Source organism: Taudactylus pleione, unplaced genomic scaffold, assembly GCF_031769625.1.
Source record: "Taudactylus pleione unplaced genomic scaffold, aTauple2 ptg000122l, whole genome shotgun sequence".
Classification (NCBI taxonomy): Eukaryota; Metazoa; Chordata; class Amphibia; order Anura; family Myobatrachidae; genus Taudactylus; species Taudactylus pleione.
The window spans coordinates 15,475,497-15,619,675 of NW_028284524.1; the positions used below are offsets into that span (position 1 = coordinate 15,475,497).

Consider the following 144,179-nt stretch of genomic DNA (forward strand, 5'->3'; position numbering starts at 1 on the left):
AGTCCAAACCAAAAAAAAATTATTTTCTGTGTTTGTGAATTGTGTGCGCAGTAGCCGCACGTGCATCAACAAAGTAGTGCCAAGCGTGCGCCTGTGTCATAAGTAAAGGGCCGGCTGGCTTGACCGTTAAGGGTGCTGTAACCCCCGAAAGTACACTCCAGTCCAAACCAAAAAAAAAATAATTTTCTGTGTTTGTGAATTGTGTGCGCAGTAGCCGCACGTGCATCAACAAAGTAGTGCCAAGCGTGCGCCTGTGTCATAAGTAAAGGGCCGGCTGGCTTGACCGTTAAGGGTGCTGTAACCCCCGAAAGTACACTCCAGTCCAAACCAAAAAAAAAATTATTTTCTGTGTTTGTGAATTGTGTGCGGAGTAGCCGCACGTGCATCAACAAAGTAGTGCCAAGCGTGCGCCTGTGTCATAAGTAAAGGGCCGGCTGGCTTGACCGTTAAGGGTGCTGTAACCCCCGAAAGTACACTCCAGTCCAAACCAAAAAATTAATTATTTTCTGTGTTTGTGAATTGTGTGCGCAGTAGCCGCACGTGCATCAACAAAGTAGTGCCAAGCGTGCGCCTGTGTCATAAGTAAAGGGCCGGCTGGCTTGACCGTTAAGGGTGCTGTAACCCCCGAAAGTACACTCCAGTCCAAACCAAAAAAAAAATTATTTTCTGTGTTTGTGAATTGTGTGCGCAGTAGCCGCACGTGCATCAACAAAGTAGTGCCAAGCGTGCGCCTGTGTCATAAGTAAAGGGCCGGCTGGCTTGACCGTTAAGGGTGCTGTAACCCCCGAAAATACACTCCAGTCCAAACCAAAAAAAAATTATTTTCTGTGTTTGTGAATTGTGTGCGCAGTAGCCGCACGTGCATCAACAAAGTAGTGCCAAGCGTGCGCCTGTGTCATAAGTAAAGGGCCGGCTGGCTTGACCGTTAAGGGTGCTGTAACCCCCGAAAGTACACTCCAGTCCAAACCTAAAAAAAAATTATTTTCTGTGTTTGTGAATTGTGTGCGCAGTAGCCGCACGTGCATCAACAAAGTAGTGCCAAGCGTGCGCCTGTGTCATAAGTAAAGGGCCGGCTGGCTTGACCGTTAAAGGGTGCTGTAACCCCCGAAAGTACACTCCAGTCCAAACCAAAAAAAAATTATTTTCTGTGTTTGTGAATTGTGTGCGCAGTAGCCGCACGTGCATCAACAAAGTAGTGCCAAGCGTGCGCCTGTGTCATAAGTAAAGGGCCGGCTGGCTTGACCGTTAAGGGTGCTGTAACCCCCGAAAGTACACTCCAGTCCAAACCTAAAAAAAAATTATTTTCTGTGTTTGTGAATTGTGTGCGCAGTAGCCGCACGTGCATCAACAAAGTAGTGCCAAGCGTGCGCCTGTGTCATAAGTAAAGGGCCGGCTGGCTTGACCGTTAAGGGTGCTGTAACCCCCGAAAGTACACTCCAGTCCAAACCAAAAAAAAAATTATTTTCTGTGTTTGTGACTTGTGTGCACTGTGGCTGCACGTGCATCAACAAAGGAGCAGCGCCAAGCGTGCGCCTGTGTCCCATAAGTAAAGAGCCGGCTGGCTCATTTCTTAAAGGGTGGTGTAACCCACAAAGTGCACTACTCTCCAGCAAAAATAAAAAAATATTTTCTGTGTTTGTGTGCGCTTTAGCCGCACGTATATATCAATATAACATAAATGGAGGACCAAACTTTCTCTGATAAAACTAAAATAGGGAAAGATCAAGAACCACTTCCTCCTAGTGCTGTTGCTGCTGCTGGGAGTTGTTCATCATCCCAGAGAGGAAGTAGGAACACCACCACTTTTACTAAACAATTGACCCTCCAACAGTCCCTAGCGATGAGGATGAAGTACGACAGCAGTCATCCTGAAGCAAAACGTATAACTGAGGCCTTGACTGCTATGTTGGTGTTAGACGTGGGTCCGGTATCCGCCATTAGTGCAGTGGGATTTAGACAATTGATGGAGGTAGTGTCTCCCCGGTTCCAAATCCTGTCTAGATTCCACCTGCATCCTCAAAGCAGCAGCGACAAGCGTGCGTCTGTCTGTTAAAGGGTGGTGTAACCCTCAAAGTGCGCTCCACAAACAATAAAAAAATTCTTTTTTTTTTTCTGTCTTTGTGAAATGTGTGGGCTGTAGCCACACCTGCATCCTTAAAGCAGCAGCGACAAGCGTGCGTCTGTCTGTTAAAGGGTAGTGTAACCCTCAAAGTGCGCTCCTCAAACAATAAAAATATTCTTTTTTTTTCTGTCTTTGTGAATTGTGTGGGCTGTAGCCGCACTTGCATCCTCAAAGCAGCAGTGACAAGCGTGCGTCTGTCTGTTAAAGGGTGGTGTAACCCTCAAAGTGTGCTCCACAAACAATAAAAATATTCTTCTTTTTTTTCTGTCTTTGTGAAATGTGTGGGCTGTAGCCGCACCTGCATCCTCAAAGCAGCAGCGACAAGCGTGCATCTGTCTGTTAAAGGGTAGTGTAACCCTCAAAGTGCGCTCCACAAACAATAAAAATATTCTTCTTTTTTTTCTGTATTTGTTAATTGTGTGGGCTGTAGCCGCACTTGCATCCTCAAAGCAGCAGTGACAAGCGTGCGTCTGTCTGTTAAAGGGTGGTGTAACCCTCAAAGTGCTCCAAAAAATAAAAAATATTTTTTTTATGTGTTTGTGACTTGAGTGCGATGTAGCGGCACGTGCAGCAACACAGTAGCAGCGCCAAGCGTGCGCCTGTGTCATAAGTCAAGGGCCGGTTTGGACATCTGGTCCGGACTGAGGGACGTGCCAACAATTTCTGACAAGTCTACTGTCACTGCATATGATACTGTCCTCAAAGCAGCAGCGACAAGCGTGCGTCTGTCTGTTAAAGGGTGGTGTAACCCTCAAAGTGCGCTCCACAAACAATTAAAAAATTCTTATTTTTTTTTCTGTCTTTGTGAAATGTGTGGGCTGTAGCCGCACCTGCATCCTTAAAGCAGCAGCGACAAGCGTGCGTCTGTCTGTTAAAGGGTGGTGTAACCCTCAAAGTGTGCTCCACAAACAATAAAAATATTCTTCTTTTTTTTCTGTCTTTGTGAAATGTGTGGGCTGTAGCCGCACCTGCATCCTTAATGCAGCAGCGACAAGCGTGCGTCTGTCTGTTAAAGGGTGGTGTAACCCTCAAAGTGTGCTCCACAAACAATAAAAATATTCTTCTTTTTTTTTCTGTCTTTGTGAATTGTGTGGGCTGTAGCCGCACTTGCATCCTCAAAGCAGCAGCGACAAGCGTGCGTCTGTCTGTTAAAGGGTGGTGTAACCCTCAAAGTGCTCCAAAAAATAAAAAATATTTTTTTTATGTGTTTGTGACTTGAGTGCAATGTAGCCGCACGTGCAGCAACACAGTAGCAGCGCCAAGCGTGCGCCTGTGTCATAAGTCAAGGGCCGGTTTGGACATCTGGTCCGGACTGAAGGACGTGCCAACAATTTCTGACAAGTCTACTGTCACTGCATATGATAATGTCCTCAAAGCAGCAGCGACAAGCGTGCGTCTGTCTGTTAAAGGGTGGTGTAAACCTCAAAGTGCGCTCCACAAACAATTAAAAAATTCTTCTTTTTTTTTCTGTCTTTGTGAAATGTGTGGGCTGTAGCCACACCTGCATCCTTAAAGCAGCAGCGACAAGCGTGCGTCTGTCTGTTAAAGGGTAGTGTAACCCTCAAAGTGCGCTCCACAAACAATAAAAATATTCTTCTTTTTTTTTCTCTTTGTGAATTGTGTGGGCTGTAGCCGCACTTGCATTCTCAAAGCAGCAGCGACAAGCGTGCGTCTGTCTGTTGAAGGGTGGTGTAACCCTCAAAGTGCTCCAAAAAATAAAAAATATTTTTTTTATGTGTTTGTGACTTGAGTGCGATGTAGCCGCACGTGCAGCAACACAGTAGCAGCGCCAAGCGTGCGCCTGTGTCATAAGTCAAGGGCCGGTTTGGACATCTGGTCTGGACTGAAGAACGTGCCAACAATTTCTGACAAGTCTACTGTCACTGCATATGATACTGTCCTCAAAGCAGCAGCGACAAGCGTGCGTCTGTCTGTTAAAGGGTGGTGTAACCCTCAAAGTGCGCTCCACAAACAATTAAAAAATTCTTATTTTTTTTTCTGTCTTTGTGAAATGTGTGGGCTGTAGCCGCACCTGCATCCTTAAAGCAGCAGCGACAAGCGTGCGTCTGTCTGTTAAAAGGTGGTGTAACCCTCAAAGTGTGCTCCACAAACAATAAAAATATTCTTCTTTTTTTTTCTGTCTTTGTGAAATGTGTGGGCTGTAGCCGCACCTGCATCCTTAATGCAGCAGCGACAAGCGTGCGTCTGTCTGTTAAAGGGTGGTGTAACCCTCAAAGTGTGCTCCACAAACAATAAAAATATTCTTCTTTTTTTTTCTGTCTTTGTATATTGTGTGGGCTGTAGCCGCACTTGCATCCTCAAAGCAGCAGCGACAAGCGTGCGTCTGTCTGTTAAAGGGTGGTGTAACCCTCAAAGTGCTCCAAAAAATAAAAAATATTTTTTTTATGTGTTTGTGACTTGAGTGCAATGTAGCCACACGTGCAGCAACACAGTAGCAGCGCCAAGTGTGCGCCTGTGTCATAAGTCAAGGGCCGGTTTGGACATCTGGTCCGGACTGAAGGACGTGCCAACAATTTCTGACAAGTCTACTGTCACTGCATATGATAATGTCCTCAAAGCAGCAGCGACAAGCGTGCGTCTGTCTGTTAAAGGGTGGTGTAAACCTCAAAGTGCGCTCCACAAACAATTAAAAAATTCTTCTTTTTTTTTCTGTCTTTGTGAAATGTGTGGGCTGTAGCCACACCTGCATCCTTAAAGCAGCAGCGACAAGCGTGCGTCTGTCTGTTAAAGGGTAGTGTAACCCTCAAAGTGCGCTCCACAAACAATAAAAATATTCTTCTTTTTTTTTCTCTTTGTGAATTGTGTGGGCTGTAGCCGCACTTGCATTCTCAAAGCAGCAGCGACAAGCGTGCGTCTGTCTGTTAAAGGGTGGTGTAACCCTCAAAGTGCTCCAAAAAATAAAAAATATTTTTTTTATGTGTTTGTGACTTGAGTGCGATGTAGCCGCACGTGCAGCAACACAGTAGCAGCGCCAAGCGTGCGCCTGTGTCATAAGTCAAGGGCCGGTTTGGACATCTGGTCTGGACTGAAGAACGTGCCAACAATTTCTGACAAGTCTACTGTCACTGCATATGATACTGTCCTCAAAGCAGCAGCGACAAGCGTGCATCTGTCTATTAAAGGGTGGTGTAACCCTCAAAGTGCGCTCCACAAACAATTAAAAAATTCTTCTTTTTTTTTCTGTCTTTGTGAAATGTGTGGGCTGTAGTCGCACCTGCATCCTTAAAGCAGCAGCGACAAGCGTGCGTCTGTCTGTTAAATGGTGGTGTAACCCTCAAAGTGCGCTCCACAAACAATAAAAAAATTCTTTTTTTTTTCTGTCTTTGTGAAATGTGTGGGCTGTAGCTGCACCTGCATCCTTAAAGCAGCAGCAACAAGCGTGCGTCTGTCTGTTAAAGGGTGGTGTAACCCTCAAAGTGTGCTCCACAAACAATAAAAATATTCTTCTTTTTTTTTCTGTCTTTGTGAAATGTGTGGGCTGTAGCCGCACCTGCATCCTTAAAGCAGCAGCGACAAGCGTGCGTCTGTCTGTTAAAGGGTGGTGTAACCCTCAAAGTGCGCTCCACAAACAATAAAAATATTCTTCTTTTTTTTCTTTCTTTGTGAATTGTGTGGGCTGTAGCCGCACTTGCATCCTCAAAGCAGCAGCGACAAGCGTGCGTCTGTCTGTTAAAGGGTGGTGTAACCCTCAAAGTGCTCCAAAAAATAAAAAATATTTTTTTTATGTGTTTGTGACTTGAGTGCGATGTAGCCGCACGTGCAGCAACACAGTAGCAGCGCCAAGCGTGCGCCTGTGTCATAAGTCAAGGGCCGGTTTGGACATCTGGTCCGGACTGAAGGACGTGCCAACAATTTCTGACAAGTCTACTGTCACTGCATATGATACTGTCCTCAAAGCAGCAGCGACAAGCGTGCGTCTGTCTGTTAAAGGGTGGTGTAACCCTCAAAGTGCGCTCCACAAACAATTAAAAAATTCTTCTTTTTTTTTCTGTCTTTGTGAAATGTGTGGGCTGTAGCCGCACATGCATCCTTAAAGCAGCAGCGACAAGCGTGCGTCTGTCTGTTAAAGGGTGGTGTAACCCACAAAGTGCGCTCCACAAACAATTAAAAAATTCTTATTTTTTTTTCTGTCTTTGTGAAATGTGTGGGCTGTAGCCGCACCTGCATCCTTAAAGCAGCAGCGACAAGCGTGCATCTGTCTGTTAAAGGGTGGTGTAACCCTCAAAGTGCGCTCCACAAACAATTAAAAAATTCTTATTTTTTTTTCTGTCTTTGTGAAATGTGTGGGCTGTAGCCGCACCTGCATCCTTAAAGCAGCAGTGACAAGCGTGCGTCTGTCTGTTAAAGGGTGGTGTAACCCTCAAAGTGCGCTCCACAAACAATTAAAAAATTCTTATTTTTTTTTCTGTCTTTGTGAAATGTGTGGGCTGTAGCCGCACCTGCATCCTTAAAGCAGCAGCGACAAGCGTGCGTCTGTCTGTTAAAGGATTACATTGATGACAACATCCAAGTAGGCATGTCAGGCAGTCCGTACCTGTACTGGCAGGAAAAAGAAGCAATTTGGAGGTCCCTGTACAAACTGGCTCTATTTTACCTGAGTTGCCCCCCCCTCCAGTGTGTACTCCGAAAGAGTGTTTAGTGCAGCCGGGAACCTTGTCAGCGAAAGGTGTAGGAGGTTGCTTCCACAAAATGTGGAGAAGATGATGTGCAGAAATTGAATTATCAACTCTTCCAGGGAGACCAGCCTCCTGAACGTACAGAGGGACCTGTGGTTGTGGATTCCAGCGGGGACGAATTAATACTCTGTGAGGATGAGGATGTATACAACACTGAAGAGGGTGAGGAATCGGTGGATGAGGAGGATGAGGACGACAGGGACAGATTAATTGCCAGCAGGGACAGATTAATTGCCAGCTTGTTTTGTGGGGGCCCAAACGAACCAATCATTTCAGCCACAGTCATGTGACAGACCCTGGCGCTGAAATGATTGGTTTGTTAAAGTGTGCATGTCCTATTTATACAACATAAGGGTGGGTGGGAGGGCCCAAGGACAATTCCATCTTGCACCTCTTTTTTTTCTTTGCAGTATGTACTGTTTGGGGCCTAGTTTTTCAAACTGCCATCCTGTCTGCCACTGCAGTGTCACTCCTAGATGGGCCACGTGTTTGTGCCGCCCACTCGTGTCGCTTAGCATAGTCATCCAGCTACCTCGGTGCAACCTTTTGGACATAAAAACACTATTGTGAGGTGTGAGGTGTTCAGAATAGACTGGAAATGAGTGGAAATTAAGGTTATTGAGGTTAATAATAGCATAGGAGCAGAAAAACCCACACATTCTGTGATTTTAGCTGTTTTTATGCTTTTTTTAAAAAAAATACAGATCCAAAACACAAAACCCAGAACCCAAAACACGGAAGGGTGGTTTTGGCAAAACCAATCCAGATCCAAAACACGAAGAAAGATCCAGATCCAAAACCAAAACACAAAACACGAAAAGTGGCCGGTGCACACCCCTAATATATATATATATATATATATATATCCATAGTAAATACTAGAAGCTTAGAATTCCAGAAGGCCAGACAGTGCCTTTAAGGGAGGATAGACCTACTGTGCTAGGAGCATATATACACCAGCCTGCTTCCTTTGTCTCTGGGTCGCAGCACTGATTGGGCAGCAGAACTATTTCAGCCTCTTTAGCTGTACCTTCGAATCCTGTAGTTATATGTAATTTCAGATTTGCATCTGTTTTTATAGTAAATGTTTACATTTTCTGACAGTCTTCTAGGTTTGCAGTCATTTTCTACACCATACCAATTGAGGGAAGGATTGACAATGGCGGTGGCGTAGCAGCTTTAGACATTAGGGAATGCGAAGATGGAAAAATAGGATCCCCAGGCTCCTTTTAAAATGTAAAAATCAATATCCAAATACATTATTTGTGTCAAATGTACAACCACTACTGGTGAGCTTTCTCCAGTAACAGGTTAACTATAGCAGATCCAGGATGGAGCAGGGAAAATTCAATGGGCTACATTTGTGCCCTGTTTGTTATCCATTATTACACACAATCTTCCCACACATCCACCATTTCTTTATAAAGCATTGAGGCTTAGTCCAGTAACACAGGTCGAAGAACTACATTTGTTCCCGTGATTAATAGGGAAAACAGGCCAGGGGAGTATGTTATTTATACTGATAATAAATGAAGCCGTCATTGCAATGTAAACATCTCATTGACATAGCCCAGTGTCCTACAGAGATGAGCCCACCATACCAGTTCTATCATGTTCTCTATCTCAGTCTCTTCAGCCTTATTTTATACACATAGTATTCATTTGTTTTATTTGTAGCCCTCAAGAATGAGACATCAAAAATATATTTATCCCTGTCTACAAAATAATCTGTGAAAATAAGTTTGTGATGTGTGTAGAAAGAGTTCAAAAAGAATAGGAGACCCATTGACTGCCTTTTTTTTATATCCTAATAAATTGTATTATTTTTTCAGCAAAATATGTTTTCAATTGGCTTAATATGTGAATAATGGCTATTTTTCCCTTAGCCATTCACCCCAAGAAATGAACTCCTCCATTGGGGGGAATTCAAATGTTTAGCCGGCGGCTTGTTTTTTTTAGACGACCGACAGAGCAATTCAATTGTTACTCTGTCGGGGCGCGATAGCCACTGGCATTACTGCACGCACTCAGGAGTGCGCGAGCAGAGATGTGTCTAAAATACCCTGGTTAGGGCACGCCAACTGCAGATAGCGCACCCTAACAAGGAATTAAGATGGGTTTAGCCATTTTAAATGGCTAAAACTCGTCTTTTAGGCGGCGAAGAGGTGATAATTAATGAGCGCCCAGAACAATTGAATAGCAATCTGGGCGCTCATTAATTATCACGCCAAAAAAAAACAATTGAATCACCCCCACTGATTCCACAACTTCCTCTGTTTACAGGCAGTGGTTGAAGTGTTGGTATGGAAATGTGCCCGAATAGCAAGTGGTCGCCTAACCCCAAAAATGGTAAGGATTTTAAGTTTTACATTAATTTCAGCTCTAATATTGAATGCTTTAAAACTCTATTTAATAAAAAACAAACATAAAATTATACCACTGAACGTGTGAGCAGGGGCGTTTCTAGAGAGGAGGGGGCCCGTGTGCAGTCTCCGACATGGGCCCCCTCCTCTCCGTCCGGCGGCCGGCAGTGCACTGAGCTGTGCACGGCCAGCGCCGGAGTTATAGACTCTGGGCACTAGAGTGTGCCCAGAGCCTATAGTGTATCCACAGGTCACCGGGAAAATGGCCGTGGCGGCCATTTTCCCTGTACTGCGCATGCGCAAATGACGGGAAAATGGCCTCCGTGGCCATTTTCCAGTCGTTTTACAGCACCAGACACCCGCGCCGATGTGGGACTCCAGAGAGGTATTATTATGGGTGCAGGGTGTGCGGTGCGGGGCCCCCCTGGACCAGGGGCCCGTGTTCCCCGCACACCAGGGCCGGCCCGAGCCTAATATTTTTGGTAAGCGAAGATACATTTTGGCGCCCCCTGGCTGAATTTGCACACTCTGAAGGTGCATGCACCCGACAAAGGAAAGGGGTGTGGTCTCATGGGAAAAGCCATAATCACGAGCGACAATCATGCTGGGTACATGCCCAGTGCTCTTGGAGCTGCTGGGCATGCTCCCAGTCCCTTTCTCCAGTCAATAGATGCCGCATGCATGCGCATGTCATCTATTCACCATTTACCACCCCATTTCAAACACTTTGTCGCCAAAATAGGGATGGTTGTGAGGCATGCTAAAAAGAAAGGGGCGTGGTCACACAATAGTATTCCCAATTCAAACTACACCACACAATAGCACGATCTTATTCACATTACACCACACAGTGCCCCTGATTCACATTACACCACATAGCAGTGTCCCTTATTTATGTTCTGACACACAGTAGTGCACCTTATACACAATGCCCACAGTAGTAGTGCCCCTAATACAATGCCTACAGCAGTAGTGGCACTTATATATAATGCCCACAGGAGTGGTACCCCTTCTGCAATGCCCCCATTAGTAGTGGCCCCAGTAGTAATGCCCCCTGTAATAGTGCCCCCAAAAGTAATGCTCCCTGTAATAGTGCCCCTGTAGTAGTGCCCCCAGTAGCCCCTGTAGTAGTGCCCCCAGCAGCCCCTGTAGTAGTGCCCCCAGTAGCCCCTGTAGTAGTGTCCCCAGTAGCCCCTGTATTAGTGCCCCCAGCAGTCCCTGTAGTAGTGTCCCTAGTAGCCCCTGTAGTAGTGTCTCCAGAAGCCCCTATATTAGTGTCCCCAGCAGCCCCTGTAGTAGTGCCCCCAGTAGCCCCTGTAGTAGTGCCCCCAGTAGCCCCTGTAGTAGTGTCCCCAGTAGCCCCTGTAGTAGTGCCCCCAGCAGCCCCTGTAGTAGTGCCCCCAGCAGCCCCTGTAGTAGTGCCCCCAGCAGCCCCTGTAGTAGTGTCCCCAGTAGCCCCTGTAGTAGTGTCCACAGTAGCCCCTGTAGTAGTGCCCCCAGCAGTCCCTGTAGTAGTGTCCCCAGTAGCCCCTGTAGTAGTGTCTCCAGTAGCCCCTATATTAGTGTCCCCAGCAGCCCCTGTAGTAGTGCCCCCAGTAGCCCCTGTAGTAGTGCCCCCAGTAGCCCCTGTAGTAGTGTCCCCAGTAGCCCCTGTAGTAGTGCCCCCAGCAGCCCCTGTAGTAGTGCCCCCAGTAGCCCCTGTAGTAGTGTCCCCAGTAGCCCCTGTATTAGTGTCCCCAGCAGCCCCTGTAGTAGTGCCCCCAGCAGCCCCTGTAGTAGTGTCCCAAGCAGCCCCTGTAGTAGTGTCCCAAGCAGCCCCTGTAGTAGTGTCCCCAGTAGCCCCTGTAGTAGTGCCCCCAGCAGCCCCTGTAGTAGTGTCCCCAGTAGCCCCTGTAGTAGTGTTCCCAGTAGCCCCTGTAGTAGTGTCCCCAGTAATAGAGCTGAGCAAAACAAAAAAACAAAGTTTACTTACCTTAAGCCCCGATCCTGTGTCCGCTGCCGTCTGCCGCTCCTCATTACTATGGGAAAGACGCACGACGTCTCTCACATAGTGCCCATGGGGGAAGTCTAGCCAGACATCAGGAGTGAGCTCCGGCTGCCGCTGTGGTGATAAATCTCAGCGGGCGCCCAGGAAATGGAGACTCCCTGCGGCGGCGTGGGAAGGAGTGTGGCGCGGAGGAGGGGGGAGAGAGTGTGTTGCGGATGGAGGGGGAAGGAGTATGGCGCGGGGGAACGACTGGACAGGAAGGAGTGTGGCGGCGGGAGGAGGGTTCCTGTAAGTTTGGCCACGCTGGGGATTGAGCGCCCTCTGCTGGCTAGCACCCTACGCACATGCGTAGTCGGCGTAATGGGCGGGCCGGCCCTGCCGCACACCATGCACCCATTATAGATACGCCCCTGTATGTGAGTCTTGTTATGCTAGGTCAACAGTTATCACATCGACATGCATATGGTTGACATGATGTCGACATGGTGTTGACATGCAGCATGTTGACAGTCGACAGTGACCATGTTGACATTCACCACACCTACACGGATGACATGTCGACATTATAGACTGTCGACAAACCACCCCTGATGGTCTAGAGCGTGTTACCGGCTCCTGGCGGCAGGGTTGTATTCCGGGTCCCGGTGGTCGCAAGGGGTACCGGCGGAGACGTCTGAGAAGCGGCCTAACTCTAACATCTCCCTAGTGCCTAACCCTAACCCACCTGGCGGCACCTAATCCTAACCATTGGCATTCTGGGAATGTGAACATTTCACCTGGCTTCATTTCAGACGTCAACATTGTGAATATGTAAACATTATGAGGATGTCAACATGGTTCCTGTGGACATGTTACACCATGTCGACATTCTAGTGTCAACATTGTGTTGTTGACATTATGAATGTTGATACAGCAACTGTCGACACTGTGACCGGATCCCGATTGTGTTTCTATTTTTATAAATAGTGTTAAAAAACAAATGTCAAGTATGTGAAAAGACAGCAGTGACTTGATATAATATACAGTAGTTGAAGGGTAAATAATTTAGGGCAGGCATTGGCACTGGAGGATGTGTACAGTGGCACACACAGGTTTATTCTCTCTACCATTAAGGGGCCTATTCATCAACACTAAAATAAAGTTTTTAAGGACATTTTCCTTAAATAACGTTATTTTGGTATTCATGTAGCCACTTAGCACAGGAGATATCACAGATATCGCCTTGCTAAGTTCCCCTGCGTTAATTTCCACACTCCCCATACATTAGTATGGGGATGTGGAAATTGTGGTATTCATCAAATTCCGAAAATTATCAATTTTCGGAATTTGATGCAGTTACTATTCGCCACTGTGAGGTGGCGAATAGCAGGTGAAACTTACCTGTATCCGCGTGTGCAGGTCCCCCGACGAGTCCCTCCGGCGCTCTGCTCCGTCCTCAGGCTCCGGAGGCTGGTCTGTCATGTGTGCTCCCCAGCAGAGCACAAGAAAGTTTAGAAAAAGAAAAAAAAAATATTATTTTTTTTCTAATCTGTCATGTGGTCTGCTGGGAAACCACATGACAGACCAGCAGGACGGAGCCGGAGGCTGCTGCGTAGACAGGTAAGTCGGGGGGGGGGGGAGGTGAGCGGAGGGGGGATACACAAACTTAACGCATCTGTAGGCAGTGCTGCGCATGCGCTGGTTTTACAGATGTAACAGCGCATGCGCAGCACTGTTTCCTGATGCGATAAGGTAGTGTAGGCAGGGAAAAGTATCTATTTCCCGAAAAGCTGTCATCGCAAAAATGACCGCTTTTCGGGAATAGATACTTATGGAGAGGTGGAATGATGAATTCCACCTATAATTAGCTAGAACTCCATGAGAGTTCTAAAGCTAATTATCTCCAGAGAATTTTTAAGTTTAATGAATAGGCCCCTAAGTGTGCTGCTCCTCCCTTCCTACTCCACCTCCTTATCTCACAGAGGAGATCTTGTTAGTGCACTGTCTATGCCATCTCCAAAAGAGAGAACCCAAGTGTGACATGCATATCCAGTGAAGTCAGGAACTCTGGTGAGTGAACCCTGCAACCAGGGCCGTAGTGAGATTTCCCGGGCCCCGGTAATATGGGGGTGTGGCCTAATTATAAAAAAAAAAATAGTATCAGCCTACTCCAGGGGGACCCCGAGTGCCCTCAACCAGGGTCAAATCTGGAGGGGAGGTGGTAGGGCGCAATCTATTATAAGTAAATTCCCTCTATTATAAGTAATCATACTAGCTTTTGGTTTGGCTCTGGACTTGATAAAACATAACAACAGATTATATTTCTGTATCTTTACTTCTTATGTCGGACGTGTTGTTTGGTTGTACAGATGTTGTATAGAAATATCTAAGCAGTGGAGTCTTTAGCATTGGAGGCAGCAAATACCAATCCATTGCCAATTCACTGAGAAATCACATCCCACGCAAATGGCACAAATTAAATACCATCACAGCCAGATTTACTGTGGTACTGAAAACAGCTATACAGCATGTGCACATCCTGCAAAATGTGTTTACATCATGATTCAAGACTGCTTTTCTCTCACAATAGAAATACTTCACAAACAGATTTCTATATAAAAACACATACTGTATACAAATGACTGCACTTCTCAAGTGTAACCACTACAAAGATCCTGAGTGGATCACTGAGGGGCTGGGACAGCACTTAGAATCGCATCTTTGTCCCCCCATCCCACACATTTCACTAGGGAGTGGGCAAGATGTGTGAGGGAGACCAACTTTTCTGAAAGTCTATGAGACTCCCTGAATATTTAGGAGTCCCCCAGCGTTCCTGGAGTGTAGGAAAGTATGGGTCACAGTAACAGTACAAAATCATAACTAACTTAACCTGAGCAGCCAAGCTTAAATACAGGAAAGCAACTAATATGTTTAGTACCATCAATTACTTTTGTAATGCTAGGTACACACGTCCCTGGTACCATTGGGAAGGGGGGAATCTCTAGTTTCTTTATTACCTTTTTTTTTACTTCATATTTTATTATCTGCATTATTGCAAAGAATGTGTTAATATTGTTATACCATACGCCAAGCTGTCATCCCAATAAAGGCACTGGGGGAGATGTATCAAACCTTGGAGAGAGCTAAAAGGAGAGAAATAAAGTACCAACCAATCAGCATATAGCTCTCATCTTACAGACTGTGGGATAGATGCGTCAAGCAGTGAATTGAGTGGAGTAGTGGAACATAGCAACCGATCAGCATCTACCTATCATTTTATAGACTGTACATTATAAATACTTCCTCGTAGCTGATTGGTTGCTATGGACAACTTCTCTTTCACTTCTTGATACATCAACTCCACTGTGTTTGAAAAATGACAGATGCTGATTAGTTGGTAATTTATCTCCCTCCACTTTATCTCTCTCCTAGTTTTTGTACATCTCCCCCAAAGTGAGATGACATGGGTCTTACTTTCATTAAGAAACCAAACCTGATTACGACCTGGGCCAGGATGCACTGAACGGAAAATGCGGTAAAACCCGTTTACCGCATTTTCCGTATGCAGCAATCTCCTGGCCGCCAGGCTCCAATGCGGTGGGTAACGTGTTACCCTATAGAAGCCTATGGGCTTCTACCGCATCTCGCTGCTATGAGGGATCCGTCCCAGCATGCCCGCAGCCGTCTCGTCACTCTGCGCATGCGCAGATGGACTCCTGGGTCATAAACCCGGAAGTCCACGGCGCAGGGCAGATCGCTAAGGACAGCTCTTATCGGTAGAGCTGTCCCCTGTGCTGCTAATCGCATATGTTAGTGCATATGCGATCAGCAGGGAGGCGGTGTCCGGCGGTAAGTACTGCGAGGTGTTAGTGCATCTCGCCCCTGCTGTCACTGGGGACAACATTATGGTTCAGGGGGATAGAACCTCAATGAGATAGTGTTCCTCATGTCTATAATAAGCATGGTTGTCACCTCTTTCGTAGCCAGCACTGAACAAGTAAATGCTTTCCAGTGGGTGTAATTAGCACAGGAGGAACCTCTCCTCTATTATTATACTGTTTTCTCAGGTTACAGGGGAACTCTGCCTTAATTTGGGCTGGATTAGTAAAAAGAATGATCTTAGCTCTGATTCCTGGGGTCTGGTCACCTTGATTAGAGGACACCTCATATTCCAGGTCTCCACCAAATACTGGGTCCCCTCTATTATAAGTAACCAGTCCTACACATACTAGCTTTTGATTTGGCTCCTATGGATTTTCAGACTTGATAAAACATAACAACATATTACATTTCTGTATCTATACAGTACTTCTTATGTCGGACATTGTTTGGTCTGGTGTAGTGTATAGAAATGTCTAAGCAGTGGAGTCTCTAGCATTGGAGGCAGCAAATACCAATCCATTGCCAATTCACTGAGAAATCACATCCCACGCAAATGGCACAAATGAAATACCATCACAGCCAGATTTACTGCATACTTGCCTACTTTTGAAAATACATTTCAGGGAGATTGTGAAAGTAACACCTATGAGCACGGCGGTAAAGTGGACGTATACTGCTACATCTGAGAGGCGTGTCATATTACTGACTTACATCCAAATGTAAACGAGCCCCAAAGCAGTCAGTAAGATCCACTTGTTGAATAAATCATACTATTACTTTTCAGAAAATGCATGTAGCCATAGGGATCATTGTGTCTTGTAACCAATGCAGTGAAATTATACTAATCATCCATTTGAATGTGTATATTTCTGTTTTTGTTTTTTTATATAACAGCTTCATAATGGGGGTAAGGCGCAATCAAGGAGATTGCTAGGCTCTTCAGGGAGACTGCTACTATTTCAGGGAGACTCCCTGACAATGAAGGAGAGTTGGCAAGTATGATTTACTGTGGTACTGAAAATAGCTAAAGCATGTGCACCTCCTGCAAAACGTGTTTACATCATGATTCAAGACTGCTTTTCTCTCACATTAGAAATTCACAAACAGATTTCCATATAAAAAAACATACTGTATACAAGTGACTGCATTTCTCAAGTGTAACCACTAGAGGGAGATGAGGTAATAAATACAGCAGCAGCATTTGGTAAATGGACACAACTTCATTGGTGCCAATCATATCCTTTATTTATTGTATAAAGCACCAACATTGCAGTGTTGAGTAGTAAAGTAGTAGTAAAGAATAACCTTATAACAATATAATTCGAAAAAGTGATAGAATAGTCCACACAGCAGGCATCTCCAATCCTTAACTTTATACAGTTATGCTACTCCAAGCATTAAGAACTATGAGAGTATAAAGCTTTAAGCAGCACAGAGGGGAATATTCTGTACAGAAGAGGAATGGACACTACACCGGCAGCATAGAAAGTCTGTGTAGTTGTGAAGATGCCAGTATTTTATTAAGAAATAATTACCCAATGTGGACAACCTTTTTAAATAGGTAAATTCAGATCTAGCAAAGTTAATGTTAGGACAGTGTTGGAATTAGGAATTTTGGGTTAGTTGGTATTTTTTATTTATTTATTTTTATGCAACCCCGTAACTCACTCCTAAGTATGGTGGTGAAGGCTTTGTTGGAGCCCAGCTACAATGGATGAGCAGACGAGTATGAAGTAATCTCTGCTCCCTAACGTGTTGTATTTTTATTTTTACATATGCTGGTCGGTAATAGAGGCAGCACACAGAAAAGTAATAAAAGCTACTGTAGGTGAACTGGTAGATTAAAAGGAATAAAAGCAGATAAGAGAAATAAGCTGTAACTGATAGATTTGTTCAAAACACTTTGTAGGCAGGTGTGAAGCGTTCTGTAAGCCGTCACTGAGAAACTCTCCTGTATACAGCTTGGGGCCCCATCTTTTATCATTCCTCAGAATAGTGGCTGGCCTGGGACAATTGCTTTCCATCAGATGTCTCTATGGTCTTCACCAGAACAACTTTCTTTGAGTTGGGTGGCTTTCGTGCTGCAGCAGAGGTTTTCATGTCAAAGTTCAAAAGATTGGCTGTTTGAGGAAATTTGGATACATTAAATTACACACAGAGAAATGCTTTTCAATCAGTAGCTGTCATTGATTTAATATTTAACAGATAGCGTTAGGTGATCCATTACCCTTATGTGTCTTTATTAAAAACTAAAAGTTATTTAAACACTTAACTGACGATTTTTTTTCCTAAAAACAGCTCCAACATTGTCGGGTTTTGTTTTAGTGAATTAGGTGAGGAACATCCATTTTTACTTATTTAAAAAGGTTTCATCAAAAATAAAAAAAAAATAAAAAGATTTTTTTTTTTAAAGATATTTGTAAAAAAAAAATAATCGTTTTTTAGAATACCGGAACATCAGAACCTCCATCGGAACATCGGAAACATCGCGATGTTCAATTTGAGACCGGATCCAGGCACCCGGTACGTAAGGGGAGTGAGGGGGGAAGTTTACTTACTTTTCCCCAGCGGCTGCTCAGTTCTGCAGGCGCTGGGTAGGGGGTCCAGCTTTGCTGACCATCCTTTGCCTTCAAAACAGCTTAAATTCTTCAATTCTTTTAGGTACACTTGCACACAGTTTTTGAAGGAACTCAGCAGGAAGGTTGTTTGAAACATTTTGGAAAATTAACTACAGATCTTCTGTGGATGTAGGCTTGCTCAAATTCTTCTGACTCTTCATGTAATCCCAGACAGACTCGATGATGTTGAGATCAAGGTTCTTCTTTACGCTGAAGATAGTTCTTAATGACATTTGACTGTCAGGCTGCGGCCTAGGATCGGATGTTACTCACCTTTCCCCTGATCTCTAGAGTGGTCAGATGCTAGGTGCGGCGGCAAGTGGCACGCTGAGGATTATACCTGGGGTCTGCTAGGATATCCATGTGCTCGCTCCATGATGTGGTTTCTGCAGTTACCATCATGGACGCAGCCATGACAGTCTGTTTTCACCTGACTAACCCTTTACCCAATGGTAGCATAGGTTGCTGTCAGCTGACAGTGATCTCCAATGGACTGCTATCTTACGGTATATAACCAGGCTCTGGACAACAGGAACATTGTTACTTGCAGTGTAAACTTGCTGTTGCAGCATTCCAGGTTCCAAGCTTTGTTCCTTCTAGTGACTTGTTCCTAGTCTTTTCCATGGTGTGTGTACTCAGAACATCTTCTGAGTACAATCTTTTAGAGTCATCTCCTGTGTTAGCTCCGCAGCTGAATCACCAGCGTGTGTACTTAGTACCATCTTGTGATACCAGCCTCCAAACTCCAGCAAGAAACCTCCAACATGCTTCACTGTAGCCTGAAAACACTCATTATTGGATCGCTCTCCAGCCCTTCGGCGAACAAACTGCCTTCTGTTACAGCCAAACATTTTACATTTTGACTCATCAGTACAGGGCACCAAACAACAGAGTACAAGGCGCTTTAAGAGAGTCCAGATGTGTGGTATTGATAAACCAGTGATATATATACCCTCAGCGCTGCAGGTCCAAAGAAACCTACTGTGAAGGTTCCCAAAAAACAGAGCCAAAATAAATACAAAAAAGTGGTAGCACCACTGCACATATCATTAACGGGAATATTCCGTGTACCAACTGAGGAACTGCGCCCTATTAAAGGGAATATATTTTAACTTCCAACTGACTATGTTGTGCTAAGGAGGCCTATTACCTTCTAAGATATCCTCTATTATTTGCTTTCTTGCACGCATACACAGAGGTTAACTTACAGCGTGCATATTGAGGATTTGTACCCTTTATTAGGGATCACCTCCATATCCTTAATAGACTCTGTCATGCCAAGGAGGCCCATTTCTTAATCATAAGGAACTTCAATTATCTTCATTTTTAGTTACCAGCTGTTTTTTTCTTTTTTTAGGAAATGATACATTGTTTATGTTTTGGGTTTCATTTTTGACATTGTATATCTTTTTATTTTGATTCATTTCATTACGTGTTCTTACCATTCTATCTTTATAGACCATCTCTATACCCAATTAATAATATTTTTCATTTTATGTATTTTATTGTGCAATTTATACTTTGATATTCCACTGTGGAATTTATTAATAAACAGTGATCTATTATACATCAGCAGCGCAAGTCTCATCAGTACAGGGCACCTGCTGCCATTTTTCTGCACCCCAGTTCCTATGTTTTCATGCATATTTGAGTCGCTTGGCTTTGTTTCCATGTCAAAGGTATGGCTTCATAGGCAAATGCAGGGGGATTTCCGGTTGCCTGGAAACCGCCCTCCGCAGCCCACACCATGACCATAATATAAATAGTAATATAGAATTTTACTAGTGCTGCATGTTCTTCTCAGTATCACAAATGAAATAATTAGCACAACCTGTGGATCTTTTAACATGTGTCAGTAAGTAATAAATACACCTGTGCACCAACTAGGAGATATGGAAAACATGCACTGCTGTAGACCACCAATAGGGTTAATTATTAATACCATATAATAATACACTATCCAGTGCATAAGGAGACCAGTATGGACCAGTAAATGTCCAGGGCAGTGCTAGGTTCTTCTGCTGCTCCTCCAGACTCCAATGCTCTGTAATGGTGCCTACATCTGAAATAAAAAACAATCAGCTCAGGCAGGATGGCCCTACTGCCACATCTAATGGCTTACTGTGATCGCTGGTCCTGTATATGCTGGAATTATGACACACAATACACTTTGTATGACGCATAATAAAGTTGGTTAAGTGCTAATTAAGCCCTCTTCATGGACTGGCCACTCACTCTAAAATCAAGCATTTGGAAACTCCACTCTATAAATCCTGCGTTTGCGACTGGGCTTTTGGCTGCAATTCTTCCATGAAGACCACTTCTGGCCAGACTTCTCCGAACAGTAGATGGGTGTACCTGGGTCCCACTGGTTTATGCCAGTTCTGAGCTGAAGGGCTGGAGAACAGTACAATAATGAGTGTCTGCAGGGTACAGTGAAGCATGGTGTAGGTTCCTTCCAAGTTTTGGGCTGCATTTCAACAAATGGAGTTGGGGATTTGGTCAGGATTAATGGTGTTCTCAATGCTGAGAAATACAGGCAGGTATTTATCTATCATGCAATACCATCAGGGAGGCATCTAATTGACTTTAAATTTATTCTGCAGCAGGTCAATGACCCCAAACATAAAGCCAATGTCATTAAGCGCTATCTTCAGCGTAAAGAATAGCAAGGTGTTTTGGAAGTGATTATATGGCCCTCACAGAGCCCTGATCTCATCATCATATAGTCTGTGATTAGTTCTTCAAAATGTTTAGAACAACCTCCTTGCCTAGTTCCTTTGATAACTGTGGGCCTGATTCAGAGCCGCTCGTAAGCGGCCGCTCGTTTGCTCCGAGCGATGTTCGCACAACTGCGCATGCGTATGGGTCGTAATGCGCATGCGCCAACCAGTCAGTGTGGTCGGAAATCGAGCGCCCGCAAAATAGCGAGTGCCTTCTAATTTGAGTGACAGGATGAGGCGTTTGTGGGTGGTAACAGGGGAAGGTGCCTGAAAACGGGGAGTGGTGATCCGAACGCAGGCGTGCCAAACCGTCAAAACGGGTGTTTTAAGGGTGTGCATAATTAACAAAGCAGCGTCATTGGCCACGTCACTTGGTTGTTTCTTAGCCTGAACTGTTCGCATGATTGCAGTAGGAAAATCCTACCACAAGCACTGCGAGCAGTTCAGACGCCTTTCGATGTACTCGATTAATCTAATAAATAGCGTAGATGACGTAGGATGCGAGCGGCCAGGGGGCGTCTATACAAAATAGCGAGCGCATGTATCGTTCGCTCGCTCAGACATAGAGGCGTCAACAGACCGCAAAGAGCGAGCGCTCAATGTAAATAGCCGGCCCCTTTTTCGGAATGAGCGAGCGCAAATAGCGTCCGGCTCTGAATCAGGCCCTGTGTGCAAATGTACCTAGAAGAATTGATGCTGTTTTGAAGGCAAAGGTTGCTCACACCAAATATTGATTTGATTTAGATGTATCTTCTATTCATTCACTTTGCAATTTGTTAATTGATAAAAATAAACTATTAACACTTCTATTTTTTTAAAGCATTCTTATATTGCAGCATTTTTTCCACAGCTGCCTAAAACTTTTGCACAGTACTGTAGATCCCAGCACCTGCAATCTCTACAACCAACACCTTTATCCTCAATATCCACAGTAATGATCGGAGGTAGTCCTACATCCAATTTGTTAAGGCTAGGTGACTCCTGCCCTATCCAGGATTCCTCAGAAGAATCATTCAGTGCTAGGACTGCTGCTGCTGGGGATAGATCTTCATCACAGAAGGGGACCAAGAAGACTAGTATTTAAAAAAAAAAAACTGACTGTGAAACAATCCTTTGCAAGGGGAGCAAGTATGACAGCTCTCACCCAGTTGCACAGCTGATCACTGATGCCATCACGGCTATGCAAGTATTAGATCTGCTTCCAATATCCACCACTAACGCAGTGGGTTTCACAGAGTTAATTAAGGTCCTGTGTCCCCGGTACCAAATTCCATCTTGGTTCCATTTTACCTGAAAAGCAATTCCTCGGCTGTACAAGGATGTTAAAAAAAACGAATTATTGTCCTACAAAATGCCAATGTACCCACTATTCACCTAACCACAGATATGTGGACAAGCGGTAGTGGGCAAACTAAAGATTACATGATTGTGACAGCCCACTGGGTGGGTGATTCATCTTTAGTAGCAGCAGCAGTCTCTATCAAACAATGCCAGCTCATTCAGAGGCAGGCTACTTTGTGTATCACCAGCTTCACTAAGAGGCATACCGCTGACAACCTCTTTGAAAATCTAAGGTATAGCAAAATGGCTTACCCCACTTTGACTCTCCTCAGGATTTGTGACTTTTGCCGACGCCACCAATATGGTGAGAGCATTACAGCTGGGTAAATTCCAACACGTCCCATGTTTTGCTCACACAATCAACTTGGTGGTACAGAGTTTTTTTTAAAAATGACAGGGACGTGCAGGAGATGCTGTCTGTGGCCCGAATAATTTCGGGACATTTTCGCCATTCAGCCACAGCATGCAGGAGATTGCAGCACTTGCAAGAACAGTTGAATTTGCCCTGCCACTAACTGAAGCAAGAGGTGGTAACAAGATGGAATTCCACCATTTATATGCTTCAGCGGATGGATGAACAGCAAAAAGTCATCCACAGCTATACAACAAGCCATGACATTGGGAGAAGAGGGGGAATGTTCTTTAGTCCAGCGCAGTGGAGAATGCTTTTCCGCCTTGTGCAAGATGCTCAAACCCTTCGAAGTAGCCACCTGTGAAGTGAGTTCAGACACTACTAGCTTGAGTCAGGAGATTCCCCTAATTAGGCTTCTGGAAAAATCAGCTCAAGAAATTGAAGGAGAAGTGATACTGCTAGGTATATTGGACTTGTAAATCAAGTTCTTTGTTACTTCACCAGGATCCAAGGATTACCAATATCTTCAAATCGGATCACTACATTTTGGCAACTGTGCTTGATCCTAGGTTTAAGTCATACATCATGTCTTTCTTTCCAACTGACCCAGATCTTAAGAGATGCAAAGAGCTCTTGGTGTGCAAGTTGGCAGCTCAAGTGGTACACAACACAATGACATCTCCTCCATCTGAGTCTCCGGCAGCTGCCAGGAAAAAACTCAGCTTTCCCAAAAGACCCAGTGGTGATGCAGAGGAGTCAATTTGTGACATCTAGTCAGGTCTATAAGAATTGCCGAAAATTAGTTACACGGCTACCCCGACACCATCTGATAGGGTCACCATCCAAAGAATGGTAGAGGATTATTTTCATGACACCGTACACAAAGGCATGTCACAGAGTCCCTTGGACTACTGGAAAGGCAATTTGGAGGCCCTCCAGACTGGATTTGCATTACCTAAGCTGCCCACCCTCCAGTGTGTACTCAGAAAGAGTTTTCAGCACAGCCGGGAATCTTATCAGCAATTGGCATAGGAGGCTACTTCCTTAAAATGTGGAAAATATGATGTTCATCAAAATGAACTGGAAATTCCACGCGGAAGACCTTTACCGCGAATTCCGTTAAAAAAAATACAGAGGTAACTATAATAGTGGATTCCAGCAGGGATGAATTAATATTGTGTGAGGATGATGTGCACACTGATGAGGGTGTGGAATCAGATGAGCAGAATGATCTCTTCAAGTTTTAACTGTAGAGAGGATTTACAATACTGTTAGCTGCCTTATGCCCATTGGTATCTTATTTTGTGGAGGCCCAAACAAACCAATCACTTCAGCCACAAGTGGCAGTCCTTGTCGCTGAAGTTATTGATTTGTTAAACTGTGCATATCCTATTTACTATATACAACATAAGGGTGGGTGGAAGGGGCTAAGGACAATTCCATCTTGCACCTGTTTTCTTTGCATTATGCGCTGTTTGGGGCATTGCTGACAGACATTTTTATAGTTTATTAAACTGCTGTGTCTGTGGCAATGTTTCATAGATGACCTATATTATTTTAAACTGCCGAGCGTTTGTGCCGCTGCTCTGACGCTTACTTTTTTTTCAGTTTCATACTGTATTTATTTCAACTAAAATCACAAATAGAAATACTTGCAAAATACTTTTATGCCTTTTTCAACCTTGATTTGTAGATACCAATCTGGTTGCCTTGTTTTTTAAACTTCATTCCAATGTGTAACAACAGATGAGCTTGGCTTTGATCATAACAGCCATGTTTGGTCAGATGCAACTCAAGCACCAAATGGAGAGGATATTTTGTGATGGTATCTGGAGATGCATATGATACATACAACATAAGGGTGGGTGGAAGGGCCCAAGGACAATTCCATCTTGCACCTCTTTTCTTTGCATTATGCGCTGATTGGGCCATTGCTGACTGTCTTTTTGTGTAGATGACAAATATATTATTAAACTGCCATCTTGTCTGCCACTGCAGTGCCATTCTCTTTCCTAGATGTGCCATTTTTGTAACTGAACTGCCACAGTCGCTGAAATCTTCTACATGCCGTTGACGAATACGAAAAATGTCCAGAAATTTGTATGGCCACAGACAGCATTTCCTGCATGCCCCTTTCATTTTTTTTTTAAAAATTCAAAACCATTAAAGAGCTCAACAGGGGCAAGGACTGATGTAAATTAGTAAATGTTCTATGTAAATGCCTCCCCTCCTCCCTCATAAATTTGCTTCGGAATCCAAAATTTTAAGTAAATTTACTACGAATCAACCCTCCTTTCCCTGCCTTCAACTACATACATACTCCATCTCCCTTGGCCTTATGACCTAGTTCTTGCTTAATGAAAACAGTCTTGTTTAATGAAAACATTCTTGGGGTCATATAGTTTATTAAACTGCCATCCTGTGTGCCACTGCAGTGCCATTCTATTTCCTAGATGTGCCATGTTTGGAAGTTGAACTACCACAGCCATTGAAATCTTCTACATGCGGTGGATGAAAGCCAAAAATGTCAAGAACTTTTTATGGCCACAGACAGAATCTCCTGCATGCCCCTTTGATTTAAAAAAAAACAAAATTCGGAACCATCGAAAAGCTCAATTGGGGCAAGAACTGATGTAAATGAGTAAATGTTCTTTGTAAATGCCTCCCCTCCTCCCTCATAAATTTGCTTCAGAAATTTTCTTTTTTTATGAAATTTACTACAAATCAACCCTTCCTTTCCCTGCCTTCAACTACATACATACTCCATCTCCCTCAGGTCTCTTGATAAATTCAAATATTTGTTTCCTGATATGCCATTTTGGAAGTTGAACTGTCATGTGTTTGTGCTGCCCACTGCTGTTGCTTAGCTTAGTCAGCCAGCTAGCTTGGTGCAACCCTTTGGCCTAAACTGGATGAAAACAATATTGTGAGCTGTAAGGTTGGCAAAATTGACTGGAAATAAGTAGAAATTAATGTTTTTGAGGTTAATAATACTCTAGGAACAAAAAAGACTCAAATTATGTGATTATAGGGTTTTTTGTAAATTTTTGGAAAAAAATCCCAAACCAAAACCAGTCACAGCGTTTTAGCAAAACCAAAACTGGACGATGAATTTGACCGAAAACCAGTAAAAATGGTCCGGCGCATATCTCTAATTAGAACAGAATATTTTATTCTCAAACATGATACCCTGAAAACTAGGGGTTTGAAGATGGCAGGGCTTGTTCTCTAGGTAACAGATGTTAAGGATCCTATCCGGGGCCAGAAAGTTGTTAGCCACTGTGATGCCTTGGAATCGTATCGCTCAGGCAGCCACTCAGATCTCAGTGCCAGAAGTCCTAGAGCCTTGTGAGATGTATCCCCTGTGGGACACATCTTACCAGACTGTTCCCAGTGGCTGGTGACATTTGGTGCCGGCTGCGAGTTGGGTTCAGCTAATAGGAAACAGCCGAGGTGAGCCAATAAAAAGTGACCGAGGTGAACCAATTGCGGCGAGCTGCGTCATCTCTGGCTCCGCCTGAGACGTCTGACAGGATGGGCCAGCGGCAGTAGAATGAGGCTGAGGATCAGACAGGTAGGCCCTCTATGAGGCCTACCCACCATTAATTCCTCCCTAGACCACCAGGTTGTCGGGCACTAGGCCCGTGGGGGTAATTAGGCTCGTGGTACTGATAGGCATGGAAAGGGACGCCATTTATTCCAGCTTCCCCTGGGCGCCAAACCCCCTAGCTACTCCCCTGTTAGGGCTTCAAGTGGGCAGCCAGACCGCCCACTGTTTTACCATCCACAACCAAAACCATTAGTATCTACATTTGCACAAGCCCCTTGCCGGTACAAGAGATCCATCAATCAGATGTAAGTTTCCCTTCACTGTGCGTACACCTCAGAATTATAGCTACACTCCCACGACACTCTCATGACACATCTCTTGTGTGTGACTGCAGCATTGCCACCCAGAAACGCCCATTTCACACAGATTCACAAATATGTGTAAATTCCCTTGTGTGCATTCACTGTTTGCTTAAACTCACTATTTACAGTGGTATAAAGAACTGAGTTTGACTCAGGCCAGGTATCCTGTATAATAGATTTTGGCTTAGCTGGCCATTGTTACACCTTTCTGTGAATATCGGTCTAACATCTCTATAAATCCAGCTAGAGAACCTCACCCTTTTTATTCAAACAGAAATACACCAATTTACACACACAAAAAGACAAATGAATGGCATTTCATGTTCATAGAACCCGGATACTAAAACCTATTAAGAAGACTTATAAATACATAGAGCATAAAGTCAGCCAGAGTTCACGTAGATGATTTTGGCTGCAGAACAGAGATACAGTCTATCCCCTTTCTACCAATTCCCTGCTTGTCTGTTTAAGTAACTGGCCCATTCATTATTAGGGGCCCAATGGAGCCGCCTAGTATTCATTGGCAGCCCCCCTAGGGACCTGGGGGCTTACAAACAGGATTGCCCCACACCTTACTAAGAAGAGATGACACTGTGGGACATATCAGCGGGGCACGGAACGCTGGCTTCCCGTGACACTGGACTTCGTACATCCTCATTTAACCTGTAGACACACCTTCACCACTGCATCATTGCTGTTATAATATCAATACCAGTTGTATATATGTTTTCTAGTAATATACAACTACACTATTTTTATTAGCTGTCCTTTAATTGAGCATTTTGGCTCAATAAATCTTGCATTTATAAAAAAGTTTGTCAGATGCATTTTGTGAGCGCGGATCTACCCCTTTATTGTTACCTGCATTGTAGAGATCGGGACCTCTCTATTTCAGATCTGCAGTTATATAGAAAGCCCACATTTAATGAGCGCTAAGTTTTCCCACTCACATTAGTATTCAGCAAACTCCAAAAACTTTTTGGAGTTTACCTGCAATGTTGGTTTCCAGAGCCCCGCTCTTTCCTATGGGAAGGATGTCCGCGGTGGCTGTGAAGAGGGATCCAATCAGATCTCTCCACCCCCGTTCGGATCCCCCAAAGGATGTCGGGAACTTCGTGTGCATGCGTGCTACTATTCACCGCTTCCAAAGTAGCAGTGTTAGAAATTGCAGGGACAGCTGATTTTCGGATAAGCTGACCCCACACCAGAGCAATGTTGAAAAGCTCCGGTGTTTTAGCATCCAGCGCTGTTACTCGTAGTGAGCTGGATAATTAATTGATGATGAATAGGCCCCTTAGTGTGGGGAAAGTCTTATTCTTGTACAGAGACAGCTTGCCAGCAACCCTATTGAAGGAGTTTGGGCTTTTTGTGTGGTAGATAACAAGGTACTATAACATGTCATACATCTTATAAGTCAATTCCACTTTTAAATTATATATATCAAAGTTAATCCACATCCGATGAAATAACTACATCTGTACAAATTACAAACATTTTATACTCACCCAACTTGTCTATAGCACTAAGCTGGGAGCTTGGAGTGTGATTGCTCAACCTAAAAAGAAGCAATAGGATTGTTATATACAGAATACTTAGCGTTCTTTTTAGTAAACATAAAAACATTTTTTCTCCTGCATTCTAGCTGGGGAAAAAACAGTTTTCTCTTCTCCCTATTTATAGAGAAAAAGCTGCTGTAAAATTGACAATTTCACTAAATTTTCTTATCTTAGTGATGCAGAAAAACGTCTCTTCTCTAAACTTTTTTCTATATGGTGTTACTGTACATACTCGCCTACTCTCCCGGAACAGCTGGGAGGCTCCCAAAACTCGTGTGGTGCTCCTGGCCGTCCAGAAGAGTGGACAAGTCTCCCAGTCACAATAAACATTATATCAGAATATATGAGCTGTATCTTACACTCATATCACAAAAATGTAACAATATCAGTAAGACTTGATGAGACAAGAAAACTTGCACTAGCTCTACTGTATATTAGTTTGCTATCCTGGCCAGAAGTGGCCATTCCCATATTTCCTGCTGTTTTCTCACCTGTTCTCCTCTCCCTCCAGCAGTTTCCGGTAGGTGGCGATCTCAATGTCCAGTGCCAGCTTGGTGTTCATGAGGTCCTGGTATTCTCGCACCTTGCTGGCCATGTCCTGCTTTGCCCTCCTTAGAGCCTCTTCCAGGTCTTGTGCATGAGTCTTACCATTCTGGATAGCATGCTCTCCATTCTCCTCAGCGTGGGTGATGGCACTCTCCAGGCTGGCCCTCTGGGAAGTCATTATACAATATGATTCTTAACTGTGTTTTTTTACATTAAATATAACTGGACATTGCATTTTTGGATTAAAAAGACATAAAGTAGTTTATAAGCTTGTAAATGTTGTCAGTCTGCAAGTGCAATTGCCTGATATATGGTTTAGTCGCTGGCTTATTTCCATCACTGAATTACTCCACAATAAGGTACAATTGTGACTTTAGATTGCCCAGATCTAGTTGGGGATTTTTATGATCTTTTGGTCCTAATTATACATACTTTATGTCGGCAGCATTTGTGGACTGGACTTTCAATTCACTTTCAGATTTGCGACTTAGTTCAGCTGATTGTTGCATTAGCATATTAAAGTAAGTACAACGCCACGGCTGTTAGGAAAAGCGGTCGCAGGAGCGCGTTTCTCAGAATCAGGCCCTTCAACTGCGATCCCCAATTCACAAGTGGATAGGTTAGAGACAACTTTAACAAATGCTTAGTTTAATTTTATTTTTTTTTACCTCAAGGCAGTAAGAACATTAGTAACAATTACATACACTTATCATTTTATGAACATATTGGGATTTTATTCTAAAACAAATAATTTTGTACATAACATTAATTATATTTTATATGGTACCAAAATATTTTACCTACAAACCTCCCTAAGGCCTAACTGCTATTCCCCTCCACATGTTTCACATCCTGCTTATATGATCACAGTGCCAGCATACCTGATTTTTTAGTGCCTCATTGTCACTATTGACGCGTTGTATCATCCGGTGCAGATCAGCCAGCTCAGCCTTCATGGCCTTTAACTCATCATTGGTGCGTTTTGCCTGATTGACCATATCATCAATCTACAAGCCGGGAAGTTATAAAGATGAGTTAAAACATTAAGAACCACAATATTTGGCCATATCTATGACCCAAATGTTAGACCAAAAGTACCCAGCATAGTCAAATGCAGGGGGTGTTTCCGGTTGCCTGGAAACCCCCCCTCCCCAGTACACACCATGACCACAATAGAAATAGTAATATAATAGAATTTTACTAGTGCTGCATGTTCTTTTCAGTATCACAAATGAAATCATTAGCACCACCTGTGGATCTTTTAACATGTCAGGCATCATCAATATGGTTAATTATTAATACTGTATAATAATATACTATCCAATGCATATGGAAACAAATATATACATATATGTTCAGGGCAGTTCTAGATTCTTCTGCTTCTCCCCCAGACTACCGGACTTGCTACAATGCTCTATAATGGTGCCCACATCTGAAATAAAAACATTCAGCTCAGGCAGGATGGCCCCACTGCCGCATTTAGGGGCTTATTCATCAACACTAAATGGCCCGGTAAACATGCGGAAATGCTACACACACAGACAAAAAATAGGCGCTGGACTATAACCACCTCAGTGGACCAGGATAAATGTAGGGAGTGTGTAGAGGACCAGGGGATTAATTAGTATAAAGCAGCCGTCATAGAGGTGGAGGAATCTGGACCCTCCCAACAATTACCAAGAAATCGAAAGCACAGATAGACAGGCGCTAAAGATACTAATATGTAATAAGAAGACCACAGTAAATAGTAAATTAGACACTCAAAAAATTAATAAAAATACATATAGGATAGGAAATGCTAAAATGACATAATAATATTTTCATTATCCCATTATTATGTCATTTTAGCATTTCCTATTCTATATGTATTTTCATTAATTTTTTGAGTGTCTAATTTACTATTTACTGTGGTCTTCTTATTAAATATTAGTATCTTTAGCGCCTGTCTATCTATGCGGAAATGCTAGTTTCCACATATTTTAGTTAATGGGGCATTCATCATCATGGGTCCAAAAAGGATGTTCCCTGATATTCAGCAAACTCCGAAAACTGAACGTTTTCGTAGTTTGCTTCCGGAACAAGTGACAAGTGCCATCTTCAGACAGCGCATGTTCTGGGATACCCGCTCCTTCCTATGGGAAGGAGTTCCGCTGATGCAAATAAGGATTTGAGTGGATCCCTCCGCCACCTCCTCACTACCTCTCCAGCGGCTTTGCTCATGCGCATGCGTAGCCGGGACGGCAGGGAGGAGGTAAGTAACGCAGCTTCTTCTGAACTTTTCAGAGCAGCTATCCCCGCACCGGAGCAATGATGAATTGCTTCGGTGTCAAATTTCCCCTGCTGCGAGTTGGACACTTAAGTATTGCAGCGAGTACAATACTTCATCAACGGAGGCTTACTGTGATCACTGGTGTGGTATATGCTGGAACTATGACACATAATACACTTTGTATTACGCATATTATTATTACCAGTTATTTATATAGCGCGCACATATTCCGCAGTGCTTTACATAGAATAGTTGGCCATTCACACCAGTCCCAGCCCCAGTGGTGCTTACAATCTATGTTCCCTATCACATGCACACACACATACACATTAGGATTAATTTTTGTTGGGAGCCAATTAACTTACCAGTATATTTTTGGAATGTGGGAGGAAACCGGAGCAACCGGAAGAAACCCACGCAAGCACAGGGAGAATATACAAACTCCGCTCAGTTAGGACCGTGGTGGGAATTGAACCCATGACCTTAGTGCTGTAAAGCAGTAATGCGAACCATTACACCGTCTGTGCTGCCCTATTAAAGCTGGTTAAGCGCTAATTACTGCATGTCCTCTTCATGGACTGGCCGCACTCGCTCTAAAATCAGCATTTGGAAACCCCCCTCTAGAAATCCTGCATTTGCCACTGCTCGGTGATACACTTTACAAGTGAAATGCAGTCAAAAAAGTTCAAGTGATCTATTCACCTATGCTCTCCTGTGACATGTACATTTACTGGTAGCAGGAATAAGCCAAACCTTCTCTAGACATAAGTGAAACATTTGGGCATATTCTGAATTTTGCAGCCAGTAAATCAGTTTATGATGGTTGCCCTGAACAAAATACATCAGAATTCAGAACAAAACTGTATTATTTTAACAAAATATAAATAACATGTATACCTCTAAAATCACCTAAAAAATAAAATAAATAAATAATAAAGTATCTGTGAATGGAGTATCCAAGAATAGAAAATGTGCTGAGTATTGCAAATCTCCCAAACCGCATGAGAACAGCTGCTATGATCTTTCTCCAAAAGAGAACACATGGACAGTAGGTCCAGACAAAGGGCTGATGTGCAGTTGAATGTACCATTGTCTGCGGGAATTCGTACTGAGCATACACATAAAATTATGGCACGCAAATGCCGCTGTTCAGAATCATAAGCAATTTGAAATCATCAACCGTTATGTCCTGAGAGGAATAACAGGAGAGGCAGGGGCTGGCTGGCAACTTTTAGCCTGGGGGGCAAATGCATGCAGGCGGCCCTGGCAGAGGAGTAGCATGTAGCCAGGGTGCCCGAAAGAACGAGGACACCCTTATGCAGGCCTCGAGTAGTGCCCCGAGTAGTGATCCCCCCTATGCAGTGCCCCTTGTGCCCCCAGTAATAAGCCCCTTATATAGTGCCCCCAGTAGTGGTAACCCTTATGCAGTGCCCCTTAAATAGTGGCGCCAGTTGTAGTCTTCCCCCTATGCAGTACCCCCACTATTGCCCTTTATATAGAGCCCCCAGCAGTGGTCCCTCGATGCAGTGCCCCCAGTGGTAGTCCCCTCCCCCCTATGTAGTGCCCCTAGTAGTAGTCCCCTCCCCCCTATGCAATGCCCATAGTAGTAGTCCCCTTGTAGTGCCCCTAGTAGTAGTCCCCCCAGTAGTAGTACCCCCCTTGTAGTACCCCCAGTAGTAGTCCCCCCCTTGTAGTGTCCTCAGTAGTAGTAGTCCCCCCCTTGTAGTATCCCCAGTAGTAGTAGTCCCCCCCTTGTAGTACCCCCAGTAGTAGTAGTCCCCCCCCTTGTAGTGCCCCCAGTAGTAGTAGTCCCCCCCCCCCTTGTAGTGCCCCCAGTAGTAGTAGTCCCCCCCTTGTAGTGCCCCAAGTAGTAGTAGTCCCTCCCCTTGTAGTGCCCCCAGTAGTAGTAGTCCCCCCGCCTTGTAGCGCCCCCAGTAGTAGTAGTCCCCCCCTTTGCAGTGCCCCCAGTAGTGGTCTCCTCCTTATAGTGCCAGACCCCCCGCAGTAGACACACATAATATTAAAAAAAAAACACACTTACCTGACACCCGCTCCTGCTCCTGGTCCCGCAGCCGAGATCAGCTCTTCCGTCCGCCGCTTTGCATTATGGGAGTGACGCGTCATGGGAGTGACGCGTCACTCCCATTACCCACTGCGGGAGCCGGAAGATGTCCGACTCTCATCAGCTGCCAAAGCAAACACACAGCTGCCGGGTGCGGCGGCTGTGTGTTTGTGCTGTGTAGAGCTGACCGAACTCCGTCCGGTCAGCGCTACACACACGGTGCAGTCTGTGTCACAGTGACACAGACTGCCCGCGGCCCACATGACGCTGCGGCCCGGGGGGCACATGGCACCCTGCCCCCCGGCCCAGCCCGCCACTGAGGGGAGGGAAGGAGGGAAGGGGATGGGGTCATGTAGACAAAGTTCATTAAGGGTATGTTCATGCGAATGAGGCCTAAGCAGACCAAACAGGTTTCTTTTGTGTAATGTCTGCTCAATTTGCTTCCAAATGTTCATGTATAAAATATATAGTAGGGTTCATTGATGCTTGTTCTGTATTTTATGCACAGCCACAGTGGGGCAGATCGCAATTGGTACGCTGTCTTTATATGTTTCTAAAAGAGCCATAAACATTTCCTTTTCCAATTTATAGGAAAGAATCACATGTGTTCCCACAATTCCAATCTTACACTGGTATCACTGGGCCTCTTGGTGTCCACCTCTTGCGATAACACTGTCCAGAAATCAGGAATTAGGAAGGGTCACACGTACCTTGCTCTTGTACCACCTCTCGGCCTCCTGGCGGCTCTTATCTGCCATACTCTGGTATTGTGCCCTGACCTCATCCATCACATGCTTCATTTCCAAATCCCGGTTATTGTCCAGTTCTACGGTCACTTTGTCATTGTGCACCTGAGACTGCAGCTCATTTATTTCCTAGAGAGAGGACAAGATGTCACTATAACTGGGCACACAGAGATTTGCTGGGATATTGAAAAATTGACAAATATCACTGAAATCATATCAAAATTGGATGGGTCATTTTTGGAAATGAGCTTAAGGGTACCCAGTACACTGGGCAATGAGACCCGTCGGCCTGGCTACCCAGAGGCAGAGTGTCTCTCATGACTGACCGGTCACATACATACAAGTTTGAATGATCTGATCGCCGGACAGGCAGATAATAGAAGGCGCTTCACAGTCAGATGCATTCCAATCAATTTTACCATTCCCCTCGTCAACTACGGATAGGGATCAACAGTGCTATTTTTCAGCAGGAACAAGCAGGAACTCAGGGCCCAATTCAGACCCGCTCGCTAGGATGCGTTCGCACGCAGCCGTCAGCTGCCAAAGTATGCAAATTCCGCGATCGCACGGCAAGGCATTAGCACGCCCACTATGTCTTGGCGTGCGATCATGGTGTGTATTTAGGCGCCCACCAGCCTGTCTTAAGACGCCCACTTTCCCTTAGTAATACATGTCATCTTATGGAAGTGTATGCAACCATCGGTAACATCGAGTACCATCGGACCTGTATGCAGCCCTTGTGGCTGACCATACCCTACCGCAAGCACTGCAAGTGCTCCTGTATGTAATTCAACCATGTGACGTGTACTATGATGCTCCATCTTAATTATGCACGCCTCTGAAACGGCGTTAAGATGCTCAGACACACCTGCGTTCACACCACCACTCCCCCGTTTCCATTGACCAACCCCTGTTACCACCTACAAACGGCTTATCCTGTCACTCAGTCTAGCGAGGCGCCTGTGTACAAGAGGCGATCGCATGGACCGGTTCGCGCACGCGCAATGCGTTGCATATGCACATTGCAAACATCGGCTGGCTACGTGAGAACGCATCCTAGCAAGCGGGTCTGAATCCTGAACCTTTCATTAACTATGACGTAATGTCCTGGGCTAAAATTTATTTTCCGTAAGATAAGTTTTATTTAAAGTCCCTCTTGAGTGCCTTCTTTTCTAAATACTATATATATATATATATATATATATATATATATATATACACATATATATATATATATATATATATGTATATATATATATATATATATATATATATATGCATGTAGTAGTATAATAGGTTCAGGAACTGTGGGTGGAGCTACTGGGGGTGGAGCTATAAAAAAACAATTATATAAATATATTTATTTATTATATATTTATATAATTGTTTTTCTATAGCTCCACCCCCAGTAGCTCCACCCACAGTTCCTGAACCTATTTTTCCAGGAAAAAAGCCCTGGGGATCAGTGAAATCTTTCTGCCCATACAGATTGAAATTTGTGGCCAATTTTACATTTGGTAGATAACAGCCAACTTCATAGTGTGAACTTGAAGCCACCTTGCCCTATGCACAATCATTTGCATATGGAGCTAGCAGACACCTCAATTGTTTTGGGGGTACAGATATGACTGACAATCTCATTTATGAATAATAACACTCAGAAATATGTTTTAGTTGCTTTGTATCAAACACAGTGCTGCAACTGTAATGTAATACTGCTGATATACAGTATATTGTGTTGCATTACCTCCTTGTACAGCTGCTTCAGATAGTCTATCTCATCAGTGAGGCTCTCTAACTTGGATTCATTGTCCACCTTGTGGAGGTAGGTGTCATCCAGGTCCTGAGAGAAGATAAATAAGGTACATATTTATATAAAACTTTTTTTTAACAATATAGCATTATAGTTCTATTGTAAATTTTTACCAAATGGAACAGATAGCTCGACTATAGGTCTTCATTTGCAGTGCGCATGCGTATTTCAGGAGACTGGTCCAGCCATTTTGGACCAGTATCACAGAGGAAGCTGGTTATCTCTAAGATGTGTTATGCCCTCTCCGGCATTGTATGACTATATTGTGACTTCAGGAGGAATAACAGAGATCTGTGTAATTTGCCAGTGAGGAAAGATACAACTCTTGGTAATTTGCCCTTTCAGGAGAAAAAGGTGTGGAGTGATACAGAGCTGTGTATGTTTTTTTTCTCCATCGAAGGGGTCGTCACAAATGGAGATGGACATCCCTAGATCCTCCTGGTGTCAACAAAGGAATATTATTAAGCATGTGTGTGGGGAGGGGGGTGAAGCTAGTTTTTTCTGGGGAAAGTGGGGTCTAAGTGCTCTATTTACTACAATCCGCATTTGTAATGCAGATTGTAGTGTGATATTACCTTCAGGCAATATCACAGGAATTTACTACAAATCCCTTGCAGGGACAGAGCTTGCGATAAAGCTCTGTCCCTGCAAATCCCCTCTGCACACTTATCACAGTATTTTCGCAAAAATACAGTGTTAAGTACCGACGTATGCGCCTACCGACTGCTGCTAAGCACCGCCCCCGTCTCTAAGCCCCACCCACGCGATCCTGGTCCCTCTCCCCGCGACCCCCCCTCCCTTAATTACACTTACCTGCAGTGATCGGTGCTCCGGTGATGTCCTCCGTGTCTCCGGTCAGCTGACATCCCATACTGCACTGGGACCCGGTCAGGTGACGACTGGGTCCCAGAGCAGGCTGGGAGACCAGCTGACCAGAGGGAGAACATCACCCGGAGCCCCGATCACCGGTCCCTTTACTCAGCTAAGTTTTTTTTTTTACTATTTTTTTTTCTTTTTTTTTTAGCAGTGATCAGCGTGTGGTCTGTTTAAACCACACAACTGATCACTGGGGCCAGGTCCGGCTCTGCTATACCTGTTAGAGTAGAGCAGGAGTCCGGTAACCGGGGGAGACCCTGGATAACGCCACCTTATTACCACAGGGCTTTCCCCGGTATTTTTTCACAATTTATTTTTAGTAACTTTGGCCAGATCACATTTCCCATTACAATTATGGGAAATGCGATCTGCTTACTAAAAATAATTGATAATTAGGGCTTGGAGCTGAATTTTACGAATTCTACTCCAATTGCCCTGTAGTAACTATAGGTGATACTAAAATAATGTGAAAAGAGTGTAAAAACACCCCTTTTCACTTTATTTTAGTAAAAATAATGTTAATAAATAGAGCCCTAACTGTGAGTAGGTGAGGAGATAATGTCTATCTTTAGCTATTACGGTAAAGTACAAATAACAGCATATCCTTTTAGCTGATGAATCACAGAGCTACCTGAGGTTTGCAGTTGGAACAGCCATCCAGGGCCGTAACTAGGGTAGTGCAGCCTGTGCCATGGCATAGGGCACCAAAGGGCAGGGGGTGCTGTTCAGGCCTGTCAATTTCCTGTTTATTATCATTCTTACTTGTAGATTCCTCTTATTTCACACCCAGCATATCCTGGCCTCCCCTATCTCTTCCCTGTCCCTTCCCCATGAGGCCATTCCCCTTTTTTGGGTGTGTTATGTCCCTATTTTTAAAATGGGGGGGCACCAATGCTCTTTCTGGCACAGGGCACCAAAAAGTCTAGTTACGGCTCTGTAGCCATAAGTGGATTAACCATCAATGGACATCCCTGCTGGGGGGAATGGCAGGCAGCGGTCCAAAGAGAAATGGGAGAGGTGCTTAGCAGGCTGCCAGGGGCCAGGGGCATACCTCGCCAGGGGCATACGTCCTGTGCAGAGAAAAAAATCAGTGCCTCACAGCCAATGATGGCGGAGAACCATCAGAGAACCATTGCATCTTCATCATCAATGTCCAATATACGGATGAACGTCAGCAGGTTACCCATCAATGGTCGCCATTGATGGTATGAAACCATCAGCTGTGAACCATCAATGGTTTCATCCATTGATGGTCAGCCCTGTTTTAATACTGGCCAGACAGCGGGCTAGTCAGGGAGTGGGGGCGGGGCTTCGTGGGTTGTGTCGGGGGTAAGCGGGGGCGGAGGTAAGCTCCAGGTCCCAGCACATGGAGAGGGGGAAAAAAAGAACATTGTTTGGCTCTGTGCCATCAATGGAGATGTACCATTGGTTCACCACCATCGATGGTAAACCATCGATGTTGGTTAATCATTGATGGCCGATAGCCGTCCATAGGCCAAAACCATCAACCATTGGTGGCAAACTATGGATAGTTGTTAACCATTGACAGTCGATGGTCATCCCTATATTGTAGTTAGAGAGCTTCTTACACAACCGAGTACTCTCTGGGTCATGTACTCTACCTTCTTCGTCAGCACAAAATCATTTTCTAGCTGATTCCGCCTGTTAATTTCATCCTCATATCTGCAGGAACAAAAGCAAAAGAATATATACAACAAATAATGGAAGTTTACTGGGTCATATGCCAGGAAACCAGGATTAAAAACATTCTGCATAACACAGCCCAGTTCTAATCGTTTGGTAATAGTTGCTAATATAGTAGTTCTGGGTCAAATATTATAGGTTATCAGTCAGCTGGCTATACTGAGGTCATGACATACATATTTTTTTCTTGTAAATGCTGCATTTTAAAGGGTCATTAAATCTATAACATAAATGGATGCATCTCATAACATTTACAAGTATTTATTTTACAGTCAGGTGCATAAATATTGGGACATTGACAGAATTTTCATATTTTGGCCTCTATTCACCACCGCAATGGCTTTGAAATGAAACAAACAAGATGTGCTTTAACTGCAGACTTTCCGATTTAATTTGAGGGTAATTACATCCAAATCAGGTGAACGGTGTAGGAATTACAACGGTTTCTATATGTGCCTCCCACTTTTTAAGGGGCCAAAAGTAATGGGACTATCAACTCAAAAGCTATTTCATGTACAGGTGTGGGTTATTCCTTCGTTATTTCATTATCAATTAAGCAGGTGAAAGGTCTGGAGTTGATTCTAGGTATGACATTTGCATTTGGAATTAGTTGCTGTCGACTCTCAATATGAGATTCAAAGAGCTGTCACTATCAGTGAAGCAAGCCATCATTAGGCTGAAAAATCAAAACAAACCCATCAGAGAGATAGCGAAAACATTAGGTGTGGCCACATCAACTGTTTGGAACATTCTTAAAAAGAAAGAACGCATCGGAGAGCTCAGCAACACCAAAAGACCCGGAAGACCACGGAAAACAGCTGTGGTGGATGACAGAAGAATTATTTCCCTGGTGAAGAAAAACCCCTTCACAACAGTTGGCCAAATCAAGAACACTCTCCAGGAGGTAGGTGTATATGTGCCAAAGTCAACAATCAAGAGAAGACTTCACAAGAGTGAATATAGAGGGTTCACCACAAGATGTAAACCATTGGTGAGCCTCAAAAACAGGAAGACCAGATTAGAGTTTGCCAAACAACATCTAAAAAAGCCATTACAGTTCTGGAGCAACATCCTATGGACAGATGAGACAAAGATCAACTTGTACCAGAGTGATGGGAAGAGAAGAGTATGGAGAAGGAAAGGAATTGCTCATGATCCAAAACATACCACCTCATCAGTGAAGCATAGTGGTGGTAGTGTCATGGCGTGGGCATGTATGGCTGCCAATGGAACTGGTTCCCTTGTATTTATTGATGATGTGACTGCTGACAAAAGCAGCAGAATGAATTGTGAAGTGTTTCTGGCAATATTATATGCTCATATTCAGTCAAATGCGTCAGAACTCATTGGACGGCGCTTCACAGTGCAGATGGACAATGACCCGAAGCATACTGCAAAAGCAACCAAAGAGTTTTTTAAGGCTAAAAAGTGGAATGTTATGCAATGGCCAAGTCAATCCCCTGACCTGAATCCGATTGAGCATGCATTTCACTTGATGAAGACAAAACTGAAGGGAAAATACCCCAAGAACAAGCAGGAACTGAAGACATTTGCAGTAGAGGCCTGGCAGAGCATCACCAGGGATGAAACCCAGCGTCTGGTGATGTCTATGCGTTCCAGACTTCAGGCTGTAATTGCCTGTAAAGGATTTGCAACAAAGTATTAAAAAGTGAAAGTTAGATTTAGGATTGTTTAGTTTGTCCCATTACTTTTGGCCCCTTAAAAAGTGGGAGGCACATATAGAAACCGTTGTAATTCCTACACCGTTCACCTGATTTGGATATAATTACCCTCAAATTAAATCTGAAAGTCTGCAGTTAAAGCACATCTTGTTTGTTTCATTTCAAAGCCATTGTGGTGGCGAATAGAGGCCAAAATATGAAAATTCTGTCAATGTCCCAATATTTATGCACCTGACTGTAAGTACAAGTTCCCATGCAATGACAGAATGCATATGATATTTTAGTAAGCTAGTTTTGTTTATTGAAAACTATTTTAGGCTACATATGATATTTTAGGCTAGGTTTGGTATTTTCAATAGTCACAAACTCTGATTAATTTAAAAGGGGACAGGGCAATTTGCTGTGACAGTTACAGATATTTTAGGGTCCTATACTGTGCATTACATTAACTCATTTAATTAAATTATAAAATTATAAAAAATGCATTTTCCTTATGGATGAGGGTAAAGGCATAAATGTAATATTTAAGCTGCATACACACACAACGATTTTGTAAATGAACGATTTTAGTAAACGATTTTTGTTAATTTTTTCAAGGGAAATATCGTTTACTAAAATCATTAATTTACTAAATGTAATGAACGATTTTTTTGAACTGCAATCGATTTTTGCATATTCCCTTAATGAAAATCGTTGAGTTGGTCAGTCTGATTGAACTACAAACTACAAACATGAACGCGCATGAACGATAATCGTTCATCGTTTTAACATAGAAAGTGAACGATTTCTTTCAACGATGAACGATAATCAATATTGTTTATCGATAATCGTTCAAAAAATCGTTGTTTTTGTATGCACCTATTCTGTGACAGGGTCAGCGTAGTTCCACATTAAGTAAATGTGGAATATCCAGATCTTCCAGGTTTGGCAGAGCAAAGGCATTAGGATTGTGTAAATGTCCAGTTCAGGTGTTGCCTCAATCAGTGCCTGGAAACGCAGCTGATTACAGACACCTGTTAGAAGCTGGTTTAAGAACTGCAGAGACACTGGGGAAACTGAGCCTGATGGTAAAATAGTCGCCCAGCTTATAGGCTTGGGGGTGACTAGGGTTAGGGGCCCTGGACCTGCTAGTCCACTGAAGAAATATTGCTGTATTAGAAGACTTTGTATGACATCTTGCCTGTGAAACCGCCATATCCTGTGTACCTGCCTGTGGTGAGCAATAAAAGTTACTGATGGATTTTACCCGGTCTATGTGATTCTTGTCACATTTGGCACCCGAACAGGGAGTCTTACTGGATACTGCTTCGCAACAAGAGCCCAGATACAGTGACGGGATCCACCCACAGCGGTAGTGAGACGCTTTGCAGGATGCTACCCACTGCACAGCGGCTTGGTGAGTAAGTCACTTTACTAGCAGCTGGGTGGGTGGGTGAGTGTGGCAGGCCAGCCATAAAACAGCAGTTGTTCACAGTGATACTATGTCTGTGTATATGCAAATTGTGCACAATATAAAAACTGCTTAATTCCAGTATATGGGTGAATGGCCAGGGAATGTGGTGCAGTTTTAAGACAAGCCAGCTGATATAGCTTGTTGGGAATCTGGCTTCCAAAACAGAATTTATAAAGCCTCGTAAGTTTGTCCATAAAGGGATAAAGCAGTGTAATATGGAGGAGCTTTTGAAAAGTTTTGCTGAAATATCTGCAGGGCTACAAGCCCTGGCAGCAGTGCATCAAGCACAGATGCAAGGGCAACAAACTCAAATTCAATTATTAGATGCACAGTTAACTGAAATAAGGAGAGGTGTTAGAGAAGCTTACTCCATCTGATGACATTGAAGCTTTTCTGTTCACCTATGAGCGTACTGCTGCACATTTCAAATGGCCTGAGGAGGAGTGGGCTGCCAGACTTGCTCCCTGTCTCACAGGGGAACCTCAGAGAGCATATGTTGATTAAATGTGACTGAGGAAAACTCCTATCCACACTTGAAAAAGGCCATATAAGGCAGAGTTGGAGTGACTGGACCTAGCAAAGCTCAGGAGTTTCAGGAATGGCGGCTAAACCCGTCTAAAGCTTCAAGGGTCCAGCTGACCACATTAGCCAGGCTGAGTAAGGAGTGGTTGCAGCCGGACAAGAACTCTGCTCAGCGTATAGTAGAAGTGGTGGCTTCTCCACCATGCTGTGCGGGTACTAGATCGTGTGGTGCAAGAATGGGCTCTACAGGCTGGTCCTCAAATGTTTGAGAAGTTAGCAGTGGTGATTGAAGGGTACCTGACTTTTGGGAAGTTAAGCAAAGCCAAACAGGCATTACAGACAGTTCCCAAGCCTAGAACCCAGGTCCCAATTATTAAAACCAACAGCCCACCTCCAGTTGTGTGTTTTGACTGCGGTGAGCCGGGTCATTTGCGCCGGCACTGCCCAAAGCAGGGCGAGCCGATGGGACTGTAGTGGTGGAAAAACAACTCAACCAGTGGTCAGCATGGCTGCTGGAAGCACTTCACCGGCACAAACCACCTTGATTCGTTTGATGGTGTGAGTGGAAGGCCGGGAGGTCTGGGCCTTAGTGGATACTGGCAGCGAATTAACCATCATCTCTGCCAACCTGATTCCACCTGGGGCTGATCAGGTGCTAGCCCAGGTACAGATTATATGTGTACATGGGGATGTAGAAGAATGCCCCCAAGTGCACCTCCCAATAGTGATCAAAGGGTGATCCCTGAAGGTGGTAGCCGCCAGGGGATTAACTCCAAATTGCACATTTTACTATGGAGAGCGAGATAAAATGTGCGATGTTGCTGACCACCAAGTGCAGTAAACGAAAAATGCGGTAAACTCCTCGTTTACCGCATTTTTCGTATGCATCATTCTGCTAGCAGCCGGGCTGCGATGTGGAGGGTAACGCCAGCCTATGGGCTTCTACCGCATCACGCTGCTATGAGGGGTTCGATCTGATCCCTCCCAGCATGCCCCGCGGCCGCCGCATCACTATGCGCATATGGACTCCCAGGTCATAAACCCGGAAGTCCACTGTGCTGCAGAGATCTTATCGGAAGAGCTGTCCTTTGCTGTACTGATCGCATATGTTAGTGCATATGCGATCAGTACTAATGCGATGTCCGGCGGTAAGTGTTAGTGCATGCCGCCCCTGGTCACAAAGTGTCTATGTGATCCTTTTATTTGTCAAGTATCTTTTTTTCTACATTACAAGCCTAGGTACAGTAGGACAGTACAAATAATATGCAGCTGGAAGTACCTGGTCTTTAGTTCTTCCACTACAGCCTGCATGTTGTGGAGCTCGGCCTGCAGCTTGTCCTTCTCGTGCAGCAGTCCATCTATTTGTTGCTTGAGGTGATTGCTGGACGTCAGTGTGATCTGGTCAATGTTGGACTTATAACTGTCTTTTTCCTTCAGCAGATGCAGCTGGGTCTTTAGGATCTTATTCTGCCTCTCCAAGTCTCTGACCTGTGAAAAACAAAATAAGTTACTGGTGTTGCTGCCGCCTGGGCTAAATCTTTGTTGGATACTAATGAAAAGGTTTTATATACTAAGGGCCATATTCAATTAGATGCAAAAAGTCAGTTGCTGGACTTTTTGCCGACATCTGAGGTTTTGGGTGCGAAAAAGTATAGCACTCGTCCCCGCGTATCCCCGTGTTCTATTTCAAATCGGCGAAAATGGGACCCGGCGAAAACTAAGTGAGCGAAAAGTGCTGTCATTTTTGGGGAAATCAGCCTGACACCCACCTAAAGATGCTGTGACATGGGAGTTCACTATGTGTCCCCCCGAATAGCACTGCTGAAGGTATTCTGGTTCTTTAAAAGGTCTCAATAGGTGCTGTTTAGCGTCTTTGAAAAAGTGATGTAGAATAGCATTTAGCAAGTTTTTTGGGAAAAATGAGTAGTCCCAGCAAATTTGGGGTATATGAAAATGGGTGCAAGCATATTTTAAAGTGGCTAATATGAACGTTAAAAAATCATGACAAATCCACCTGCAATAAAAAAAAAAACACTTGGGGCATACTTGGGGACCCCTCTTAGTCTATTTCACTAGTTTAGAAGTTTGTCCCCCAACTTTGATTTTTTTTTTTTTTTTGCCCCAAAACGAAAGTACTCTTTTGGGGTGTCCTGAGTAACTTTTTAAAAAAATTTGGACACAGTTTACCTTTGGGGGACAGTCCAAAGGGGTGCTGGGTGTTTCTGGAAGTATGTATCCCAAAACCCCAATTCTGCACTTTTTTTCGACACTTATTCATAAGTGATATTTTTTCGCAGCATTCTATCCATTGACTTTCCGCATCGACGAAAAGCCGGAAGAATTGAATAAGGGGATAAGACCAGATTGGCGAATATGACGTCATCGGCGAAAAAGTATCGCCGATAACGGCTTTTCGCCGGCAATTGAATATGGCCCTTAGAGGCAGCTTAGCTGCAATGTGGCTCTTTTCTAATGTACAGTAATAGTAATTAAAATGAAACAAAGTTTCAGTGGTAGAGCTGGCAGGGTCTGCTAACTCAGGGCCAGATTCAGATGTGGACGGTATTGCACAGCTGTAAGGAAGCATCTGCGATCTGAGGGCCTGATTTCAAATCCGGTCACAAGGCTGCGTTCGCATGCAGCCTGTCGATGTTTGCAATCTGTCATGCGTATGCATCGCAGTGCGTGAACCGGCCGCTGCGATCTGGAATCGACCACAGCGAGCACGCAGAGGCTTCATACAGTGATTGACAGGAAGTGACCGTTTGAAGGTGGTGACGGGGAGTGGTCATAGAAATGCAGATGTGCCTGGGCGTTTAAACACAGATTCAGGGGCGTGCATAATTAGGCCCCAGCAATGGCATACGCATCCTAACGTCTAGTTACACACTCAAACATTAGCAGTGTCTGCGGTAGGTTTAGGTCAACCACTATTTGTGTGTATGGGTCCGATGGTTCTCGATGTTACCGATGTTTTTGCTGTTTTGCGAGAACATAAGTGAAGGGAAGTAGGTGGCATTATGTAGTGTTGGGTGTCTACTTATTGTGCTGTGGTTACATTGCATATGCGGTCATTAGCATATTTTCGCCTCGACAGGCTGCGTGCGAATGCAGCCTTGCGGCGGGGTCTGAGTCAGGCCCTGAGTGCATTGTCCATCGACATTGCTCCGGATCACCATCCCAACCAGGGCCATATTAACCCATGGCCAGGCCACTAGGCTTTCAGGTATTTCGGGCCCCCTCCAACACTTTAATCTTTCACCCCACTACATTAAATTATCAATGTCCAGTGCAGGAACCCATGTCCCTTTTGTGTGCCAATCTTGGGGACGTGACCACATGTCACGCCACCTGTTCTCGGCACAAAGTGGGCTAACCCAGTGCTCCAGCAGCTGCTGGGGGCAGCCCCCAGCCTCTCCCCTACCTCTTTCTGAAGTGTGGCTGCGCAGTGACACCATCCGAGGGGGTGACACCAAATTAGCAGAGCATATATGTTGTTTTGATGTCACGCCCTCGGATGGTGTCACCTGGTGTGACCCGCACCCCACTAGTGATGCCAGTGGCAGGAAGACTGTGAGAGAGATTGTTGGCAAGATAAGCTGGCTCCTTTTAGGGTGTCCCACTGTCCGTGTTCCAAATAGTGGTGATATCTCCCTGTGGCATGTCTGCAAAGTGGCATCTACTGAATGTGCAGTCACACACTGGGAATGGGATTTGTAAAATGACCCTTGCTGGGGGGGCCTCTTCCAGTATGGTGTGTGCACAATATGTCTCGGTCATCCTGGAGGTGGTTGTCAGGGTATTGCTATTGGTCTGCTGCCTTTCCCCCACCCTATTCTCTCAAAACAAACCTCAGCTGACTACAAATGCAGCTTCAGCCTAGTCAGCCTTATGAATAACACGGCCCTGATCATGACTGGTTGTTGATTTGGTTAGGCTGCAATGGCGTATCTATAAATGGTGCAGTGTGTGCGGTTCACACAGGTCCCTGGGTACAAGGAGGCCCACACCGCACACACATCCTGCACCCATATATTGTTATACTTACATCTCTGCAGTTTCTTGACAAAATTATTTTTTATTTGTATTAGAATACAAGAAATACAATTAACAGTGGTCATAATACAGTATAAACCTCTAAATAATCAGAAAAAATAATGAAAATAAAATAGGAAAATAATTTTATGGGGAAGAAATTGGGAAAGGGAGGGGAAACGTATCCAGAGATAGAAAAAAAAAAAAAGAGGAAATTATATGACAAACTTTGGGTCATAGACAGACATGTTAATAATATAAATTTGAAAATAATCCAAGAGTAGGAGTTCCAGTACAATCCACCAGAAAAACAAAACAATGAACCAGACACAACTAGTCATTATAGTGTTACCTGTACCCAAGGAGGATTGGGCGGGGAAATAATACTCAAACCATAACCTCCAACCATTGGGGAAGAAGTGTAAGTGGAATATTTAAATCCCGATGTTTCCATATCATAGCTTCTGGACAAATAGTATAATCTTAGAGAGGGTTGAGGGGGTCAGATTTCTTCCCATCTCTGCTGTTTCAAAAGTGCTGCTCTGCAGTGCTGTAGAGCAGCAAAAATCACAGGGAAAATGGCGGCACCATTTTCTCAGTGACTCAAGCATTCACAGTAGAGATGTCCCCGGAATAAGGAGTGGGCGCCATTTTCCTGAAGACCCATGCATGCGCAGTAGATTCTGGCGCGCATACACACACACGGGTCCCAGCCAATGAGCGGCCGCTAATGGAAGCCGCCGCTGATTGGCTGGCGCCACAGCACTAATGATAGCTCAAGCCCAGAGCTGTCATTAGCGATACTGTAACAATATGCTTGTTACAGTGTCTCCGGGGCCCTCTTTGGAATACTGCAGAGAACATCGTGGGACAAAAGGTGAGTATTGGTTCTTTTTTCACATGTACAACTATTGGATACTTTACGTTAAGAAGGGGACGTGAACATCTGGGAGCAGGTAAGTATGTGTGTGTATGTATGTAAGTAATCTTTATTTTCACGGTGTGCGTTGTTTTTTTTTTTTTTACACATTTCTTCACAGGTGAACTACAGGTACCAGTGGCCCCTTAATGCCCGCATGCTGGTACTTGTGGTTCTCCATGTACCAGCATGCAGGGGAGGCTTGCTGGGACTTGCAATTCTACTGTAAAGACAATGTTGTTAATTAAATTTTTAACACTACACCTACACTATCAACCCGCCATCCACCGCCCAGGGGTGGTGGGGATAGCCCCAGGCTATCTGCCTAGGCCAGAGGTGCCCTGGAGAGGGGGTCCCCTTTATTGGAGGGCTCCCCAACTCCCCAGGGATCCCTGGCCAGGGCTGACTAGCAGTCAGGGCTGATGTTGCGGCTGGGGGGGCCCGGTGAAAGGGCACCCCAAGCTGTGGCATCAGCCCCCCGCTAGAAAGGGTCCAGTGCTGGTTTTAATTTTAGGGGTACCCCTACTCCAAATTTTTTACCTCTAAAATTAGGACTGGCCCTCCAGCCTGGTGCTGGTACCTGATTTACGGGGGAACCCTACTCGTTTTGTTCCCTGTAATTTTTTAAATAATTAACCCTACTTAACCAAGTTAAAAATAAATAAATAAATGATTTGTGTATGTTTTCACATAAACTTGCAGCTCAGAAGGTGAGTGTTTAAAACTTCTATTTCACAGTTTACCACAATCTCACACGAGATTGGAAACTCGAATCTTAGTAAATTTGCGAGTTGCATCTTTTTCATCTAAAGTACTTCCTATTTTGGCCGATGGTGAGGTTTTTCGAGTTTGCAAACTCACATGAGTTTTAACAGTGAAAAAAGAAAACTCATTTCAAACTCACTTCAAACTCACTTGAGTTTGTCTTTAGTAAATTTGTGAGATGAAAAACTCACGTGAGTTTGCAAACTCACTCAAACTCCACCCTTAGTAAATTTATCTTTTAGGGCGGGATGTAATAGAGATTTGAGTCTGCCGGGGGTGCGGGATGCAGACTGATCTCGATCGTTTTTTTAAAGTTGCAGTCATTTACAAGGCAAAGCCAGTTTGGCTTTGCCTTGTAAATGACTGCAATTTAAAAAAAAACGATCGAGATCAGTCTGCATCCCGCACCCCCGGCAGACTCAATCTCTATTACATCCTGACCACATTGTCAGTTCCCTGAATCCGATGGAGGCTGCAGAAGAGGGATCGTAGGATCCCTCTCCTCCGAATATGCCTCCATAGGCATAAGGCGGTTTAAGCCGTCTCAGGATGGAATAAACCAACAGGACCAAACAAAGGTCAGAATGTAGTCCCCACTGATAATAATGCGGACTGTGATATGCAGTGGTAGTTTGCCTTTTGCAGGAGTTTTCTGTGAGATCTCCTGCATTAGGCTGTTTACATAGTTTCTGCATTATATTATGCAAAAGCAGCCCCTCATTGCTTTTACAACAATGCCGTAAATGCAGGGTTTAAATAAAAAAAAGAAAAGAAGAAAAAAAAAAAAAAAGATACTGGATTGCAAATGGTACCCTTATGCTGACCATACACCTGCATGATTTCAGGCCGATTGTCCGATTTTTGATGAGTCATAAGATGGATCTTGTGAAAATCATGTATTATTTTAATAAGATACGAACCGGTGCACGCTCCCGCAGCTCCTGTAATCTGATCTTATGATTAGATGTGCAGCACATCTTGTCCATCGTATCGTGTGCAGATCGTGACGTTTATTTAGTTCATGCGATCCATCGTGCGGCAATTCAAGTCATTTCAATGACTGTATCCCAATGAGCGCGTGAAGCACAGCATCGATCATACGACAGATCCTGTGCTAAGAAAATCAACAAGCATGCTGCCGGGACTGCCAGGGAGCCCTGGGGAGTCGGATGGTGAGTCATGTGTAAATGCTGGTCATGCAGGTGTATGGCCAGCATTACCCATAGTTGCCTACCTTTGCTGTCTCTTCCCCGGGAGAAGCCTTGGGAGGAGAGGCAGGTGGGTGGTGATGAGGGCGGGGCCTGATGAATCCCGTCAATAAGCCCCGCCCCCTCATGGTAAAATGTTTGGCTTAAATTTAAATAGGGGGCAAATGGTGCAAATCATGTAGAATCGTGTCATTAAGCCCCACCCCCTGCACGGACACCTGCGATCGCCACGGAAATTCTCCTAATTCTGCCCACTTCACTAGGAAGTGGGCAGAATGCGGGAGAAATGCCACCCTTCTGGGGGTGCGGGGGTTTACACGAAAAATCGTGAGTCCCCCTCACGAAAACCGGGAGGGTAGGCATGTATGCCCTTACCATGAGACACCTTTATAATATGGGGGAAAAAACTGTTTTACTCACCACTCTCAGTAGCCATATGCACTTCATGACATACTGTACTATTTATATGTCTTTGGGGATAATTCATTATGTTGATAATTAACATTCCATCTTGCTGCAAGCACCGTAGCAATTCATCATTGCTCCGGCGCGGAGACAGCTGATCCGAAAATCAGCTGTCTCCCCAAACGCTTTCACTGCTCATTTTGGAGCAGTGAGACAAGTGCTCATGCGTGACCTACAGGAGCCCCGACATCCGGCGGAAGGAGCTGGACAGGGGCGGAGGGATCCTAAAGGATCCCTTTTCGCAACCCGGACCTCCTTCCCATATGGAAGGAGTGGGTTGCGACACACAAGCCATCTGAAGATGGCTAAAGCTCCCGCAGTCAAGCTTCGAAAATATTGTATTTTCAGAGCTTGGTGAATTCTGTCCCCATACTAGTGTATGGGAACATCAGGCCATTCCACAAGAGGAAGGTAAGTAGGAGATATCTGTGATATCTCCTGTTTTGCCTTCTTACTGAATGGCCCGATAATTTGTCACCTGCTTTTGTAGAAATTAAGTGATGATGAATAGACCCCAAAAACTTTTTACAAAAATAGTTTTTTTTTTTTACAAGTGTAATACCAGTCTTGTCCACTAGATGGTACTAGATGTTTTCATTAAACATGCACTGAACCCATATCAAATATGGGCATGCGTCCACCATGAGACCCTTCTATTAGCTGGCACTGAAAACACTGTACAGTACTATACTGGTTTTCACTGAAACACCAATAGCTCTCCTACATAATGCATTTATATAGCACACACATATTATGCATAGAGATGAGCGGTTCGGATTCTGTGGAATCCGATCCGCTCCGAACATTGGGGATCCGAGTCCCCCCTTACCCTGTTCGGGTGTTCACTGCCTGACTCGGATCCCCGTTTGGGGCCGAACGGCGGCCGCCTGATGTCGGATTCTCACTAGAGAATCCGACATCAGGTCTCCTCGCGTGTAGGGCAGAGCGCAGTGATAGCGCTCTGCCCTACACAGACACACAGCCGCCAGCGGCAGCTGTGTGTTTGTTACAGCAGCCAATGAGAGTCACACAGACACTCATTGGCTGCTGCATGGAGGGAGCCGGCTGGAGCTCACACCTGAGCTCCGTCTTCCGGCTCCCTCCTAAGCGTGTGACAGAGCGGACGGCGCGGGAGCTACTGGGGGGGGCCATACTACTACGGGGGGGGCCATACTACTACTGGGGGGGCCATACTACTGGGGGGGCCATACTACTGGGGGGGCCATACTACTGGAGGGGCATACTACTGGGGGGGCCTGCTAATGGGGGGCCTAATGGGGGGCATACTACTGGGGGGGCCTGCTAATGGGGGGCATACTACTGGGGGGCATTCTACTGGGGGCACTGCATAGTGGACCCTACTACTCAGGGGACTGCATAGGGGGCACCACTGCTGGGGGACATTGTGTAAGGGACACCGCTACTGTGGGCATTGTGTAAAAGGGTCACTACTGTGGGCATTGTGTAAAAGGGGCACTACTGTGTGTCGTAACATAAATAAGAGACACTACTTTATGGTGTAATGTGAATCAGGCCCTATGTGTGGTGTAATGCGAATAAGATTGTGCACTGTGACTCCTAGGGCCGTAGCCCACTTTGTAAACAAGTACTGTGACTCTGCTGGCGGTACCCCACTGGGTGGGTGCACTACTTTTCATTTCTGCCACTGCTGTGTGGCAATGTGTCATAGATGTGCTTTATACTGTGGTGTCTGTGTCGTTGTGCCGCTGCTTTGTCGATTAGTAACCAGTCAGCTCACTGCAACCTTTGGCCAATAATATTGAAAACAATATTATAAGCTGTGATATGGTCTAAATTGACTGGAAATTAATGTTATTGAGGTTAATAATACTCTAGGAAGAAAAAAAAGACCAATTTATGTGATTTTAGCTTTTTTTGTCAATTTTTGTAAAAAAAATCCAAATCCAAAGCCAGTCACCGCAGTTTGGCAAATCCAAATCCAAATCCGGACGACGAATTAGATCCAAATCCGGCAAAAATGGTCCGGCGCACATCCCTATGCAGCAGTTTTACAGAGTAATTCACAGTCCCTGCCCCAATGCAGCTTACAGTCTATATTTCACATGTACACATATACAGTACTACGGTTAATCTTCACCAGGAGCCTATTAACTGACTGGTATATTTTTGGATTGTGGGAGGAAAACAGTGTACCCAAAGAAAGTCCACACAAACATGTAGAACATACAAACTCCACACATATAAGCCTTAGGCCTGTATTCAATTAGCCGCAAAAAATCACCTGTTTGGGGCGCGAATTCGCGGCATGCGCGTCCCCGCATTTCGCCCTATTCAATTACAGAACATGTGAAAAAGCAAATAGGTGAATGCATAACAGGCAGAAAGTACTGAATAGATTGGGGGAATCAGTACCCCAAACTTAGATGCTCTGACACTGGAAATCATTACAGATGTGTACTATTAGCCCTAATAAATGTACTTGGTGTCCTTACATTTTGTTAAAAGCTTTCTAGAAGCTTTTGTGTTAAAGTGGTGAAGAATGATATAAAACAGTATTTTTTGGTTAAATAACTAGTCCAGTCAAATTTGGGGTACTTGAAAATGGGTGCTAGCATATTTTTGTGTCTCTAAAGTGCACTTTTTAAAAAATGCATGCACCTATAATCACAAAAACACCTGCCCTATCCATAAGGCCCCCCCCCAAGAAACCTATTTTGCAAGTTTTTATCCTTGAACCCCCCCCCCCTCCCCAAATTTTTTAATTTTAACCCCAAAAGTTACATGTCTTTTTTGGGGTGTTCTAGGTAATTTTTTTGTTGTTGCTGATTTGTCCTTTGAGGGGGTGTCCAAAGGGTTCTGAATCAATTCCCCACAGTTGCACCTCAAAATAGAGATTTTGCTTTTTTTTCCGCCTGCCATTCATTGGAGAAACTTTTCCACCTATTTCAGTGCATTGAGTTTCCGCCTAGGCGAAAATGTCCTGGAATTGAATTTGTAGATAAGACTCAAACAGGAGAAAAGCGGCAATAAGCAAAACTTTTTCGCTGATTACGGCTTTTCGCGTCTAATTGAATCCAGCCCTTAGTTGGAATAAAACCCATGACCCCAGTAGTATGAGGCAGTAAAGCTAACCATTGCATAACTGTGCTGCCCATACTATTGCCTCAAGCTCGCTGTCTAGGTGTTATCCTTTACTCAGAGCTGTCTTTTGCTCCCTATATTCAATCTGTGTTGAAATCCTGTTACATACATCTGAGAAACATTTACAGAATATGCACATATCTCATCTCACACAAGGAACTGCAAATACGTGGTATGCATTCAATAGGCCTGATTCTGCATCAGGTGCTATTTTCGATGTCAGACGTAGTTGAGTGATTATTTTTACTGCACATGTGTCTAAGTCGCACCACGCATGCTCCCCAATTGTGTTCGGACAGAGTCATACCTATGGCAGGTGCAGATTTTCCATTTGAGTATGGCCTCCAAAGTGACCAACGGAGCATCCAACGGAGTATGCGAATACTTCAGTAACACGCCTACGTCCAATGGCGGAACTAGCGGCGGTGCAGCCGGTGGCTTGCACCGGGGCCGGATGTGGAGCAGGGGCTCATAGCCGCCGCTGCACCCGCCGCTAGTGTCCTCACAAGTGTAGTGCAGACCAGTGCTGTAACTACCGCCCCCGCGGTGGCTTGGGGGCGCGGAGGCTTGTGGGGCGAGGTGGCTGCAGATTCCATGCGGACTAGCCATCCGCATGAAATCTGCAGAAAACAGCCCTCCCAAAATGGCCACCGCCTAGGAGGAGACATATGCCAGAGGTCCTACTGGACCTCTTGCATCTGTTAGTCACCCAGGCAGGGCGGTAGTGTGGACGGCACATAAGTGCCGTCCGCACTACACTACTAGAAACAAACACACAGCCGCCGGCGCCTGTATGTTTGTTTTAGCAGCCGATGAGAGTCTGTCAGACTCTCATCGGCTGCTGCGCCCACTGCGGGAGCTGGGCTTCCGGCTCCTGCAGTGAGTGATGGGAGAGACGTCATGACATCTCTCAAATCATGCAGAGCGGGCCGGACCCGGGGGGATGCTGCACGGAGGAGCATGCCGGAGCGGGGATCAAGGTAAGCAGAGTTTTCTTTTCTGTGTGTGTGTCTGGCTGGGGGGGGGGGGGGGCACTACTGGGGGGACTACCACTAAGGACACTGCTGGGGGGAGGACTGACTACTACTAAGGGCACTGCTGGGGGAGGACTACTACTAAGGGCACTGGGGGAGGGGAATACTACCACTAAGGGCACTGCTGGGGGGGATTGCTACTTGGGGCACTGCTGGGGGGCTACTACTGGGGGCATTGCTGGGCGGGACTACTACTGGAGGGATTGCTGGGGGGGACCACTACTGGGGGGCACTGCACTGGTGGGACCACTATTAGGGGCACTGCATAGGTGGGGATTACTGCTGCGGGCACACCCCCCTTCTAACTTTTCTCACTGCCATGACAGGTCAGGAAAGAACAGCACATGGTGGGGGCACAGGCAGCTGGGGTGACCCATCATATGCTGAGCCCATTTTACTAGTTAATATACTAACTTTAATAATCACTGACAACAACGGTTGGCATAAAAAAGTTAAACAGAACGGCATAAAGGTATAATGGCAAATCAAAGATCAGCCACATTATAAACCCAAAGATACAGAATCACTGGTGGTCAACCCTACTTTAAAACTTTATATAGTGGACACACCAGGCAGGATGGTGTCGCTGATCCTTGGTAGGGTGTTATCAACATAAACTATTTAAACAAAAGCACACTCAAAATTAATATAAGATCATAACACCCATCAACTGCCATTCTTTACTGCCACCCATCCAAGAACAAACACACCCAAACACAACGAGGGAGGAAGGGGGGTCAAAGGATCAGCAACAAAGGGACCTGCAACCAAGTGCATCTGCCTTCTATCACCTCTTGAAACCCATCCCTCGTACTCCTCCCCCTTCTAATGTTGGTCCCATACACACTGTCAATCAACCAACCGCAACTAACTTTATACACCAATAAAATAAAGTACTATTTCCAAGGCCAATCTCATAATGCAGCTAGGACAACACCTTGGTTGTGGTATAAAAGATCGCCAGTGTCTAGATTGTCAGTCAATAGGTCAACACCAGATGGTTAACAGGCAATAGGTCAACAGGGTCAAAAGGTCAACAGTTAATATGTCGACATGAACTAAGGCTGACAGGGTCCAATGGTCGCCAGGGTCGAAAAGTTGACACCGAAAAGGTCGACTTTTTTGTTATTTTAACCCTTATCACCCTAACCCCTAGGGCAGTTGTCTCCAACCCGTAGCTCACGAGCTACTGGTAGCTCGCTGTCTTAATTTTGGTAGCTCGCTTAGCTGCAGTACTGCCATGTCAACTAGGAGGGAAGCTTGCCTAGCTGCCGAGTCAGCTAGGAGCCAACCAGGTGGAAGTGACCTCTGATGCATGCTCCCCTATGGCATTGACGCCGTGAGTGGAGCCACAGGGAAGCGAGTCAAATGATTGCCATAGCTGCTACGATCACCTAACATGCTTCTCACTGGTTCCACCCATGGCGTCTATGCCACGGTGGAGCAGCACAATACATGCATGACAAACACTGAGAGTGACTCCTGCCCAACCCTCCTGGAAAAACACACAGCATTCCTGCCTATATCTTTTGCTCCTCTACTGCAGTTACCTCTTTGGAGCTGGTAATTGACAGTGAAATGTGCTTGTTACTTTACAAATTACAACAATATCACTGTATTAATTAAATTCATTATTGTTTTCTATTAACTATTTTTTATTTTTTTTCATTAAATGACCTTCAATTGTTCGGTTATTAGCCAGATTTTTTTTTTCTATAAATTTGGTAGCTCTTCAGGAGGTTTAATTTGTCTCGAGTAGCTCACACCCCAATTAAGAGTGGCGAGCACTGTGCTAGGGTCTTACCCAAACCCATCCCCTGGTGACTAACCTTGACCTTCCCCCTAGTGCCTAACTGTTGTTTCCTGCAGCCTAACCCTCCAACAAGTGCCTAACCCGAACTCTCTTCCTATCCCTAACACTAAAATTTATGAATAACCATGTGTCAATCTTTTCAGTGCTGACCAATTGTTTGTTGATCTTTTGAACTTGTTGACCTATTGCCTATAGACCATCTGGTGTTGAACTATTGACTGTCTATCTAGACACTTTAGACAGGGCCGCCTCTAGGGGTCGGAGCATCCTGTGCCTGCTCTCTATAGTGCATGTCCGAAAATGGGTGTGTGGTCTAATTACCATAGGCTATGCCCCCAATGTGACGTTATTTGGGGGCGTGCCCGCATGGCATGCCTCCAAATAATGTCAGGCTGGGGGGAGCCTCACTAGCTCGGCTTCCCCCAGCCCACTCCTGTCACTGAATGGATGCCGCGTACATGCACGCAGCATCCATATATACTCCGGGGTCTGGCCACAACTGCGGCGGTGGGGGTCCCCAACCTCCCGTTTTCACCACCCACGGGCCACTTCGGCCCACGGGTGGAACAGCGGGACAATACTGTCCCCCTGAAATCTGGATGTTGGGGAGGGGTGCGCCCTCTATGGGTGGCACCCTGTTCGACTGCACTGGTCGAACACCCCTAGAGACAGCCCTGACTGTAGATCTTCCATCCGGATACCTACCACCTTGATCCACTGCTGTCTAATTAGAATAAAAAAAATGTAATACAAAAAGTACCTTTGGATAGATGGATAAATCGGTCGGGATCGGGCTGTCGCATCTTATGTACTGTTTAATATTTACCGGTTCAACCTCCTTATCCTATAGAAGCCCGTACACACTGTGCTATGCCTGCACAGAGTGTATGCGGCATCAGGCAGCTGATGGGGTCACACTGGGGACAGACTGCACGGGTGATCGGGACAGTTTTACCCGATCAGCCTGTAATCGAAAAGGTGTGTATCAGGCTCTAGTCACCAGCATCCTTGGACCAGCTGGACATGTATAGCTGTTAACAGCCACTGATCCTTCTCATGTCATGATGAGCGAATAGCCAGCTAGTATGTTACTACCATTGTGGACTGAGGCCAAATACACAGAACTATACTGAGATTATGCTCATGACCCCAAATATAGGATTTAATGCACAGGTGTGCAGTCAGTTTGCAGATGGGTGTTTTCTATGCAACGAGCTAGTTGTAAGCTATGTCAGGGAGGATCCTGCACTGGGATTACACAGGCTCTGTTTACTGAGGACATTGTTCACAATAACTCAATAATGAAATAAGATCATGCCCATTATTTGCCTGGTTCCTACATTCATTTTCCCACCATTATCCTCTATCAAACCCAACCCGGGGTTATGCCAAATAGACTCCTGTGATTAACGTGTCACACAGGTTCATACAACAAGAACATGTTCCTGGGTTTCCCAAATGTGATTACCTGGCTGGGAAAATAATGTTTGACTTTAAATAAAATGTCAACTGCAAACAAAGGACCAGTAACTGAGGATTATGGCAAAGATTGTGTTTTTATATTTTTGTTCATACATAGCAAAATATTTTGGTGATCATGAACTTTATGCTAAATCATAGCTGCCCCAATGTAATAGGTTTTAGCTGGCCTAAATAATGCTAAAGGCAGCCTGCCTAGAGTCTGGAATTACTTGCAAATTGCAAGACAGAAAATAGTTTACTATCTGTTCTGTGTAATATGCTATGTATACAACCAGGTCAGCAAAGCAATATGAAGAAGGCTGCAAAATGTGACTTTAATCAGTAGAGCAGTGGTTCTCAAACTCTGGGCCTGATTCAGACCCGCTCGCAAGCGGGTCGATGGTGGCCCAGTGCGCAGACGCGGCGTGCTCGAGCCCTGGAGCGAGCGCACAAAGAACTCGCTCCAGCGCTCGCATCCAAAAGGGGCGGCTGTTGATGTTGATCGACAGCTCGCCCCGTTTGGAAGGCGGAGCGGGGTGGTGGCTGGGCAAACGGAGGCGTTCCTGCAGGAACGCCTGCCGTTTGTGGGCAGCCCTACTGACATCACTCATGATGTCAGTAGGTAGACTTCCTGCTCCATTAGAGCAGGAAGTCCACTGGGGCTTGCGGCAACGAGACCCTACCGCAAGAATCTCGTCGCAAGCCCGATGGTCGCGATGGTCTTGACCATCGCGACCATCACCTGGCTGCTCGCATAAGCTGTGGGTGGTACCCCACAGCTACGCAAGCGGTCAAGAGGCCGCAACTAAAAGAAACAGCGCCCGCCCTGATTCAGAGCGAGTGCTCGCTTTTGGCGAGCGCCTCTGAATCAGGCCCTCAGTCCTCAGGACCACACAGTTTTCCAGGTCACCTCGCAGGTGCATTCATTATGCACTGAGACAGGTAGAGCTAATTATTTCACTTGTGATTCTGTGAGGAGTCATGGAAACCATGCACTGTTTGGGGTACTGGAGGACCGAGTTTGAGAACCTGTGCAGTAGAGGATGCAGTTGCGGAACTTGTGAGTGGTGGTCCCAGGTGCAAAAATTTGCTTTGGGCCCCCCTCCTCCGCCCTACTCCAAGTTCAAAGTGCAGTGGGTGAAAGGGAGAGGCAAGAGGTAGACAAAGAGAGGCAAGCAGGTGACAAGGAGAGGGTGACAGGGAGAAGCAGTGGGTGACAGGGAGAGATAACAGGCAGTGGGTGATGGAGAGGGAAGAAGTAGTGGGTGATAGGGAGAGGTGACAGACTGTGGGTTACAGGGAGAAGTAGTGGGTGACAGGCAGTGGGTGATAGGGAGAGGGAAGAGGCAGTGGGTGAAGGTAAGAGGTAACAGGGAGAAGCAGTGGGTGACAGAGAGGGGAAGAGGGTGACAGGGATAGTTGACAGGCAATGGGTGAAAGGGAGAGGGTATAGGCAGTGGTTGACAGGGAAAGAGTGATATTTAGAGGTGACAGGGAAAAGCAGTGGGGGAGAGGGAGATGGTGACAGAGATTCAGTGAGTGCCCGACACATTATACCACACTGTAGTGCCCCACGCATTATGCTACACTGTAGTGCCCACATTATGCTACCTCTACTGCCCACACATTATGCTACACTGTAGTCCCCACACATTATGCTACACTGTAGTGACTCCACATTATGCTACACTGTAGTGACTCCACATTATGTCACACTGTAGTGCCCACACATTATGCCACCTCTAGCGCCCACACATTATGTTACACTGTAGTCCCGCCCACATATTATGCCACACTGTAGTCCTTACACATTATGTCTCCTGTAGTGCCCACACAGTGTACTCACCAGCAGCATCCTCAGGCCGCCGGCAGCGCAGTAGTCACAGCCTCACAATGAGTCACACACATGAGGCTGCAATGCTGCTAAATTCCAGGTAAGAGGAGCTTGTGATTGGCTCATCCAAACAGAGGGCTCGATTCAGACCAGCTTGCTAGATGCGTACGCTAGCTCCCAGCGTATGCAAATTCGACTAAGTGGCGGCATTGGCAGGCGATCGCACGGCAAGGCATAAGCACGCCCACTATGTCTTGGCGTGCAATCGCTTTGTGTATGCAGACGCTCACCAGCCTGTCTTAAGAAGCCCACTTGCACACATCATCTCCAGGAAGTGTATGCAACCATCGGTACATCAGGTACCATCGAAAGCGAACGCAGCATTTGAGGTTGACTATACCCTACCGCAAGAACTGCACTTCAGTGTAAAATTGAACCAGGTGACGTGTACGTGTACTATGATGCTGCCTGGTTAATTATGCATGCCCCTGAAACTACGTTAAGACGTTCAGGCACGCCTGCGTTCGCACTTCTACTCCCCCATTTTTAATGACCAGCCCGTCGCCAACCACAAACGGCTTCTCCTGTCACTCACTTTGCTGGGCTGTCTATGCTCGGCGAGCGACAGCTTCCCAATCTCTCGCACTGATTTGTGCACGTGCACTATGATGCATACTCATGCGCACAATACGAAATTGGCCAGCTAAGAGCGAACGCTTCCTAGTGAGCGGGTCTGAATCTGTCTGGGTCCAGAGCTCAGCACATGCTCCTCTGACCCCACTGCAGAAACTACTGGGATTTATTACCCAGTAGTGCACTGCAGTGCTGAGCCTGACTGCACAATGCCCTGGTCCTCTCTGCGTGTAGCTGCCGGCCGGCTACGTCACAGCCTTGATGACTGCCCGGCTAGCGGCTACACTGCAGCCTGCCATTTACAAACTGCGCCGGGCAGTGGACCCCTATATTGCAGAGAGCCCCTATATTGCAGTTCACCGGCAGCACCGCCGGTAGTTCCGCCCCTGGCTCCGCCTACCTCTGCTCCATCCCCCAGTGAGGGGGGGCCCTGCCTATTTTGTCAGTACTGAGGCCCACAATTTCTGATGGCAGCCCTGATGGCAGTTAAGAGTATGTAAATATTTATATTGTTCTTTATTTACTATGCTGGGACTCTGGACCCCACAATGGTTATCCAGGGCCAATAGGGAAAGAGAGGCATGAGTAAAGCAGTAGGGAGCCAGCTGCAGATCACATGACATAGAACTGGCTGGAACCAGCAGCAGGCGGCTGAGGTGGACACAGAGAGCGGACCAGCAATGTGTGAGGCGCTGTACTGAGAGTAGGTTGCCTCTGATTCCCCGGTGTGACAACTGTCAGGTTTCCAGTGACAGAGATTCAGTGAAGACGCTCAGATAGGTCTGTAATAACTCTGCATTTACCGGCCACCTACAGAACACATATTTATGAAGACCCAGGGCCAGATTAAGGTTTGCGGAGCCCCTGGGGCAACTAAGTCGTGGGGGCCCCTACCAATAAAATTTCCACGGCCCCCCACAACCACTACTATGCCCCTGACCTAGGGAGAGAGAGGTAAAGAGGGAAAAGATAGAGAGAGAGGGGGAGAGAGATGAAGAGTGGGGGAGTAATGGAGACAAAGAGGGAGAGAGAGAGAGAGGGGGAGAGAGAGAGAGAGAGCAAGATGGTGAAATAGAGAGGGAGAGAGAGAAAATGAGCTATACAGAGGAGGAGAGGGAGAGATAAAGAGGAAAAGAAGGAGGGAGACAGAAAGGGAGACTGCGAGCGCACACACACACTACCTGTTTGTTTCATCATGTTCCTGACAGGCCCAAGGGCAGGCATGTCACGGCATTAGGCCCCACCCCCTACCCATACACCTGCAAATTGCCGCATTATCAGCGCAGGGGGCAGGGCTTAGATCATCAGTCATTGCCCTGCCACCTACTGTAGTGTGGAGGTGGAGAAAAGCTGTCTCCGTGACCATCTTAAAAGACTTAAATCAAATTGTCCACCAGTGAGTGAGTCTGCAGGGTACATAAAACCAGTAACCCTCAGTCCTTTCTATTACAGTAAACCACTGGTGTTCACTAGTTACTGCAACCCTTCCCAGTGAGGATATTAACCTACAGTTAGCTGAAGTAAGCAGGACCATGTTACATCATAAGCCTTCCCCACTGCATTCCCCTATACTGACAGCTGATCATTACACACCACCACAGATGGTTACAGTGTGATAATAGGCAACTCTAGACTGCCAAGTATTTACCTCATCAGCTACCAAGCGAGCTAAGAGGGTTGGAGCAAGTCAGTTCTCAAAGCTGAGACTTAGGACAGATACCAACATACATCATTGCTACAGCGGGATGTAGTTGGCATACCGGTGTGACAGTCTGAATAGGGACACTGAAATTCCAACAGATCAGGATCCCGGCACCAGTATCCCGAAGGTAAGTATCGGGGTGTTAGGGGGAGGTTAGGGTGCGGGGTTAGGGTTAGGCACTTGGGGGAGGGTTAGGAACAGGGGTGGAGGGGGAGGTTAGGTTTAGGCACTAGGGGGGGAGGTTAGGTTTAGGCAACGGGGAGGGGGTGTTAGGTTTAGGGTGCATGGAGGGGGGGGTTAGGCTTAGGCACTAGGGGGGAGGTTAGGGTTAGGGTAGGGGTTAGGAAACACTTACCTGTCTTCCCTATGGGTGTCGGGATTCTGGCTGTCGAGATGCCGCTGTCGGTGTTCTGACCAGCGGCATCCCGACAGCCGGGATTTTATACCCAACCCGCTACAGCTCCCAAAGCTAATTTGTTTCTCTACTACAGCACAACTTTCAGGAAAGGAAAAACCGAGTTCACGTGTACAGATTTCAAAGGTGCATTATTAAACCGTTGTAAGTGCACCACCTCTACAGACTTAGCTGGCCAGCACTATTAAGGGGACCTGATTTGTCCCCAGAACTCATAGTTTAGGCCAAGGGAAAATTTAAATATATAGTGAAGTTATCTAATGTGTTTTGCTAAGCTATCTTATAAATTTGCTGCTAAAGTTATCTAAATGCTTATAGTGTAAAAGTGTATTGTTTGGATAATTATCTTGCATTGTGAACCCTGTTGGTGTTTTTGAAGTCAGGTAATTACAAGGAGAAGTGCTCGGAGGAATCCACTAACCTTGCTGGTTCCAGTACAATAAATTATAACAATGTTTTGTGTGAATCGCTTACCTGCAAAATGTTTATGTATGTACCTTGCTGTTAAAGTATATAGATGTCATATATATGATGTAATGTAAACTGGTTTATAAATAAATAGAAGCTTTCCTCACACTGATTGGTATAATTCACTGTGTAAAAAGTAAAACTTCTACCACTGTACAGTGAAGATATTTTCAGAGGAGTCAACACAGAGGCCCTGATTCAGAGCTGGACGTTTTTTTTTTTTTTTGTTTTTTTTTCATGGAGCGGCCTCCTGGCCGCTCGCATTGCTGTGGGTTTCCACCCTTGTGGTAGGGTCTCGTGGCCGCAAGCCCCAGAGAGCTTTTGGCTCAAACAGAGCCGAAAGCTCTCCCACTGACATCTGACTCTCCCACTGACAGAGGCGTTCCCATGGGAATGCCTCTGTCTGGGCAGCCACCCCCCGACCCACCCACCAAAGGGGGCGTGCTGTCACTCAACATCGACAGCATGCCCCCTTTGGTGCGAGACCCGGAGCGACAGATTGCCTGTCACTATCTGGGTCTCGGACATGTGCACGACTGAGCCGGCTCAGTCGTGCGCATGCGCTTTGGGCCACCATCGACCCGGTTGCGAGCGCTCAACGCTTGCGACCGGGTCTGAATCAGGCCCAGAGTACAACCGACCGTTCATTCCTTCTGGTAAGATACCTGAATCTCGCTATACCACCCTACACCTCCTGGCGGGGTATCACAGCAATTATCAGTAAACTGCGCATGCGTCTAAGTTGCACTGCACATGCATCAAGGTACTTTACTGGCAGGGAGCGTTTGGGGGAGGTAACTGGGTAGTGGCTGCAACAAAAACATGTCACCTCCTGCATCTACGAGCCCATACACAAGAAATATGGCTCTGGCGTCTCAGTTCCCGCGACCATTCTGCTGGACCTTATCCAGGAGTGCGATAATGGAATGATCAGCAAACCGATCGCTTGCAAAGCCATAGGCGGGTTACTCAATACATTCTTTGGCATCTGTGACATTTGCATATTTTTGCACAGCAGCTGCGTACACAGATCAAGCAGCAACACCAGTAGTGTACAACTCTGAGTCAGGCCCATGGAGCATTATCCTGTTGGTTGTAGTCATTAGAAGATGGGTATACTGTGTCCATAAAGTGATGCACATTGGGCCTGATTCAGAGTTGGGAATAGAGTAAGATAAAGCAAGTAACTGTGTACCTGGACAAACCACGTTGCAATGCAAGGGGTGAAAATACATACATTATTTTAGCATGCAGGGTAAATACTGGCTGCGTTTGCATGTAGCCCACAAATGCTGGACAGCTTTATTTTTAAAATGGAATTAAGATTTCAGTTTGGACACAACCCTCCCAAATCTAATTCTTTCATCACATTTTACATCTGCCCCACCTGCAGTGCAGCATGGTTTTACCAAGATGCTGAGTTACTTGCTCTTTCTTACTCTATTCCCCACTCTGAATCAAGCCCTTTGTCAGCAAAAATACTCAGGTAGGCTGTGGGAATTAAACAATACTCAATTTCAGATAAAGTGGAAAAGTTGCCCAAAGCAACCAATCCGCTTCTAACTGTAATTTATCTAGCACAGTCTTTGAAATGAGAGTTAGAAGCGGATTGGTTGCTTTAGGCAACTACACCACATTATCTCTTTCCAAGGCTTAATCAGGGCCGTAGAGAGGCCGGGCCCAGGTAAAGGAGGGGGTGTGGCCTAATCGTGGGAGGCATGGTTACGCCCCCTTGAGAAAAAAAACACTTCTGCAGCGCTGTTACGCGGCGGCGCGCGCTGGGGAGGGGGGCGCTGTAACCCCTCCAGCCCAGCACTAAGCGGGGGGGGGGCGGGGGCGATCAGTGTGATCGCTCCCCCCCACAGCCATAGGAGACTGCTCCGGCTGCTGCATTAGCTGCGGGCAGTCTCGCACTGCAGCCCGGGGGGTGACGTTGGACCCGGGCCCCGCAAGGCCCCACTGGCAAGCCCGGGTAAACTGTACCCGCTCCACCCCCCCCCTCTCTCGGCACCAATAGGCTTAATACATCTCTTCATTAGTATTAAAAGGCTAAATGTGTGCAAGAAACCTTCTTCACACCATTAAACAACAGCTAGCAGTCTGAACCGTAGAACCAAGGCAGGATGGATCCACAGATTCATGTTTATGTAGTACTGAGGGAAAAAAATCCTCCATGATCTTCCCTCCCCTCACTCCTGATCCATTCACATCCCGAGCTCTCCACGTTTTCTCCAGTCCATGCAAATCAGGACAGGTCCACCAAAATATGTATTAATGGGGATATGGATACATATATAGTAATGTAAAAAAAGTAAACAAAAATGTTGTGTATTTTTGTTGTACCCCTGTCCATTACAGGAAAATAAATCAGCATTTTGCCAACATAAATAACTGCTGTGTATTAGCTGTTATCAATAATCTGCTGTAAAATGATTCTGGAACTATTATCTGGTCTCTTTACCCAGAGACCTGTTATCCAGAGATTTCCAAAGACTAGAAAAAGTAAATAATATTTTACACACAGAGATAATCACTGATTATTTTTAATATAATGAGTTAAGTGGTCCCCATACTGCCCACCCTGCACCCAGGACAGGTTAGTAACTGTTCCCCAGGCCCGGCAACAGGGGGGCTCTAAGGGGACACCCGTACTGGGCCGCGAGGTCTAAAGGGTCCACGAGGTCCAGACAAGCACAACACAGGGCCGCAGGCGGTGGACTGACTGTTCCAGCAGCGGCTGCCAAGACTCATAGCCGCCGCCCAGCCCCAGCTCCAGGTCCCTTGTAGCCTGGCCCAGGCAGAGCTGGGCTCTTCTAGGTGGCTCATCTGCGGCCCGGGCCAGGCATGACCTTTAACTCTGCAACGCGACAGCGTGACATCATAGGTCACGTCGCTGCACGTCTTCCCTGCCCGGGCAGAAGTGGAGTGATCCCCGGCTGGCCCCCTGTTAGGGTTATGACTAAAATAGAGGGCTGCAGGGGACCTGTGAAATCACACCCACGTGACCCGGCATGAAAGGGGGAGGGTCGGGGATGCTAACGGGGGGACCAAAACTGTCCCCTCGCGGCCTCGCTACGCTCGCCACGCTTCGGGCACAACTATTTGTTCCCCCTCTATGCCCACGTGGATGGTAACGCACCAGCGGTCCTTTCTGCACATAGGATCTAGCATCAACCCCCCCAGTTAGGCTGCGCCACTGCGGTGGTAAGTGGTTGCAGCTGCCGCTAGGGATGGGGCTGGGGACGGAAGGTGACGGGCTGGACAAAGATGAGGGAGGCTGGGGTAGAGGAAGGTGATGGGGGCTGGGGCAGAATGTGACCGGGGCTGGAAGCAGAGGAAGATGAAGGGGGCAGAAAAAGATGAAGGGGGCAGAAAAAGATGAAGGAGACTGGGGGCAGACGAAGGTGATCGGGGCTGGGGAAGATGATGACAGGGGCTCAAAGCAGAGGAAGGTATTGGTGCCTGGGGACGGAGGAAGGTGAAGGGAGCAGAGGAAGATGAAGGGGGCTGGGGGCAGAAGGTGACAGGGGCTGGATGCAGAGTAAGGTGATGGTGCCTGGGGACAGAGGAAGGTGATGGGGGCTGGGGGCAGAAGGTGATAGGTGGCTGGGGACGGAGAAAGGCAACGAGGGGGGCTTCTGGACTGAGGATGGTGATGAGAGGCTGAATTTGAGAAAGGTGATGAGAGGCTAAGGACTGAGGATGGCTGGCTGCAGACACCATCCCTCCTACCTCTGAGGCATCCACAGCACCGTCATCAAGAAGACCTTGCAAGAGACAGAAGACAAGAACTACAGCCTGCATCATCAGTGAAGAAGGACAGTGTGGTAAGTCGTAGTGTATTTTTACTTTATTTAAAGGCTGGCATATCTTTCAGTTAACATTATCATGCTTCACTTATCACACATGCAGGGGAGGGATGTGCGGGATTGTGGGTGGTGGTAAGAAGCAGGGGTCCCCAGATACATCAGTGTACTGGGCTCCGAGATTTCTATTGCCGGCCCTGCTATGCCCCCCCCCCCTATATAATAATATAATAATAATAATTAATAAAAATATAATAACTATTATTAATATTTATATAGCAGTATTCTCCGAGTAGGATAGTGCTTTACATTTGCATTTAAAATACAAATAAGCTTTACAGAAAAAAGGGTCATTAATGAAATGCATGAGTAAACAGGTGAGTTTTTGAAGGATTCTAGAATGGAGGCCTCTCGGACTGTGCGAGGAAGCGAGTTCAATAGAGTCGGAGCCGCAAAGCTAAAAGCTGGACTCCCAACTCAATTAAGGGAGATTATAGGTACAGCTAATAGTCCTTCATCTGCAGATTGAAGTGTGCGAGTAGCGGAATAAGGAATCAGAAACTGCTTCAGGTACCTTGGACCCATGTTATGTAAGGCTTTGAAAGTTAGTAAGCCAATCTTGAACAGATTGTCCATCTTACATGTACCCAGTAAAGGGAGTAGAGAATGGATGTTATGTGGCAGGAACTGGGCTGGTTAGGTAACAGCTGCAACTGGTGCAGTTATTTTGCAGGGAGACCCTCTCACACTTGGTCATTGATTTCAAGAGATAGGGCCTGATTCAGAGTTCTGAACAGAGGGCCTGATTCAGACCCGGTCGCAAGTGCTGAGCGCTCGAAACCGGGTCGATGTTTGCCCACTGGGCATGCGCACGACGGAGTCGGCTCCGTCATGCGCATGCGCGAAACCCGGCTAGCTCCGGGTGCTCCGTCGCTCCGGGTCTCGCACCAAAGGGGGCGAGCTGTCGATGGTGATTGACAGCTTGCCCTGTTTGGTAGGCGGGCAGGGGGGGTGGCTGGCCAAACTGAGGCGTTCCCGAAGGAATGCCTGCCGTTTGGGGGCGGCCCCACTGACAGCACCAGTGATGTCAGTGGGAGAGCTTCCGGCTCTATTAGAGCCAGAAGCTCTCTGGGGCTTGCGGCCACGAGACCCTACCACAAGGGTCTTATCGCAAACACGATGGTCGCAATGGTCTTGACCATCGCGACCATCAACCTGGCCGCTCGCAATAGCTGTGGGTGGTCACCCACAGCTATGCGAGCGGCGAGGAGGCCGAACAAAAAAAAAAAAAAAAAAAAAAAAACACCCTGATTCAGAGCGAGCACTCGTTCAGAGCGTCCGGCTCTGAATCAGGCTCAGAGAGAGATATCTCTCTCAACTGATCATCTTGGTGAAACCATGCTGCACTGCAGGTGGGGCAGGTTTAAAATGTGCAGAGAGATTTAGATTTGGGAGGGAGGTGTCCAAACTGACATCTAAATTGTAGAGTAATAATAAAGCTGTGCAATATTTGTGGGCTACATGTAAAAGCAGCCAGTATTACCCTACATGCAAATTTTTTTAAATCTATTTACACAGCTTGCATTGCAACATGGTTTGTCCAGGTACACAGTTAAGTGCTATCTCTCTCTCTATTCCCAACTCTGAATCAGGCCCATAGTTTTTAGGGTTTAGAGATTCGTCCTCATAAGACCCTCTAATATTGTCTTAAGAGCTGTAAAGTATAATTTCTCTTCCTACAATTTGGTCTTACTATTTGTATGTATTACAACCACATACACTAGTACCCCAGTATTATTACTCAAATCATTTGCTGGGGATTTCTCTGGTGCCTACTCTTATTTTTGTGAGTAAGGACAGTGGCACAGTACCTCTTCTTTTGTGCTGCATGTAATTCTCAGTAATTCTAAGTATGCAAAATTGCCCAGTCAAACTTCTCTTGTTAATGCTCCATGAGGAACCTATTTATCAAGGTAAATATTGCTGCCAAACCTCTGAAAATGGTTATTTTTTATTATTATAATTTTACAGTATCAGGACTATTTAACATGGGGGTACTCCACTGTCTCCACAGATATCTTCTGAGGGGGGTCCCTCCATTTTCATTTGTAAAAGTATTCCCATTAGTTTTCTATGGGAACTGCAAAAGTGCTTTACTTACCAAGTTCCAATGAGCTTAGCATTCCAGAGCTGGTACCCATTAGCTAACACTATCTTCTCATGGTGCCATCTTGTTCTGTCTATGGGGAGTGCCAGGCCTGAGAGTGATCATCAGATCCACAGTAGGCTGGAGACTCTTCCCTTCCATCTGCTAGCTTGTATGCACAGTATGTAGCTCCACTATATCACTATACTGAGACTCTTTGCCAGGACAGTATCTTATCGAGTTTGCTGTCCCAGCTAGAGTACCTTGGTAAATACCACTAAACATCTCTAATTAAAGTGTCATATGGGGACACACTTATCACTTATGGTAATTAGAATAATTAAACTTTCATTGGCATTTTCAGTAAAACTAAATCAGTACCAAGTCATAAAGGGTTACAAATAGATTATGTAGAAAACATTAAGAAGCTAGAAAATCTACACTAAGGTAGAGAGGTGGGAAGATTTAAAGGTAAAGGTTGAAGGGCAAAATATAGACACAAAACAGCCTACATGATACAGTGTAAAACACATACAAATATTAAGTAGTCACAGTGCAGGGAGCTTGCCCCAGATACAATGAGAGAGCAGTGGGATACAGAGTGATGTATTTGATAGGCAGCTGGAGGTAATTTCTGTGTGGTCGTGGCAGACTGGAGGTCTCTCCATGCCCAGCATTAAATAGGCCTGTATATATTGGCATCTATCACTTATCTTGTTCTGTGTGTTGGGTGAAACTCTCTGCATCAATTCTTATTATCTACATTTAAGAAGGGTATAGTACCACTTATATTATTATTATTATTATTATTATTATTATAATTATTATTATTATGATGCTGTGTGATATTAATTGTCCTTGTACAATTGCATCAGGTACATTGTGTTGAAATTGAATATACAATAAATAGTACATATATGGTGAGCTGTATTTATTTATATATAGCATGAATTAGGGGATTAAACTATGCCAAATTCTTATGTTTCAGTGGTTGGACATCAGAAGGATCTATCTGGCACTGAAGGTGTTAAATGTTACCTTGTCTATGAAGTTGACAAACTGATTGTTGAGTCCCTTGATCTGCTCCTTCTCCTGGTTCCTCAGCTGGTGCAGTTTGGGATTCATCTCCAGGTTGGGCAGGGAGGAGAGTAGGAAAGTACTGGATCCAGGTGTAATACGGGAGATGTTCAGGCCACTGCTTGCTCTCTGTAATCCAGGCTGGTAGCCCATGCTTGCCCGGACTACAGTGGGTCTTCCTAAGAGCGAGCCCTGGGACCTGCTGCTAAAGCCTCTGGTAGTGGCATAGCGGTTATTGTACAGACTCATGGCTCTCTGCAGCTAGAAGAGATGGGACCAATCTGTGGCAAAGTACGAGGCACAGGCAGCAAGGGCTGAAAATGTGTCTGTGAGCAGCCAGGTTCATATGACACCTGTTAGCATTTCCTTCTTGTTTATTGACACAATATTTAAATAAATATTCCTCCTATGGAGGCTGTACTGGTCCCTGGCTCCCGCCCAAACCTCAGGTGACACCACCTCATGAGCAAATAGTTCACTTTCTTCTTTATTCCCATCTACTGGAACAATAAACTCCCACTCCCCTCCACCACTGTTACTTGGAACGCACTGACTGTGTACTGACAACAAATAAGTATTTTATATGCAGTGGTGGACAATGTGATATTTTCCTGGGGCTTAATAAGTGACTCTCGAGCCCTGTGGCAAATTCCCAGGTCATATTATGAGACCGTAGCATCCTCAAACCCTAAGGTGGATTGTGAATTACTAAGGAACCTGCTTGAAACCTGTGGAAATGCTCTACAATTTTAGATGGCATGGAAGAGAACCAAAATGGGAAAATACCTTCACCGGCCACCTGCGTCCCCTGTGAGGGAAACATCACACACAGATCACCTGTTACTCACTACTACACTACTCCAATTATCAATATTATTTTCTTATGTAATTATGTTCTTATTATTATTCATGATAAATAATACATGTAATTGTGCCACATCTACCTCAGAAAGATAAGGAAAGAGGCTGCCAGGACAAGCTGGGACTTGTAGTTCCATAACCCTGATCCAAATTAAATACAATAATGTACATAAATCGGTGTTTGTAAGACAGGTACATTTTTACTGTGACCTCAGTTGAAACATCTGAGTTTGTTGGTACACAGAGGTGTGTTCATAGACAATGCCCGCCTCCTATTACTGTACATATCACCTGAGTACCTGCCAGCACAGTCAGACAGAGCACTGCACACCTGAGCTGCAGCAGTATACCTGCAAATCCTGTCTGAGTACCTTTTCCCACACGGTAGAGTCTGGTTAGTTTATATCTCCTCTGTGCATATCTCCCTGTATTATCTACCCTCTCTTCTGCAATTTATAATCTGTGTATTCCTACACCCCTTCACTTCTTTTTACAGTTACTTGGTGCACCTGAGACACCTGCACAGTCAGACACCTCACGTGTGTACAGTTTTTGACACTGTACGTACACACTAGGACAGAGGTCATCTTTCCATACAAGGGTCCTCTAAAGCTTCCACTGACACCTGCTAGCCCTCAAGTTACTTCTTCATCTACTTCTGTGACACTTCATATCTTTCTAATGTCTTCTTCTGGTGCCTCTAGCTGGCGCAGTAGCTCGTCAAGCCAGACAGGCTCCCCCGATTTTAGGATGTCTGCGTCTAGGCTGCAGTCATTGCGTTCTGGCATGGATCTACCTGCACTGCGTTCCGCTATGGAAAATTCCCTGGCACCTATGCGTTCTGGGATTGACTCCCTGCTGCAGAATAACCACCAGGAGGTAATGCAAGAGCTGAATGAACGTCTTGCTGGGTATCTGCAGCGAGTTCGGGGCCTGGAGGAAGAGAATCATAAACTGCAGGAGGAGATTGATGAATTATCAGCCAAAAAGAACCCAGTTTCCAGAGATTGGGACTCATATCAGGCCCCTCTACACCAGCTGCGCAAGCAGGTAAGACCTTCAATGAGCAGACTAATACATGCAGACATCCAACAGATAAAGGATGTCAGGCTCAGGCCATGCTGAGACCTGTAGTTCAACAACGCCTGGACAGCAACAGGTTTTGCAGACCCTCTTTAAGACCATCCATAGTAGGTTACACACTGATAGTAAACCTAAGATTATTCTGAATTCTACCTGTTGGGTTAAGATTAAGGGGTAAATTTACTAAAGTGAGAGTTTTTATAAGTGAGTTTTAGAAGAGATGTTGCCCATAGCAACCAATCACATTTTCGCTATTATCTTCTATAAGGTGCTAATTTAATGTTAAGTAGAATTTGATTGGTTGCTATGGGCAACAACTCTTCTAAAACTCACTTCTAAAAACTCTCACTTTAGTAAATTTACCCCTAAGGCTACACATCATCATTTTACCATAAATCATATTTGGTTAAATACTTTATCAAACGTCTAAATTATGATTTTACTGTACAGACAGTCCAGGTCAGAATTTTTAACTCTTTATAAACTACAAATGAGTCCTTTAAAACCAGATCTATATGAAATATTGCAGTGGTTCATATAAATACTGCACAGTGATAATTAAAAGAATTAAGGATGCATGCATACAGAAAGATTCCTGTACAGTCTTAGGGGCCTATTCATCATCACTTAATTTTCACAAAAGCAGGTGAAAAAGCACATTTTCACCTGCAATTGTGAAAATTAAGTTATCGGGCCATTCATTAAGGAGGTAAACCAGGAGATATCACAGATATCTCCTACTTACCATCCGTTTGCAGATTGGCCCGCTGTCCCCATATACTAGTATGGTATGGTTTTGACTGGCAAGCAAAAATAACCGTCTAAAGCAGGTAATCAGTGCCTTTCACATTCAACGGCTTCAAGCCATTTTTAGTTCTGTGTTTTGTTTTTTTTTAATATGCATGTGCAGCAGCAGATGGAGTTGTGGGCAGGTACTAGCTTAAAAAAAAACGCTGTGTGAATGGCTACATTGCAGACTGTGATTCACTGCCTTGCAGGGACGGCACGGCCACGACCCTGCAGCCGTCCTCCTCAGCTCCCGGCTGTAACACCCACATGTTTTCATACTTGATTCAATTTTACACCCGGCAAAAAAACGGCCAGTCAAAACCGGCGGGTGTGAAATAGCCTTCACAAGGACAGCTCCCGTGCTGTGTCCGTGCCGTCACTCCAAGTCAGTCAAGTATGTGTTGCAATGTTTTCTTTCACACACACCGGCCGGCTTTTCTGAGCTTGCACTGCTGCTGCCTCTGCACATGCCCAGTAAAGGAAGAAAAAAAAAACCCACAACATTAAAAACGGCTCAAAGCCATTGCATGTGAAAGGCACTGATTGCCGGCAAAAAAACGTCGGGCTTTGCCTGGTTTTTTGTCGGCCGGCAGAATACAGTAACCCTTACAGTGTGGAATTTCCGTAGGTGTCAGGTTACAAACATATCCAAACATTTGTACATGAGATAGAAATTTGATTTTGTCATATGTACAAGAGATATCGGTACAGTTTGAAAACTAATTTAGCATCCTTTCCTCTTCTATACACCCTGGGGGCTGAGTCTGTGTTGGGAGCAAAGTAATGAAAACAAACAACTTTGCACATGGACAAACCATGGTGCAATACAAGGGGTACAAATACATTTATTTTTGCATGCAGTGTAAATACCAGCTGCTTTTGCATGTAGCCTGCAAATTCTGGACAGTTTTATTTTTACACTGCAATTTACTGTAGATTTGAGGATTGATTGCAAATATTCCCTAATAAATCGGCCTGACAGTAAGAAAAGCAGGGATGATAACAGGGTTTGGGTACGCGATCCTGCCGCACACAATGTTGGCGCCGGAATCCTGATGGCGAAAATCCCGACGAATGACCATAAGTACTCTAACCCTTCCCTTGTCCTACCTCTAATTCACCTTTCCAGCAGCCTAACCCTAATTTCCCACAGCCTAACCCTAAACCTTCCCACCCGCAGCCTAACCCTAATGGCAAACTGTAACGCCTAACCCTAAAGGCTTGTATCGACCTCATAAACGTCGGGACCGGGTGGGGTGCCATCATCGGCAAGTGTGTATGCACACACATTTGGGCTCACGCTAATGATCCCACCGACAGCGGCAGCGATGTCGCTGATGACGCGTGGGAGCATCGTGAGTGACATAGCGGGTACACACTTGACAATGCGCCCAATATGTTGTCCGATCCTGCCGGAACGGACTATATATCGTCTAGTGTCCCCCCAGCATAGTAATCACGTTTGGGATTGCAGTTGCTGGCATTCTGGAGCTGGTATACTGACTTCTGTCGTGTGCCTAGATGCTGACTACATCCTGATAACAGCAGCAGCTCCATCACGTAGAGCAGTGTTTCCCAAACTTTTTTGAATTACGGCGCCCTAGTGTATCAGCATTGGCTTCACGGCACCCCAAAGCCAAACGTTGGTTATTGAAAAATTCAGAAGAAAATGTAGTAAAGTGATGTTAATTTTGCATGTCTGTCATTCTTAGATTCAGTTATGTGGAGTTGGACAGGTTTGTGTTTCTGTTTGTCCACATATTTACTTTACATTGGCCATAAATAATTTGATTTGGTGCCTGGCCACCAACCTGAGGCCCCCCTGCAGGTGTTCCGAGGCACCCCAGGGTGCCACGGCACACAGTTTGGGAACCACTGATGTAGAGTATTACTCAATTAGTAAAAAAGAGCAAATTGAGACCTTTATTATCACATTATCGTTACTAATATTGTGTATGCTGCTAAAAGTCATATTTAGAAATATAATTTTTTTTAATAAATTCAGTATAGTCTCTTTTTTGCTGTGATCTCCTTACAGATGGAGGATTTGAATATGGATAATGCTAAATTCCTCCTGCAGCTTGACAATGCCAGGCTGGCTGCGGATGACTTTAAAGTGAAGTAGGTATTCAGTAACCTTTCAAAACTCAGTCAATCCCACACCTTTTATTTGTGTGATTTATTGTAATATACATGCTGGCAGAGCATGCTAGAACCTGCAGTTTCAAGTCACTATCTCAGCCCTAAAGCAACATTGATCTCCTGACATGTTGGCAACATAACATAACATAATAGGAATATAATCCCATTTTTTTCCGTTACTTGTATCACTATCCCAAATATCAGAACTATGGGACCCCAACTGTTCTCATCGTGCAGTTTCTAAAATTTGAATTCTCCAAGTAGTAGTGTAAGAATATGGTATTTTTGTCCCATTGCCTTTGACGTGTCTAAACCTTTTCCTGGACTTATGAGCTCTGATTGTAGGCTAGAGACAGAACAGGCCATATGCGATGGGGTACAGAAGGACACACAGGGCCTACGCAAGATGATAGATGACACCAATTTCCTACGGATGAAGTTGGAATCCGAGGTAGAAACCCTGAGAGACGAGCTGATCCATCTCCAAAAGGACCACAACGAGGTGAGCATGATGATGGTTAAAGCACGCAAATCAAGGTGTGTACTGAGATAATTTATTATGTTACAGCTCCTGGCTCTAATTAGGTAACTAATTCGGAAAAACTAATCAGGTAAAAATGATCAGTTATCCCTTCCCTTCTCCTAATGAGGATCTCTTCTCCTCAGCTTCAATGGACCTTCAATGAGAAGATCAAGCAGAGGGGTCAATAGCTGACAATGTAAATGTGGAATGGGGCAGTAAGTCATATAGAATATCATATGTTCAACTGCTCCTCTTTTAGAGAGATGATCCTACAGGTTATCCATACAGTTATGGATAAAGTCACACTCAGGTGTATATTCAACTCCTGGTGTTTGCGCAGTACGATGTGAAATATAAAAACCTCTAGCGCCTCCTATAGATACTGAATATATAAATGAATAAGTGAAGCAGTAATTAAATAGTACAGGTTTATTTAAATCAAATTGTGCTAGCTGGTATAAAAACTCACTGACTCACAACATGTAACAGATAACAAAGAACTGTATGACATACAGACATATAGAAATAAAAATAAAATTAAAAATATGGGATACAGACACGCTAAATTAGCGAATTACTCTGGTCCCTTATCAGGATCAATGTCCAGGAAGTTTTCTTTGGTGGGGAAATGTCTTAAATACAGCACGTTAATAGTCCACAGAGTAAATCCAAGCAAAGGGCGATCAGTTGAAAAGTTTGCCGGCAAACTATAGGGTACCTGATACACTGCAGTGATAACGTCCAGGTCCCCCTCCACTGTCATCAACGTGTTTCACCTGTCATTAGGCTTCCTCAGGATGGTATGTGGGTCTCACTTCTGCCGCCTTATATACCTGCTTGGTCATCACTCTCCGCCCAGCCGTGCTGCGTGTACTTCCGGTCGGTGGGCCGTCATATCCGGTTACCTCTTTGTACTGCTTTATGCCTTGCCACTCGTTCTGCACTTCCGATCCATGCGGTCCAGGCTTCACCGTCACTTCCCGTTCAGTCAGGATGCGCCGATCACCTGATTCTCCCGCTTGGTCGTCTCTGTGCATTCCATCTAGTATCGTCACTATCTGTTTGGGAGTTGCCAGGAACCGAGATGGCCGCGTGTAGTTGTATGATGTCCGTCTTTTAAAGGGGTCCCTTATAAATTATTCATCACATTTGTTCCTATTAGTAATAGGATACAGAGGACTTCCATATTTGATCAAAGTAAAAGCCATGATGCTTCAAGGGACCAGAGTAATTCGCTAATTTAGCGTGTCTGTATCCCATATTTTTATTTCTATATTTCTATATGTCTGTATGTCATACAGTTCTTTGTTATCTGTTACATGTTGTGAGTCAGCGAGTTTTTATACCAGCTAGCACGATTTGATTTAAATAAACCTGTACTATTTAATTACTGCTTCACTTATTCATTTATATACTCAGTATCTATAGGAGGCGCTAGAGGTTTTTATATTTCACATCTATCAGGGAGGGTGAGCCCCTAATTTCTTTCCTCTAAAAGCGATAACCTATAGGATCTGAAAATACTAGCGCTACCTTCACTCTTCCCTTTTTCTCTTATACATATCTCATAAGCTCACCACTGAAGGTTTAGCAGCACTATTATATTTATCTAGAATGGCATATAGCCGAGAAGAACGCCTTAAGCAATTGGAATTATTTGGTAAAAAGATAGACACCAAGAATCATGCAGAAACAGTGGTGTCAGAGGAAACTTTCTGTGACCTCTATAAAAATCTAGAGAAATTGGAAAGTAGAGAAATTAGACATTGGTGGGAGAGCACTACACTAACCAAATATATAGAAAGAGGTATCATCCCAAGAGGGTTAAGGATTATTAAAAAAGTGTCCTTTACATCTGGGAGTGAAGAGTTCTCTAAACAATGGAATGAGACCCTAGATTCCTGTTCCTTTAGATTGATGAGATTGATAATTGAAGAGAGGGAACTCTCTATAAGAAATCTAGAACAGGAGATTCTTAATATCAGAAGAAAATTAAAACCAATAGAAAAACTACCAGATTTCAGGAACCTTGAAGAATTGACAAAGAACAAACTTAGAAAAATGGAGGAGGTTATAATTGATCAGAAAAAAAGAAAATTCCTGCGAGATGAAGAAGACTATAGAGGTGATTATCGGAATTGGAATGAAAGAAAGAAAAATAAACAAGAACTAGAAAGAGAGGAGAGAAGACCTATTGAAAGATGGAATAGAGATGGATATAAGGAAACAAACATTGGACCCATATCTAGAAACAGACTCCACTCCAAAAGAGGAGAAAATGGAGGTATACGGAATAGAGATACACGAGGCACAAAAAATAGAGATACCCGAACATATAGCTACAAATATGGGCCTTCAAATGAATTCCGATTTAAAAGAGATGAACCTGTGGATTATGGTGAGAATCATCGCAAAATGCATAAACAAAGATGGCCGGATAAGAAAGAAAATAAAGGAGAAGTCTATCCAGATAGAAGGACACTTATCAATAGCTTTAATAGTGGAAGAGAAGATCAACAAGAGATAATCAATACATCTGTAAGAACATTGATGAATCGCCTGAATGAAGTACATTGCGGAGACAATGAAAATAAAGTAAGGGAGTATGAAGAAACAGAAGAATTCCTGGAGGCTTTTTTAGAACTGGCACACGAGAATACCTCACTAAACAGAACACGGCTGTCACAGACTACGACACAGAAGGATCAGCCCAACAGAAAAAGAGACCGGAGAAAAAGAGATTCCACGTCAAAGAGTGGCAAGCGAGGAGGACATCAGGTCAGACTCAAAAATATCAGGAAAAAAAGAAAGGAAAAGAGCTACAAAGAAGATGATGCGCCGGGGATATTCAACCTAAGCAAACATCATCTATCTATCCCAGAGATCAATGTACTTAAAAAGGGATTGAAATTTGCACCCACTAATTGAATCAACAGATTTAATACGTTTATTGACCTCCAGAAATTCACAAGAAAGATTGCTCTCAAAAAGTTTTTTAATAAAAGAGAAAATCAAGTAGAAGATCAGACAAAGGCGGATACTTTTAAACATACGGACTTGAAAGAAAAATCTACCTTTCTCCCCCAACACACAAAAGGGAATTTAGTTAATACATTCCAAAAGTTAATGGAGGAAGATATTCGAAATCTGCCTGAGAACTACAGAAAGGGACAAAAAGATAACTTATCATCTGCTGAGAGAAAAGCATTACAAGGGTTAAAAAAGAACGTTCAAATAGTACTAAAACCTGCGGACAAAGGAGGAGGAATTGTGATCATGGATAAAGAAATGTATTTGGAAGAGGCGAAAAAATTATTGGAGGAAGAAGGCACTTATGGACTTCTGGAGAATGATCCTATGGACACCTTCTATGTGATCTATGTGAGATCCTGAAAAAAGGGAAGGACAATGGCATTCTAACAAAAAAAGAATTTGAATATATATATCCAAGATGTCCCAAAATACCAGTATTTTACCACTTGCCTAAACTGCACAAAGATCCAATAAAACCTCCAGGAAGACCAATAGTAGCAGGTATTAATTCATTGACATCCAATCTATCAAAATATATAGATCAATTCCTGCAGCCCCTAGTAAAACTACAACGTGGATATCTAAAAGATACAACACAAGTATTGGAAACTATACAAACCATCAAATGGCAAGAATCTTATATATTGGCCACATGTGACGTTAAGTCCCTCTACACATGCATAGAACACGAAAAAGGATGCAGAAATGTGAAGAAAATTTTGGAAGATGACTCTGACCTGAACACACAACAGATCGAATATATGCTGGAAGGAATAATGTTTATCCTGACACACAATTTCTTTTGGTTCGACTACAAATTTTATATCCAAAAAAGGGGAACAGCGATGGGGACCGTATTTGCGCCATCATACGCGAACCTCTTTTTGGCGCAATGGGAAAAAGAAACGATCTGGACGAACAATATCTAACACGAAAACCTCATCTTGTGGGCATGGTACATCGATGACATTATCATTATATGGGATGGAGAGAGACTGTTACTAGAAAACTTCATTTCCACCATAAATCAGAACCATGATAATCTAGTGTTCACCAGTGAAATCAGCAAAACAGAGATCAACTTTCTGGATCTTACCATTTTTATTGAAAACAACAATATTGAAACCAAAACCTTCTCAAAACCAGTGGATTGCAATAGTTACCTCAATGCAAACAGCAACCATCTTCATAAATGGATAACCAATATCCCAAAAGGACAACTTAAACGACTGAGAAGGAATTGCTCTAAAAGGGAAGATTGGGAAAAACAATCAAGATTGCTAATCCAGCGTTTTGAAGATAAGGACTACGACAAAGACAACTTAGAAAAAGATCAAAAGGAAGTCCGCCAACTAGATAGAAGGACCTTATTGCAATATAAAGAGAAAAAACAGACATCTGGAGAAGACAACATAGTTTTCATTACTGAATTCACTGGACAAAGTAAACTTCTGGAGAAATCTCTCCGAAAACATTGGCACATACTAAGAGCAGATGAAGAACTCAGCCCATTTCTACCAATAACACCTAGGATCGTGTACAGAAGAGCCCCGACTATAAGGAATAATCTAGTTAGAAGTAATCTTTACACAGAAAAAGAGGAGAGAAATACATGGCTACAGGAGAACACCTCAGGATTCTATAAATGTGGAAGATGCAGCGCATGTAAAAAGACTAAAAGCCTCACCACCAAACCTACACGCAACATCATATCATATACTACAAAGAAAGTTTTTAAAATCAAACACAAAATATCATGTGACTCAAAGGGAATCATCTACCTACTATCTTGCCCTTGTGGGTACCAATATGTAGGGAAGACAATACGTAAATTGTCCATACGCATAAACGAACATCTGAATAACATCAAAAACAATAAGGAGAATCACAGTGTCTCTAAGCATTTCCAGGATAAGCACGATAGTGATCCCTCCAAATTGTCTTTTGTGGGTCTAAAGCAAATAAAAATTCCATTGAGAGGAGGGAATCTTAACGATATTCTACTAAAAGAGGAAACCAAGTTAATTTTTGAACTAGGAACACTACAGCCCAAGGGCCTTAATATTGATTTTGACTTGGCACCTTTCTTGAGAACTTGAGGATGAACTTAGATCATTGATCTTTAAACTATCGGAGACATCTCCTTTACACTAAATTAAGAGCACATTTGTTGTTATATGTATGTCTGTGATGTCCGGTGTTATATGTAATCCCTCCCTCTTTCTTTTTATTTTTATTATTATATTTATCTTCATTTTTATTTTTATTTTTATTTATTTATTTTATAAATTTTAGTGTCTTCTGACTAACACTCATACTGGAAAATAACCTTGAAGTATCATGGCTTTTACTTTGATCAAATATGGAAGTCCTCTGTATCCTATTACTAATAGGAACAAATGTGATGAATAATTTATAAGGGACCCCTTTAAAAGACGGACAACATACAACTACACGCGGCCATCTCGGTTCCTGGCAACTCCCCAACAGGAAGTGACGATACTAGATGGAATGCACAGAGACGACCAAGCGGGAGAACCAGGTGATCGGCGCATCCTGACTGAACGGGAAGTGACGGTGAAGCCTGGACCGCATGGATCGGAAGTGCAGAACGAGTGGCAAGGCATAAAGCAGTACAAAGAGGTAACCGGATATGACGGCCCGCCGACCGGAAGTACACGCAGCACGGCTGGGCGGAGAGTGATGACCAAGCAGGTATATAAGGCGGCAGAAGTGAGACCCACATACCATCCTGAGGAAGCCTAATGACAGGTGAAACGCATTGATGACAGTGGAGGGGGACCTGGACGTTATCACTGCAGTGTATCAGGTACCCTATAGTTTGCCGGCAAACTTTTCAACTGATCGCCCTTTGCTTGGATTTACTCTGTGGACTATTAATGTGCTGTATTTAAGACATTTCCCCACCAAAGAAAACTTCCTGAACATTGATCCTGATAAGGGACCAGAGTAATTCGCTAATTTAGCGTGTTTGTATCCCGTATTTTTAATTTTATTTTTATTTCTATATTTCTATATGTCTGTATGTCATACAGTTCTTTGTTATCTGTTACATGTTGTGAGTCAGTGAGTTTTTATACCAGCTAGCACGATTTGATTTAAATAAACCTGTACTATTTAATTACTGCTTCACTTATTCATTTATATATTCAGTATCTATAGGAGGCGCTAGAGGTTTTTATATTTCACATCTATCAGGGAGGGTGAGCCCCTAATTTCTTTCCTCTAAAAGCGATAACCTATAGGATCTGAAAATACTAGCGCTACCTTCACTGTTCCCTTTTTCTCTTTTGCGCTGTACGATGCCTTGTGTGAAAACAGGATACATTTTTATCATCACCATATTCAACTTCTTATTCGCTACTGCCCCCTACAAATACTGAAAAGTGCCGAAGTTCTTACCAACCCATTGGGCTGTGTTGGCAATTGCAACTTTACTACCCCAGGGGTCCCACTATAATGGACCATTGACCACTACACTAGAATAGTAAAAATATGTAAGTAAAGCACAGGCAATTCACCATAATATAATAAAATAAAATCATTACTTAAGTAACTCAGTACAGGTTACTGCAATAGCAAACTAAGTGGAATGATTGGGAGCAGAGAATTTTGTATCAGGTGGAAGGGGTCTTGTTGGAGGGCCTGTGACATATTTTAGTGGACATGTGTAACCTCCTGCATTTCCCTTATCCATATTAAAAGCCTCAGCAAAACTAAGCTTTCTCTCACAGCTCCACATCTGCTGCATCATATTGCAATTCTCTTCGCTGGCTCCCGGTGTTCTCCAGAATCCAACTTAAATTACTCACCTTCACTAACACCACCCCTTCATATATCTCAAATCTCATATCAAAGTACTCTCCCTATTATATATTCCTCTTAACCGCACCTTGCCTGGTCTATGGGGAACACCTCATTCCCACCTACAAGACTTCTTCCTTGCCATTATCCACTTATGGGATTCCCTTCCATGCCCTATCAGACTCCTAAAGATTCATATATTTAAATACTCTTTTTAAAACCATCAATTTATTCAATCTAACCCTACTGCGACCGCTACTACCCACACTAATAACCCATTACATCTGTCACAATCTTGCTCCACCTGTCTCAGCTGTATCCTCTTCTTATTACACTTGAAGCTCTCTTATGATCAGGGCCCTTCCTGTTTTTTTATTTTCATGTCTGCATTTATTCTATCTACCTTGTAAATCCTTGTATTTCCTGCAGATGGTGGGAAGTAAAGAGCTAAACGAAGCTCCCCACTGCAGCATCTCCCAGCTTACCAGTAGGTGGTCTTGGACACCGGTAATCCCCCCCCCCTCCCCAGACCACCAGAGTGCAGGCATTAGGCCCATGGGTGCAGTCAGGCCTCAGGAGTGTGGGGCATGTTAGGTGGGCAAAGGGCCTGTGCCACAAGTATAAGTTACCTAGGCATTAGGCCCAGGTCACTTTCTGTGCCCAAATGTAGGCAGGCAATAACCTGAGCCCCTGGTGAGTGGCTGGCCATTAGGCAAAAATTACTTTCTGTGTCCAAAGGCAGGCAGGCAGGCAGGCAATAACCCGAGCCCCTGGTGAGTGGTTGGGCATTAGGCCCAGTCCACTCTTTAGTAACATATAGTTAAGACTACTCTGTGGCACAACTACTGTGTGGCATAACTTGAATAAGTGGCACTACTGTGTGGCAAAGTGGGTATATGGAGTACTTACTGTTTTGCATAATGTAAATAAGGGGATCTACTGTGTGGCATAATGTGAATAAGTGGCACTACTGTGGCGTAATGTGAATAAGGGTCACTACTGTGTGGTGTAATGTGGAAAATGTAGCACTACTGTGTTGTGTAATGCGGATATGGTTGCACTACTGTGTGGTGTAATGTGGACAAGGTTGCACTACTGTGTGGTGTAATGTGGATAAGGTTGTAGTACTGTGTGGTGTAATGTGGATAAGGTTACACTACTGTGTGGTGTAATCTGGATAAGGTTGCACTACTGTGTGGTGTAATGTGGATAAGGTTGCACTACTGTGTGGTGTAATGTGGATAAGGCAGAGCTACTGTGTGGTGTAATGTGGATAAGGTACAACTACTGTGTGGTGTAATGTGGATAAAGTACAACTACTGTGTGGTGTAATGTTGATAAGCTTACACTACTGTGTGGTGTAATGTGGATAAGGTTGCAGTACTGTGTGGTGTAATGTGGATAAGGTTGCACTACTGTGTGGTGTAATGTGGATAAGGTTGCACTACTGTGTGGCTTAATGTGGATAAGGTTACACTACTGTGTGGCGTAATGTGGATTAGGTTACACTATTGTGTGGCATAATGTGGATAAGGTTGCACTACTGTGTGGCGTAATGTGGATAAGGTTACACTACTGTGTGGTGTAACGTGGATAAGGTTGCATTACTGTGTGGTGTAACGTGGATAAGATTACACTACTGTGTGGTGTAATGTGGATAAGGTAGAACTACTGTGTGGTTTAATGTGGACAAGGTACAACTACTGTGTGGTGTAATGTGGTTAAGGTACAACTACTGTGTGGTGTAATGTGGATAAGGTACAACTACTGTGTGGTGTAATGTGGATAAGGTTACACTACTGTGTGGTGTAATGTGGATAAGGTTACACTACTGTGTGGTGTAATGTGGATAAGGTTGCACTACTGTGTGGTGTAATGTGGATAAGGCAGAGCTACTGTGTGGTGTAATGTGGATAAGGTACAACTACTGTGTGGTGTAATGTGGATAAAGTACAACTACTGTGTGGTGTAATGTTGATAAGCTTACACTACTGTGTGGTGTAATGTGGATAAGGTTGCACTACTGTGTGGCGTAATGTGGATAAGGTTGCACTACTGTGTGGCGTAATGTGGATAAGGTTGCACTACTGTGTGGCGTAATGTGGATAAGGTTGCATTACTGTGTGGCGTAATGTGGATAAGGTTGCACTACTGTGTGGTGTAATGTGGATAAGGTTGCACTACTGTGTGGCGTAACGTGGATAAGGTTGCACTACTGTGTGGCGTAACGTGGATAAGGTTGCACTACTGTGTGGTGTAACGTGGATAAGGTTGCACTACTGTGTGGTGTAACGTGGATAAGATTACACTACTGTGTGGTGTAATGTGGATAAAGTACAACTACTGTGTGGTGTAATGTTGATAAGCTTACACTACTGTGTGGTGTAATGTGGATAAGGTTGCACTACTGTGTGGTGTAATGTGGATACGGTTACACTACTGTGTGGTGTAATGTGGATACGGTTACACTACTGTGTGGTGTAATGTGGATAAGGTAGTACTACTGTGTGGTGTAACGTGGATAAGGTTGCACTACTGTGTGGTGTAACGTGGATAAGATTACACTACTGTGTGGTGTAATGTGGATAAGGTACAACTACTGTGTGGTGTAATGTGGATAAGGTTACACTACTGTGTGGTGTAATGTGGATAAGGTTGCACTACTGTGTGGTGTAACGTGGATAAGGTTGCACTACTGTGTGGTGTAACGTGGATAAGGTTGCACTACTGTGTGGTGTAACGTGGATAAGATTACACTACTGTGTGGTGTAATGTGGATAAAGTACAACTACTGTGTGGTGTAATGTTGATAAGCTTACACTACTGTGTGGTGTAATGTGGATAAGGTAGTACTACTGTGTGGTGTAATGTGGATACGGTTACACTACTGTGTGGTGTAATGTGGATACGGTTACACTACTGTATGGTGTAATGTGGATAAGGTAGTACTACTGTGTGGTGTAATGTGGATAAAGTACAACTACTGTGTGGTGTAATGTTGATAAGCTTACACTACTGTGTGGTGTAATGTGGATAAGGTTGCACTACTGTGTGGTGTAATGTGGATACGGTTACACTACTGTGTGGTGTAATGTGGATACGGTTACACTACTGTGTGGTGTAATGTGGATAAGGTAGTACTACTGTGTGGTGTAACGTGGATAAGGTTGCACTACTGTGTGGTGTAACGTGGATAAGATTACACTACTGTGTGGTGTAATGTGGATAAGGTACAACTACTGTGTGGTGTAATGTGGATAAGGTTACACTACTGTGTGGCGTAACGTGGATAAGGTTGCACTACTGTGTGGTGTAACGTGGATAAGGTTGCACTACTGTGTGGTGTAACGTGGATAAGATTACACTACTGTGTGGTGTAATGTGGATAAAGTACAACTACTGTGTGGTGTAATGTTGATAAGCTTACACTACTGTGTGGTGTAATGTGGATAAGGTAGTACTACTGTGTGGTGTAATGTGGATACGGTTACACTACTGTGTGGTGTAATGTGGATACGGTTACACTACTGTGTGGTGTAATGTGGATAAGGTAGTACTACTGTGTGGTGTAACGTGGATAAGGTTGCACTACTGTGTGGTGTAACGTGGATAAGATTACACTACTGTGTGGTGTAATGTGGATAAGGTACAACTACTGTGTGGTGTAATGTGGATAAGGTTACACTACTGTGTGGTGTAATGTGGATAAGGTTACACTACTGTTGTTAGGAAAGTGAGGGTAATTAAGTCTGGATAGAGTTTGGTGTTGGCCTTGAGGGCTGATTCGCCTGGACTAGTGGTGGCCTGTAGGGTAAGTTTTAGATGCAGCTTTTGGGCTGTGTAGCAGCCTGGAGGGCTGAAATGCCTTTGCTTGCTGTGGCCTGAGGGCCGAGGGTGAGATTGCAGCCTTTTGGGCTGTGTAGCAGCCTTGAGGGCTGGAATGCCTTGGCTAGCTGCAGCCTGAGGGCCAAGGGTGAGATGCAGCCTTTGGGCTGTGTGGGCTGGTTAGCTGCGGCCTGAGGGCTGAGGAAGAAATGTAGCCTTTGGGCTGGTGATTGGCCTTGGCTAGTTGTGGCCTGGGGGCCAAAGGTGAGATGCAGCCTTTGAGCTGGTGAAGTAGCCTTGAGGGCTGGTTAGTTTCCAATGGAGTGTGCACACTGACTTGACAAGATTTACCAGTGTCACCGGTTTGACACTGGCGGTGTTGCTAAGGGTGACACACTTTGGACGCTGAGTTGCTACCAGTGCTGCCGGGTTGACACTGGTGTCGGTGCGCCGGATGACGCACTTTGGCGCTGAGTTGCTACCAGTGCCATCGGGTTGACACTGGCGTTGATGCACGGATTGAGCAGCAGAGACGCAGGGATGCGACCAGTGTCGCCGGGTTGGTTGACACAAGCCACCTGACGCTGACTTGCGCCCGGGATGGTAGTGCACTCCTAACCGCTGAGGTGACACGCGGCTGTGGCTGGGGTGTACACTGTGCTGCCTCGATGACACAAGCAGCACACGGCAGATGAAATGCCGCCTGGATGGAGCAAATGGCAGAGAAATAACACAACAGACTGGACTCTGGAACTTGACTGTAGAACAGGAGACTGACACAACCGGAAGTACGAGTAACTATCACCGGAAAGGAGTGAAGGGCTGGCTGGAATTTAACAGAAACAGGGCCCAACCAGAGCAAGTTTCCCTAATGACAGATTATAGAGCACCTGGGCTGTGTTCAGACAGGAGAATCAATCAGTGTGCACCTGATAGTGCACACAGACAGGCAGTAATTAGTGCAGAAGCTCAGCAGCAACCAAGACTGGAACTGCAACAATATGCTGCTAACCACAGATCCTAACAGGAGGAAGGAGGAGACTTCAGCGAACGCTTGTCCGGCATTCACCCCGCACAGCATTGGCAGTCTGTGACAACTGTGTGGTGTAATGTGGATAAGGTTACACTACTGTGTGGTGTAATGTGGATAAGGTTGCACTACTGTTTGGTGTAATGTGGATAAGGTTGCACTACTGTGTGGCGTAATGTGGATGAGGCAAAGCTACTGTGTGGTGTAATGTGGATAAGGTTACACTACTGTGTGGTGTAATGTGGATAAGGTTGCACTACTGTGTGGTGTAATGTGGATAAGGCAGAGCTACTGTGTGGTGTAATGTGGATAAGGTTACACTAATGTGTGGTGTAATGTGGATGAGGTTACACTACTGTGTGGTGTAATGTGGATAAGGTTGCACTACTGTGTGGTGTAATGTGGATAAGGCAGAGCTACTATGTGGTGTAATGTGGATAAGGTTGCACTACTGTGTGGTGTAATATGGAAAAGGTTGCACTACTATAGCGGTGGTGCAGCCGGTACATTGCACCGACCTGGGGCCGCAGAAATGGAGGGGCCCGCAGCAGTATAATGAGTCTGACCGACTAATTTTATGCTGTTTACCTCTGCGCCGCGGGCTGTAACACAGGCGAAGGCCTGGATAGTTGTATATTTTGTGCGATTAGCAGGTGTTTCTTGAACAATAAAAAATAAGCTATAAACCAATGTGTTATTTTTGGTGTTCGCGCATAAACATTAAACTTGGTAGTGGGATTATCTGCTAGGGGGCACCAAAAAAAAATCTTGCCCAGGGCATCAAATTGCTTAGGGTTGGCTCTGTGCACGTGCACACTTATAACGATGGTGGCTATTTGCACAAGTGTATGGATAGGGCCGGTGTGCCTGTATAGAGGTGTGCAGCTCGGCCTTTGAGCAATTATGCATTTTATTTTGCGTAATCAGGTAGAGTGTAATTGGTACTGACTTGCATGTAACTCTGAATTGGCCCAGAGGCAATATTTTGACAATAATATTTCTTACTTAATTTGCCTAGATGGTTTGATACACTCCAGTATTATAAAGTCACCAAATCTGTAGTTTGAAGATCCATCTCTATTCATGGGATGGCTATAGCATACAGTTTGTGGTAGGTTCAGTCTGGGGTGGATATAGGGTAAAGTCTAGGGTGGAAAAAGGGTAAAGTCTAGGGTGAATATGGGAAGCATTCTGGGGTGGGTATAGCAGGCATTCTGGAGTGATCATCGCACAAGCCTGGCAAATATAGCATAGAGTCTAGGGCTAGTATGGACTGATGTTGTGGGTGGGTATAGTGTACAGTCTGTGATGGGTAAAGCATACAGTCTGTGGTTGGTATAGCACATAGAGTCTGGAGAGAGTACAGTCTTGCATAATTCCATCCCCCAACTTCACATTATCTGCACAATATCAGTGGGTTTTTACAAATCACAGAACAAATAGAAGTTCTGTAAACTAGTATCCTGCAGAATTAAATGTAACAAACCAGGGTATATATTCTATTGATAACTAATTCTGATATTGGACTCAATTGTTCCTCTGTATTGCAGGAAGTGGCGGCACTACAGGCTCTAATCAGCAATAACAATGTGAAGATAGAGGTGGACGGTCCCAAGAAACCTGACCTGAACGAGAGCATTGCTCAGATCCGAAGCCAGTATGAAAAAATGGCTGAGCAGAACCGGGCAGAGGCAGAGAATGCTTACAAAAATAAGGCAAGTGAGGGGTGTGATAATGGGTATAGCTTTTGGAGAAGATACATGTTCTTGGATACAGGGACTGTGCTAGTTTTTTGACTCCAGGCAGTTTATAGTTACAGTGCTGGTTCTTAGTTCTGGATTTGAGGCCTGATTCAACAAGGATCGCAACTAATATTACGCACACAATCGGCCGATTGTTGCGTACAGCTCATACATAGCAGTGTGCGAACACTCCACTATGATCGACGTGGCTATGCAGACCCATCACAGAGTGATTGACAGGAAGTACCATCTGGGAGTGGTTGGCGAAACGCAGATGTGGCAGTGTATTTTAATGCCGTTGCAGGGGCGTGCATAAATTATCCACTGCAATGCCATACGCAGCCCGATATCTTACTGCGTAACGAGAAGGTTAGCAATTTCTGAGTAAGGTCTGGCCTTGTGCAAGTGTGCATGAGGCTGCGATTGTACTCGATGTTACCAATGGTTTTGCAGTCTTGCTAAGTATTACGGATGTGTGTAATGTAAGGTGGGCGACCTTATGTTGTGCTGCGATGGCATAGTGATTGCAGTGCGACTGAATCAGGCCCTTGATGATTACTGGCATTGAAGGTTCACACCATTAAGCCCCACAATTTTGGGGGCACCTAAACCACATCATGTTTCTCATTTAGAGGGGTATTCAATATGAAACGTTAACGTTTCATATCTGAGTTTTTTTCTGCGTTAAAGTATCGGGCGTGCTCCCGCGTATCCCCGTATTCAATTTGAAATAGTCGAAAACGGGAACCTCCGAAGTTGGTTTTGCGTAAAGTTACGATTTTTTCCATAAAAAATTTGTAAGACCCCATAAAGTTGTAAAAACATGGGGGATCACTATGGGTACCCCCGTTTTAGCCTTTAAATGAAAGTCGGGGATTTAAATAGCCGCAGCAGGTGTTTTTTTTCCCGACATTGAAGAAGTGTTGCAGAAGAGCACTTAGGTTATTTTTTTCGTTTTTTTAAGTGGTCCCATCAAATTTGGGGTACATGAAAATGGGTACTAGCATATTTTTAAGTCCCTAAAGTAAGTTTTTAAAAATTCTGCATTTGTGCACCTGCCGCTATAAATCTATTCTTCAAAACACCTGCCGCATACTTGCAGAATAGCCCTGAACCTATTTCCCTATTGTTAAACAATTTTTTCCCATTTTTTTTTCCACCCCAATTTTTAAATAAATTTTTTGGGGTGTCCCTATTTTTTTTAAACCCAAATTTATTTTTTAAAGGGTGTCCCGATTTTTTGTAGGACATTTTTTTTTGAACATTTCCTTTTAAGGGGACATTCCCTAAACTACAGTCTATTTTTTATGAGCCTACACCCCCAAACCCCTATTCTGCATTTTTTTTCACTTGCTATATTAGTGCTTAGAAAAATTATCCCTGTTTTTAAAAAAAATGACCCTTGAGCCCATTTAAGGAAAAAAACGGGAATTTTCGGGAAATATGCATGGGACCCCCCTAAAGATGTCCTGACATGGGGGATCACTATGAGTAACCCCGTTTTTGCCTGCTTAAGAAAGTCGGGTTTTTAAATAGCTTTGCAAGGTGTTTTTCCCTGCCGCGGCTATTAGAAAGCCTGACTTCCTTCAGGAGTTAAAAATGGGGGTACCCATAGTGATCCCCCATGTCTAGACATCATTAGGGGGGTCCCTAGTATATTTCCCGAAAATTTCCGTTTTTGTTAACCTTTAAAAAACAAATTGTAAAAATGTAGAAAAAAAAATGACATAAGGTCCCCCCCCAAAAGCCAAACCAGCCCCAGGCTTGCCAGCCAGTGGTGGTTTCTAAAAATACGGGAAACAAAATGTGTAGGGTTCCACCGTATTTTAGAAACCAACACCAGGCTGCAGGGACTAGTGCTGGTTTTAAATATAGGGGGCAAAAACGACGTGGGGTACCCCCTATATTTAAGGCCAGCACCAGACCCAACCGACCGGGGTGTAATGCCACAGCCCGGAGACCCAATCACCGGGGCTCCAGGTCCAAAGCATTACACCCCAAGTCACACAGATCATTTCAAGGGGTCATTCTGAAGGGTGCAGGCTATTTTTTTTTTAAGCATGCACCCAATAACACCTTTTTTCGACACCTATTCAATGGTGAAAACTTATCCCCGTTTTTTAGCAAAGACTTTTCAAAACTGTGATAAGTCTTTGAAATTGAATACGGTGTAAAACTAAAATCAGTGATATTAAACGCAAAAACGTTAAAAAGTGCGATATTAACGCAAAAACGGACTTATCGCACCCATATTGAATACCCCTATTAGTATTTTTCCCTAAGTTGCATCCACACTGAGTGTCTCCTGACCTGCGTTTTTAAATTAAACACACCTCTTTCCTCATTGGCTGACAAAGTGCGTGGTAAGTCAAGTTCACTTGAGTGTGCTGCATACTTGTGTTGTGATGCTGCCAGTTTATGGGCTGGGAAAGAGATCATCGCGGCAAAATCAGTCCATGCGACATATCGTGCACACCTTATAGCCAGGGGGGGGGGGGGGGGAATGGTATCAAACCAGAAAATAGATAGTTTCGATGTCATCCCTCGGATGAATATACAGACTTATTAAATAAGAACTAAAGCCATAACAATACTTTTGACCATTTATTCTACCTCATCTTTCCTTTTCTAAAAGTAGTCATTTATTAATTTAAAATCTTCATAGCCCATATGTAACCCTGCAAAAGTGTCCAGGACACTGGAAAAGTATTGCAATATCAAGAATCATACGTATAACAGCTTAGTGTTAACAAGTTCAGCTTTGCTTAATAAATTTGCTGCATTAACATGATGTAGAATTTTATTAGTTACTGAGAAAAAAATGTGAATGACACAACAGGTAAGTGTGTTTATATTATGGTATTTTGTTTTTACATCTTGTATATATGTCTCCCAACATGACTAATATAAAATGCCATAGCAGAAAGTAAACATTCTGTCACTTGCAGTTTGACGCCATGTCCCAGGAGGAAAATGTAAACACAAAGGCACTGGAACAAGCCAAGAATGAGGTGGCTGACCTCCGGAGACAGCTGCAAACTTTAGAGATGGAACGTCAGACCCTCCAGAAGACAGTGAGTACAGAACCCTTTGTATCAAACATTTGCCCATCAACCATCACGTTAAAGCTGGGCATCCACTATACTATTATCTATCAGATATCTGTCTGGTTGGTATGAAAACCTGGTAATGTATGGGAGCAAACGACAATCGTCCATTTGCTCACAAACACTGGAAAATAGCCAAAAATGGTCATTCAGACAAATTGTTAAAACACACAAATGTAACCAGCTTTAGGGTGTATGCTAACAAAATGCAAATGGTCAGCTCACTTTGCTTCTCTGCCTGACCAGTGTTCTGATCAACTAGCACTGAAGCTGTATTTTGCTTCATTGAAAGGTGGACTCGTTAGAACATGTCCTGAAGGATACAGAGGGCCATTATGGATCCAATTTAACAGAAATTAACCGTCTGCTTGCCCGACTCCAGGACGAGCTGGCAGCTTGCCGGTCTGAAATAGAGAGACAAGTACGAGACTATGAAGCCCTACTAAACTTAAAGTCTAAGCTGGAGAACGAAATTCACGACTACCGTGCCCTGCTGGAAGGCGTTGTAGACAAGTGAGACCTCTTATTATACTGCAATCCTTTCTAGCACCCTCTCCTGAGCATGTCCCCCAGCACAATTAACCCATAGTTATCTAGTATCTTTGTAATATTGATGAAGAATGGTAATTAACACAAATTAATCCTACAGAAATGAAAACAAAGTTACAATAGCACAATAGTGAACATGTCACATCTGCACTGTGCAGCTCTAGTTCTGGGCCTTATTACTGTGCCAACACATGGGCATTTATATTTGTTGGGTGACGAAGCAAAAAAAAAAAAAACCTGTCAGGTGCAAGTAGGGTGGTCAACAAACTTGCATATAATACTATGTATTAGCCATACCACACAGATTGTTCAATCAGAATTGTATTTTGATTTGATTTTCTGGCTGTTTTGAACATACTCAAAGTAAGGCGAGGTCAGCTAGTATTACGTGGCTGTGTGCAAGAATAAAATAAGTAGTTTATAGGTGGTGATCCTATAGTCACTATACTTCTTTAGCCTGTCTGAATACCACAGTTGTAAGCCTCTTGACAGGTAGTGGCCACTTTAACTTTCAGTAATCAGGAGAGAATAGACATAAATCAAAGTAGTGTAGAATACCAATATTATAATGGACCACCATGAAATCGAGGCAGCTTACCTGGAATTCTGCCTAGTCAAAATTCACCAGCCCTTGTCAACAGAGAATCCAGGGGTTCCTTCCTGTTGTTAGGAATGATGGTCACTCTAGAGCAGGGGTGTGCAGTAAGCGGCCCTCCAGCTGCTGCTGAACTACAGATCCCAGCAAGCCATGCGACAGTTTTAGTATGCCATGATAGCAAAACTGTGGCAGGGCATGCTGGGATGTGTAGTCCCACAGCAGCTGGAGGGTTTCTTATTGCTCACACCTGGTCTAGAGGATAGGAAGTTTTGGAAACTCATTTATCAAGAATAATTGTCCTATAAAAGAACCGGACACATTTCGTAGTAGTTTGGGACTCTCTTCCAAGAGGGTTACAATTCCTCAGTCACACCGCTAAAGAGATCTAGCGGCTACAGATATACCACGTTACTGCAGCCATAATACTTCACTATCACCCAAATGATTTTAAACTAAACTAGACGCTCCACTTCCCGCAATTGCACGTATTCGCCATACCACTAGTTTATGAAATTTGGTTACACGAAAAAACATTGTAAACATAACAACCATACATGTAACTCCTTACGATTCTTCAGCTCAAATGACAGATTCTGATATTGTGTGTTTCAGAGACTATCCTGAGTCCACAAATCAAGGGGGTAAGTGAACATTAGGTAAGCAGAATCATTGGTGGCCCCTTTATTAATTCGTGCATTATTTGTAGTGTTAAACACAGTATTGGATAAGTGAAACATTTGATGAAGCAGTGTATATTGTGGTCATTTATAACCAATGTGATATCTGGAGGAGGCTTCAAGACGACTAAATACAAAACTAATAGCCCATTCAAGTAATTATTTTTTGCTTTACTTAGTGAAAGCGGCCATACAAGCAAAGGTAGGCAACTCCGGCTGTTGTGGAGCTATTACAACATTCTCTCCAAAGTTTGATACATCTCCCCCTTGGACTTGTAACTCCACTACATAGATTCCTTATATGCCCATTTTCTTACCTTTGATAGAGCTACAGTGGAGTAGTTGCCCATAGCAACCAATCAGCTTAATTTTATAGATTGTGCTTGATAAATGATAACTACAAGCAGATTGGTTGCTATAGTCAACTTCTCCAATTTATCTCTCAAAGGTTTGATACATCTCCCATTTGGTCATTTCAAAGTTTGAATTATCTGCCTGCATAGTATAGGGATATACTGATAAATATCACTGTTCCACATTGCAGACTGTTAAATAAACTGGAAAGCATGGGATTGGATACAAAGATAGTTGAATGGATAAGATCATGGCTGCCGGATAGGAAACAGAGTTGTAGTAAACAGAGTGTAGTCTCAAGAGGGAAATGTTACCAGTGGAGTACCTCAGGGATCTGTACTTGGACCAGTGCCTTTTAATATCACCAGGAGGGGTAAAACAAAAGATTGATGATCTAGGTAGACTAGAGTAATGGTCAAGAACAAGGCAACTACAGTTTAATGCCAAAAAATGCAAGATCATACACTTGGGTCTCAAAAATCCAAAGGCTAAATATAGTATTAATGGCACTATACTGGAAACTACTGAAGAGAAAAGGGATCTAGGAGTCACTATTTCAGGTGACTTAAAGGCAAGCAAACATTGTAACAAAGCAATGAGGAAGGAGAGTCAGATGCTTGGTTGCATAGGGAGAGGAATCGGTAGCAGAAAGAAAGAAGTGATAATACCACTGTATAGGTCATTGGTACGTCCTCATCTCGAATACTGTGTTCAGTTCTGGAGGCCATATCTCCAGAAGGATATTAATACATTAGAGACTGTACAAAGAAGGGCAACTTAAATGGTGCATGGTCTACACCACAAAACGTACCAGAAAAGACTAAAAGATCTTAATATGTATAGTTTGGAGCAGAGAAGGGAAAGGGGGGACATGACAGACGTTCAAATATATAAAGGGTGTTAACAAGGTAAAGGAAGGAGATATTCTTCAAAGAAAGAGAAGTATTAGAACAAGAGGACATGTTCTGAAACTGGAGGGTGGTAGGTTCAGGGGAAATTTGAGGAAAAATTACTTCACAGAAAGGGTAGTGGACAAGTAGAATAGCCTCCCATCAGAGGTGGTAGAGGCTAAGACAGTAGAGCAATTTAAACTTGCATGGGATAGACATAAGGATAGCCTTCAGAAGAAGGATCAATAAGGTTTGAGGTAACAATATGTTTAAAAATGGGGCAGACTAGATGGGCCAAGTGGTTCTTATCTGCCATCAAATTCTATATTTATATAAAGGTACTTGTCAGAATTTTCCAAGTTAAAGGACATGTCTACTCCAAAGCAATTCATCTATAACGTAGTACATTTTTTGGACCCACTTCTACTGTATCACAGGGATCCCTGAAGAAGTCATTCATTCAGCTAGGCAGATCAGTCTGAGCTGGATGCAGTAGCGCACATTTAGCCATCATCATTACATATAAATGTACAAGCAACGATCAGTTACATCATCATATTCAAAGAAATTACATCAACAGGGGCAGGCTTGAAAATATGTACCACTGTAACCATCTCTGGAGACCATGTCCCTCTGGGTAGATGACCCAAGCTCCTCAGGGCCCTATACTAGTGATACACCTTGAACTAACGCATCTTTAAAACATAAATAATTTGCAGGTTTAGAGATGAAGATTACTTTTCTGTGACAGCAGCATTAAGAATCCCTTTAGTACGTGTGAATGTACATATACAACATAAATTAGTCATTAAAATATTTTATTCTCTGGCCTACAGCACAGAAGACGATTCAGAAGGTGAATGTGACCCAGCATGAAATTGTCAATGGAAAAGTTGTATCTACTTCATCCAAAGAAATTATTCAATAAATTAGAATGGTGGGAGATTGTGGTACTTCTGTATATCCCGGTTTTAGTAATAAAATATAGTAGAATCACGATTCTGCTGACTTTTTTTTTTTTTGGGTGACATGATGTAAAAATTAGATAAATGGGCATTTTACCTTCGATAATATGTGCGCTATTCCCAGAACCCACATCAATTAGTGACATTTCCAGGGCAGCACTGTAACGTGAAAGTACATTACCCATCTTTAATTACCAAATGTTAAAAATGATATTACAAGTCAACAAAATAGGATATAAAGATTTATTTAACATTTCCAAAAACATACACATTTGCAATTATGACACATGTATGTTAACCATCATTTTGTTTCCCCAATAAGAAAACAATAACAGAAAGCAGAACGTGGCAGGGAGAGGATTATGGATAACAACGATAATGTCACCCATCTTCTCATTTTTCAGTCTTGGCAAAGCACAGCTTTAAACACATTGAATTTCATGGAATTGTACCCCCAGATAGTCATATTGGAACAGATCCATCTGGAATTCTGACCCCTGGGGTGACGAGTGCCGTTCCCTATACTGACTTGGCGTTATCCACATGGTCAACGAGTGGCAAATGTCTTGCCCCTAAAAATAAAACAAAAACAATAATGTAAAACACTTCCTAGAGTACATGTAAAGGCAGAGTGGAAAACACCGGCCCTTCATAAAACAATATTCACAATAATGAACACAATACAAGTCGGCAGCGTTATTTATTCAAACACCTTGAAAGAACTCAAAAGTCTGTCTTGAATTGAGCTAAAAGCTGTATAACTTCGAAGATCCTTACAGAACATTAAATTTATGAAATACTCCAAAAACCCGGAATAAGGTTTGCATATATTTAACATATAGAACATAAAGGGAGAAATGTTAGGTCGGGATGCGGTCAATATCCCGACCATGGGGACTCCGGCGGTTAGTATGCCGGCACCGGAATCCAGACACCTGTCAGAATCCTGAAGGTAAGTAGCAAGGTTAGGGGGTGGGTTAGGTGTAGGTACAGGGAGGGGGAGGTCAGGTTTAGGCACATGGGGGTAGGTTAGGTTCAGGCATCGGGGAGGGAGGGTTAGGTTAAGGAGAGGGGGAGGGTTAGGATACCGACCGACAGGTGTCGGGATCCTAACCCTGTCGGGAAGCCGATGGCGGGATTCTGACCGCAGGCATCCCGTACCCATTCCAGTTATGTCACTGTGGACTTGTAAAGAAGTCTGATCAGATAATGTGCAATAAATAGAAGTTTAAAATATATCACTGACCACAAGTATGCAAGATAAGTTCCGTCACACAAACAATGGCAGAAACCAGACTATCCTGATGCAAACCTGGCCAATGTCCACATTAAACAACAATTTATGTCAGGGTACAGAATGAGGAGAACACTGGATATGCACCATTTTACAATAATGAGCTGGTTTGTTATTTTCTTCCCGTCTAGTTCCTTAGAACTTGCAATTTATCCTTCCATGCCTTGGTCTATCAATCAAACGTATATTACCAACATCTACCCCAGAGGTTCCCCTAAAAAGAGGGCTTGGATTAGAGAAATGACTTGATTTGTGGACAGTGCTCTCAATGCACGATAAAGTGGTTATAAACAGAAAACCCCTTTGCACCCTGCACTCCTGTGAACACTGTGGTCATTCGATATCACAAGCCAGACTCACGTTATAGTCTTCATCTCTTTCTTCTCTGCGTCTGGACGAGCTCTGTTCAGAACTTTCAGGAAGTCTGATGTTTTTGCTCTCATGCGAGTGTGGATATAAGCCTGTTAGGAAATATTCAGGGTGAAAGGAGGAGGATACAGACATTGTATGGTAAAGATAACTGGATGCCAGAGGTTACCTTGTGACAAATCACCTGTAGTCTCTAAACTAATTACTTGTGTTCATACAAAACAAAGGCTGAATAATGTGATGCAAACATTAATTGTTTACTGTAACCCAGGGCACCTGGACATCAGCTGGTAATGTGCCATTATTACTACAGGATACAGCATTTCACCCACCGGCGTAATTTTACTAAATGAACCCTAATATGCTCCATACTTTGTGTAAGTAGCAGAACTCGCTGTAAAGTCATCCGACCATTCTACATTCCCATTTAAGGGACTGAAAGACATTGGGCCAATAATAAAACAATGTGCCACAGAAAAGCTACAGACTTTCTCTCAATGTCCAGGTCTGTATCAGAGACACCATTACAAAATGCAGTATTGTAGCCTTTTCCCCAACCTCACCAAATTCTAAAATTATTTTTACATTTCTAATAATCGAAATGATCAGCTAAATAACGATAGTGGATGGGGCTTCACAAGTGCTGCTTTATCCCACATGGGAGTCGCACATTGATTAGCTAATGAGCACTAGTCACATTGTGAAATTCTGGGAGCAGGTTGAAGCCTGAAAAGTAACCAAGAGCAGCTAATGTAGAACACGTCCATCTGCAGAAATGTAGAACACGTCCATCTGCAGTAACAGTCATTAGGATCATAAGGACAAAGAACATGTGCAGGAGGGCCACATAGCCGCCAGATACTGACCACATGTCTATAACTGTATAAACAGAACCTGGAGTCTGGCATCTGCAGTAGTTACCTTGGAACACTTGATGTGATAGTGCAGGTAATCCCGGAATGTGTGAATGAGATTGATGGTGTTGTCCCGTGCGTTGGTGTTCGTGTGACGTGGAAAGAGCACTGAGAATATGATAAAGACAAAATGAAGTAAATCAAACAAGAAACATTAGGAAGTGGTAATTACAATTTGCTAAATGTAAACTACTGAAGTGAAATATAATCTGTCTTTAAATAACTTTAAAAACATGACAGTGTAATAGACAACGGTTATTTACAAAGCTACAGAAAAACGGGCCATGCAGAGAAAATGCTATTCTATTGTGTCATCAAACTATTTTTCTGACTGACTGCAACCGTTATATGGGAACAAACTTTCGTTCAGCACGTTAAGATGGCAGAGATGCAAAAATATTCTCCTTGTGATGGTAGGAGCTGTGTGCTTTAATTTGCATTTATACACTGTCCCAAAGGCAAAAACAAAATTCTGTGCTGCAGGAAAGGTATATTTATATGAGTTTAAAGATAGGAGTCTGCGAATTTACAGCGGTGCACAAGTTTAGGGAGTGGAAACAACCATTTACACCTTATTTGGATATGTCCACGGGAGTTTGTAAAGATCATACTTACAGTTTTCTGTACCTTCCTTGCACACTTTACACTAGAGAAGCACATTTATCGGCACATAAACACAGGGCCTTCCTACCTATATATCTGTGTGTTATTACCCAGTTTTGTTCTATTTATGTTTCCAATTGTATAGCGCAACTGAATATGCTGCGATATATAAGAAACTTAATAAATAAAAATAAAATAAGTGCACAGATGGCAAAGACAGCCCTAATGATCTCTTTAAAGGAGTTAAAGCTGAATCTTAGAACAAAAAAAGGAAAGCTGTTATGTTAAGGGTGTGGTCCATATCCAACAGCAGATAGGACACTGAAACAAAAGTTTACTTTTTCCAGCATGTGCATTCCAATCGCAACACCCTATTGGTCTCAAAAAGCCTATGCATGATGAATGTGGTCAGATAGGTGACTTTGCAGCACAATGTATGCAATCAATTAAGTCACTTTACTCCATTATTAATGTCCAAATATATTAAAGCTCTTTCGTAAGGCACAATAAATTTGTAGGTAAACAGACTGGTGTGTGTTCTCACCAAACGTGATGTAGCCAATGTTGTCTCCCACTGCTGCGTCAGTGTCCTTTAACTCCAGAGGGGGTTCCCGGTGGCTGAATAAAACCTGAGGTGCTGTGTGACTGGCACGACGCCCTTCCTTAAACTCCTACAATAAAACATAACAACACTTGGTGAGATATGTTCCAACAGTAACCTGAATACAGTGATCAGATCTGCTGGATATACACCAATCACCACTGACAGGTGAAGTGAATAACATTGATTTCCTTGTTACAATGGCACCTATCAAAGGGTAGGATATATTAGGCAACAAGTGAAGTCTCAGTACTTCAAGTTGGTGTTTTGTAAGCAGGAATGATAGACAAGCATAACAAGGTCCAAATTGTGATGGCTAGATGACTGGGTCAAGGCATCTCCAGTCGGCAGATCTTGTGGTGTGTTCCCGGTTTGCAGTTAATACCTACCAAAAGCGGTGCAAGGGAGGACAACCTGTGAACCAGCGACAGGGTTATGGACGCCCAAGGCTGTTTGATGCTTGTGGGTAGCAAAGGCTAACCCGTCTGGTCCGATTTCACAGAACAGCTACTGTAGCAAATTGCTGAAAAAGATAATGCTGGCTATGACAGAAAGGTGTCAGAACACACAGTGCATCTCAGCTTGCTGCATAGCCGCAGACTCGTCAGAGTGCCTGTCTACTGCTAAAAGCTTCTACAATGAGCATGTGAGCATCAGAAAAGGAGACTTATGTATTATTTGTTAAGTCTCTTTCTTCGACTCCATAGGGGGCACAGGGACAACTCTGAGAATAGCCTGGAGAGGAGAGTCTGGGCACCAAACACACAAGCCTAGGTTCCTCTCCTATATACCTCGCTTCCAGGCACTGGACCTTAGTTTAGTTTGCGAGCCCACAGCATGAGCGAGGTAAAGAAGGAGGGCCGGCATACATACAGAACCATACATATCATGGAAGTACAGCCGTACCAGTCACCAAGGTAACACCTCCCGGCAGACAGTTATGTCAGGGTGGGCCCCCTGTGCCCCCTATGGAGTCGAAGAAAGAGACTTAACAGGTAAGACACAAGTCTCCTTTTCTTCTTCCTCCATTAGGGGGTGCAGGGACAACACTGGGACGCCCCAAAGCTGTCCCCTATGGGCAGGGACACTCCTGAGCTGTAGTGAGCAGAGAACACCCGAAGGGCGCAAAAGTATCAAAAGCGCAAAATCTGATAAAGACATGAGCAGACAACCATGTGGCAGCCTTACAGAGCTGTTCTGTAGAAGCCCCACAGCATGCTGCCCACAAACTCCCCACTGACCGGGTGGAATGGGCAGTCACCACGACAGGGGCAGATAGGTTAGCAAAGGATGAAGCCTGGCGAATGGTAAATCGTAACCAGCGGGCTAAGGTCTGCTTAGTAGCTGGCCACCCCTTCTTGTGAAAATCTTACAAGACAAATAGAGAGAGTCCGGACTTACGAAACATCTTAATCCGTTTGACATAAAGACGGAGAGCCCTCACCACATCCAACAAAGCCTCAGAGTGAGATGGATCCGAAGACTGAAAAGCAGAATCTACTATTTCCTGATTAATATGAAAACGGGACACTACCTTGGGAAGGTAGCCTAAGCAAGTCCTTAAGACATCCCTGTCAGAATGGAACACAATAAAAAGGAGAGCATGACGAGAGGGAGCTCAAATCCGATACCCTCCGAGCTGACACAATGGCTAATAGAAACACTGTTTTCCATATAAGCCAGTGCAAGTCGACTGACTGCAACGGCTCAAATTGAGCCAACTAGAGAGCTCGGAGAACTAAAGAAAGATCCCAGGGACCCACAGCAGCAACAAACGGTGGATGTACATGGAGAACTCCCTGGATAAAAAGTGCGAACCTCAGGAAGCAGAGTTACATATTGGTCTTTGAAAAAGGACAGACAAGGCCGAAAACTGGTTCTTCAAGGATGAAAGCCGAAGGACCAAATCCAGACCTTTCTGCAAAGAAGAAAGGATACAGGAAAAGGCAGAAAGACCTGGGATTTAACTCCTTAGTCAAACACCACCGAAAATAGGTACGCCAAACCCGATGGATACAAGCTGAAGACAGTTTCTTTACTTGCAGCATGGTTCTAACAACCCTCTGGAGAATCCTTTCGCTCTTAAATGGACGTCTCCAGAGCCACCCCGTCAAAGCGAGACGGACTAGATCCGGATGGAAGCAGGGGCTCCGAGATAGAAGGTCCGGCCGCAGTAAAAGGCACAGTGGGGCTTCTATGGACAGGCCCAGAAGATCTGCATACCACACCCTCTGGAGACACCAGGATCAGAGTTCCTCCTTCCAGCTTGAACTTGAATGCCCGGGATGAAAACTGCGGACAGTGCTGGAAGATGCCGCTCCGCCCAGCGTAGAATGTTGCCAACTTCTTGCAAGGCTCCTTGACAGAGTGTCACCCTTGTGACTTATGTAGGCCACCACGGTTGCGTTGTCAGACTTCATCACTGGAGTCCCAAAAGGAAGTGCTGTGCCCGACAGAGCCCTGTACACAGCACGAAGCTCCAGAATGTTGATGGATAGCTGGCTCTCCCGACGTCCTTGAAAGGTTAGTTGACAAGTTACAGCCCCCGACCTGTGAAGGCTTGCATCAGTGTTGAGAAGGACCCAGTGCTGGATCTAAAAGAGGCATCCCTTGTCCAGATGAGAATGCTGGAGCCACCACATTCGGGAGATACGAACTTCCTGGGGAGAAATAGAGTCTGAGCCTTGAGGTTCGGACGTGACTTGATCCAATGCCACAGAATGAGTCCCTGTAGAGGCCGGGAGTGAAACGGACCGTACTCCACCATGTCGAAAGTCGACACCAAAGAATCCTTAATTAGTATCCAGCTGCACGTCCTAAAAATGGGGCCTGTGAACACCCATTAAACAAAACACAAAAAGATATATTTGGGAAAGGACCGCACTAATAGTTTAAAACTTCCAAATTGTGAAATGGCAGAAAGTGAAGCAGTCAAGGCTTTTATAAAAATAAGATGCATTTAATCGCATATATATTCTCAATACATATGTATCACAATACACATCATACTACAGTTAATAAAAATTTCCTACATAGTAATAATATAACTACTTGATTGGATTTGTAGAATACCAATATCGGATAATTGAAAAAGTATTATAATGCAAAATTCTCTGAAGAAATGTCCCAACAGATTTGTTTGAAGGCAGAACATTTTTTAACCATCATAAAAAAAAATTTCCCCTTCAAACAAATCTGTTGGGACATTTCTTCAGAGAAATTTGCATGATACTACTTTAATTATCCGATATTGGTATTCTACAAATCCAATCGTTATATTATTACTGTGTAGGAAATTTTTATTAACTGTAGTATGATGTGCACTGTGATACATATGTATTGAGAATATATATATGAGATTAAATCTATCTTTCTTATTTTTATAAGAGCCTTGACTGCTTCACTTTCTGCCATTTCATAATTTGGAAGTTTTAAACTATTAGACCTTTCCCAAATATATCTTTTTGCGAAATTTGGTTTGTAATGACACAATCTTGTCTGGAGGGAGGAAGAGACTCTGAGCTCTGGAATTCAACAAGGCTCCCAGATGGAGCACCTCCTGGGATGGAGATAGCGTGGACTTTTTCCAATAGATGATCCACCTGTGTGATTGAAGCACCTCCACCGTCTTATGGATGTAATCTCTAAAGAACTGCTGGAGACTGTGCCAAGAGAAGCAGGTCATCCAGGTATGGTAAAATTCTGACAACCTTGTGGTGCAGATGTGCTACCATAACTGCAATGACCTTCATGAACACCCGAGGGGCCGTGGACAGTCCAAAGCGTAATGCCTGAAATTGGTAGTGTCTGGTTTGAACAGCAAACCTGAGAAAATGTTGATTATTGGTTTGTATAGGGATATGTAAATGGGCATCCTGTATATCCAGTGATGCCATAAAGTCCCCTGGTCCCAAAGCTAGAATGATGGACCACAGGGATTCCATGCGGAATTTGGGAATCCAAAGAAATTTGTTCCGGAGTTTTAAATGGAGGATGGGTCGGAAAGAGCAATCCGGCTTCTGCACTGGAAATAGATTGTCGTAAAAATCGAACCCTTTCTGGGACAGGGGAACAGTAATAACGACCCCTGAGGCCATGAGAGCACAAATAGAGGACTCGAGAGCTACTGCCTTTTTCGGCTGTGCAGGAAAGCCGATGGAAAAGAACCTTGAAGGTGGTCACTGATGAAAGGGGAGAGCATATCCTTGAGACACCACGCCCGACGCAGGAGTCTGTTGTGTTTTGCATCCACACTGCCGAAAAACGAAGAAGCCGGCCTCCCACTCTAAGGTCCCCTGGAGAAGGCCTGTCTCATCCTGCGGCAAGCTTCTCCGCTGGTTTTGAAGCTGGACGTTTGGTGGACCAGGATTGTTTACCTCTGGGCTTGAAACTATTAGGAGCAGAACCCTGGGTTCTGGGAAATGGCTGACCTCTGGTCTTACCATGAGAACAAAAGGAACAAGATGCTGAAGTCCTGGGGTCTCGTAGTGGTGACAGATTAAGAAAGCAGATTTGGATTCTGCAAGCGTAGTCACAATCTTATCCAATTCAGGACCAAACAGAATGTCACCTGAAAAAGGAAGGGCTTCCAGAGCCTTCTTAGATTATGTGTCCCCTTTCAAGGGGTGCTGCTCTTCTGGCCGTGACTGCCGAAGCAGAAACATTAGAGGTCAAAATCCCTGAATCTATAGATGCTTCGGATAGATAAGAAGCTGCTTCTTTGATATGGGCCACTGTAGTAGCTAAGCCAGCTCTGTGTGTGCCATCTTCCAAAGTGTCTGCCCAGAGAGCCACAGCTTTAGCTACCCAAGCCAATGCTAGGACTGGACGAGCCAGAACCCCTGCGTTTACATAAATGATCTTTAAGAAATTTTTTATCTGTAGGATCTTTAAGAGATGCCATGTTAGGAATAGGTAGAAGGGATGACAGAATAAGCCAAGTAATGTGGGCATCCACTGGGGGAGTAGACTCCCAACTTAGTCCTCTCCGTAGCAGGGAGAGGGTAAAAGGTAGCAATATGCTTAGAATCTTGAAAGCATCTACTAGGGTGAGTACAAGCCTCCACCAGGAGATCTTCTACTTGTGCAGAAGATGGAAATTCCGCCACTGACTTTTTCGGTCTTTTAAAGACAGGTGCCTTGGATCTAGGATGTTGCTTTGATTCCTCAACTAGCAGAATAGTCTTAACTGCTCTGATAAGAGCTTCTATGTCTACAGGAGACATAGCCTCTTCTGGAACAGAAGATGTCTCCATGTCTGAGGTAATGGAAACACTATACTCACCATCTGAGGATCTCTCTGAATCCAAACCTCCGGCAGATAATGGAAGTGGAACTTTCACGTGAAGCAGGTCTATGCCTAGGAGCCCTATCTCTATCCAGCATCTGCTGAAAGGACGTAGACACCTACACCTGAGCTAACCCTTGGACAGACTGAGATAAGGTTTGCATCCACGGCGGCTCTGCCACGGGGAGCTGTGGCACAGTAACAGGGACAGGTGGTACTGACATTGACATACGGTCAAACATCTGTAACAACCTGAGTCAGCCCGAGACACCCAAGCCGATTCTTGAGAAGAAGCCATAGGAGAAATTACCTGTTGCAGGGCCCCAAAGCAACTGACACACAGACTGTCATGTTCCAGACCCTGAGGAGAAAGTGACACTAAGACTTTGTTTGTGATGCAGTAGCCCCAGCCTCCTTAGTAGTTTTATTTCTGGACTAAGTCACAGAAAAAAAAAACTGCACACTAAACAAAAAGTATGGTGTCAGCAAACCCGGGTCTTTTAGGGCTAGTATACAGTGAACTTGTACTAGAAATATACCTGCTTTTGCTGTAGCAATAGGTATACAACTAAAAATAGTACTCACCCCTGCAAGGGATGTACCCTCAGTGACCAGCCACAGCGGCACAGATATGAGGAAAGTACACTTTCATACAGTATACACTCAGGGCCTGCTTCAGAGCCAGACGCTATTTGCGGACGCTCGTTCAGAAAAAAAGGGCCGGCTATTTAAATTGAGTGCTCGCTCTTTGCGGTCTGTTGACACCTCTATGTCTGAGCGAGCGAACGAAACATGCGGTCGCTATTTTGTAAAGACGCCCCTTGGCCGATCGCATCATACGTCATCTCCGCTATTTATCTGATTAATCGAGTACATCGAAAGGCGTATGATCTGCTCGCTATTCTTGTGGTAGCATTTTCCTACCGCAATCATGCGAGCAGTTCAGGCTAAAAGACAACCAAGTGACGTGGTCGATGACGCTGCTTTGTTAATTATGCACACCCTTAAAACGCCCGTTTTGACTGTTTGGCACGCCTGCGTTCGGATCTCCACTCCCCGTTTTCAAGCACCTTCCCCTGTTCCCACCCACAAACGCCTCATTCTGTCACTCACATTAGCAGGCACTTGCTATTTTGCGAGCACACGATTTCCGACCGCACTGACTGGTTGGCGCATGCGCATTACAACCCATACGCAGATGTGCGAACATCGCTTGGAGCGAACGAGCGGCCGCTTACGAGCGGCTCTGAATCAGGCCCTCAGACCACTCGATGCAGAATATGTGGGCAAAGCTCAACAAACCAGCCAGATGTAGCAAGAAGGAGCCAGGAAAGTAGCGCAGCTGCTGTGAGCAGGCTATCAGAGGAGCTCGGAGCCCTGCTTCACTCTCCACCGCTGAGACAGGCTATAGCAAAAATGGCCGCTCAGCTCTGGGGAGGAGTGAAGATAAATTGTGCCCGGGACTTGCTGGCCTCATAGGTAAAGCGCGCCCCAGTGGAGCGAGAGGGGCAAACAGGGAAGCACCCGGCTGGTCTAAACCCCAGGGAAATGGCCGCCGTTGCAATAAGGAAGCCCTCGCTCCATATCAAAGTCCCTGGTGGTCTAGTGGTGAGCGCGGTCAGACCGGGTGCCCCTCGCTACCAGCACCGCCGGAGGTCTCCTGCTCCATGGGTGACAGCCACTGACTCACAGCTCCCTACATGCAGGGAGCAGTCTTACCTGATCTGCCCCGATGTGCGCTGGCTGAGGCCGGCAGCTCCGTCCTGTGTAGTCCGCGGCCGAAGACACTGACCCAGTTGCCAGTGCTGCGGCCACCGGCGCTGGTATTGGTGGAGCGGCAGTGGGGGCGTCCTATTGGATGTCTTCCACTGCCCATACTGATAAGCTATAAAAATAAAATAACTTAAATAAACAGTGGGGAGCCACCTAAAGTAGCCCCCCTATAAACTGGTGCCCAGCTACTGTCGGCAACAAACTCAAACTGAGGTCCAGTGCCTGGAAGTGGGGTATAGAGGAGAGGAGCCTGGGCTTGTGGGTAATTTGCATTAACAGTTTGGTGCCCTGACTCTCCTCTCCAAGCTATACCCAGAGTTGTCCCTGCGCCCCCTATTGGAAGAAATGGACCATGGAGCAATGGTAGAAGGTTGCCTGGTCTGATGAATCAGGTTTTATTTTAGATTTGGGTGGACAGCCGAGTGCATGTGCGTAATATACACAGTGAAAGAGATGGCACCAAGATGAACTATGGAAAGAAGGCAAGACAGTGAAGGCAAAGTTCTGCTGGGAAACCTTGGGTCCTGGCATTCATGTGGGTGTTACTTTGACACGTACCACCTACCTAAACATTGTTGCAGACCAAGTACATCCTTTCATGGCAACTGTATTTCCTGATGGCAGTGGCCTCTTTCAAAAATTGTTCATGAATGGTTTGGTGAACATGACAACGAATTCAAGGTGTTGACTTGGCCTCCAAATTCCTCAGATCTCAATCCAATCGAGCATCTGTTGGATGTTCTGGTATAAAAAGCATGAGCCATGGAGGCTCCAGCTCGCAACTTACAAGACTTAAAGAATCTGCCGCTAACGTCTTGGGGCCAGATACTATAGGACACCATCAGAGGTCTTGTGGAGTCCATGCTTCGAAGGGTCAGAGCTGTTTTGGTGGCAAGAGGGTGACCTACACAGTATTTGGCAGATGTTTTTAATTTTATGGCTGATTGGTGTGTGTGTCTATACGATTTGGGCAGCAACATTTGAGATCAAGTTCTTAAACTCTTGATTTATCCCCAAGCAGCAGGACCCTTCCATCATAGCATGATGCTATGTTACTATTATGCAGCTTCACTTACCTGCATAAATACTTTTCCTATCACCACATCATCATCATCCTTAAATACTGTGCTAAACACCACGGTGACTCGATCCTTTTTGGCTTCCACGTACCTGACAAATGTACCAAGTTCTTATTATAATGTACAAAGCAATATAGCGCATGATAAAAAAAGATAAGGGTAGGACAAGTAAAAGGAAAGTGATACACATACGAAATGTCTACATTTTTATTTAAGAGATATACAGTAGTCTTATATATTGGGTGTTGAATCATAAAGGCATGATTCAGCAAAAGACAGAATTTTCCTTTGTGGGTGCACTCTTATATAAGACAAAGTTGTATAAAATGTAACTTTTAATGAAATCTTTTTAAAAAGTTGTATTGTAGACTAAGAGAACATACAGGACATTCCTGCAGATAATTTGAACAAATATATTACTGCAGTATTATTCTCCTTTATTGGATAATTTAATTTTATTTAGAAGTTTGGCTCAATTAATGTATGAAGCCTGTTAATTAGCAACACACATTTCTATTATTGTTAAAGTTTTAACAGCTTTCATTAATTACATGTTGCATTGATACATATGTTATATTTCACTTTTTTGTTCAATAAATGACCTATTATTACTATTGTAACCAATCTTCTCTTCTATAGATTGCAACATTAGTTTCTAATTTTTTGACACTGATCAGGTTTCTCATTCCTACAAAATATGCACTTATAATCTCAAGATCACAATCTATATATAGGATTGGTTATGTACTGCAAATAATCACATCTCCATAATTTACCCTTGTTTTACATTAAAGGGGAATTCCCCAAATATATTGTGTGAATATGTTCCTTTAGCTGGTATCCTATCTCAATATGTAATCCCTTGTTCTACTGTCCTCATAAACAATAGGAAAATATTGTGCCCAGACTAATTAGTTCAATTCAAGACACACTGCACAATGCAGTCTATATACATGCCAGTGGATGTTTACAGTCATATAAATGTATAAATAACAGATCCCCTTAATCTAAAAAATATCAAGGTGTTAGATCACATCAGAAAAATGTATATAAATATTATTCTTGGCGTAATCTATGCATAGACATGTGGCCATCGTGTATTAAATAAACAACCAGTTAAAATGTAAAACAAAAAGTGCTCTCATTCGGTGTTTGAAATAGTTACTGAAATCTCTGGCTATCCCTCCAGACGTTGGCTACTCTATTATTCACAGGAGGATATAATAAACGGTTTCAATCACTCACATGGTCTCATCATCGCGGTAGTGAATAACCGCTCTCCTCTCACCATCCTTTCCCTCTTCCTGAAACCTGAAGTACTTTTCAAATACAGAGGCAAAGCAGTTCCTCTTGAGCATGCCAGCCTGGTGAATAACAGACTCTCGGTTTGGAGGCAGGGAATCCAGGTCGTACAGCAATGACACATTGTAACCTGGATGGGTTAGTGAATACATCATATTTGATATTGTGACAGTCCTGCACTCAACCCTATTATAGCTACAGTTATATCCAAAATCCAAAGAAGCTTCAGATGTAGAATATTGGCTTTCCCAGTCAAGAAATGGTTCCAGTGGCACAAATATGTAACAGAGAAATGCAATTCCAATATTTAAATTGTGTGACACCGTGTATACTATATAATACCTAGGATATCAGGCCAGCAAGGTGTATACCATATAGTACATAGGATTTCAGGGTGACACTGTATATACTATATAGTACCAGGTTTTCAGGGTGGCCTGACCTTTATCGGCCTTTAGGTCGATTGTCCTCATATATTGCATGGACTTTCTTTCATGCTTGTAATCTAGGAGATGTACTATTTTCACTTAATAGCCAATTGTGTGGGACCTGCATACACTTTTTCTCTTTTCTGTACCCTACTTGTTACCGGTTAAAAAACAATAACAATTATTAAAACAATAAAAAAATAAATATCTGTACATGAGCTGACCCAGCTGTTCTATGGGGCACAGTTAATAAACCCATCACATGAATATTATTTAAAAGATAAAATAAAAGAATTGGTGAAATGCAAATATGTCATCATGGGCTCTACTCTGCCTCCTGCATGTGCAGAAGCATCTCGCTTAAAGATAACTTGTCTCCAGATTCTTGAATTGTTTAAACAGTGGCCCCATTAGCCTAGCTTCAAGGTGAGTTGTGTAACGTATAATGCTCTCCCACAGGATGCTACACCATATGTTGGCTATAGGTGACCAGGATAGGTGATCAGCTACTTTACACGATCTCTCATAGACATTAGGGTCTCAGAAGAATACCCATAAATGCTATGCAAAGTATAAATAAAATGGGAATTCAGCACTTGCTGAAGGGATCTCTTTAAACAAATGACCTGTAACATCTAATAAGAAGATCATACCGGGTTCAGTAGGCACCAGAAAGTTTCCATAGACCTTGTTCAGGACCTGTCAAAGTAGAGACACAGATGGAAGACTCAGATAAAGGTATTTCCTGGTTCCTTAATAAAAAAAACAATGTTACATTGTGGATTTACTTAAACCACAGAACAAGGAACAATGCAATATTATCCAATATCCTCAGGCCTATTACCGCTATACACAGACATATTTAAACAGGAGTGGATGAATATGTGTAATACATTTAACGGGCTCCATCACAATACTGATTTTAAAATTTAGGAAAGAAAAGTATTGTGCATTTAGCTGCAGGTTTATGCTGGTACCTTTCTGGAACTAGAATGACAATGATGTATGAAGCTCTGGAAAGTGATAAAGTGCAGAGTGATAAACAACCAATCAGCTCCTAACAGACATGTTACAGGCTGCGTTTGAAAAATGACAGTTGGAAGCTGATTGGTTGGTTGTTTAACACTCTCCACTTTGTCGCTTCCCAGAGCTTCATACATCTTCCACAATATCCCTTATCCCAAGAGCAGGAACAGAGCAGGGTCTGCATATCAGTAATGACAGATACCTACTGTAAGTAGAGAGTCTATCACTCTCTCATTCTGGGAAATGGAGGATGCATCCCTGTGCCCGCAAAGGCAGAAAGGTCTGTCAAAATAAGTGACCCCCTAGTGATATAAATACACAGATGAAAAGCACAGCTGGCAGCGATACAGGTTGTATAGAATGATAGCAAGTGAACAAAAATAAAAGTCCTCTGATATGGTGACACCAACTTAAAAGTATTTTTTTCAGCAATTTTATGGATTTTAAATAAATGGTCAGATCACATTTGGTGGCGTCTCCACACACTTATGCTAGCTCAATGTAACTTGGTTACAGACAGTTCTAGGAACCACTTAAGTACAGCCGACATGCGGATAGAGATACGGCTGAAGATCCACTGTCAAAGTATAAATAGATTAACTTTTTATGTGTAAAGTTAAGATGTATGCAAGTTAATAATGATGGTGATGTCCCTTAAAGTATGTAACCATACGTGTAGGTATGAATAACTGCTCATATATTGTATTGTGTATGTACAGCTGTCTATAGGGTACAGACCGGCTTTAAAAAGGGAAAAGCTGGGAACACTTTCTAAGATGTCCATTTAGCCCCTTCAAAATTTATCATAAAACGGTTTAATTTGCAACAGGAATGTTCAAAGACTAATGGGAAACATTTATCTGTTTTACATGTACTGGAAAGACAAGTTTTTTTGTGTCTTTATTTTATTTGGTAGTCTTGCAGGTATATCTTAGCATAAGAATATACACATTTGTAAAAATGATTGCGTGCCGAGGCCTTTGCCAGTTTCCACTGTTCAGCAATAAACATACACTACAGGGTAGAATGGTACAGAGACAAAGGGACAAATGAACATGGGTGGGCCACATTACTCCCACATTGAACTAAATGCGTATAACAGCCTATATGCAGAGTTGTATGCATCTACAGTATGCACAGCCAGACCACGACCATGCATACGTTTGGTTTCATAACAATCATCATCAGTGCTCATTTGCACCAGCCGTACACTTGCATCTGAAAACATTCTTATTTACATAGAACTGTGTATTGCCTGCAATTTCATCGACACGCCCTCTCAGAACTTGTGAGAACGCCCAGCTACAACCCAGTTCTGCCTACTAATTACAAGTGGAGACACAACCATAACACGTACAACACAGCACCACCCATGGCTTGGACGGATGTGCAGTACGTAAGATACACTCTGCACAATAGGGAGTCCATTTGCAATCACTGAATAGATATATAGACACTGCCTAAGACAGGAGACCGCATTGCCTGAGCCTGAACATTCCTGCAGCTTTCAGTGTATAGACTCAGTGTTACAGGACAGCTCAGGAAGTATGACACGCTTCCTCCTCTCTGACCACACTGCTGCCTGCAGACTATTTTCTTCCATAAAAGGTTCTTTCCTGCCATCACACACAGCACAGAGAACGCAACACTGCTCAGCACTACACAACTACAGTACATGACTGGACGGGGGACGGGCAACTCTACAAACATACACATGCAGGAAATGAGCCTGTCAGTTGTGTATAGGGACAGCGTATTCTAACATGCTGAATAGCTAAAAATAGCAAGTAATGCTAATCCTGCCAATCTAAAAGAAAAGGTGATATGAAGGGACAGGAAAAATATAAGAGGTATGTCAGATTAAATCAGATATAAGGGAATGGTCAAATGTTTCCATGAAAACTGTAAACAAAACAATAATGATGAATAAAATGCAAAGCACCAATGAACATTTAAACAGAAAGGGAATTTAAAAGTAGTCAGAGGAACATTTAATATAAAACATCTGGTGCCTTAAGTGCTCTGTTCCCTCCTACAACAAAGCCCTCTCACTAGTCACAAGGAGATGCTCCGTTCCCTCCTACAACAAAGCCCTCTCACTAGTCACAAGCAGATGCTCCGTTCCCTCCTACAACAAAGCCCTCTCACTAGTCACAAGGAGATGCTCCGTTCCCTCCTACAACAAAGCCCTCTCACTAGTCACAAGCAGATGCTCCGTTCCCTCCTACAACAAAGCCCTCTCACTAGTCACAAGCAGATGCTCCGTTCCCTCCTACAACAAAGCCCTCTCACTAGTCACAAGCAGATGCTCCGTTCCCTCCTACAACAAAGCCCTCTCATTAGTCACAAGGAGATGCTCTGTTCCCTCCTACAACAAAGCCCTCTCACTAGTCACAAGGAGATGCTCCGTTCCCTCCTACAACAAAGCCCTCTCACTAGTCACAAGCAGATGCTCTGTTCCCTCCTACAAAAAAGCCCTCTCACTAGTCACAAGGAGATGCTCCGTTCCCTCCTACAACAAAGCCCTCTCACTAGTCACAAGGAGATGCTGAACCTGCCGAGATAAATTTACCACAAATTTTACCAATTAGGAATAATTAGTAATGTGTTCCTATCTGGCAGTATAACACCTATGGCCATGTACTGAATGGTGCAAAATACCTGTTACAAGCAAACACAAATCCTTGTATGGTAACTACACTTCTAACTACTTACAAAATGCGTTCTTAATCCCCCCTGCAGCTTAGAGCACCAAGTACTAATAATGCTTGTGATTACTGCAAGCAACGTTACAATTTACACAAACACTTGGGAGAAAGAATATGTAAGGGTCCATTCACTTACATTATTATTGTACTATCAGTGTTATAGAGCGTTTACCAGGATTGAAGAACATGCAGAAAACGCTGGGTACTTACACCCTTGCCTAAATGCACTAAGCACATCCACCATGCCCACATTTCGGATTAATGACAATACCTTGAAAATAATATTTTTTATGATCCAACCCACACATTAGCGCCTTAAAAGCAGCAATACAGCATCACTCAAGTTCGTATGAAAACAAAAACATTGCTCGTAATATTTGCTTAACTACAACATTGAATATATGCTTAGCACAAATAACTGGCAGATGTAATTGAAGAAAAATTTATTTTCCATTTGACATCTACTCCTAAGTGGACACATCATATAATACATATGCATGACTACAAAAGAAGAATGTTCTCTGCAGACAATTGTATCCAGATGTTTCACGGTATCCTCTACCGTTATACACAGCATATATTTTCTCCTACTCAACACATTTAACTAGACACAAAGCTGTTCATATCTGAACATGCCAGGTCTGGGATGCAACAATGGGGTACGGGATCAGGGAGAGGACTGCATACTTCAGGCTCTTTGAATAAATACAGTTTGTATGGAAGGTACATGCTAGATACACTTCTAATTAATGTCACTAGAAATCGATTAGAAAACATGGGAGGCCTGTTTGTAAACATATAAAACTCCTAAAAAAAAAAATAAAATATAATTTTGAAAAAAAACAGAAATGTTAATTATAAGTATACTGGTTTAGAGTATAATCAGTATGGTGTGCACATGTGAATGTCTAACCTAATGCAGAATAACTGTCGTCATGCCTTCCAGAACAGAAGACACTCAGAGACAGACTGTAATCCCCACTAGTACTCTGTTACACGGGAGGGCTATAGGTATTCAGAATAAGCTTCAAATAAGGGATCGGAATAGAATAATGATACTGAATGTATCGCCCTCACATACTCCTTCCTGATGGGAATAGTTGGAAAAACACACACACACAAAAAGATGATTGTAGGTATGGGTTTCCTAGATAACTCATATACCTACATGTCATAATACTGCACCCGAAGCTGCCTTCTCCTGCATGCTGTCCCCTAGAGCATACACGCACACACACGCACACTTCCAAAGTTTCAGTGGTAAAACAATGTTTCGGTTTTGATTTTTAGTGGCATCGATGTGGATAGTCTGATGTTGGAATACATACATAGTCACTGATGACAGAGACTATGTAGACACGAGAAAAATCTGACTTAAATATACACTCTCTATCTTGAATGTGCAACTGTAAGCACATGTACTGTAGGCCTTCTTAAAATAATGTTTGAAGCAAAAGCACTCGCCTCATCAGTGCCATGTTCCTGCAGCTCTTTGTAGAACTTCAGAGAAATGCTGATCATCACTTTCGCCTTGTCTCCATTTGGGTTAGAGATGTGGTAAAGAACGCCATCGAAATCTGAGACAGAACATAAGTAGCAAATGAAAAGATAAAAGCAGGGATGAGCAATACAGATATTAAGTCTTGTACACAAAGGAGGTCACGATCATTGCATCAATAAATATTATCTATCCATCCACAGCAGTGAAAACACAGCTAATAATGATAATGGTGGCCAATCACAGATTATATGACAGAGGGCCAAGACTTATTGCTATATTCATGTTTCTCAATAACAGCTCTGTGTACTGCCACATCGTTGCTCCGACTTGCCGCGAGTCGACCGTGCGTCTTGTTTGCTCCCGCGGTCCATAGCTCTGCATGGAGCGCACGCTGCCGCGGCCTGGCATACTGTGATGTACGTGGGGACGGTGCAGTCTCTACACAAGTTGTATTATGTAGAGGTAAGGTACCTAAGAGCTGGGACATTCAGTAGCTTAAATTTTTATATATAAACACATACTATAGACTAGGGGTGTTTAACATGCTGCCTTCCAGCTGTTGTGCAACTCCACATGCCAACATGCTCTGCCACAGTTTTAGCATTCCCTAATAGCAAAACTGTGGCAGGGCATGCTGGGATGTGCAGTTCCACAACAGCTGGAGGGCAGCATGTTGAACACCCGGGGGAGAGGGAGAGGGAGATATACATACACACACACACACACACTATAGGTAAATTCAAGCCTCAAAGGCATACAGCACACACAGGATTGAGCATATGCTTCTAATGACCTACAGACCATGGGTATAATTCACTGGTGAATATTGAACGGAGTTAAAACAAATGCCTGTAATATTAGGAATTATTAAAAATAACAAACATGCCAAAAAAAAAAAAACGATTGTTTCTTTTTTTTTTATTATAACACCCGATTTTGCTATTTTGGTAACAGGGGCGTTTCTGGAGAGGAGGGGTCCCGTGTGCAGTCTCCAACACGGGGCCCCTCCTCTCCGACCGACAGCTATGCGCGGCCAGCGCCGGAGTTATAGACTCTGGGCACTAGAGTGTGCCCAGAGTCTATAGTGTATGCCTGTACTGCGCATACGACGGGAAAGTGGCCGCCGAGGCCATTTTCCAGTCGTTTTACATCGCCGGACCTCCGCACCAAACGTGGGACTCCGGAGAGGTAAGTAATATTATGTGTGCAGGGTGTGCGGTGCGGGGCCCGTGTTTCCTGCACACTCTGCACCCATTATAGATACGCCCCTGTTTGGTAATGGTAACAAAATGCTAAACATGATCTAAGTAAACAACCAATGTGCCAGAGAAGTCCTAGCTATGCTCTAAACCAGCAGTGTGATAATAATTGACACTGTTGGCTAAAGGGGCCTTATCCATTACACAACTTTTTGAATGATCCGAACAAAACCTCCTGGTTTTGGTCGGATCATTTAAAAGGTCGTCTAATGGATAGCCGGCAAGCACCAGGGATGTGCGTGCACGCTTGGTCCTTGCCGACCCCGACTATCTGTGGAACATTCTTGTCAACCTGACAACGAGCGTCAGGTTCCACATGTTCGCAGATAGGAGGTCGGTCTCCTGCACTGAATGACGTTCAGTGAACGCCGTTCAGTGCGGGCACCGCACCCGGCGACCTGAAGGACTGAACGCAAGGCTTCAATTTTTCAGGTCGCCTAATGGATAGGCCCCTTTAGTTTTTAAATCATATGCAAGGATCTTTATAGTACACATGTGCAAAAATAATTGGATGTTTCATCTACCCAAACACACAGTAACAACTGCTCAAGAACTGGGTGATCAAAATTTTCAAACGTCAATTATCACATTTCTGAATGATATTTTGATGAAGACATATGCAGAGCATAAACGTAAGATGTGAAGGAAACTGTTCCGTCCTTAATATTACAGAAAACTTGTGATTGGGCTACTATTTTTGTATAAAACCCGCTGTCACTTTATTCAGAAATTACTAGATAGTGCACTTCTTTTTATTTTTAAATCAATACATGTCTCATTAGCAGACAAGAGGCAGCTGTACAAACATTACCTGCAAAGGTCACCTCCACAGCCTCTGGTTTATTCCTACAAGAGAAAAAGTGATAAATAACAGTTATATAGCAAATAAACTTCTGTTTTAAGAAAGTTAATAACATAATGACATCCGGTCACAGGCGACATTCATAATGTTGACACCCGAACGTGAACATGTTCACAATCCCAGAATGCAGAACAGTTTAGGCGTCAACGGGAGGGATAAGGTTAGGCACTAGGGGAAGGGAGTTTAGGTTTACAGGGAAAAATACTCACCAGAACGCCACTCCATCAGACATCTGTGCAGGAACTGCTCATCACATGATCATTGGGACCCAGAAGATGGCGCTGGAGACACCACTGCCGCCAGGGACGTTATGTCAACATTCTAACATGTCACCCGTGTCCACATGAAGAATGTCAACATGGTCATTGTCGACTTGCTAAGCATGTTGACATGATAACGTGTCATAACATACCACACCCAATATAAAATATTTACAGTGGAAATGTTTTCCAGTTCCTTTTAGGCAACCTCACAGTAACCTTAATGGTAGAGTCTACTAGGGTCCCAAACAAGTTCAACCATATAGAAGCCATAAGCAAGAATATTATGTCTTTAACAAAAACCCTTAAGGTTTTAATCTGTCATTTATGAGGCTTATACCAGATGAATGAATGACAACACTCCAAAAATTAAATAAATCTTGTGAAGTATGCAGAAGACCAGATAATATTGTCACATTTTCAGCACGTGAAATGGATTCAATTGCATTTTAATTTAGTAAAACTGTAAAGAATATTTAAATATTAGGAATGTGTAATCCAAATGCATCGATCTGCAACTTTAGAATGGTTGCATTCTAGATAAATAGAAGGTGCTTAACAGTTGCAGACCTGCAGACTTTTAGAAGCACTGATTAAACCTTATTACACCTCATAAAACTGCTTTAGGTAGCGCTGATAGCATAAGTGCTTGTATGCTAGCAGCACAGGACAACTTGTACCAGCATGCACAGCTGAAGGGGGAACTAAGTAACAGGCTTGACAGGACTTGTACTAAAATGCAACCAAGATGAGGAAGTAACACACCAGGTTTCCTTCAAAACAGATAAATCTATACATACTAATTTGCATGCTTAGGAAGCATGTGCAGGTGGTGGTAAAAAATTTTCATGAACATTCATGGATGCAAATGTATAGTAGGTGTATAATTAATTACATGTTACAGCATTTCCTCAAAAAAGATAAGAAACTGGCGATTTTGGGAATACAAATCTAAACACACACATAAGTTACAACCTCTTCATAGATTCTCATTTCCCCATCTGATTAATTGTAACTTCAGAAACTTACTCACAGGTGCCCCTGAACCAGGCCAAGACACACACCCATCTATGGCCAAGTCGCGTTCCTGCACACACATATTTCCCAGAACTACACACCTACCGATTCTGACATCCCCCCAGTGCTCGGATCCCCACTCACAGCCAGGTAGCCCCTCAGTGCTCGGATCCCCACTCACAGCCAGGTAGCCCCTCAGTGCCCCGATCCCCACTCACAGCCAGGTAGCCCCTCAGTGCCCCGATCCCCACTCACAGCCAGGTAGCCCCTCAGTGCCCCGATCCCCACTCACAGCCAGGTAGCCCCTCAGTGCCCCGATCCCCACTCACAGCCAGGTAGCCCCTCAGTGCCCCGATCCCCACTCACAGCCAGGTAGCCCCTCAGTGCCCCGATCCCCACTCACAGCCAGGTAGCCCCTCAGTGCCCCGATCCCCACTCACAGCCAGGTAGCCCCTCATTGCCCCGATCCCCACTCACAGCCAGGTAGCCCCTCATTGCCCCGATCCCCACTCACAGCCAGGTAGCCCCTCAGTGCTCGGATCCCCACTCACAGCCAGGTAGCCCCTCAGTGCTCGGATCCCCACTCACAGCCAGGTAGCCCCTCAGTGCTCGGATCCCCACTCACAGCCAGGTAGCCCCTCAGTGCTCGGATCCCCACTCACAGCCAGGTAGCCCCTCAGTGCTCGGATCCCCACTCACAGCCAGGTAGCCCCTCAGTGCTCGGATCCCCACTCACAGCCAGGTAGCCCCTCAGTGCTCGGATCCCCACTCACAGCCAGGTAGCCCCTCAGTGCTCGGATCCCCACTCACAGCCAGGTAGCCCCTCAGTGCTCGGATCCCCACTCACAGCCATGTAGCCCCTCAGTGCCGGATCCCCACTCACATCAAGGTAGCCCCTCAGTGCCCGGATCCCCACTCACATAAAAGGTAGCCCCTCAGTGCCCGGATCCCCACTCACATAAAAGGTAGCCCCTCAGTGCCCGGATCCCCACTCACATAAAGGTAGCCTCTCAGTGCCCAGATCCCCACTCACAGCCAGGTAGCCCCTCAGTGCCCGGATCCCCACTCACATCAAGGTAGCCCCTCAGTGCCCGGATCCCCACTCACATCAAGGTAGCCCCTCAGTGCCCGAATCCACACGCACACTCAAGTTCCGAGATCCCCCCCCCCCGCACAATGAGGTCATCCCCATGACTAGGATCCCCACGCACAATATGTTTCACCAGTACCAGGCTCCCCACATAAACCAAGGGCCCACTACCGGTCATTACACCTGGACTCACAGTAACCTGAACCAGCCTCGCACTCACCCGACCACAGCATTCTCGAACTTGAATGTTAGGGTATCCTCTATGATGCGATTGTTCACCTCTAGCAGGATCATGGTGGCTCCTGGTGGGGGACTTCACGGATAATTTACAGCTATGAGTCGGTGTCAGTCACTGACAGGCCGCCGCTCCCTTCCCTATCTCACCAAGAGCCACTTCCCTACAGCAAGATGGCGCCTGCCGGTAGAACTTCCGCAGTACGGCAATATGGCGCTTTCCACATACCAGTTGTTATTGATGCAGCTGCATTGAAGGGTTGCTGCTATTTCCAAGTTGGAGAAAGGACCTCTGTGACGTAGACACCACGTGACCGCTGCAGGAGGGTGGACAGCTCCTGCGTTACCATCCACTAGGGAATAGAGGGGGAATAATTATCTGTGGCGAGCGCAGCGAGCCACCGTGCCCGAAGCCACGAGCCCGCGAGGGGACACTTTTGGTCCCACGTTACCATCCCCGCCCCTCCCCCTTTCAGGCCGAGTCACGTGGGTGTGACGTCACAGGGCCATCACCCCTCTATAGTCTAGCCCTAACCCTGCAAAACCCTGCATGAAGAGGCAGAAATATGTTTGATTCCAATACAAATAATATGCATTTTAGAAATGCTTCAGTGCTTCCTCACTGTGCCGAAATCGGGGGCGTCTTTCAGATATACTAGAGTAACTTCAGATTTTCCGTACAACAAAATGACAGCAGGAGAAGGTGTACCCTACTCTAAGGGCTCCTACTGTCACAGAAAAGCTGCCTAGCAAAGTGCCTGACTGACTGAGTGTGGTCAGGTCAGGTGAAAGAAACAGGGTGTGGACACGGGCAGTGATTGTATTAGTATACCTACAAGAGGAATTCCACGAATTCCTTATGATTCCTGTGTCTGATATTTTCTTGTTCTATGCACAGGACACTGTTTCAGCTCGTATTATACGTTGAGCAGCAATTCACCATTCATAGTCCGGGGTTTATCTAAAATGCATGTCAAGTAAGGAGGAAAGATCTTTTTCGGCCAGTTTCTAATTCAGAACATGTTATATTAATACAATTTGAATTAAATCAAAGTGGATTGCTAAGTTTACATTGTATAAACAAAATTATATCTGTTATACAAATTTAAATTATATTGCATATCTCCCAACTGTCCCGATTTACAGGCACTGTCCCGCTGTCTCACCCGCGGGCAGGGGGAAGTTGGGGAGGCCATGCTAACATGTACGGAGCCTACAACATACTCTGGGGTCTATATACTAAGCAGTGCTAGGAGACAGAGTGAAAAGTGATAAGAAAGTGATAAGGTGCCAGCCAATCAGCCATGTCACAGGCTGTGTTTGAAAAATGACAGTTGGGAGCTGACTGGCTGGCACCTTATCACTTTCTTATCACTTTTCACTCTGTCTCCTAACACTGCTTAGTAACTAGACCCCTATGTTATCTGGAGACCAGCGGTGACTGTGAGTGACTGCATTGGAGTACACGGTAGGTTGCAAGCTGACTATTATTTAAACTTTGGCTACAGACTGCTTATTTATTACAAATATTTCTTCATAGATGTGGAGACAAACACCCAGGGCCGGATTTACCGCTAGCCATTCTAGGCGGAGGCCTAGGTCCCAAGGGGCCCGGCCACGGGCCCCCCCGGAATCCGGCCCTAGAGAGAGCTTGCATTTTAACGCCACCTCCTCCTTCCCTGTCTTGGTACGAGCAGGGCTCTGGATGTGCTGCTGCTGTGTCTCCTCTCACCGGCCGGTGCCAGCAGCAGCAGCACCATGTCCAGAGCCCTGCTCCTACCAGGTGGAGCGAGGAGGAGGTGGAGTTTCAGGACAGGGCCAGTGAACGCTGGCTTCTGAAGTGATCAGAGGATAAGGAAGCCTACGATCGCTTCAGAGCCAGCGTTCCCAGTGATGCATTGCTCGGGTGACGTCACCCGCGACGTGAGGAGCCTGCGCGGCCGCAACTGCTGTATCAAGTTAGATCCAATCAGTACGGCAGCGGGAGCGTCAGCCTGGACGACGGCCGCGTGGAGTCAGGTAAGTAAGGGGCGTGGCGTGGGGGACTACTACTACAGGGGCAAAGGGCACAACTAAAGGGTCACTACTACTACTACAGGGGCACAACTTTAAAGGGCACAACTACAGGGGCACTACTACTACAGGGGCACTACTTTAAAGGTCACAACTACAGGAGCACTTTTTTAAAGGTTACAACTACAGGGCCACTACTACTACTTAAGGGGCACTACTTTAAAGGGCACAACTACAGGGGGCAATACATATGGGCACAACTACAGGGGGCACTGCATATGGGCACAACTACAGGGGGCCCTGCATAATGGCCACTGCTACAGGGGGCATTGCATAAGGGGCCCTGCTTAATGGGCACTGCTACAGAGGGCATTGCATAAGGGGCCCTGCTTAATGGGCACTGCTACAGAGGGCATTGCATAAGGGGCCCTGCTTAATGGGCACTGCTACAGATGGCATTGCATAAGGGACGCTGCTACAGGGGCATTGCATATTGAGCAGTACGACGGGGCATTGAATAATGGGCAGTGCTACAGTGGGCATTGCATAAAGGGCACTGCTACAGGGGGCATTGCATAAGGGGCACTAGTACAGGGGCATTGCATGAGGGGGGTGATCTATGCTGAGACGGGAGGGGTCAGTGAAAGAGCGGGTCTGTGCTGTGAGGGGAGGAGGGGGGGTTCTGTGCTGTGAATCAGAAATTAAAATATAGTGCTATGCCATGTTTGAGAGAGGGGGCCCCCAAAACTGGTATCTTGCCTAGGGCCCCATGAGATCTAAATCCGTCTCTGCAAACACCTCAGGAAAAGTGGGGAGTGCATTCAATTGGAGCCACAATTACAGTTTTATAAAGGCTCCACCGATCCCTACATATATGTCTATATACTAGGGGTGTGCACCGGCCACTTTTCGTGTTTTGTGTTTTGGTTTTGGATCTGGATCTTTCTTCGTGTTTTGGATCTGGATTGGTTTTGCCAAAACCACCCTTCCGTGTTTTGGGTTCTGGGTTTTGTGTTTTGGATCTGTATTTTTTTTTTAAAAAGCATAAAAACAGCTAAAATCACAGAATTTGTTGGTTTCTCTGCTCCTATGCTATTATTAACCTCAATAACCTTAATTTCCACTCATTTCCAGTCTATTCTGAACACCTCACACCTCACAATAGTGTTTTCATGTCCAAAAGGTTGCACCGAGGTAGCTGGATGACTATGCTAAGCGACACGAGTGGGCGGCACAAACACGTGACCCATCTAGGAGTGACACTGCAGTGGCAGACAGGATGGCAGTTAGAAAAACTAGGCCCCAAACTGTACATAATGCAAAGAAAAAAAAGAAGTGCAAGATGGAATTGTCCTTGGGCCCTCCCACCCACCCTTATGTTGTATAAACAGGACATGCACACTTTAACAAATCAATCATTTCAGCGCCAGGGTCTGCCACACAACTGTGGCTGAAATGATTGGTTCGTTTGGGCCCCCACAAAACAAGCTGGCAATTAATGTGTCCCTGCACAAACTGGCTCTACGGAGGCAAGATGTCATCCTCATCCTCCTCATCCACCGATTCCTCACCCTCTTCAGTGTGTACATCCTCATCCTCACAAAGTATTAACTCGTCCCCACTTGAATCCACCACCACAGGTCCCTCTGTACCTTCTGGAGGCTGGTCTCCCTGGAAGAGCTGATAATTCATTTTGATGAACATCATCTTCTCCACATTCTGTGGAAGCAACCTCCTACGCCTTTCGCTGACAAGGTTCCCGGCTGCACTAAACACTCTTTCGGAGTACACACTGGAGGGGGGGCAACTCAGGTAAAATAGAGCCAGCTTGTACAGGGGCCTCCAAATTGCCTCTTTTTCCTGCCAGTACAGGTATGGACTGTCTGACATGCCTACTTGGATGCTGTCACCGATGTAATCCTCCACCATTCTGTCAATGGTGACAGTATCATATGCAGTGACAGTAGACATGTCAGAAATTGTTGCCAGGTCCTTCAGTCCGGACCAGATGTCCAAACTTGGTCCTGCCTGCCCTGCATCACCGCCAGCGGGTTGCTTAGGATACCTAAGTTTTTTCCTGGCAGCCCCAGTTGCGGGAGAAAATGAAGAAGGAGCCGTTGACGTGTCACGTTCCGCTTCAGCTGACAGTGTGTTCACCAGCAGGTCTTTGCACCTCTGCAGGCTTGTGTCGGCCGGAAAGAGAGACACCACATAGGCTTTAAACCTAGGATCAAGCACGGTGGCCAAAATGTAGTGGTCTGATTTCAACAGATTGACCACCCTGGAATCCTGGCAAAGCGAATGAAGGGCTTCATCCACAAGTCCCACATGCCGAGCGGAATCGCTCCGTCTTAGCTCCTCCTTCACTTTCTCCAGCTGCTTCTGCAAAAGCCTGATGAGGGGAATGACCTGACTCAAGCTGGCTGTGTCTGAACTGACTTCACGTGTGGCAAGTTCGAAGGGCTGGAGAACCTTGCACAACACGGAAATCATTCTCCACTGCGCTTGAGTCAGGTGCATACCCCCTCCTTTGCCTATGTCATAGGTGGATGTATAGGCTTGTATGGCCTTTTGCTGCTCCTCCATCCTCTGAAGCATATAGAGGGTTGAGTTCCACTGCGTCACAACCTCTTGCTTCAGGTGATGGCGGGGCAGGTTCAAGAGTGTTTGCTGGCGCTCCAGTCTTCGGCACGCAGTCGCTGAATGGCGAAAGTGGCCAGAAATTTTTCGGGCCACCCAAAGCGTCTCCTGCACGCCCCTGTCGCTTTTCAGAAAATTCTGCACCACCAAGTTTATTGTGTGAGCAAAACATGGGACGTGCTGGAATTTGCCCAGATGTAATGCCCGCACAATATTGGTGGCGTTGTCAGATATCACAAATCCCCAGGAGAGTCTAAGTGGGGTAAGCCACTGGGCGATGATTTCCCTCAGTTTCTCTAAGAGGTTGTCGGCGGTGTGCCTCTTACTGAAACCGGTGATACACAGCGTAGCCTGCCTTGTAACGAGCTGGCGTTTCTGAGATGCTGCTACTGGTGACGCTGCTGCTGTTGCTGCGTAAGGTGATACATCTACCCAGTGGGCTGTCACAGTCATATAGTCCTTAGTCTGCCCTGTTCCACTTGTCCACATGTCCGTGGTTAAGTGGACATTGTGTACAACGGCATTTTTCAGGACACTGAGGACACTTTTTCTGACGTTTCTGTACAGTCTCGGTATCGCCTGCCTAGTGAAGTGGAATCTAGACGGGATTTGGAACCGGGGACACACTACCTCCATCAATTGTCTAAATCCCACTGCACTAATGGCGGATACCGGACGCACGTCTAACACCAACATAGCAGTCAAGGCCTCAGTTATACGTTTTGCTTCAGGATGACTGCTGTCGTACTTCATCCTCCTCGCTAAGGACTGTTGGAGGGTCAATTGTTTAGTAAAAGTAGTGGTGTTCCTACTTCCTCTCTGGGATGATGAACGACTCCCAGCAGCAGCAACAGCAGCAGCGGCAGCAGTAGGCGTAGCAATGCAGGATCCTCCAGAGGAATCCCGGATAGGAGAGTCAGTCATGCCAGTGACATGGCCTGCAGGACTACTTCCGATCCTGACTAAGGAGGAAATTGACGAGGAGGGAGTTGACGGTGTGGTTTGCAGGCGCTTGGATACAACAGGACAACGGGATTTAGGTGTCCCTGGACTGCTTACGGTCTTAGCCAAAGTTTCTGAACTTGACAGTAACTTTTTATGAACGCGCTGCAGGTGCCGTATAAGGGAGGATGTTCCTAAGTGGTTGACGTCCCTACCCCTACTTATTTCACCTTTACATATGGTACATATGGCAAGACAGTTGTTGTACGGATTTGGATAGAAATATTGCCAGACCAAAGAGGTGGAATGTTTGGTCTTCTGCCCAGGCATGACCGTGATGGGCTTTTTCATCCCACGGACAACAACTGTCTCCCCCGGAGCCTGATTTAAACAAACCACATCACCATCAGAATCCTCCTCGCCAACTTCCTCCTCAGCGCCAGCTACACCAGTATCCTCATCCTGTTGTACTTCAACAGTGACATCTTCAATTTGCATATCAGCAAGTGGACTGTGGGTGCTCCTTTCAGCACTTGCAGGGGGCGTGCAAATGGTGGAAAGAGCCACCTCTTCCCGTCCAGTGCTGGGAAGGTCAGGCATCGCAACCACCACCACACTTGGACTCTCCTTGGGGATTTGTGATATCTTCTTAGAAAGCACAGTTCTTCGCTGTGCTTTTGCCAGCTTAACTCTTTTGATTTTTTTAGTCTGAGGAGGGCTTCCATCGTCATGTGAAGCTGAACCACTAGTCATGAACATACTAGGGATCGACCTTAGCCGTTCCTTGCCACTCCGTGTCGTAAATGGCATATTGGCAAGTTTACGTTTCTCTTCAGCTGATTTAAATGTCTTTTTCAAGGTCATTTTCCTGAACTTTGCCATTTGGGATTGTATGTGCCCTCTACTATGACATTGGGCATCGGCCTTGGCAGACGACGTTGATGGCATGTTATCGTCTATGTCATGACTAGTGGCAGCAGCTTCAGCACTAGGAGGAAGTGGTTCTTGATCTTTCTCTATTTTATTTTTATCGGAGAAAGTTTGGTCCTCCATTTATGTTATACCGATTTGATATATACGTGCGGCTAAACACAGAAAATAATTTTTTTTTTGGTTTGGACTGGAGTGTACTTTGTGGGTTACAGCACCCTTTAACGGTCAAGCCAGCCGGCCCTTTACTTATGACACAGGCGCACTCTTGGCACTACTTTGTTGATGCACGTGCGGCTACTGCGCACACATTCACAAACACAGAAAATAATTTTTTTTTGGTTTGGACTGGAGTGTACTTTCGGGGGTTACAGCACCCTTAACGGTCAAGCCAGCCGGCCCTTTACTTATGACACAGGCGCACGCTTGGCACTACTTTGTTGATGCACGTGCGGCTACTGCGCACACAATTCACAAACACAGAAAATAATTTTTTTTGGGTTTGGACTGGAGTGTACTTTCGGGGGTTACAGCACCCTTTAACGGTCAAGCCAGCCGGCCCTTTACTTATGACACAGGCGCACGCTTGGCACTACTTTGTTGATGCACGTGCGGCTACTGCGCACACAATTCACAAACACAGAAAATAATTTTTTTTTTGGTTTGGACTGGAGTGTACTTTGGGGGTTACAGCACCCTTTAACGGTCAAGCCAGCCGGCCCTTTACTTATGACACAGGCGCACGCTTGGCACTACTTTGTTGATGCACGTGCGGCTACTGCGCACACAATTCACAAACACAGAAAATAATTTTTTTTGGGTTTGGACTGGAGTGTACTTTCGGGGGTTACAGCACCCTTTAACGGTCAAGCCAGCCGGCCCTTTACTTATGACACAGGCGCACGCTTGGCACTACTTTGTTGATGCACGTGCGGCTACTGCGCACACAATTCACAAACACAGAAAATAATTTTTTTTTGGTTTGGACTGGAGTGTACTTTCGGGGGTTACAGCACCCTTTAACGGTCAAGCCAGCCGGCCCTTTACTTATGACACAGGCGCACGCTTGGCACTACTTTGTTGATGCACGTGCGGCTACTGCGCACACAATTCACAAACACAGAAAATAATTTTTTTTTGGTTTGGACTGGAGTGTACTTTCGGGGGTTACAGCACCCTTTAATGGTCAAGCCAGCCGGCCCTTTACTTATGACACAGGCGCACGCTTGGCACTACTTTGTTGATGCACGTGCGGCTACTGCGCACACAATTCACAAACACAGAAAATATTTTTTTTTTGGTTTGGACTGGAGTGTACTTTCGGGGGTTACAGCACCCTTTAACGGTCAAGCCAGCCGGCCCTTTACTTATGACACAGGCGCACGCTTGGCACTACTTTGTTGATGCACGTGCGGCTACTGCGCACACAATTCACAAACACAGAAAATATATTATTTTTTTAGCACTTGGGGGGAGCACCCCTGATGGACAGAGCACCCCCTGGACAACACTACAGCACTCCTTTAGGACTGGGACACTGCACAGGACTTTGGAGTGGACACAGCCCCTATGGAGAACTGACTGCACAACACAGTCCAGCCAGCCCCTATGGACTTTGAAGTAGTGGACACAGCCCCTATTAACAACAGCAGCACAGCACAACACAGCCAGCCCCTATGGACTTTGAAGTAGTGGACAACAGCAGCACTACACTACACTACACTACACAGCCCTAACTCCCACCCTCCCTCTTCACTGTCCACAGCCGAGTGAGAAAATGGCGCCGACGCGGGTACCTTATATAGGATCCAAAACCCGCGAGACTCGGAAGGCGGGATGATGACGTTTTGCCTCGATTTCAGATCCGAGTCAGGCGGGAAAAGTCGAGCCTGACTCGGATCGGACTCGGATCGGGGGTGTTCGGATTTCAGAAATCCGAACCCGCTCACCCCTACTATATACACAGTCAAAATAGACTTTTTCACCAAGTGGTTTTAAATATATTCCCCGATTTGGACATTGCATACATTACATACATATATTAGTATCCTTGGAATTTATTGCTGTTTTACAAAAGAAAGGTTATTTTGCATATATATGGGAATATTGTATGAATAATAATAAGTAGCTTTTGTGAGAAGGATGCTTACTTAGATATTAATGTGAATTGGAATTTTATCATGTGTTTTTTTAATAAGTAAGATTTCTTATTGAATCATTGTGTTCTATTATTCACCACCACAGCTCTGTATAAATTCTGTGTTTTTTATTCTGGGCTGGCTACCCATTTACAGCTGCTTTTAGTGGTGATTACAGAGATCCCTCCCTCCCAGCGCCTAGTCATAGCTTTTGTTACAATGGTATTGTGCTTGGACCAACAAGGTTTTGGACATGAAATAGGATGGTAAAGTGGGCACAGGCACCAGATTCTATACAATTAAATGGGATTCGATCAAAATCCTGACAGACAGGATGCAAGCACTTAGAATGCCAAAATCCAGACACCTGTCAGAATCCCAGCAGCGGCATTCCAATTGTAAGTACTTGGGTTGGGGGAGGGTTAGGCACTAAGGGGGGAGGGTTAGGATTAGGGTGCAGGGAAGGGGAGGTTAGGTTTAGGCACCTGGGTGGGAGAGGAGGTTTAGGATACTGACTGACAAGTGTCGGTATCCTTACCCTGTCGGGATGCCGGTGGCGGGATTCTGACCACCGGGATCCCGAGCTTACCCAATAATGCCAGCGAGAGGGTGGAGGGTGAGCTTTTCCACTGCAGCCAGCAGGAAGGGAGCAGGGCTGCGCTCTGGGCAACAGCACTGCTAGCCCATGCTTGCCCAAAACCTTGCTGGGCCAAGCACAAAATTGAATTTGTGTAACAGACACTCCTTTTTGTTTATACAATGTAAACTTAGTGATCCAACTTGATTTAATTGTTTTAAGACAACATGTTCTGAATAAGAAGCTGGAGCATGAATAAGAAGTGACTAAAAAGCTGGAGTGTGAATAAGAGGCTGGCCGAATAAGAAGCTGCTTTCAGCCTTGTAGAAAAGGACATTTTTGGAGACATTGTACAGTTTAGAAAAATAACTTTTATTCAATATATATTTAAAATAAGAGTTCTAAGCAGGGCCAGAATGCCAGAAGGGCTGATAACCTCAGGGCTGGCTCGAGGAGGGCGGAAGTGCCCCCGCCATCCAGCCCATGCTGCCGGATACATGATATGTGCTCAGGGGGAGGGAAGGGGTGGCGGCAGTGATGGGTCGAGAAGAGACAGGGCATGTCATGAGGCCAGGCCCCCGTGACTTGTGGCACGCCCCCTTGAAACTTATACACGCTCCCTTTACCTAAGACGCCCGCACAGCCACAGTCCATCCCTGGTTCTGTTCTGATTAAAAGTAGGAGTAACCTTCCTTCCAACAGCCAAATACCGAGTTAAGGTTTAGGCAACCACATACCTCCCAACTTTTGTCTACCTGGATACAGGACATTGCATGCGCCAAAGGTATGCAACCTAAAAGGCAGAGCAGGGCTGGAGTTTTGCAACCCCCCCTATTCACGCCACTGTGGGGGCAAGCCCAGCACTCTCCAAGATGCTCAGAACTCTCAGAGGCGCCCCGTACACGACATCTATTCTATTCTCCCACTCAGTGCCAGATTAAGGTCCTCATGGGCCTGCAGTTGAAATTTATGAAGGGCCTATTGTGTGCCGCCGCAGGGGGTGTGACTAGTGCCCTATGGGTGTGTGGTCTGTTCTGTGGGGTGTGGCTAGCACCATGGAAGGCATAGCTACCCGCCTACCTTCAACCACCTCAATCTCCCTCCCTATTTGCTAATATGAAGTATAGATCACCTGTTATGTTATTGACCACTGAGTAAAAAAATAAATAATAAAAACACAATCTATGGTTATTAATAAAATGCAACAATTTTTATCTTATTAGCAGAAATATACCTGAAAATTATAAATTTGACATTGGAGCGCCATATATTCTACCTTTAGCAGACTGGCAGAGATCCATTGGGTCCCCTCCCCATCCCCCACAAAAAAATAACTGTTAGACTTTTAAATTTATGATACAAGAAATCAAAAGCTGACAGACCATTTTTGTGCGCAGTAATAGCCACCTCCAGTGCTTAAAGTGGTCCTAGAGAAGAGGTATAACTCACACCCCCCCCCCCCACATTGGAGATGCTTTACTAAAGGGACGGTGCATGACAAAAAAGGGGCGTGGTTTAAAAAGAAAGAAGTGTGGTCACATAATAGTATTCCCAATTCAAATTACGCCACACAGTAGCACAATCTTATTCAGAATTGTAAGTATCTAAAAAGAGCGCTTGTACAGTAGGTAAAATGGATCTGAATAAAAGTTGATTCAAAAGCGGCATAAGAGTAAAAGTAATAAAAGAAAATAGTAAGTCAAAAGGGATAAAGGGTAAAAGATGAAATGTGAATAGAAATAAAGTGAAATAATAATATTCGGGCAATGCTGTGAAACAAAACTTGAAAGTTAGAGATTGTGGTATTAACCACTATATGTTTATAGCTTTTTTAACGGTTATTTGTGTGGAGCTGGGCCTTGGGAGTTGTAGATATTGCGGGCTCTGAGGGCGGTGTCACTTGCAGGTTCTAATTAGCTGACCCTAATCTTACCTTTGTCTCCTGGCAGCGGTCACCTCTTCCTCCTCGTAGCGATGCGGTGATGTCCCGGGTCCCTGTCGGCGTCTTCCGTCCGCCGGAAGTTGACAAGATCACACATCCGGTTCGGCGTCAATCGGCTTTCCCACCATCCAACGCGTTTCATGCGGTAATGCACTTTGTCAAGGATGGTTCAACCTTGTGGGTGATCCCTATTTATACCAGGGTGTTTAAAAAAACTTTATTGGGTCCTCCCCCGGATTATCTGTTTGAAGAAGCGGTAAGCACATATTTAGGTGCTTGTATTTAAAATAACCAGCATTGCCCTCAAAATAAAATAAAAATTAAAAAATTATGATGAATGAGAAAATAAATAAAATAAAATGAATAAAAGATAAAATACATCAAATTAATACAATTAAAATGAAAAAATGTAAATAAAAAGTTAAAATAAAATGAGTAAGAGATATAGATAAAATAAAAGTAAAAGCAATAGAGTAAAGAAATCTAAATTTGTGGGAAAAGGTAAAGATCTGATGGGGTTTTTTTGTTTTTTTTCCCTCTAACTTTTAAGAACGATAAATTGGTAACACCATATCACATATGGATCACACCAGTGGCATGATAAATGCCTCACTATATATATGTGTATTAATACTTGTGTCCAGACCAATCCCCACAAAATTGTACATACTCAGAAATTACTAACCTTGTCGCACACAGTGAGTACTCAAGCTGCGTATGCCGTTGCAGTGGCTAATTTATGCACGCCCAAATAATGGCGTTCAAACGGACAGGCACGCCTGCGTTTCTCCGACCACTCCCCTGTCACCACCCCAAAATGCTGACCTGACATCACTCACTCTGCAATGGCATAGGTGATCGCAGAGCGATAGCAATGCTAACTACTGCACGCGCCCTGCAGTGCATACACATGTGCAGTACACATCATTGACCAATCTGTGTACGCGGTTGCAATTGCTATCCATGTTGAATCAGGCCCTGGGTTGTGTGTTCAGGCTCTGTTAATTTATTTTTTTAAATAAAACACTGTTGTGTGTTCAGGCACTGTGTTAAACAAAATGCCATTACTAAGAGTGCTGTGAGGCACTGTGTTGTGTATTTAGGCATTGCCATTAAGGTGCCATTAAAGTGAACTTGCACCTTTTTCAGATTTTTTTTTTTTTAAAGGACACGTGTGGGCAGGAGATGCTGTCTGTGGCCCGAAAAATTTCTGGATATTTTCAGCAATCAGCAACCACATGTAGAAGATTTCGGCAGGTGCAAGAATAGTTCCATTTGCCATGTCACCAACTGAAGCAAGAGATAGTAACCAGGTAGAATTCCAACCTTTATATGCTTCAGCGAATTGAGGAACAGCAACAAGTCATCCAAACCTACACAACAAGCCATAACATAGGGAGAGAAGGGGGAATGTAGCTTAGTCCAGCACAGTGAAAAGTACTTTCCCTTTTATGGAAGTTACTGAAACCATTTGAAGTAGTAACCAAAGAAGTCAGTTTAGACACTGCCAGCCTGAGTCAGGTGATTCCCTTAATTAAACTACTGAATAATCAGCTAGAGAAACTGAAGGCGGAGATGAAACAAAGTGACTCTGCTAAGAATATTGGACTTGTAGATCAAGTTCTTGATTTACTTTGCCAAGACCAAAGGGTTGTCAACGTCTTGTAATTGGATCACTACATATTGGCAACCATGCTTGATCCTAGGTTTAAGACGTATGTAATGTCTTTCTTTCTAACTAACACAGATCTTAAGAGATGCAAAGAGCTCCTTGTGAGCAAGTTGTCAGCTCAAGTGGCACATGACACAACAACATCTCCTGCTTCAACTACTCCTGTAAATGCTGCTTCCAGGAAAAAAAACTGACTAATGCCAAGAGACCCACTGGTTATGAGGATGAGTCAACTCAGCACACCAGAGTGAAACAACATTATGACATCTGGCCAGGCCTAAAAGTCTTGTCCAAAATTATTGATACCTCTACCATGACAATCTGATATATTAAGCATCAATAGAATGGAGTCCATTTGAATACTGGACTAATAAAAAAGCAATTTGGAGCCCCTGGTACAAACTAGCTTTTCTAGTGATTGGCGTAGGAGGCTACTTCCTAAAAATGTTGAAAAACTGATATTCATAAAAATGAGCTGCAAATTCCATTAGCTGCTAATTACATCAAAGTACAGAGACTTCTCAATGGTGGACTCCAGTGGAGATGAGCTAATATTGTGTGGTGATGATGATATTAACACTGATGGGGGTAAGGATGACATCTTCCAACTGTAGAGATGATTAACAACACTGCTAGCTGCCTTAAGCCCATTGGTAGCTTGTTTTGTGGAGGCCCAAACAAACCAAGCACTTCAGTCAAAAAAGTGTCAGTCCCTGTCACTGAAGTGCTTGGTTAGTTAAACTGCATGTCATTTTAATATACAACATAGGGTGAGTGGGAGGGCCCAAGGACAGTTTCATTGTGCACCATTTTTATTTTCATTATGGGCTGTACTTTTTAAGGGGCATGGATGACAGTCTTCTGTCTCTTGCAAGGCCATTTGAATCTCTTTTATTGTCCTGACTCCTGAGGTCTGTGATTTGCTGCATATATCAGTTTGCAATTGCAGCATACAAACTCACATTTGTATGCTTTTGGTTTAATAATTTGCTCCACATGTCAAATGTCATTAATTTTATTTAGATTCAATCAATCCATTAATCAATCAATCATTTACCTGACTTCAATTAAATATTCCAGCTCCATTTCCCTGTACTGCCCTTGGGCCTTTGATCTAGTTGTTGATTAATGAAAAAAACATTCTTTCAATGGGGTCATATAGTTTACTTATCTGCCATCCTGTCTGCCACTGCTATGCCGCAATGTTTTGTAGATGTGCTATATTCTTTTTAAACTGCCGTGTTTGCTCAGCTGCTCTTTCGTTTAGTTTAGCCAGCTAGCTCACTGCAGACTATGGATAATATTAGTTAACAATATTGCGAGCTGTGAGGTGGTCAAAATTAACTAGAAATTAATGTTATTGAGGTTAATAATATTGTAAGAACAAAAACAGTCCCTGACACCGGCAAGCTCCCAAAACGCCTGCCAACTGGAACCACCACCCCTTGTCACCACCCAGAAATGCCTCTCCCTGCAGTTCAGATCTGCGTCTGACGGCGGTTACAATTGGAATGCATTCACAGTGCATCTCGGAAGCATGGGCATAAGTTTAACATTGGGTGCTTGTGTCCACCTCTGATTCAGGCCATTATCACTTAGATATTTTGGGACTGAATAAAAATTGGTCGCAACTGCATTTTTTTTCTGCAAAAGTGTCTGCGTATTTATTCAAATAAGATTACACCTACCCTATGATAGGTGTAATTTTGCCATCTGAACATGGCCGCCTGTGTCAGTGCAACTGCGTCTTTGGTTGCTGACCGTGACATACCCATGATAAGGCTGCGTGTGGCTAGCCACTCCCCTGTAACCTCCTAGAAACACCCACTGACTGTCAATCTCTCTGGGCCTGATTCAGAGGTGGATGCAGTGTTGATATCAAACGCAAGCGCCCAATTTTTTCAGTCTGTGCATGCATCTGAGTTGCACTGTGTATACCGTAGGGCAGGGGTTCCCAACCACGGTCCTCAAGGTACACTGACAGTCCAGGATAGCCATAGTTGAGCACAGGTGACTTAATTAGTACCTTAGGTATTTTGATTTAACCATCTGTGCTTAAGCATGGATATCACTAAAACCAGGACTGTTAGTGTGCCTTGAAGACCGAGGTTGGGAATCACTGCCATAGGGGGATGCAGTGTGAATTTGGATGCAGAGAGAGGCAATTTCAGTTGGCGTTCCCAGATGGTAACTAGATGTGGGTGTGTCGCAGTTAGTGACTGCTGCTTTTACTGCGATTGCACTGATTTCAGCTGCCCTGTACACATGAACATTCTGCGCCTCCATAGGGCTGGTGCAGTGTTCAATGATGTGGCCGATGGTGTGTCTTAATACACAAAGTGATGGATTAGCGCCACAGCTGGTGTGAGTCTCTGTACTAATCCCATTGGCTGTGCTATTGGCATAAAGGAGACTTAGCATCCATCTCTGAATCAGGCCCTCTGTGTTCGATTTCAGTCTTAGGGGCCTATTCACCATAACTAAAAAAAAAATCGATGGAGGTAATTAGGTTTATAACTAGCATGGAGTTCTACCTAATTACCGGAGGAATTCATCATTCCTCCTCTCCATAACTATCTATTCCGAAAAGCTGTCATTTTTTGTAATGACAGCTTTTCAGGAAATAGATACCTTTCCCTCTCTACACTAACTTACCGCAGCTGTAATCAGTGCTGCGCATGTGCCGTTACATTCACAAAAGCAGCGAATGTACAGCACTGCCAACAGTTGCAGTAATTCTGTGTTCCCCCCTACCCCTCCTCCCCTCCGCTCACCTCCCTTTCCCCCACTTACCTGGCCGCAGCCCCCGACCTCCCATCTGAAGAGGAGAAAACAGTAAAATTAAAATATATATATATTATTATTTTTTCATTTTAAACTTTACTGTGTTCTGTCGGGAGAACACAGTCGGAGCAGCAGCTGGAGCCGGAGGAGGGACGAGGGAGTGACAAAGGGAGCCAAGGAGGACCTGCCTGCCCAGCTGAAAGCAGGTAAGTATCACCTGCTATACGTCACCTGAGAGTGGCGTATAGTAACACCAGCAAATTCCGAAAAGACATCATTTTCGGAGTTTGATGAATAGCCTAGTTTCTACATCCGCATACTAATATATGGGGAGTGTGGAAATTAACGCAGATGGACTTTAACCAGGAGATATCAGTGATATTTCCTGTGTTAAGTGTGTTAATGAATACTAAAATAACGGTAATTAAGGAACATGTCCTTAAAACCGTTATTTTAGTGTTGATGAATAGGCCCCTTAGAGTGGTAACCAACCATATGCATGCGCAGTGTGACTCAGATGCATGTGCAGAATGAAAACATTGGTCGCTTGTTTGCGCCATCGCCACTACGTGCACCGCTGAATCAGGCCCTTTGTGGGTGACTGATGTCACTGGTTCCTAATGATTTCACAGGCATCCCAACTGTGCACAGGCAAAAGGTACTCTTTAGTAGCCCAAAATAAATTTCTTGGCCCCTGTACTGATTTTGTTAGGGGTTGTTGTGAACCGCTTTGGGTACTGGTGTGGGCAGGAAATTCTCTCTCAGTGCTGCACCTTTCACATACAATGGCTGCATGCCCAAATCATACTCAGCATATACAGCCATATTAGTACTGTTTGTATGGACCCACCTTATGCTGACACTGGGCGCTCCAGCACACCTGAAAGTGGCAAAGTACACTACTCTACAGTGGGCCTCGACTCATCCAGTTAACCCAGTTTGTGTAAAGTTACATTCCCAGGATAGAATGACACATTCTGTTTGGCAAAGGAATGGATTGTACTCATTCTTTAAGACAAGCATTGTTATGCTTCCTTGTGTAACCTATTTCAAGATAAACATATGTAAACAAAGTTCAAATTATATGGTATGTATTTTAAGATCACCCTATGATAAAAGTATTTTGTTATTAGGGGATATCTTTATTCAGGGTTTATTTTGAGGCTTTATATTCACCTGTTACCTACGCAGTGGAGGGCTGGCAACATTTTGGGCCTAATTCTTAGTCGGACTCATTTCCAAATGCAGATGAATCCCAAGAATATCTGCAACTGCGCCTGCACCACAGAAAGCAATGGTAGACTGCGGATGTGCCGTATATAACACATACACACATGGACAGAGATTAAGATTGCGGATGGATTCATTTGTCCGTTGACGGATCACTCTTCCTTTGCAATGGGCGTTTCTGGGCAACTGCTCACCACTCCAGATGTGGTGGTGGACAAATACAATTAGTGGCTAATTAACAGGTGTCACACAGTTGTTAATCAATACCAAACCAACTACTGTATATCTGAATCAAAATCAACATTTAGTGGCCAAGTATACAACTGTGTACAAGGAATTTAACTCCGGTTAACTACTCGCCAAGTACTGACATAAAAAAGAACACAACATACGTACATTCACAACACAAAGCCATACATAGTACAATACAATACAACACATGACAAATATAAAAGACCTCCTAGCTAAAACAATGAATTAATATTGACTACAGCATTCCCCAGTTAGGTATTTAACAAAAGAACCGCCGATGGAGAAAAACTTTTAAGATGCCTAAATGTCTTTACAGTATGCGATCTATATCGCCTCCCTGATGGGAGCAATTCACACAAATCATGACCAGGATGTGTACTGTCTGCTAAAATATTCCTCGTCCGCTTCCCAACCCAGACAAATATAGCTCCTGTATGAAGGGAAGTTCAACACCATTTATTCTTTCCGCAGTCCTAAATGCTATTTTTAGTCTAGCCCTGTCTCGCTCATGGGTGGCACCAACCCACACTATAATCGAGATACATAGTACAGACTCAATTATTGCAAATAAAAGAGGGTCATCAACTCCTTTGGTATGTTAAACTTCCTAAACTGCTGTAAGAAATACAGCCTCTGCTGTTCCCTTTTTACAACATCATCAATATTTGACACCCACTTTAAATCCGGGAGATTACAGAACCCAGAAACTTAAATTAATTCACCACAGATACGATGTTGTCAGGTATAGTGAGTTGGGACACAGTTACTGAAAGTCTTCTGAAGGTGGGCTGGCTGAAACAACACTAGGCAGGGCTGCAGAGAGTGAGGCAGAAGGGCTGGAAATGTCAGAGTGCTTTCAACGCTTTAATGCATTTTTGTCAAGCATAAATATACTTTATGCTTGACAAAAACGCATTAAAGTGTTGAAACATTACACCACCGACGACCTATTGTCTTCATTCAAAGCCCGGAGTGCGGCCGCACCTGTGTTCCTATAATATATATATATATATATATATATATATATATATTGTGATAGGATCACTGGTAAAGTGGTCTGTGGCAGGTACATTTGTCCCAGATTCCTGTCTTATGTGTTTTAAATCCCCAGGAGAAAGTCTGCATTGTAGCAGGCTTGAGTCTCGGCTTTTTGAAAAGCCGGTTTGGGACCTGGGGGTTGTGGGTGAGAGGAGAGGGAGGGCTCCACCCATGGCCACTCCAGGTTTTGGTTCTCGCAGCCTGGTAACAGGCTTGTTAGGGTTTCCACCTGAGAGTGGCCAATATAAGCCTAGTGTGTTTAGGGCTGAGTGTCTTACCTGGGAGAGCAGACAGGGAGTTTGCTCAGAGACACTTGGAAAACCTATCTGTGAGTGTTGTGCTGTGCCTTTGTTGCTGGTGAGGGCATTATGCCCTGCCAGGTTCTGGTAGTGAGGGAACCACCTGTAAAGTTAGAGCCCGGCCAGGGCTAGGATTTATGTTTATGGTTTCTTTTGTTGTTTCTGTTTTGCACAATAAAGACTGGCGCCGACCAGCTTGTACTCGAATCCAGTCTGGCGTACTGTTTCCTGGCTGCTGTGTGTGTAAGGAAGGAGTCCCCTACCCAGGAGAGGGACCCCCTAAACTGACTGTGTCACAATATGGTGGAGAATGCGGGCACCACACACACTGAAGTTTCAGCAAGAGGAAAACTTTCCATTTAAAAATTAAAGGGACAGACACCCAATTTGTGAGTGTGGAAATAACACTGTGTCCTTGGAGTCCCATAGAGGAGGCGTCAGCCAATGCTCAGAGACGCAAGGTTCAGCTTCCAACCTACACCCCAGGACAAAATGGAGGAAATTATTAAGGCCTTGCTCCAAGCTACAGCAGCTCAGCAGGAAGCTACAGCAGCTCAGCAGGAGACTAACAGACTTCAACAGGTCTCCATTGAGGAAAACAGCCAGGCCATAAAAGAGGTGATACAGCACCTGGTCGCCCGACCCAGAGATGTTAATACTGGTCCTCCCACCACCACTCTGGAGGCCTATCTCGCCGCATTTGAAAGAACGGCTGAAAGGGAGAGTTGGCCCAAGGAGCAGTGGGCAAGTCTGGTGGCACCTTTTTTGTCTGGGGAGCCACAAAAAGCATATTTCGACTTATGCCTGGCTGATGCCAAGGACTATAAAAAACTAAAACAGGAGATCCTAACTCGCTTGGGAGTCACCACCTTTGTTCGTGCCCAACGGGTCCACCGCTGGGAGTTCCATATGGACAAGCCTCCACGTTCACAGATGCATGACCTCGTCCATCTGTCCTCAAAATGGCTACAGCCCAGGACGCTGACGGGACCACAGATCGTGGAAAGGGTCGTGATGGACCGGTACCTGCGATCATTACCTGTGACTCTGCACAAGTGGGTGAGCCATGCAGACCCTAAGTCCGCGGACCAGTTGGTCGATCTGGTGGAGAGGTACGTGGCGGCTGAGGAGCTGATGAATATGCCTCACCGAGCCCCGATGGCGCACCGGCAAACTCCCACAGACACTGGTAAGACTGTTCCAGGGGAGAAGGGTGCTTTGTGGTGGGATGTACCTAAGACTGAGGGTGTAGAACCTGGAAACAGGCCTGCCAGGCCAGGAAGGCTCTTGCCCCGTAAACGAATAGACATTAATATGACTCAGTGTTTCCGATGTGGTGACTTCGGCCATATTGCCGCTAATTGTTCACTTACAACTGAAACTATGCAATGTGATACTGTTCATGTCTACAGCAGGGCGTCTTTCTTTGCACAGACAGCCTGTACGGCTGACCGGCAGGGTGAGACTGATAAGCACATGTGTGTACTCACTGTAGATGGCAACCGAGTAGAGGCACTGTTAGACTCTGGTAGCTTGGTGACACTTATGAAAGCTGAGCTGGTGAACCCCTTGAGGCATAAGGGGAAAACTGTTGGTGTGACCTGCATACATGGGGATACTCGATATTATGTTACTGCCGAGGTGAACATCGAGACACCATGTGGTTCGGCTATAGTTTCTGTGGGTTTGGTGCATGGACTGATGTGCGATGCAATATTGGGGAGAGACTTTGCTCACTTCTGGAAGTTGTGGGAAAGCCGTTTTGTTCCAGAAGTGAACAACCCTGATCCATTTGAGAAGGTTGTCGATGTAGTGGAGGAGGGAGTTTCTTCTGAGTCAGAGTTATTCCCTTTTTCTACTATGATTGGCGAACTAGAGAATGCGGAGCGTGACGGTGGCCCGCCAACTGATGTGCCTCCCACTGAGGTGGGAAGTGTTGTTGGGCCAGTGGATCGTCTGCCTGATTTAGAGGTCAGAAGAGAGGTCTTTGCCGTGGAGCAGTTGAATGACCCTACTTTGGTAAAAGCCAGGGAGAATGTAAAAGTAGTTGATGGTAAACCCATAGACCCTCATAGTCCTTTGTCCTATCCCCACATGGCAATGTGTCAGGGTTTGTTATATCAGGTGACTAAGAAGGGGGAAGATGTTGTGGAACAACTAATAGTTCCCAAAGCCTACAGAAGAACAGTGTTGGATCTGGCCCATGGTCATATAACGGCAGGCCATCTAGGGGTAGAGAAAACCACTGAGCGAATAATGCAGAGGTTTTTCTGGCCCGGGCTTCATAAAGAGGTATCTGACTTTTGCGCATCCTGCCCTGAGTGTCAGTATCATGCTCCCAGACCACATTTTAAGGGTCCACTAGTTCCATTGCCTATTATAGAGGTGCCGATAGTGAGAGAGCACCTGGAACAGGCTCAACAGGCACAGCAGAGGGTTTACAACTGCAATGCTCGGTTACGCAGCTTTGCTCCTGGGGACAGAGTGTTAGTGTTGGTTCCCACTGTGGAAAATAAACTTTTGGCTAAATGGCAAGGGCCCTTTGAAATCTTAGAAAGAGTGGGACAGGTCAATTACAAAGTTTACCAGCCGGGGAAAAGAAAGCCGGGACAGATATACCATATAAATCTGTTAAAGCCCTGGAAAGATAGAACGGTACTGTCGGCCGTCCGAGCCCCTCCAGTAAAACCAGGGCCCTTAGTTCCTGAAGTGACAGTGGCAAAAACCCTGTCGGCAATTCAACAACAAAAGGTCAAGGAGTTTCTGATCAGAAATAGGGTGCTGTTCTCTGACGTACCTGGGAAAACCTCGGTCGTTAAACATGACATCATCACTGACCCAGGGGTTAAAGTTAATCTAAAGCCCTATAGGTTACCAGTAGCACAAAGAGAATCGGTGTCGAAAGAAATTAAAAATATGCTAGAGTTAGGGGTTATTGAAGAGTCACATAGTGAATGGTCAAGTCCCATTGTGTTGATTCCAAAGCCCGACGGGAGTGTGCGTTTCTGCAATGACTTCCGAAAGTTGAACAGTGTTTCAAAATTCGATGCCTACCCGATGCCACAGTGGAGAAGGAGGCGTTGGCCATAAAGTGGGCGTTAGAGGCTCTCAGGTAGTACTTGGTTGGAAGAAAGTTTAAATTGATCACTGATCATGCCCCTTTGAAGTGGATGTCCGAAAATAAGGACAGTAATGCGAGAATTATGAGATGGTTCTTGGCGTTACAAACTTTTAAATTTTCAGTGGAACACAGGCCAGGAAGCCAGCTGGCCAATGCAGACGCGTTGTCACGCGTTCATTGTTTGGGGGCTTCATTTGTTCCGCCCCACAGGTCGAAACAAAGGGGGGGGATATGTGATAGGATCACTGGTAAAGTGGTCTGTGGCAGGTACATTTGTCCCAGATTCCTGTCTTATGTGTTTTAAATCCCCAGGAGAAAGTCTGCAGTGTAGCAGGCTTGAGTCTCGGCTTTTTGAAAAGCCGGTTTGGGACCTGGGGGTTGTGGGTGAGAGGAGAGGGAGGGCTCCACCCATGGCCACTCCAGGTTTTGGTTCTCGCAGCCTGGTAACAGGCTTGTTAGGGTTTCCACCTGAGAGTGGCCAATATAAGCTTAGTGTGTTTAGGGCTGAGTGTCTCACCTGGGAGAGCAGACGGAGTTTGCTCAGAGACACTTGGAAAACCTATCTGTGAGTGTCGTGCTGTGCCTTTGTTGCTGGTGAGGGCATTAGGCCCTGCCAGGTTCTGGTAGTGAGGGAACCACCTGTAAAGTTAGAGCCCGGCCAGGGCAAGGATTTATGTTTATGGTTTCTTTTGTTGTTTCTGTTTTGCACAATAAAGACTGGCGCCGACCAGCTTGTACTCGAATCCAGTCTGGCGTACTGTTTCCTGGCTGCTGTGTGTGTAAGGAAGGAGTCCCCTACCCAGGAGAGGGACCCCCTAAACTGACTGTGTCACAATATATATACAGTCAGGTACATAAATATTGGGACATTGATAGAATTTTCATATTTTGGCCTCTATTCACCACCACAATGGTTTTGAAATGAAACAAACAAGATGTCCTTTAACTGCAGACTTTCAGATTTAATTTGAGGGTAATTACATCCAAATCAGGTGAACGGTGTAAGAATTACAACGGTTTCTATATGTGCCTCCCACTTTTTAAGGGGCCAAAAGTAAAGGGACAAACTAAACAATTCTAAATCTAACTTTCACTTTTTAATACTTTGTTGCAAATCCTTTACAGGCAATTACAGCCTGAAGTCTGGAATGCATAGACATCACCAGACGCTGGGTTTCATCCCTAGTGATGCTCTGCCAGGCCTCTACTGCAATTGTCTTCAGTTCCTGCTTGTTCTTGGGGCATTTTCCCTTCAGTTTTGTCTTCATCAAGTGAAATGCATGCTCAATCGGATTCAGGTCAGGGGATTGACTTGGCCATTGCATAACATTCCACTTTTAAGCCTTAAAAAACTCTTTGGTTGCTTTTGCAGTATGCTTCGGGCCATTGTCCATCTGCACTGTGAAGCGCCGTCCAATGAGTTCTGAAGCATTTGACTGAATATGAGCATATAATATTGCCCGAAACACTTCAGAAGTCATTCTGCTGCTTTTGTCAGCAGTCACATCATCAATGAATAAATACAAGGGAACCAGTTCCATTGGCAGCGATACATGCCCACGCCATGACACTACCACCACCATGCTTCACTGATGAGGTATGTTTTGGATCATGAGCAGTTCCTTTCCTTCTCCATACTCTTCTCTTCCCATCACTCTGGTACAAGTTGATCTTTGTCTCATCTGTCCATAGGATGTTGTTCCAGAACTGTAATGGCTTTTTTAGATGTTGTTTGGCAAACTCTAATCTGGTCTTCCTGTTTTTGTGGCTCACCAATGGTTTACATCTTGTGGTGAACCCTCTATATTCACTCTTGTGAAGTCTTCTCTTGATTGTTGACTTTGACACATATACACCTACCTCCTGGAGAGTGTTCTTGATTTGGCCAACTGTTGTGAAGGGGTTTTTCTTCACCAGGGAAGTAATTCTTCTGTCATCCACCACAGTTGTTTTCCGTGGTCTTTCGGGTCTTTTGGTGTTGCTGAGCTCTCCGATGCATTCTTTCTTTTTAAGAATGTTCCAAACAGTTGATTTGGCCACACCTAATGTTTTTGCTATCTCTCTGATGGGTTTGTTTTGATTTTTCAGCCTAATGATGGCTTGCTTCACTGATAGTGACAGCTCTTTGGATCTCATATTGAGAGTCGACAGCAACTGATTCCATATGCAAATGTCACACCTAGAATCAACTCCAGACCTTTTATCTGCTTAATTGATAATGAAATAACGAGGGAATAGCCCACACCTGTCCATGAAATAGCTTTTGAGTTGATAGTCCCATTACTTTTGGCCCCTTAAAAAGTGGGAGGCACATATAGAAACCGTTGTAATTCCTACACCGTTCACCTGATTTGGATGTAATTACCCTCAAATTAAATCTGAAAGTCTGCAGTTAAAGCACATCTTGTTTGTTTCATTTCAAATCCATTGTGGTGGTGAATAGAGGCCAAAATATGAAAATTCTGTCAATGTCCCAATATTTATGCACCTGACTGTACTATATATATATATATATATATATATAAATATATATATATATATATATATATATATATATACATACAAAGAAAAGGGCACTCACCGAGCTTCATGCAATAAGAATTTTCCTTTTTTTTCAACTCACGATCATAATGTGTCGACATTTTGGTCCACCAAGACCTTTATCAAGACCCAACAGAAGAAAACAGCACGGCTACCACCAAAGGACCATATCCGCTATTCCCACAGAGCCAGTTTAAATACCCTCCATAATTGTAAATGCCTCACACCTGGGACACCTGACTGAAAAACCGGAAGTGGCTTAACAAACAAATATACAGTATACCACAACCGCTAAGGCCAACTATATAGAGACATCTGCTGTGGCTCATTGTCCTACCTGCCTGAGGCTGTAGAATCTAGAGTGCTCCAGCGTCTAAAGCTGATAAAAGACTCGATGTACACAGCCAAACCGAAAATACCATGCGTTCCACCCCTTGTAATGCACGGTACCCGGAAGTCATGCGGAATCCCACGTGACCACAAGCGCTGCTAGTGTGTCTGTAAATAGCGCAGCGCACTGTCAGCTGTTCAGATCCCAGCCTGCGTGTCTACTAATGTAATGCAAACCACATCCTATAGAACTTCCATCTGGAAGAGCAGCTGTCTATGGCTCAGAAAAAGTTCCACATGGTAGTGGGAAAATCAGAAGAGGAAAAGAAGTTAAATAACATTCTGAAGTTGGATTCTGGACCCAAAATGGTGTCTGATGTCTTCGCTGAACCCAGTGTGGCAGAAACAATAGAAGAGAAAAACACTGCGCTCTGTTATTTATGTTGGGACGTAAGAACAACACATTAATGTATTAAAAGAATTTAATGCTTAAATTATAATAATAATAAAAACAAAGACACATGTATAAACACAAAGATAAATATGAAAATTGTAAAAAAAATAAATAAATAATGAATAATAAGCGAGTCTGCTAGAAGCTCATAACAAACAGGAAATTAACAAGCATGCAAATGTAGGAGTTGATCAGGCTCCCAGATCTAAACACACTCTCCTGTGAGAATAGCTACACCATATACCTGTGCAGAATGAGCTATATACTGCTGTAGCAAGTGAATTGTTAAGGCACTGGTGGAGCCTGTAGCCACTGATAGCTATCCCCAACAATGTATCAATAATGATATTAGTGGAACCCGTTGAAAAAATGCCAGTTTTGTATCACAAGTCACAAGTGATATAGCCAATCTCAAGCGTGATTAATGAGGCTGACCATATGTTCCCGAAGTTGAGCCTGTATATAACATGTAGAATAGTACCCTATTGTGCAATAAACAGTCACGCAAAGTTCTGCTGGGTACTTAAATATTTGGGCTGTCAATAAGTACCTGTAGATAGGGACCATGCCGTCCTTTTCACAAAGGAAATAGTAACTGAAAATTACCAGTGTATTTCAGCAAGATGTGCTAAGCATTGATGTCCAACAGGTCTGCAAGCCGCTTGTTGGTCTTTTATTCGGCATCAGCACCCGTCCTGTGCTTAACAGCCGCCGGGACCTCCGTCAGTGGCCACGTGACCTGGATCCGTAACTGGAGTGGGCACCGGAGGATGCTGATAGGGCAATGGTCTAACGGTGGTTCAAATCTCGCAGGAAAAAACTTACAGGCTAGTTTTCAATGTGTGGGCACCTGGTTCCAGATGGGTAGTAGCTTCAGTGGCTGGTATGGAGAGCAGCAACGCGTTTCGGCTACTACTGTAGCCTTTTTCAAGCTGTAATGCCCCCTTCATGGCTAGATGATATATATAGTGTATCAGGGTGGAACCCATTGGGTAATTAGATAATTACTTTACTAACCATCCAACTCTCCTTAACCCTTAACGGTCGGTTCCAAAAAAATTTATCCATATCATTTACCAATATACTCTTAATATTCCTTACAACATCTTAAACACAAAACATTCAATAAATATAGAAAAAGAAAAATGTTTATTAAAACAACTAAAATCAATTAATGATAGGCGTATGATGATACACATAGTATGCATATATAACTGTGCATATAACACGTATGTATGCACGTATAAGCATACCTATTTCAGCCCCCATATGTCAACAAGTGTGACCATATGTTTGGCTGTCTACCCCTATGTCCCAACAATAAACATGACAGAGAAATACAGACCATCGGAGAATATAAATTATATAGTTAGAGCTTCATTATTAATGATTAATTGAAACATCGCCTGTGCTGAATCAGCTACTTTGCGATATCCTGAGTAGTGTACTAAAATAAAATAAATGGAAAAAAGAGAAAGGAAAAAATAGCCTATCTATATCTAACAAACATGTAGCTGACCATCGATGATCACCATCGAACAATAGCATCTGAATTCCAGTATATCGT

At 44.4% G+C, this 144,179-nt stretch overlaps 3 protein-coding genes across 6 annotated transcripts; 1 reads left to right on the plus strand and 2 right to left on the minus strand.

Annotated features, from left to right (window-relative positions):
- Window positions 1-16,264: 16,264 nt before the first annotated feature.
- Window positions 16,265-68,428, minus strand: LOC148524101 (intermediate filament protein ON3-like). The gene is made up of 9 exons (XM_088472426.1): window positions 68,071-68,428; window positions 42,485-42,693; window positions 37,467-37,527; window positions 34,903-34,998; window positions 33,120-33,284; window positions 28,960-29,085; window positions 28,024-28,244; window positions 27,482-27,531; window positions 16,265-17,150 (listed from the first exon to the last, which is right to left on the minus strand). Exons 1-9 carry the CDS (start codon window positions 68,356-68,358, stop codon window positions 17,011-17,013), a joined length of 1,356 nt encoding a protein of 451 aa, XP_088328552.1. The 5' UTR covers window positions 68,359-68,428; the 3' UTR covers window positions 16,265-17,010.
- An 858-nt stretch (window positions 68,429-69,286) lies between these two features.
- LOC148524102 (keratin, type I cytoskeletal 18-like) lies at window positions 69,287-94,133 on the plus strand. Of its 4 annotated transcripts, none has more exons than XM_088472385.1 (9): window positions 69,287-69,354; window positions 69,467-70,020; window positions 72,881-72,963; window positions 73,330-73,486; window positions 86,771-86,935; window positions 89,911-90,036; window positions 90,362-90,582; window positions 91,829-91,857; window positions 93,974-94,133. In XM_088472385.1, exons 2-9 carry the CDS (start codon window positions 69,652-69,654, stop codon window positions 94,063-94,065), a joined length of 1,242 nt encoding a protein of 413 aa, XP_088328511.1. In that variant the 5' UTR covers window positions 69,287-69,354; window positions 69,467-69,651; the 3' UTR covers window positions 94,066-94,133. The 4 variants fall into 4 exon arrangements, with proteins under 4 accessions (XP_088328511.1, XP_088328510.1, XP_088328512.1 ...); XM_088472384.1 differs by having other exon boundaries at window positions 69,295-69,364; XM_088472386.1 differs by having other exon boundaries at window positions 69,296-69,364; window positions 69,675-70,020.
- Window positions 94,134-94,331: 198 nt separating this feature from the next.
- On the minus strand, window positions 94,332-118,072 carry ARPC2 (actin related protein 2/3 complex subunit 2). Its single transcript, XM_088472388.1, has 10 exons — window positions 117,696-118,072; window positions 115,058-115,092; window positions 112,951-113,063; window positions 108,406-108,451; window positions 107,268-107,454; window positions 106,020-106,113; window positions 97,827-97,953; window positions 96,687-96,787; window positions 95,757-95,857; window positions 94,332-94,674 (listed from the first exon to the last, which is right to left on the minus strand). Exons 1-10 carry the CDS (start codon window positions 117,767-117,769, stop codon window positions 94,650-94,652), a joined length of 903 nt encoding a protein of 300 aa, XP_088328514.1. The 5' UTR covers window positions 117,770-118,072; the 3' UTR covers window positions 94,332-94,649.
- Window positions 118,073-144,179: the final 26,107 nt, after the last annotated feature.

Coding starts and splice junctions, on each gene's coding strand:
- LOC148524101 (XM_088472426.1), bottom strand. CDS start 68,358: ATGAGTCTGTACAATAACCGCTATGCCACTACCAGAGGCTTTAGCAGC. Junction 34,999..37,466: donor ATTTTGTGCTGACGAAGAAG/GTAGAGTACATG, acceptor ATCTTCTCTCAG/GACCTGGATGACACCTACCT. Junction 29,086..33,119: donor AGAGGTGGTACAAGAGCAAG/GTACGTGTGACC, acceptor CCCGGCTTGTAG/ATTGATGATATGGTCAATCA.
- LOC148524102 (XM_088472385.1), top strand. CDS start 69,652: ATGTCTTCTTCTGGTGCCTCTAGCTGGCGCAGTAGCTCGTCAAGCCAG. Junction 72,964..73,329: donor GCGGATGACTTTAAAGTGAA/GTAGGTATTCAG, acceptor CTCTGATTGTAG/GCTAGAGACAGAACAGGCCA. Junction 91,858..93,973: donor TGAGTCCACAAATCAAGGGG/GTAAGTGAACAT, acceptor TCTGGCCTACAG/CACAGAAGACGATTCAGAAG.
- ARPC2 (XM_088472388.1), bottom strand. CDS start 117,769: ATGATCCTGCTAGAGGTGAACAATCGCATCATAGAGGATACCCTAACA. Junction 113,064..115,057: donor TGTGGAGGTGACCTTTGCAG/GTAATGTTTGTA, acceptor GTTCTGTCTCAG/ATTTCGATGGCGTTCTTTAC. Junction 106,114..107,267: donor TACCGCGATGATGAGACCAT/GTGAGTGATTGA, acceptor TACATTTGTCAG/GTACGTGGAAGCCAAAAAGG.